The following is a 106,989-nucleotide window of genomic DNA, read 5'->3' as shown; positions in this document are numbered from 1 at the left end:
GCGGGAGTCTCTCTCTGAGAATAAACACCCCTGGCCAGCCACATCCTTTCCCCTGTGGTCTGTACGTACCAAACGGGACACGTTCACACAAATGAACAGAAGCAAATGAACACATGGCTGAGAACCACATCCCTGTGGTTGCCCGTCTGGGTTGATTCCAGGGTTGTTCTGTTTGGTCGCCACTGTGAATTCTGCAGGGAGTACCTGTAGGCATACAAGTTTATTGTTCCTTCTTCGTATAATTTACTTCAGGTAAATCCCCCCAAATGAAAATGTTGTGTCGGGAGGATGAAGGTGTTTGTAGCTCTTGCTGCCTAAGGTCACACTGGTGCCTGCAGGTCACCCACCCCATCCTGGGACCAGGAGATACATCATCATCATCATCATCATCATCATTATTATTATTATATTCCTCTGTGATTTGCTAATTTTATTTATTTATTTTTATTTAAATTCAATTAATTAACATATAGTGTATTATTGGTTTCAGAGGTAGAGTTCAGGGATTCATCTGTTGTAACACCCAGTGCTCATTACATCCCGTGCCCTCCTTACTGCCCATCCCCCAGTTACACCATCCCCCCACCATCCTCCCCTCCAGCAACCCTCAGTTTGTTTCCTAGAGTTAAGAGTCTCTTACTGGTTGTTTCCCTCTCTAATAACATCTTGTTTTATTTTCCCCTGCCTTCCTCTATGCTCCTCTGTTTTGTTTCTTAAATTCCACATATGAGTGAAATCATATGATAATTGTCTTCTCTGATTGACTTATATCACTTAGCATAACTCCCTCTAGTTCCATCCACGTCATTGCAAGTGGCAAGATTTCATTTTTTGATGGCTGCATAATATTCCATTGTATATATACCACATCTTCTTTATCCATTCATCTGTTGATGGACATCTGGGCTCTTCCCACAGTTTGGCTATTGTGGATGTTGCTGCTATAAACATTGAGGTGCACATACCCCTTCGGATCCCTACATTTGTATCTTTGGGGTATATCCCTAGTAGAGCAATTGCTGTGTCATAGGGTATCTCTATTGTCAACTTTTTGAGGAACCTCCATACTGTTTTCCAGAGTGGTTGCACCAGCTTGCATTCCCACCAACAGTGTAGGAGGGTTCCCCTTTCTCCACATACTCACCAATATCTGTCATTTCCTGACTTGTTCATTTTAGCCATTCTGACTGGTATGAGGTGGTATCTCATTGTGGTTTTGGTTTGTATTTCCCTGATGCCAAGTGATGTTGAGCATTTTTTCATGTGTCTGTTGGCCATTTGGATATCTTCTTTGGAAAAAATGTCTGTTCATGTCCTCTGTCCCTTTCTTGACTGGATTATTTGTTCTTTGGCTGTTGAGTTTGATAAGTTCTTCATATATTTTGGATACTAACCCTTTATCTGATAAGACATCTTCAAAAATCTTCTCCCTTTCTGTAGATTGTCTTTTGGTTTTGTCAGGAGATACATTATTGATTGAAGAACATAGATCTACAAAATTCAGGCCTATTACCTCCCACAGTGCATTAAGAAAAACTCACATATTTTTAAAGCATGTGTAGAAAATTCATTTCAGAAAGCTTTACTGATGTACCCGTGTTTCAACAAATGCCTCAGTGACACAAACCAACCGAATCACATTATGATTCATCCCAGGGGCAGCATAGCTGGAGACCCTCAAGGTGATTTGCCCTCACTGACAAGATGCTTTCAAGGTGTGGTGGGTGTGAAATCAGATGCTCCTGACTTACAGTCCCTGAGAGACAAGTCTCCAGTGTTAGAGGTAAAAAAGCCGGACATATTTCTCCTCTATGGGTCTGCTCTCCTCCGCACCCATAGGCTCAAAGCAGTGGGTGCTCATCCAGGCTCAGGAACCTGGCTCTTTTTCTGTGTCTCCTGTAATTGACTCAGTGATCTTGGGCAAGTCACTGTACCTCCCCGGCCACAGTTTCTCCTGTGTCATCTCTGAGGAACCCTGCTCTTCCAGGGATCCCCAAGTCCCTGCATGTGGATTCTGTCAAGAAGATGAATCACGAGATCTGGGTGGGTTTTCAGACACCTGCCAGCTGGGAAACCATGGCAGGTGATCTCACTCCCAGGGGCCTCCAACAACTGTGCACACAGTAAGCCAGGCTTTGCTTCCCTCTTGGGCTCATCAAGTGGATTCAAACAAGATACTGCTAGCTAATTCCAAATGGTCGACCAAGTATCCACGCTGGTTGGACCAGGTGTCCACACTGTTGATTTTGTTCTAAAGGGTTCTAGTGAATAGAGGCAGGAAGTTTCCAGGGGACCTGTACAATGCAGTGGCCCCTAGGGGGGTGTTTCCACAGAAACTTGAGAAGCAATAGGGGCATTGCCCACAAGGCATGGAACGGGGCACGGCCAGTGGGAAGGGCCCTGAGAATAATGGCAGCTGTCACTGATTTGATGCCCACTGTGAGCTGGCCACAGCATTCAGAGCTTTGTAGATGTACCCAAGGAACCTACAAGGTCAGGGTTGTGGTCCGAATTTTACAGCACAGGAAGGTGTTAGGTCAAGAGCAGGGCTGCAGTATGACCAGAGTCATCCAGTTGGTCACAGTGAGGCAGGGTGTGGCTGGATCATCACAGATCCAGACATCACACCTGTGGACGAGAATGCTCCAGAGGGGTTCTTGACACACCAGAGGTGCTCAATAAGTATTGATGGTGGTCCTTGTAACAGAAATAATGCCAGCTGAGATGACTAAAATCTGCATTATCTTACTAATGCTCACAATCATCCTCTACGAGGTGCAGTCAGTTGAGGCTCACAGAGGTGGAGTGACTAGCCCAGGGCCAATGGCTTATGAGTTGCAGAGTCAGACCAATCCCTTTCCTGCTGCACCCTTCATTAAGCATCATGGTGGTGTCTTCCTTTCCAACCTCAGAGAAGCGAAGGTTGGAGACCACAGCTCAGGAAGTTGAAGTCGTATGTCTCCGGGATGGCCCTGTCCGTCCACAGAACCATGTAGATAATAATACATTGTTGTTTTAAGGGACAGTTGGTTACGCAGCAGTAGGGAACACGGACACTGACTCTGGATCCTTCCTTTCTCTGCCTCCTGTGCCTGAAGTTCTTTCCTCTGCCTTTTCATGACTGAACCCTTCCTTCCAATGATCTTTCTTCAGAAGGCATTTCTCAGAGAGGCCTCACTGGATTTTGGTGTGGTGTCTTTTTAGTTACCTTGTGTTCTGTGTTCATGGGAATGAGATCTGCTGTGGATGGTGGCAGAGCTGTATTCCAAGCATGTTTGTGTCCGCAGTTGGCTTTCTATCTAAATGCCAAAATCATAATACAGAGACTCATATAAACATTTTATTTTATTTTTTAAGGATTTTATTTATTTGTTAGAGAGAGAGAGAGTGAGAGAAAGAGAGAGCACAAGCAGGGGGAGTGGCAGGCAGAGGGAGAAGCAGGCTCCCCGCTGAACAAGGAGCCCGATGTGGGACTTGATCCCAGGACCCCGGGATCATGACCTGAGCTGAAGACAGATGCTAACTGACTGAGCCACGCAGGTGTCCCTCATATAAACATTTTAAATTAAAATTTTTTAAATTGGGGAGTAAATGTCATACAGTAAAGCAAACAGATCTTGAGTACTCAATCTGATGAGTTTTGACAAATGTGTAAGCGTTCCATCACCTCAGAAAGATCTCCTGCTCCCCTGTCCAGTCGATTGTCCTCCCCTGCCTCATAGTGCCAACCATTTCTCATTTCTGAAGACCCAACATATGCGTTTGCCTGATCTAGAAGGTTGTTTGAGTGGACTCTCCCACTGTGTACTCTTGTGTTTGACCTCTTGGGCTCAGCAGGTCTATGAGATTCATCCACATTGTTGCACGAATCAGTATTTCATTCTTGGAAATTTTTTAGAATTCCATTATCATTTTTCTGTGGGCTCTTCAGTTCTGTCTCTGCATTAAGTTTTCAATGGTTGCTCTAGGATTATACAATAAATCCTGAGCTTTTCACAGAGGACTTAGTCAATCTCAGGCCACTTCAAATAAATGGAAGCACCTCACAAACAGATGGGGACATTTAGTCTCTCCCTTCATCCTTTTTGTTATAGTTATCATATGTATTATATCTAATGTATGTTATAAACCCCACAACACAATGTAATCAGTTCTCTGTGCATAATCATATACCCTCTAAAGAAATCAGGAGAAAAGAGTCTCTTATATTTACCCACGTACTCGCCATTTCCAATGGTCTTCATTCCTTCCAGGAGGTTAAAGATTCCATCTTGCCCGTTGATCTTCACTCTGGAGGGCTGCCTTTCACATGGTTTGGAGCACAAGTCTGCTGGCTGTGCATTCTCTGAGGTTTTTTTTCTTCATCTGAAATGTCTTCATTTCATCTTCATTATTGAAGAATATTTTCATGGAAGATAGCGTTTTCCAGTGACAGGCTTTTCCAACAGGTCACAGATGTCACTCCACTGTCTTCTGAGCTCCATCGTCCCCAATGAGAAATCAGCGATAGCCACACCGTCCTTCCCTTGTCTGTAATGCACCTTTTTTCTCTGGCTGCTTTCAAGTGTTTCTCTGGTTTTTAGTAGTTTAACTTATGACATGTGCCTTAGGATATTTTTCTTTGTCTATGTCTCTTCCCGAATTGGGAACATTTTCAGCCGTCCTTACATTTTTCTGCCACATTCTCTCTTGTCACTTTCCGTGACAACACTGACACTTGTCGTAAACTTTGCTATTATCCCACAGACCCTTGAAGCTCTGGTTCACATTATTTTAACTTCTGTCCTCTGTTCTTCTGATTGGGTAGATTCTACTGATCTCTCATCAAGTTCACTGAGGATTTCTTCTAGAATGTGTACTGTTTTTTAGCACATCTAGTGAATTTTTTTCAATCCCAGATACTATATTTTTATTTTATTTTATTAAAGATTTTTTATTTATTCATTTGAGAGAGAGAGAGAGCATGAGCAGGGGCAGGGGTCAGAGAGAGAGGGTGAAGCTGCAGGCTCCCCACTAAACAGGGAGCCTGATGCAGGCCTCGATCCCAGGACCCTGGGATCATGACTTGAGCCAAAGGCAGAAGTTCAACTGACTGAGCCACATAGGCACCCCCCCAGATACTATATTTTTAGTTTTAGATTTTCCATGTAGTTCATCTAATAGTTTGAGATTATCTATCTAAATTTATCTTGGACATATTTTTCTTTACATTCTCAAGCATCGTGACAAGAGCTGCTTTAAAATTATTATTCAATAATATTGATTTTTTAATTAATTAAACCCACTACCCCCAGTGTGGGGCTCAAACTCATCATGACCCCGAGATCAAGAGTCAAATGCTCTACCAACTGAGCCAGCCAGGCACCCCATCTACTTTGAAATTATTATCTCTAAGTTCCAACATTTGGGATAAGTCCCAGCTGACTCTCTTTTCTCTTGAGTTGTGTTTCTTCTCATATCAAGTAATTTTGGTTTCTGTCCTGAATGTTGGGAGTACTATGCTGTAGACAGCCTAAATTCTATTTTGTTACTCACAAGGGTATTGCCTTTTGTTTTACAAACATTTAACTTCTGAACAGATAGTATAAGATGTTACCCTTGCAGAGGGGAGCAGCTAGAATCTCAATGTGGTTTTTATACACCTACTGGGCTATTTGGTGTCTGCCGTGTGAAGCCAGAGTTTTGGGTAGAGCTCACCCACAGAATTTGGTGCTCCCATGTCTGGTTTTCTCCTCATTCCTGTGCCAGTTTCCAGAAGCTCTGTCCACTTCTTCTTCTTCTTTTTTAAAGTTTAAAAATTTTTTAATTCCAGTATAGTTAGCATACAGTATAATATTAGTTTCAGATATGCAATATAGTGACTCATCTCTTCCTTACAACACTCGGTGCTCATCACGACAAGGACACTCCTTAATCCCCATCACCTGTTTCCCCATCCCCCATCTCCCACCCCTCTGTAACCATCAGTTTGTTCTCTAGAGTTCAGAATCTCTTTCTTGGCTTGTCTCTCTCTTTTTTGCCTACTGCTTCTTAAAGCCACTAAGACAGCAGGATTCCATCCCAGTGTTGACTGTCCTGAAAAGTTCAGAATGAGAACCGTCCTCAGGCTAAATGCCAACAAAAAGCACCCAGACAAAGAAGCCCCAGTGGCCCACGTGATGGAACCCACCTTGGGGAGCACCTGGAGCAGATGTGCTACATCCGCTCTGGAGGCCGGCGTTCAGCCTTCAGGAGCATCTGGGGGCTTGTGAGGAGGGGAGGAGTGATTTCACAGCCCCCTGGGGCACCCTAAGCCTTAGCTTCCTCATCTGTGAAATGGGCCAAGGACCAGCCTCCCTCACGGTGGCCAGGACCACATTTCTTTCCCCCATGGGTCGCTCTCTGGAGGTTAGCCCTGCGCCAGGGGAGAGCCACCTACTGAATGAATGAATGAATGAATGAAAGCATCATGAGCATTCATGGTGCTGACCTAAATGAACCCATGAGATTCCTATGAGGCTTGGAGCCCATACAGTGGAAGGTGCTAGGAATCCTCTTCAGGCTCCTGCTCCCACCCCAGGTCCCCTCCTAGGAGAGCATCACATGACACCGGACACCTGGGCCGTTTCTGACACAGCCCACAGTGGGCCACCCAGGAGCCCTGTAGTGAGAGCAGAAAGAAATACCCAGCAGATCCTGCCCCTGCTCTCAGCACCCAGCCTGTCAGGGCTCAGGCCTCGGGGCTCCTGCTCTTCCCACAGCTCCTGCGTGGGGGTAACCTTTCTATAGCCTTCCTGAATGGGCCCCAGACCCCCACGCCACCCAGGGGCTCTGATGGCCCCCTGTCCTCGCAGTGTAACCCCCTCCACAACTGATCATTAGGCACACAGTAGGCCCACACGTCACACTGGTGGCCTGGGTGAGAGGGGGCGGGGCCTGCGTGGCAGGTGCATTTGCTGTCACGCTGGGTATTTCACTCTGCCTTATGGGAGCTTCCTGATGACTCCACACAGGCAGGAGGAGTGTGAGTGTGCGTGCAGGCATCACCCAGGTAGGAGGATAGGAGAGGTCGGCTCTAGTGCCCCAGGAGAACATGTGGGTCTGTGAAATGCAATTTTTATTTAAACAACAACAAAACCTCCAATCTGACCATTTTCTGCATTAGCCTATTGGGTAGGTAGCTGGTCTTCCCTCATCCCTCCATGCTGCTCTTCCAGGTTCTCAGTCCTGTTCCTTTTCTTGGGGCCCCTGGGGTCTCTCTGAGGTCACAGAGTTGGCCAAGGGCTCACTGCTACGAAAGTGGATGAAGAACGTCCGGATTTCCTTCGGGTAGATGGTGACCTTGGTGCCTTGCAGGGGTGTCGAGTGAGAGCTGGAGCTGCCTAAGGGAGCATAGATGGACTGTCCTTAGAACCACCTATTTCCCCGGGGCATTTACACCTGGCATCCCCCTCATTCACAGCACCACCCTACACTCTATTGTGGCTCTTTGATGAAGGTCCTTGGCTGCCCCCGTCCTGCTAGGACCCCACTGTCCTGGGCCCCTTGCATTTTGGCTCTCCCATGAGCATAATATATAGGTGGTCCCGGCCATACATGGCCTCATTTCCCATGGGGTGTAGCACTGAATGCCTAGAGCTTTTTCACTGAAGCCATCTGGTGGGCCTGCTCTTTATATTACTGGGTTCCACTAATTGCAACCTTGAGAGGAAAACCTCTTCATCCATTCATCTACCCACCCACCTATCCATCCATCCATGATCAATTAGTCCATTGATCCATCCATCCTTCCTTTCAGTCATTCAAAACTCTTACTTCCATTGATCCATCCATCCATCCACTCATCCATCCATCCACCCATCCATCTACCCATTCATTCATCATCCATTCATCATCCTGCAGAGAGAAATACACATATACACATCTACCCATCCATTCATCCATCCATCTACCCATCTGTTCATCTATCATCTACCCATCATTCATCATGTACCTTCCAATCCATCTATCCATTCATCATCCATCACCTATCCATCCATCCATCCATCCACCCAACCATCCATGATCCATTAGCCCATCCATGAAACCATCCTTCCTTTCAACCATTCAGACACTCATACTTCCATAGACCCATCCATCCATTCATCCACTCATCCATCAATACATCTATCCATCCATCCATCCATCCAACCATCCATCATCCACCCATCCATCCACCCATCCATCCATCTTTTCATCACTACATCCAACCATCCATTCATCATTACATCCAACCATCCATTCCCAAATGACTCAGTGTCCAGCTATGTAGATGGCACTCTGCTGTGTGCAGTGCACAGAGGAGATGCATGGGACAGAGGAAATAGGGGGAGAGGAGAACAGAGGAGGAACCTGACCCAGCCCTGGACTCCGCAGAAGCTTGAGTAGGGTGGGCCAGAGGGAAGAGGACAAGGGTGATGCAGGCAGAGGGAACAGCATGGGAAAGACTGGGAGGCATGAAGCTGCCCGTGGTTCCCAGGAGCTGATGGTGGTGTGTGCAGTGTGAGGCACAGCATGGCAGATGTCAGAACCCCCGGGGATATGCTTGCCAGTTCAGGACTCACCCAGGACAGAGGCAGGGGTGTGGTCTGCAGACACACACACAGGCATGCACACACACACTGACCTGTGGTAGATTCAGGACGATACAGAATCAGAGAAGCAAAGTGGCCTGCTCAAGGTCACACAGGCCATAAGGGGCAGAGCAGGGATCTAAGCAAGGTCTGGCCAGCTCCTGAGCGAGACGGGGGGCAGGCTCGGATTCCCAGGCTCGGCCTGAACCAGGGGCTCCCAAACCTCTGCGGTGGGGACCATCCTGTGTCCTCCAGCTCCAGCGGTGCAGTGTGCTCACAGCCCAGGTCCCTGTGAGCGAGCGCTCCTCCACCGCCACCACGGACCCCAGCCCCCGCAGCACGACCTGAGGGACAGGAGCACAGGGAGGGTGAGCTACCCCCGAGGCCCCAGATCAGAGCAGAGGCAAAGCAGGAGCAGGGGCGGCACCCACACCCCCCGCACAGCACACCTCCTCATGAATTCTTACAGCAAATCCCCAGAGGGAACTGTGTCCCCATTTTATAGATGAGGACACTGAGGCCGGCACCAGCATGCTTCCCCAGGTAGTGCGCTGGATGAGCATACCCGGGGGAGGCAGGCTCAGGAGCTGCCTCCAACATCCAGACCCTTCTCCCCGGTATGGCTCAGGGGGCGGGCCGGGGACGAGGCCAGGAGTACCTATCCATCCCCTGTGCCAAGTAAGCAGGGACCCAGCCTCCTGTGCGGGCAGGGAGGCCGGTGGCCCATTCTGGCCTGAAAAGGAAGGGCCGGCTGGCCGGGAGGTGGGACGGTTCTGGAGAAGCTTCCCTGCACCGACGGAAGGAGAAAGCACTTGGGGGCAAGAACCCTCTGCTGCGGCCTTCCCCGCTTCTGCGGATCCAGCTGCTTGTGAGGTCTATGCCTGCTGGTGACCACAGGGGACGAGCCGCAGAGAACCAGCCAGCACGCTACGAGGCCGGCAGCGGGACAAAGTGACCCAGGGAGGGACCAGAAGGAGAAGAGGCAAGAACCCAGGGAGAGGCGGGTGGGGTGCCCCGCGCCCCCACACAGCGCCCAGTCCAGGGTGAGCGAGAGCGCCTGCAGGCATCTCTCTGCCGAGGTCTTTGCCAGAGGGGATTATCACACTGCGGTTTGCCTCCCTGCTGGGGCTTCAGGTCACGGCCAGGGAGGCCTGTCCCAGGGGTCTGAGGGCACTTACCTCCAGGTTCACACTCACGGGCTGAGACAGGACCGGGTCCTCCCCCACCTCATACAGGTGGTAGAGGCGCAGCAGGACACGGCGGAGGTCCGCCTTGGCCTTCCCTCGGTGGCCTTCAGGGACAGAAGGACCCCCATCAGCCCCAGTCGTCTAGTCTGGGCCCAGCACTCGACCCCTGCCCTTCACTTTGTACCCTCAGCCTCCCTGGGAGGCAGCAGACACCGTCCCCGCTTGATGGACAAGAAAACAGGGCTCAGAGAGGTACAGTCACTTGCCCAAAGACACACAGCTGGTGGGCACCAGAGGGAGGATTCCGGCCCAGGTCTGGCAGCTCTGAGGCCTCCTGCCACACCCACAGGGGCGATGCTGAGGGCGCCTGCAAGTCTCCATCCTCCCCTTGTTTGCTGCTGGGGTCCTCACTGGACCTGTCCTTAAATGGCCCAGTACTCTGCCAGACCCCCTTGCCTGCCCCCATATGCTGTGGTGTGGCCCGACCCCCCAGGTCGATGCACAGGGAGCAGGAGGGATGTGTCTTTTGCACAGAAGCTTCTCCAGCCTCCGTGAAAGAGGAAGCACATGCTGCATACAGCCTCCATCAGCCGGGGGCCCTGGTGGCCCCACTGACAAGGGCCATCTGCTGAGTTCACTGTACACGTGACTCTGGGGAGAAGGAACATGGCTGTGTCGGGCGGGGGAGTGTGGAGTGTGTAAAATCCCTTCTACCTGTTCTGGGGGCAGGGGGTGGTTACGGATTCGAGCCCGAGGGTCAGGCAGGTCCTCTGTCTCCTGATGGGGATGGGGATGGGGGTGGGGCTAGGACAAGCTGATGTCCAGGACGACATACCTACTTCATAAGGTGGCCCTGAGCTCGGGGAGAGTGGGGGGGGGAGGGGGAGGGTCTCACTCCATCCCTGAGGCTACCCTCACTCTGCCCCGACTCGCTGCACTCCATGGAGGACAGACTTTCATTAGTGGGTCTGGGGTTACCCCCAGGAGAGCCCCTTTCTCCTCCTAATTGGGAGCCAGCTGTCTACAGGGGACCCAATCTCTTGCATGTGACCTTGCACACAAGTGGGAAGGGAACGCTCTGCCTTGTAGGGGAGGTTCCCCGCCCAGCATCTTCTGTGACATGGGGATTCTTGATGATGGGGTTCAGTGCTAGAAAGCCACTTGGCTGCAGGCATGAGCCATGGCCCCCAAGATCCATTTTAGCAGATAAAGGTGTTATCTGGCCTATTGTCTCTTCCTTTTCCTCCTTCCTAATTCTGCAGACTCCTACCGAGCAGCCTGCCAGGACCTGGGTCGGGCTCTGGGGACAAGAGGGCGGCTGAGGGGCAGCCAGCCCTGCCTTTGAGCTGCTCCCAGTGGAAAGGGGAAGATAAGGTGCAGCTGGAGCTTTGGCAACAGGATGGGTCGGTTCATGGCAGGTGTCACCTCCACCAGGAAGCCCTCCATGATGCCCTACTGGGGGCTTAATGTGAACACCAACATCACTGGCTGGTGACTTGGCTGCTTCCCCCTCTAGTCTGAGAGTTCTGTGAGTCCAGGGTCCTTGCCTACCTTGGTCACTGCTGATTCCCCAGTGCCTGGCACAAGAGACATTTGTTCAGTGAATGGATGGAAGCTCTGGACAGTCAGGCTTCCTGGGTTCAGAGGACGAGTGGGACTGGCTGCTCAGGGCTCCAGGAGGAGTCCCTGAGGAGGCAGGACTGCACTGCAGGCTGAGGGTCTGGCAGAAGGTGGACGATGACTGGGGTTTGGTGGTGGGGTTAGCAGGGATCCATCAGAGAATGGGTGTGGACAGGTCCTGGGCTGGGGTCCATGCCCACCGTGTACCCTGCTTGCTGAGTGACCCTGGCCCCCCAGGGCCTCTCTGTGGGCCTGGGTCTCCCCACTGGGCAGAGAAGGGGATCAGGTGACCATGCGGAAGCAGGACAACACTGAGAGGAGCCCACTTTGTGTGGTGATGGGCGCGGGGCCAGGTTGACATGGGGAGGGAGCCATGAGTCTGGTTCCCTTGGACACCTGCCCCACCTTTCTGGAGGCTCTGCAGGTGCTCTGTGTGGTTGGAGCTGTAGTTCCAGCCTGGGATGCTCAGGATCTGCAGGTGAAGACTTGGGGGCAGGGTCACGGCTTCTTGCTGCTGGGGGCCTGGGAGATTCTGGGCAGTCTCTGCAGGGCAGACACACAGAGCCAGGACAAGGATTGGGGCCACGCTCCTCCTGCTGGCACCGGGAGCTCGGCACACTATGTGCCCCCAATCAGGTGATCCGGCTCCTGCCCACGTGTGCCCCACAGGGAGACAGGCTGAAGCACCTGCTGCTCCAAGCGCCTCAGGCATCCCCTTTCTTGCATTTGCCCACGGACATCCTTCCGCCTGGATGCCTTTCCTCCCACATGTCCAGGGGCCCAGATCACAGAGTCTAAGAGCTGGAAAGACCCTGAATCTTCAGTCCAGCCATTTCAAAGTACAGATGGGGAGACTACCGCCCAGAGGTGATGGGGTTTGCTCCAGAACACAGGGCAGGTTCATGCAGAGCCCTGATTTCAATTCAAGGTCTGGGATGCAAGCTCCTCCCTTGTTTTGTCATCCCTGGTCGCCCTGCTCAGAGGGCACCTCAGCCCCTCCTCCTCCCAGGAAATGCCCTTTCAACTCTGGGCTCCAGCTGGGGCACCACCTCCTCCCAGTCCCCCGGCCACAGTGATTGGTCCACGCTCAGACCTCGAGCTCCTCTCTGCACCAATCAGGAACTTTCCCTGGGACCTCTGCCCCTGAGCATGGGAAGATTGAGCTCAGTCCTTCTGCAGGGGTAGGGTGGAAGGGAGCGTGCACTACACAGGAGTTCACAGCCTCATCCCAGTAAGGAGGGTAAAGAAGGTTGCAGACAGGGAGAAGCACAGCTGAGAGTGTGAGGGAGAGGGATGGCTTCATGAAGGTTCCAGCCCCTGAGCGCCAATTGCACCCTGCCCTTCCCGCAGTCATGTGCGTGCACCTCGGGATAGGGTCTCCTGGTGGCTCAGCCAGTGCATGTTGAATTTCTCTCACTTTCAACCAAGAGAGACCAGAGTGGGGCCAGTGGGAGATGCTGACCTAGCCACGGGCCCTCCTCCGACACGGGGCCATGGCCCTTTGTGGAAAGGGCTCCCAGCCTCCTGGAAGGAACCACTGACTCATCCTGGAGCAGACCCCGACCTGTTGGCCCATCACATGCCCTCTCTGGGGATTGGGAGCCTGCGACCCAGAGGTGGCCAGGCAGGCAGCTCATGGCAGTCCTGCAGGGATGACTGAACACCTGCTCCCCACGGGCCCCGCGCGGCCCTGCCCCCACCCCGCCTGCCCACGCCTCTCGTCCAGCTGCTCTGATTCTGGGAGCTTGTCCACACTCTGCCCAACCAGCTGCCCCTTCAGTGTCTGTGACTTCCAAACAAGAGAACCTCAACTGACACCCCTCCAAGTGGATCCTGCTCTCCTCCAGGCTCTTGGTCCCCAAAGCACAAGGCCCCAGGCTCTTTCCTCAGTACCTCTCCCTGTGTTCCCTGAAGCCTGGATGTGTATGAGCATGGCTCCCCAGCGGACAGCTCAGGAGAAACCCTTCAGGGGAGGCCTGGCCCTTACCCACCCCTGGTGCGCAGCACACAGCAGGCACTCAATACGTGCTTCATAGGAGAGTGAGCGACAGCCTGCCTGCTTCTGAAGACCTGGGCGGGCCTGGCTCTAAAACTAAAGCCAGGAGCAATTATAACCACGTTCTCTTCAAAACCGCAGCAAGTGAGTCGGACAGAAACACTTGCAGGATTAGTGAGCCGGGTACCAAATTGTATCTAGCTGTTTCCTTCTTTAAATGATGCTCCGAAGTACCATCTTTACACACGATCATTGCCTATTGTTTCTCATGTTCAATTATTTTCATACAGACACAGACTGTGTAAGTCAATAGGGGCCTGAGCGGAGGCAATGCCTGAGCTCTGCAGATCAGACCATGGGCTGGATTCACCCTCACTTGGTGACAGCATACCCAGAAGTCAAACAAAACAAGTTTTTAATGTTGATCTTCTAGGTGTGAAGCCATATATGTCATATTAAAAAACAAAAAGAGACATCAGAGCAGAAAATGAAGGATACTCAGGGAAAAGGTAGAGGGTAGATTGGGTGTGAGTCTCAGAAAAGCTCCCACTACCTACATGAGCTTGAGTGAACCCTGGACCTCTTTGCCCGAGTTTGCCCACACCTTAAAGGAGGACTTTGGATCAGAGATCCCTGAGTTCCCTCTGCTCAAAGTTGTCCAGATCACTGGTGGCCCACACCCCTCCCCAGGTCTGCCCCGGCCAGGTGGGCTCATTCTGGGGTGAAACCCCTTACCATTCAGCTCTCTTAACAGCACTAGGGGTCTGTGCTGTAGCGCCAGCCCACTCCTCCGGCGCAGGCCCGAGGTGAGCGGCCGGGGTCCCAACAGGACCCAGAGCACAGGGTGGACAACGGAGGTGTCGTTCAGTGTGAGGTCGTATTCCAGAGCCCAGTCAAAGTTGTTCCACAGGCGGCGATGGAGCATGACCTGCAGGGAAGAGCTGTCGACAGGCCCCCCTCCCACCTGCTCGTGCCCCCGGGGGGCCAGGAGGGCCCACTTCCTACCTCCACCTGCCCGTTCCCTTGGCTGGAGACACCATGTGCCTGCTCAGATAGCAGCACCAGCCTGCTTCGGCCGTCCTCGATGAAGGCGGACTGAACCATGGGGTAGTAATTCTGTGGACACAAACATGGCCAGACTGGCGGTCGTGGCAAAGGAAGGGCAGACCTGCTGGTCGGGGTCCCCCTCTGGCCACCCCAGCCAGCCCCCCACCACGGGCACAGCAACAGCTCAGGGTGCAGCAGGGAGACTATAGGAGAGGCTCTGACGTTGGAGACCAACAGACGGTCACTCACATGCAACTCCACTGGTTCCTGACCATCTGAGCTGGGGACTTAGCCCGCTCAAGCCTCAGTTTCCCCACCCATACAATGGGCCCAAAGACCCACTCTGCACATTCCTGCAGGAGTGATGAGGGGCTTTGTGGGGTCCAGCCTGCTGTGGGTGCTGGGCCGAGGGTTGCTACAGAGAGAAAGGGCCGAGTGTGGGCTGGGGGGGGGGCAGCCACACCCTCCACGCTCTGAGCTCCTGGAGCAAACATCCCGGGTGGACCCACAGGGATTGTCAGGAGCCCCTGCACAGCGGGGGAGAGCGAGCAAGTAGGGACGAAGGGGCCAGAACTCACAAGCAGAGCAGGGAGGGGACACACCCCTCTGGGCCCCACAGGAGGAGCAAGAACTAATGTTTACCGGGGGCACAGGAGGCCCCCAGTGCGGGCTTCACCCGGATTGTTCCCGCTGACCCTCACAGCCCTGGGGGCCGAGGTCATTCCCTTGATCGGGTCAGCAGGGAGCCATAGGGAGCCGACCCGCTTGCCCAGGGTCACAGGGCTGAAGGCCTAGGATGTGGGAGCTGATGTGCGGCTGGGGCACCGGGCTTCCTGCTCCGGCCTTCTGGAAAAGCGCCATCCGGGCTATCCCCGTGGGCACGGGTCCAGCAGGCATCCTAGGGCGTACCCGAGCGATGCTGTTGCTCGTGTGTTCCCGGAAGAGTCTCCGCTGCATCTGGTAGCCGTTGCTGTCCGAGTAGAGGACCTGTCGGTTGTGGAGACTGGTGCTGGTCCTCAGGATGGCCTCGCGGTTCAGCTCCAAGGGGCCCACCCGGTACTCCTGCTCGATGCGACGGCAGAGCAGCTCCCCACCAGGGCCGAGTGGCACGTGGGCGAGCCGTGAGTAGATGGCGTATGTGTGATTCCTGTCCCTCACCTTCCTGGAGCAGAATTGGGAATCGGTGGGTCAGGCTCTGGGAGCTTTGTGGATGCCCCTCCCTCCTCCTTCCCCTTTCCTCCCATCTTCCCTCCATTTTTCCTCCCTCCTTTCCTTCCTTCCGTCCCTCCCTCCCCACATCTTCTGCTCTTCCTCCCTCTCTCCCTTCCTTCCTTTTTTCATGCCCCCTTCCCTCCTTCCCTCCTTCTCACAGTCAGGCTGAGGGCAGGGAACCTTCCTGGACCATATAATGGGAAGAGCCTGGTACCATGATAATCAGAACTGGGGTGCCCAGCCTGGATGGCTTAGATCTGTGCTGTCACATGACTTCTTGTGCAAGTCATTATCCCTGGGTTCCTGTCCCAGCTCTGCACTTGGACACCCCCCACGAGGTACAGCACGTGCCCTGGAGCCAGGATGCCCCCGTCCAGGGCAATCACGTCTTCATCAAGCTCCCATTGAGAATGACCGTGTGCCAAGCAGCGATCCAGGAGCAGGAATCCGGAACACGCATGGACCCTGATTCCCTCGTACACGTGCCCACGTGCACCCAGGGAGCCCGAGTGCACCTGTAGAAGAACTGCCGGATCTCCGTCATGAGCTTTCCTGCCACAATCTGCATCCCCACACTTTTCCATGGGCGCCTCGCGGTGTCGGTTGGGATAAACACAAAGTTATCAGATATAGGGCCATATCTCAAATTACCATTGACATGGTACTCCATGAACTCCTGGGTCACCCGCACTGTGCGGTTACTCTCTCTGCAGGGACAGGAAAGGGAAAACAGTATTCTCTTCATGCACGTGTGTCCTGAGCATTGTCCCCTGGAAGTTGGCGAACAAGCCTTCTATGCAGACACCCACCTCCACCAAAGCGAAGAAAAGTGACCTCAGCAGAACCTCAGTGACAGTCACGAGGCCGCTCGGTGACACCCATGCACGTGGTTCAGATAAAGTCCACGAGACACCCCCTCCCCTGAGCCAAGTGGCCTTAGATCCTTCCATGTGCCGGGGGAACCCCAAGCAGGGGGGCCACAGAGGCTGCATAACAGGCCCCCGAGAGCATGAGCAGAGGGCATTAATGCCGCCCCAGAGGCAACGTCCCCGGAGGTGATGCCCGGTCATCAGGCGGCCAGCAGCACCACCCCACACCTTTCCGAGGGACCCTGAGGAGCACTAGCAAGGACTTTGTCATGCGGACCCCCAGGTGTCCAGATGTCAAGAGCCAGCACCTTCATGCACTTCACCGCCTCCTCCTGACTCCCGAGGGCCAGGAATATGAACCCACTTTGCTAACGAGCCCCGCGAGGCTGGGGGCCCTGATCGCTGACACAGGATCACATGTCTGGGAAGGGCCCAAAGCAGGACTCAGGTTCTGTTCCGACAGCATGATCTGGGCTCATTCCATTCTGTTCAGATACTGGGGTTGGGACGGGGGATGGGGGAAGGGTGGGCAGGGACTCAGAGCCCTGTAGACAGGTGGATGGTGTAGACATGAGTATGGATTGTACCTCTGTGTGTGGTCTAAGCAAAGGCACAGCCGTGTACTGGGATCGGGGCGTGGCGCTGCCAGGAGCAGAACATGAAGAAATGTCCCTTCCACACCCAACTGGGGGATTTCTGTGCGATGGTGGTGGGCATGGACAGGAAAGTGGTGGGGGGAGCATCTGAGAAGGGCCCCTCTGGGCCCTCTGAAGAGGCCAGAAAAGATCGTGGTCATTAGTCTGGCCCCAAGCCCTTTCCCTTCTGCCTGCAGGCTGCCCGCCCCCGCTTCCCTTCATCAGCTCCCCCAGGTGCCGTCAGCTAGGGACTGGAGGAGTCAAACGTGCTCCATCTGTCGTGGGAATAACACTGAGCCTGAGGAGGGATGCGGCGCTCATGCCCGTGGCACTGTGGACGGACCTTGGACACACGATGCTCGGGGGAGGGAGCCAGTCCCACAGGGCTGCATCGAGTTTATGCCCTGGTATGAAACGTCCAATTTAGACAAATCCAGACAGACAGAGAAGGGTCAGAGGGGCCATGAATGTAGGGATGCTCACACGGGCTGTGAGTGTCCTAACACCACAGATAGGGACCATTTCCATGGCTGAGCTGCATGGTCAGTGAATCCTAGCCATAATGCTGTTATGTAAGAAAGAATCTCCCCTCCACCCACCCTCCCTGGGGTGGTCTCTGCATATGGTGGCCTCCTCCTTGGGCCTCTGCACAGGAGGCTCCTTCCATGGAACAAGTATCCCCTCGTCTGAACCCATGGATTCTCTGGCCCTTCCAGTCCTCAGGCCTGGCTCTAGGTGCCTCCTGCACACCAAGCCTCCTCTGAGCCCACTGCCCTCCATTTCCATAGTTTCTTTCTGTGACCAGGGGTCAGGTGCTGGACTTTCAGGGACCCATAAGGAACACCCAGTCCTCACTCAGCGAGAAGCAGCAGAGACAGGGACCCATAAGGAACACCCAGTCCTCACTCAGCGAGAAGCAGCAGAGACAGACAGGGGTAGGGGGTTGGTTGGCAGCCCATGCACTGTACTGCGAGACATGCCGGGTGGGGTCGTGGCTGAGGATGAGGTCGTCATGGGATGCACACATGGAAGGCGAGATGGGGCTGGCTCAGCAAGAGCTGTCTAGCAAGGGGCATCGGGCCTGACTGGAGAAGCATCCTAAGGCCAGCCCGGGGACTCTGCTCTGACCAGGGAGGCTCAGAAGTTGCCTGGCCCTGCCCGGGTTCCACTGCTCTCCCCACTCTTCCCTCCCCACCCACGCTGGCTGCAGTCAGCCCCTTCTACCTGCCACACCCTCTCTCAAGAGGATCTGCTGAATGATGGACATGGCTCTGATGGGGCCCCTCTGTGGGGGACTTCCTAGTGCTGTGAGGCTCCAGAGCTGTGCATAGCTGCCTTCGGGCTGAGCTCCAGGTGCCACTCACCTGGCACCCATGCTCCTCCCTCCCCCTTACTTTCTGCCAGCCACTTCTCCCAGACTCCCTGTTCCTCCCCCGCTCCCCATCCTGTTGGGAGGTCACATCAGGAAAAGCAAGTGGCTGTTCTGGCAGAGGCAGCAGGGGTGGAATGACAGCTATCTGGGATGTGGCCTGAGTATGGATAGGGCTGGCTCCAAAACACCTGGGAGGCTTTCTCCTGGGGGTCACCTGCTTTCTCTGCTGTCAACAATTAGTTAATGAATGGATGGATATGTAAATGGATGGATGGATGGATGGTTGGATGGGTAGATGGATAGAAAGATAAACAGACATGGATAGATCAAATGGCAAGTGGATAGATGTATGTGTGTAGGCGTGAATGAGTGGGTAAGTAGGTGGATATATGGATGGATGGGAGGGTAAATGGATGGATGGATGGGTGAATGTGTGGTTAGGTATGTAAGCAGGTAGATATATGGATGGATGGGAGGTGAGTGAATGGATGGGTGGATGGTTGAGTGAGTGAGTGGATGGATGGATGGTTGTGTGGTTGGATGAATATATAGACAACTGGGAGGATAGTGGATGGATGGAAGGATGGGTGGATGGATGGATGGATGGATGGATGGATGATGGATGGATGTGAGGGTGTGTGAGAGGAGTACCTGATGTGCGGATGGGTGGTTTGGTGTGTGGATATAAAATGATGGTTATGGGGGTTAGTGGATGGATGGGTGGTTGGTTAGTTGAACAAATGGATGAACATGAAGGATAGTGGATGGATGGATGGATGGATGGATGGATGGATGGATGGATGGATGGATGGGAGGGTGAGGTGATGGATGGATGGGTGGATAGTTGGATAGATGGATAAACAAGAAGGTTAGTGGGTGGATGGATAGATGGATGGATGGATGGATGGATGGTTGGATGGATGGATGGTTGGATGGGAGCGTGAGGTGTAGGATGGATGGGTGGATGGTTGGATAGATGGATAAACAAGGTTAGTGGGTGGATGGATAGATGGATGGATGGATGGATTGATGGTTGGATGGATGGATAGATGGATGACAGATAAACAGATACATGGATAGGTGCAGGCTTGGATAGATCAAATGGTAAGTGGATATATGTGTGTGGGTGTGAATGAGTGGATAAGTAGGTGGATATATGGATGGATGGGAAGGTAAGTGGATGGATGGAAGGGTGTGTTGTTAAGTATATGGGTGGGTGGATATATGGATGGATGGGAAGGTGAGTGGATGGATGGGTGGATGGTTGAGTGAGTGAGTGGATGGATGGATGGATGGATGTGCAGTTGGATAAATATATAGATGAGTGGGAGGATAATGGATGAATGGAAGGATTGGTGGTTGGATGGGTGGGTGGATGGAGGATAGATGGATGGGAGGGTGTGTGAAATGGGTAGATGGGTGGGTGGATGGGTGGTTTGATGTGTGGTTATATGGATGGTTGTGGGGGTTAGTAGGTGGATGGTGGTCGGTTGGATAAATGGATGAACAAGAATGATAGTGGTTGGTTGGTTGATTGGATGGATGGATGGATGGATGGAAGGATGGATGGATGGAAGGATGAGTGGGTGAATGGGTAGATGATGGGTAAGCTGATGGATGGATGAGTGGTTATTGGGTGGGTGGGTACATGGATGGTTATATGTTTCTTTAAATTTAAGATAGTGAATAAAGTGAATATTACATATTCTCCCTGAGTGGGTCTTCAACAACCACTTTGTGGATCAACAGCCCTGGAATGATAAGATTCATGAAGGGCTTTCTTGTACTGGTCTAGTCTCACAATTGCAGAAATAAAAATGGTAACACAGGAAGGGCCTTCACCACCTCCAGGAGGTTCCCCGGGCAGGTGAGGACACAGAGGCAGGTGGGGGGATGACATGCCCACGTCCCAGTGCATGCCTCCGCCTCAGAGGCAGCAATGGCTGTGCCTCACCTCTCCAAGATGCTGTGCATCAGGTTAGTGTCCCGGTCCAGGAACACCGTGTAACAGTCATTCTCCACACGAATTAGGTGCCTGCCCCCTGAACCAGAATGTGTCTCTGTCTTGCGGCCAAAGTTGGAGGTTCTAGCCAGACTGGCACCCAATTGCTTGGTGTCTACTTGGGTCCCCCGGGTGCGTGCGATGCTGTAGTGTCGGTAACTGAGGCCTGGGATTGTGGTCAGCACATGCAAGTTGTAAGCAGGTTGCTTCTCCTTTGATTCCTGGACCTGCAAGGCCAGCAGAACAAAACAAAATGGTGGGTCTGTGTCCTCAGTAACCTGTGACTTGCACACCTCCTGGGCAGGGTGCTCACTATTCACAGGCGGCAGGGTCTTTCCATCATTGGACTCTGCTGAGTTCCCTCCAGGCATCCTCCCTGCTCAACAGGATCCTGCCCCAGCCCCGTCTCCCTCCCTGGCCTCCCCCACTCCTCAGACTCCAGCATCAGCAACTGCCCTCCCTTCTCAGCACCCCTGCTCTCTCCTGCCTCTGAGCCACTGCTCATGCTGTTCCCTCTTCCTGGAGGACCTTCTCTCCAAAGGGGCACTCTTATTTCACAACCTCCAATTTCCCCAAGGGGGCATTTTCCTGTTCACCCACCTGGCCTTCCCCAACCCTCTGTCACCTGAACTGGGAGGGATGGAGGAGGACACTGGGCACACTCAGCCGAGCCCCCACTCTCTTGGGGAAGCATGCAGCATCTGAGCCCTTGTGGGAATCCTGGGGGCCCTATTAGGAACCCCAGAATGGCTGCACACGCCGTCCCACCCAGGCTGTGTGGGACATACAGCAGACACTTTGTCCCTGGCCCCATCACCATCATCTGTCACATTAACATGCTCTTACTTGGTTTCCTGCCTGTCACCCAGGGCGAGAATATGAGTTCCCTGCAGGCGGGGACTTCATGCGCTTGGTTATTAAGGAAGCCCGGCACCTAGGGCAGGGCCTGACACACAGCAGGTCTCCAAAATATTTGTTGAGTGCATTTACTCTGAGTGGTGCTGCGTGTGGGTGAAGAAGGGGGTGCCAGGGGTTGGGTCTGCTGAAACCAACACCGTCCCGTCTCCCTGCCCAGGTCGATGAACTCCTCCTCCTTCGGCATCAACCAAGGCCTGCTACCCTGGCTCCCTGGGTCATCAGTCCACACCACACATGTCCTTTAAGTGTCTGAGCGCCCCTCCCCGTGGTGGCACTGCTGTCCAGGGGATGAGCACCCAGCCCTGGCTGGACCAGAATGCGCCTTCGGGAGTGTTTGCTGAGTGGCTGATGTCAGCACTGCCTCACCTTCCACGGAAACACTGGCACTGGGGGACAGGCAGGGTCCCTGGGGCCCCCCTGCTGGCTCCAGGCCGTGGAAGGAAAGGAAGACAGACCACACACATGCTGGTATCTGTGTGTGTGGACACAGGCATCTGGGCCAGCCTGGAACATCAGCGCCTCCACAAAGCGCCCCTCTGAAGACTCCTGAGGGCCTTTCCACAGAGAGTGGTCGTTTACATGAGAATATAAATATGCCCCATGGCAGGGGGGCGAGGAGAAGCCTCCCAACCAGGGCAGACCACCCAGGAGACCCTCCAGGGAGGGGACAGTGGCGGGACTTCTGGGCACTTCGGATGCTCATAGCCCAGTGTCAGTCCCTTGGTGGATCCCACAGACCCTACTGGAGAAGGGTCCCCATGGGGCTGTCCCCCAAGTGGGCCCCCATGGTCACATGTTCACGTGACCTGCTCCCATTCCTGGAAGTGCCCTCCCAGAACAGCTGTCGGCAACAGCGAGCGTGCCCCGTGCACGCTGTCATGGTCATACCTGTGCAGCCACTGGCCGGCCGGACTCATCTGTGACGTTGACCCTGGAGAAGCCCACAGTCAGGGTAACAAGGGTGGTGACCGTCCAGGCCAGGGGGTTGTAGACCACGGCAACGTGTCCCCCAGCTCCTGGGTCTGCACACAGAGAACCGGCGTTACCTGCTGCCATTGGACTCACCCAGCACATCTGGGGGTCCCTGGCTACGTGGGAAACTGAGGCAGGAGACACAGCCCTGCAGAGCTGCCAGGGCAGCTGAATATAGGGACCAGTGGGCTAGTGCGCTCCTGTACCTAGCGGGCCCCATACTCTGCTCAGGGCTCTGTGTCCAGTCCCCAGGCAGGGGAGGATGGAAGGGATCACTCCGTGTCCCTCTGGACAGTGAGGGTCCCTGTGTTCCTGACACATCATTCCCTGACAGCCCCACTGGACTGACTGACCAGGGAACTGAGGCCCGGAGAAGGACAGTCACCTGCCCAAACTGACCCGCCACTAAGGTGTGGCTCCCAAGTTTTGAATGCTTGGCACTGGGAAGAACTGGAGAATTCTCAGAAGGCTGGAGGGTCCACTCCAATCACCTAGCCCAGCATTTGAGCCCCAGCGATGTGGCCCTGGGTTCCGTGTCTGTTCCATCCTTTACCCCCAGTAAGGTAAACTCTGGCCATGTCTGATGATTCCTGGACCCCTGAACACATCACACACTTTCCAGCCCCCTGCCCCTGCCCAGCCTGTTCCCTGTGGCTGGGACACCTTTCCTGACCTCCACCCGTTCACTGCTCGGGCAAGCCTCCCTGGTGAGCTCATGGGAATGGACGGCACCACCTGGCAGGGAAATCAGACCCCGGTTCCAGCTCTGCTGCAGCTCGCCCAGCCAACCCCAGGGCCTGTGGGCTGGGACTGTGTGCTGCGTGCGTGGTCCCCAGGGGCCTTCCCCGGTCTGAACATCAGATGGCATTGCACACAGACACAGAGGGGAGGGACGAGCAGGCCAGTGAGCAGGGAGGTCAGATGTGAGGGGTGCACCATGACAGAGCGCAGGCTAAGGTGGGAGCTGGGGAAGGGGCAGCAGGCCCTGTGCTCATGACATCAGGCACAGGGAGGGAGGCCGAGGTGTCCCGGTGCTCCTAGGACTTTCTGGTTCACAATTCCTCAGCTTCAAGCTGGCGTGATCACTTACTCCACACGTGTGAACCCTTCACTGTCAAAGGGTCGGACATTAGCACCCAAACTGAGCTTAGGAGGGAGTTGGGGAATCCAGGCTGGGCTCAGGTCCCCGAGGACACCTGCATCCTCTGCAATACTGAGCACAGTCCCTGGGTTCAATCCCTGCTCTGTTCCTTCCTAGCTGGATGACCCTGGGCATGCCCACAACCTCTCTGTTTCTACTGTGTCCTCAGCTACACAGTGGGGATAATAGCACCCCCTAGCTTACAGACTCTCCACCCACTGCAGTAAACACTGCGGCTGAGCTCTGAGCAAATTCCATACCGAGTTGGCTCACATGGTAACCTCCCCATCTTCCATCACAGACAGGACACGGAGGCTCCCAACAGTCAAGGCACATGCCAAGCTCAGACCAAGGGTCCGTGGTGCACAAGGGATGTGGTTGCAGAGTCTGAGGCTTGGGTTGTTCAGGTCCACTGCGAGACCCACAGGCTCTCTGCTCAGAAAGGGTCAGCCCCCCTCCCACAGCTGCAGGGACGTGCCACAGGGGCCTCGCTTACCTGTGAAGGCAGGGGTCCTATCGTGGACGATGGAGGCCATCAGTTCGTGCACACCCTGCATCCCTGACCTCAGATTCTTCACGTACATGTCTCTCACCTTGGGGGTCTCAGTCCCAGTGATGGCATGGTGGTGCTGCACCTGCATCCCGACCACAGTGGGGGAAACACGGGATCAGGCCCGCCTCCGCAAACCACCTCCAAGGGGCCGGCTCTCCTTCCTTCTCACCAGCTGCCAGTGGAGCAGGTGAGGGTCCCTCGCACATTCCAGAACAGGAAATTGAGGCTCAGAGGGACTGATGACCTTGCAGAACCCCACTGAGTCCCCTAACTTGGGCTGAAAACAGACATCTGCAAGGGACCCGCCCCAGCTTCACCTCCACTGTGCAGTGTTCCTGTGAGTGCCACTGGGATTCTCCAGGCACCCTCCATTCTCTGTACCAAAATGGGGGTGGGATGAGCTCCTTCCCCACAGGGAAACTGAGGCCCCACCAGCTGAAGCCATGTGTCCCGCTCACTCCAATGGACTCTAAAGTCTATCCATTTCACCCCCAACACGGGGACACGTTCTGCCGTCAATGTCCTTCCGGTGAGTGTGCCAAGGCCATGGCCAGCATGGCCCCTTTCTGGCTGGGTGATGACAAGTTACAGGATTTCTGGGGCCTCAGTTCTCCCATCTGTTCAGTGGGGGACGAGTGGAGACAGAAAATTGGGAACAACTTGCTATGGGGTTATGCCGAGCAGGTTATGTACATTCTCACATTCAGCTGCCCCACCATCCTGGGGTGGGCATGGGCTTCTCACTGCACAGGGAGGGAATTAGGGCCCAGAGAGGGAAGTCCCGAGCCTGAGGCCACACAGCGGAGGGGGACTGGGTCCACACAGGACTGTAGACACCAATGCTTCTCCACTTTGCCCTTTGCACTCTGGGTAAATTTGGCTCTAAAGCCACTGAAGCCACCAGCTGAAGGCTGTCAGACCATGGTTCTAGCCTTGGCCGGGTGTCCACACGCGCCTGCCACGCGACCACAACGTCCACACGCGCCTGCCACGCGACCACAACGTCCACACGCGCCTGCCACGCGACCACAACGTCCACACGCGCCTGCCACGCGACCACAACGTCCACACGCGCCTGCCACGCGACCACAACGTCCACACGCGCCTGCCACGCGACCACAACGTCCACACGCGCCTGCCACGCGACCACAACGTCCACACGCGCCTGCCACGCGACCACAACGTCCACACGCGCCTGCCACGCGACCACAACGTCCACACGCGCCTGCCACGCGACCACAACGTCCACACGCGCCTGCCACGTGACCACAGGCCCCCTGGGTGTTCTGTTTGGAAAGTGGACCTCTAGGGACCATGGGCTGGGGAGGCGCACTGCACAGGAGGCTTCCAACCTGATCGTGTTGCTCAGAGGTGTGCCATTACCTCGGAGACCGCCCAGCGGAGCTGCTTGAGCTGTTTCAGGGCCCAGTCCAGGTCCAGGTGGGGGTGGGGGGCCGGCCACACGGAGCGTGTGAACATGGACTCCCCGGCGTACAACAGAGCGCTGGCTCGCCTTGCCAGCCTCTTGAGCCTGCTGCGGGACGTGTAGAAACCGGTCCAGGCCTGAAATGGACCTACAGGGAAGGGCTGGCAGTTGGCGTGAGTCTCCCTGGCCTGGGGGCTTCCTGAGCCCAGGTCCCCGTAGACCTGGGGAAGCTGGGGCCTGGGGTCTGGCTCTGCCTGGGTCACCTCTGGAGGCAGCCACACACTCCTGCCCCGGCCAGACCAGGAATGGCCCGGGGATCCCAGGGAGGGGCTGGGGTAGGTGTGAGGATCAGGCTGGGCTGGACCAGGACTGGGATGGGGGCCAGAGAGCCCAGGGTGGACCTGGGAAACCTGAACCGCCTGTGAGCCGAGGGCCTGGGAGACCTCGGGGAGGAGAGGGGGGTGGGAGCCAAGTAGGCAGCACCCAGCTGGCACAGGCCCTGAGTGCTGGCAGAGGTCTCTGTATGCGACTCAGGGGCAATGGGGAGTCCGGGACAAGCCTGCAGCCAGTGGGGTTCCACTGGCAGCCCAGGGAGGGGGGATGGGGGAGAGCCCAGGGATCCCGTAGCTGCTGTGCTGACCCACACACATGATGCCTCCTGACCAAGGCTCCGGTGGGAGGACGGGGGCTGGGTGCCTCCCGGGGAGGGGGGTGGCTGGGTCTCACAAGGTGGTTGACTGTTCCTACTGCTCTGGCCTCCACCCAGGCTGAGCAGCGTCTCCATTCCCTGACCTTCCCCCGCACGACCTGAGCACACCAGGAAGGGTAGCCCCCCAGCCCCGGGAAAGGAGACCGTGTAGTCCACAGCTCCTGCAGCAGGCTGAGTGTCCTGGTCAGGCAGGGGCACTCCGCAGCCTAAGCTCTAAATCCCCAGTGACTCAGAGCAGGGACCAGGGCTCACCGCACCTGTCCAGGCTCCCAAGAAACGTTGTCTTGTTGGGGGGCTGCACCAAGCCAAGCCCATTCAGAACAGCTGCAGGACATGGCCCCATCTCCTCCCTCTTTGGTGTAGCCCCACCCACTTCAGCATAACCCCACCCACACCCACATATCCAGCTCTACCTGGGCTGTAACCACGCCCACACAGAGGAGTCCTTGAACTTCACCTGTAACCCCACCCACATCAATTTGCCCCTCCCCCCTGACTATAACCAAGCTCATACCCTTGTAGCCCTCCCACATGAAGGCAGCCAAGGCCTCCTGGATGTGGAAATAGGAAGCTACAGAGCCATTCTGTGAGTGTCCCGTCAATCCTAGGATGTCTAGTGGGACAGAGTGCGGGGGGCAGTGGGGGGCATGGCCAATCTCGGCCCCAGTGACCCTCACAAGCTCCTCAGCAGGGCAGAGCAGACACTAGGTGGGCGCCCTCCGTGGCACCAAATCTGCCCCCCAACCTGCACGGGCTCATACTTGAGGAATAGGGCAGGAAGTCTAGGTGATCTCGGACGTGCCAGGTGACATTGGTATCGTGCAAGGCACCGAAGTATTCGGCCAGCGTGGCGTACTCCACAGTGATGCCCAGCTTGGATGTATTACTGTTGATGAAGTCCAGCAGATGGTCCATGTTTTCGAACTGCAGTGAGGCGTTGAAGAACTGTTTGTCACACCCCTGCAGGCCAGGACACAGCACAAAGCCTTGGCATTGCAGGGCAGAGCCCAGCCCAGGTACAGCCCAGCCCATCCCTCAATACCCCCATCAAGGGCCCTCTGCTCTCCCTGGCAGAAGCCCCAACCAGCTCCCAAGGGCATTCTTTGCACCTTCCTTCATCCCTCCCTCCCTCCCTCTTTCATTCCTCCCTCCCTCCCTTCCTCCCTCCTTCCTTCCTCCCTCCTTCCTTCCTCCCTCCTTCCTTCCTTCCTCCTTCCTTCCTTCCTCCTTCCTTCCTTCTTCCTTCCTTCCTTCCTCCTTCCTTCCTTCTTCCTTCCTTCCTTCCTTCTTCCTTCCTTCCTTCCTTCCTGTTTACTTTTTTTGTTTTAAAATCTTGTTAGTTTTAAATCATGCTGTACATTACATCTCCAGCACATATTTCTTATATAACTGGAAGTTGGTACCTTTGACCACTTTCGCCCAGAGCCTCCTACCTCACCTCCCAAATCCGGGGACTACAAAACTCATCTCTTTTCTCTATGCTTGATGATTTTAGAACAACATTAAATGAGATCATGTGGTACTGGAATTCTCTGTCTGACTTATTTCTCTCCCTGGGACTTTTTTAAAGACCAACAGTATTACTATTCATCAATAGCATTATTTATAATAGCATGATAATCATGAATAACAGGGGTAACAGCCATCACCCACAATTACAGACCTTCTATGCACCTGCCATGGGCACTCAAGATGTAAGAAGACAGGCTACGGAGTGCCCTGCTGGGTTCTGAGCACAAATCCCCATCCCCATCCCAGCTGCCCTGTTTGTTGCTATGCAGCATTAGGATGATCCCTTGACCTCTCTGGTTCTCAGTTCCCTCATTTTCAAAATGGGATCCCAGCACTGCCTGCGTCCCAGGCCCATGGGGCAGATTAAGTGGATGAGACAAATATATCACATAGAAGGAGCCAGGTGCCCTGGAGGTGCTCAGGGAAGGTTAGCTCTGCACATGATGGTGGGGAGGAGGAGGACGTCCCGTGTCTGACACCGTCACGGGGCATGCCTCCTGTCAGTCTCAGATCAAGCCTCTGAGGCAGGGCCTGTCATGATCCCCACTTTAGAGATGAGGAGACTGAGACCAGAGGGGCTAAGGCACACAGCGACGGAGCAGGGGGCCAGGATTCCCGTCCCGGCCTCACACCCCAACACGGAGATAGGAAGAGGAGGAGGGAGGAGCTGAGTGGAGCTGGGGGCTGGCATGGGCCAGGGGCTGTATTTCAAGTGGGAGAGGCTGGGGGAGTCCTGGGGGGTGGGAGGAGCTGGAGGAAGGGGTGAGGCTGTGTGGTGTGCAGGGAAGAGGCACTGGCCCGGGGCTGACGATGGCAGCCTGGCCCGGCCCCTGGAAGAGCCTGCTTGGGTGAGACTGGACTGTGTTGGGGACACTGGGGCCTGGGACCCCGCCTTACCCAAGGCCAGAGGAGATGCGGTGTCCGGAACCAGGCGGCCCGCTCCTTCACATTGTCCACAAGGAGACTGACATAGTATTTCATGTTATTCCAAGTGATGGGTTCAGCCATGGGTTGAAGTAGGTTATTTGGGGGTGGCTCCAGGAAGACGGCCGAGCCATCCCAGTGAAAGCCTTCCCTGCAGGGGAGTGAGGGGTTAGCTGACCCCACCCTGAGAAGGGAGGCAGCTTGGGGTCCAGGAGGACAGGCAGGGTGCAGCCGGACCCCTGCAGCTCAGGGAGTGCAGACCGGTGCTCAGCCTTTGTTCTCCCACTTGCTTGGTTTTTTTTTTTAATATTTTATTTACTTATTTGAGAGAGTGAGTGAGTGAGTGAGAGAGCACAAGCTGGGGGAGGGGCAGAAGGAGGAGATGCAGACTCCCCACTGAGCAGGAAGCCTGATGCACAGCTCATTCCCAGGACCCTGGGATCATGACCTGACCTGATGGCAGACTCTTCACTGACTGAGCCACCCAGATGACCTCCTTCTCCCACCTGTATGATGGGCAGCTCAACGGTGGCCCACAAGAGCTCTGCAGACAGATGGGGCTCAAATCCACGTGTCATGGTTCGCCAGCTGTGGGGCCTTGAACACGGCCCCATCCCTGGGTCCACACTGCCTCAGCCGCCACATGGAGCCCACAGCCTGTGCATCCCCACTTTCACCCCTGGGGATCTCATGGGATCCTTTCATCGAGGGATCCTTGGGGCCACCTCGGTGCCCATCAGACCTGGGTCCAAGGCCCCGAGCAGGGCTGGGGCAGGGTGAGGCGAGAGAGGCACCGTGCCCTGGGGGCGAACTGTTAGCCGGTGCTGAGTCTCAGTAGGGGACACAGAGATAAGTTAGTGTCCTATTTCAAAACTCAGACTTAATGCAAAATAAATCGCCATGAACAGAATCACAACATTCCCCTAAGGAAAAGGACAGTATTCCAGATTTTCCCTTTGCCTCGGGCTCCAATTTGGTCCTCACGACAGAGACCCCAAAGATCCATCCTGGGGGTCTGGATGCCCCTATTAGGGTCCTCCCTGCTCACCCAGGGCAACACGGGGTGACATAGGGGGATCTCGAGCCAGGCGCCAGGAGCCGCCACTTGGATCCTCTGAGCCTCTGTCTCCTCACCCATAAAATGTCCTGATGGTTGTCATGAAGGATAAATGAAAGACATCAGTGGAAAACCCTGGACTCGGGCCTGGCACAGAGCGGGGTCTGACTAACAGGAATGACCGGTCCTGAAGTCCGTGTCTGGCATCCTTCTTGCTAGCTGCCCTTCACCTTGCCCGCTAATCTCTCCTGCTCAAGGACGGGCAAGCCGCTTGCCCACAGCCTCCCAGGTAGGAAGGGCCAGAGGGCGGTGAACCCAGGGCCGCCCAACCCCAAGAGCCCACAGGCTGGCTGCTCCCACGATGTGGAGGCTTTGGAGCCGGCCACCCGAGCCAACCTGACCCCGCCACTGCTGACCATGGGAACGGGGCTGAGTGGCCCTGCCTCGGTTTCTCTTTCTGTAAGCTGGAGCACTCAGCATCTGCCAAGGGGGTGATGGTTTCTCAGGTAATACAGGGAGAGTGCTTAGAATAGGGGCCGCCCAGGGAAGGTGCTCACGAACAGTAGCTGTACTGGTCCAGGATGTGCGTGAAGATTTCCTGCTCAGCGGACAGGGATTGGGACCCTCGCCACACGAACTGCAGCCCCTGCAAACCCCGAGGGCACAGAATGAGGGCCCAGGGGCAACACGGCAGCCCTGGTTCTACCTCCCCCAGCCCCCCCCCCCGGGTCTCCCTCCGTGCTTCAGGACTCCATCCTCTCTGCTGGCTCATCTAGACTCCCTCTGCCATGTATGGTGGGGGAAACTGCCCTCCAGAAGGAGCCAGCCTGCTCGTGCAGCCCCCCGCCCCCAGAGCATCACTGTCTCTGCCAAGGCCTGCAAGAGAAGCTCCTTCTGGCTCTGCCTGAATACCTCCTGGCACAGGGAGCTGCTCACCTCTCACTAAGCCTGGGGTCTGTCTCTTCATTGCTCTCATGGTTAGAACACGGTCAGGGTCACAAAGCAGGGAGAAACCCTGCTTCTATTAAGCACTGGCTCTGGGACCACGTGCATGCTCCCTGAGTCCTCCGTGCCTCGGTTTCTGCACCTGAGAAATTGGGAGGGCCCCTCCCAGCCCCACGTAGCTCACAGGGTCAGCTGCGGGAGAAATGAGCTGACGCGGGAAGGGAGCTCAGTGCGCAGCGTGGCCCGTGGTGGGGCTCAGTATGATGCTGCTTCTCTCGCCCAGCTAGAGCCCAATTCCGCCTTCGTCTACAGCTACTGGCCGTGGCTAAAATTGGTCTCAGACCACTCTTACCCGGAGAGAAAACTCGTTAGTGCAGGGGCTTGGGAACATGCCCTGCACAGAGAGGGAAGGAGGCCGTGGCCAGAGGCAGCAGTGCATGTGGCCCACGACTCACCTGCGCTTTCTGCATGGCTTCCTTCAGGTCATAGTCGATCCGGGAGATGACGTGGGCGTGGAAGCCCGCCAGGGCAAACAGGGTGGGGGTCGTGGCAGAGGCGCCAAAGGGGTCGACTTGCCAGGAGAACCACGGCCGGATCCCAAAGGTTTCATACAGGAACCCGTGTCCTTCTGCAAAGAGAGCACCGCCTTGCTGGTGACAGGAGGGTGGCCCCTCGCCACCTGCTCACTCAGGGCCCCTGCCCTTCCAGGGGACTGGAGCGTCATCCCGAGCTGTGCTGCAAGAGATCCTAACACATGGGGCGCCACACCAGGATCACCTGATGTTTGCTTTACTCATTCGTGACGTTAGAGCCACCACATGAGCCTGAGGTCAGGTTGAGGGCTGCAGGGCAAAGAAATCCCCAGACTAGCGTCAGCCATTGATTCTAGTTCCCAGCCTCCCCCCACGTGGTGTGTCAGAAAACTCTGGGTGCTGGGCTACAGTCTGCATTTGAAGGAGAAAGCCAGGCCTCCGAGAGCTGAGAGAATGGTCTTCACTCACACTGCCTCTCTCCACTCACTCCCCAGGCCTGGGGGCACTAGCTGCATCCCACAGGACCCCAGGCCTATTGGACAGAGCCATGAGCAGACCAGAGGCCAGGCCGAGTCAGGAGGGGTGATGGCTGGCAGGTGTGGGGGGCTGAGGAAGTCTGGGTCTGATGCACCCAGGAGGAGATGAGGACCAGCCAGGGGGCATGGACCTGGCGTGGGACTCCTGGCCCTCAGGGACAGCAGGGGGAGGAGGCAGAGGGTGAGCAGGAAGCAGAAGAGACCAGGAGGGAGCAGCGGAGGGGAGGGAAGACCTGGGGGTTGTGGGGTCCGGGATTACGACGGAGGGCACCACAGCATCCCGGGAGAGAGGGCCGGTAGTACAAAGAGCAGCCCTCTCTACACACAGGGAGCCAGAGCAGGGCAGGCCTCCTTGCTGCCTGTTCAGGAGCCCCTTCTCCTGCACTCACAGAAGCCTCACTTTGTTCAGGGGACACCATCCCCACCCCAAGGGGTGAATTATCATTGGTCTCAGCTGCTCATGGCAAGTTCATTCCCTTCTGGCAGATACCGTTTTCTCAGCCTGTCTGGAAGCTAGAGGTGGGCATGGACCACGGTTGGAGCCAAGAAGATGTGTGCATTAAGCTTGCTTTGCTTTGGGGAAAGCTTTCCCACCTTCATTAAAAACAGCGAGTCAGGGGGCGCCTCAGTGGCTCAGTAGTTAAGCGTCTGCCTTCGGCTCAGGTCATGATCCCAGGGTCCTGGGATCGAGCCCCGCGACGGGCTCCCTGCTCAGCAGGAAGCCTGCTTCTCCCTCTCCCACTGCCCCTGCTTGTGATCCCTCTCTCGCTGTGTCTCTCTCTGTCAAATAAATACAAATAAAACTCTTTAAAAAAACCCAAACAAACAGCGAGTCAGGACGAATGTCCCTTTGTCCCTTTTCCTGACTTGAGTTGGGATATATGGCAACGTGATGCCTGGAGCTGTGACAGCCGTTTGGGACCTGGAGGGGAGGCTCGTGAGACTCAGGGAAACATCAACGAGCTGCCCAAGGGGACCCCAAACCAATCCCCGCCAGTGTAGTAAACGGGACAAGTCCTTAAGACTCAAGTCGCTGCTGCTCAGGTTCCCGGGCCCTCCAGCACAAAGCATCCCTGAGCCTCAAACGAACAGGTGAATAGTGAACGAAACTGCTAACTGTCCCACGGATCGGCGTCCTCCGGTTCCTTCTACTGTCAGAAGCCCGCCCTCCCCCTCCGCTTCAGCAGGTGCAGAGCCCCTCAGCTAGACCCCGCCTTCCACAGCACCTGCCTCCACCCTGGCCAATGGGCTGTGAGCTGAGTGTTGCAGTAAATTCCCCAGCATGCCCTGAGGTCCGTTCGGGTCACGTGACTGCATCCTGGCCAATGAGGTAGGAGCAGGAAGTTTGGACCACACCCCCAGCATCCCCTGCAGCAGAGACACCCTGGGGGGGCGGGGCTTGGGGGCGGGGCCGAGAGCTGGGGGTGGACAACCCCGGGCCAGGAGGGGCCGCGGGCCGTCCCGGCTGTGTCCCTCCCTCCTGGCCAGACCCTTCCCTTCCCTCCGCTGCGGCCGGCCGTGGCGCCCCAGCGTCTGAGCCGAGCCGGGCTCTCTCCCCCTCGGGCCGGGGGGGGTGGAGCTCTCCCTCGGGCCCCTGCCCCTCGTCCCACCTCTGTGGAGGGTCCCGGCCGGGGAGCTGGCCCCTCCGCGAGCGGGAGGAGGGCGGCCATCCCCGGGGGCGGCGGCCACACTCAGCTCTCCCTGGTCACCGAGGGGCTGCGGGCAGATGCCTCTCCCTGCAGAGAAGTGTCGGGTCTCAGACTAAGGTGGGTGTGGGCGGCCGTCAAGAGCAGGAGTTGGGGAGGCCCCTCCAGTCCTGCCTCCCTCGCGGGCAGCCAGAGGGGGCCTGTCACGGCGAAGCGACACCTCAGAGCTAGGCGGAGGGCCAGTGCCGTGGTCACCGAGGTGCTGGAGGGGGGATGGCGATGGCAGGGGAGGTGGCGGTGGTTTGCTGGGGTGTGCGTGGGGCTGTGTGGTACGCAGCTGGTGGTGATGACGCTGGAAGTGATGATGGTGTCCTCGTGCGGGTGACACGGTGGCGTGTTGGGTGCTGTGGCTGTCAGTGTGGACGGGGGGGGGGGGTGTGTGGATGCAGGTGGTGGCCTGAGGCTGGTGAGGGGGCGTGTGTACGGAGGCGGGGAGGGCGGCCATGGGTGCTGAGGGCGCCGTGTGTCCTGGTGCGGATGGTGGGCACGGCGTCTAACCCCCGCTGCTCATTTGCTGGGACCACGCGCTCCACTCCGTGCGCTCTGATGAATTGTCCCCATTGGATCCTCACGACTACCCTGTGAGGGAGGCAGTGCCTTCAAACTCAGTTAAGCCAGGAGGAAAGGGAGGCCCCGTGAGGGGACGTCCCTTGCCCGGGGTCACAGGGTTGGGAATGGGCAGGGGCAAGATAGAGCCAGGCCGTCTGTTCTCGAGTCCACGCTCCAGGCCCCTGCACTCAGCGGCACTGGCAGGAGGATGGCACTCGCCAATGACTGCTTCCACTGGCCACAGTGTCCTGCTCAGAGGGGACACGGGGCTCGGAAACCCAGTCCCAGCCCGATTGGAGGCCCCAGGAGAGCCTGGGGTTGGGGAAGGGGGACCTGACCTGTGAGCTGTAGGATCTGGTCATCAAAGTGGGTCACGGCCTCGTCATGCATGACCTGGCCCCCAATGACAAACTCCAGGCGTCTTGTGGCCAGGAGATGGCGGACCTTGGTGACAAGCAGAGAGAACAAAGCCAGGTGAGAACCCCAGAGTTGGGCTGGGTCTGTGGGGACATGTCTCCAGTGTCCCATGGCGCCTCCCCCAAACCCTCATGTGCATTCATTCTGCAAGAGGAGCAGGTCAGCGCTGCCTCCCACCAGCCACACCAGCACCTGGCCCATGGCTGTCACTGGATCGAGGTTACCTCCACCTGTAAGTCTACCGCGCCTCGACCTGTAGCTCAGTCTCTACCTCTTCCTCTACGTCAGTTTCCCTGTCCATCCCTACGTCCACCTGTCCCTCCCGTCTCTACTTCTGTCTCTACTCATTCTGTACGTCCACCTCTACCTCTGTCTCTACTTGTTCTCTACCTCCTCTCTACTTCCATCTCTGTGTCCGTCTCTACCTCCTTCTCCACCTCCGTCTCTGTGTCCGTCTCTACCTCCTTCTCCACCTCCGTCTCTGTGTCCGTCTCTACCTCCATCTCCACCTCCGTCTCTGTGTCCGTCTCTACCTCCTTCTCCACCTCCATCTCTGTGTCCGTCTCTACCTCCATCTCCACCTCCGTCTCTGTGTCCGTCTCTACCTCCATCTCCACCTCCGTCTCTGTGTCCGTCTCTACCTTCTTCTCCACTTCCGTCTCTGTGTCCCTCTCTACCTCTGTATCAACCTCATGTCTACCTTTCTGTCTGTCTCCAAGTTTGTATCTATATCGGTTAAATTTTCACTGCTGAAATAATTTCAAACTTACCAAAAACTTGCAAGAATTGTGCAAATGGCTCCCATGTATTCCTTCCCCACATTCGTTCACGGATATCCTGCTTTACCTATTTGCCGTGGTGCTCCCCAATCTGCTTATAACCTGGTAGGATTCTCTCTAAGCCTTTGAAAGTACCGGTTAGACATATCATGCCTGCCCCCTATTCCTTCACCGTGTGTTTTGTCCCAACAGGGTAGTTATAGTCATAGTATAATTCTCAAAATCAGGACATTTAACATTAATGCAACACCGTAGCTAATCCAGACCTCATCCAAGTGTTCCCAGTTGTTCGATTAACACCCTGTTTCTGGTGCAGGGTTCAGTCCAGGATCAGGTCCTGCCTTCCCTGTCACGTCTCATCATTGTCCTGTATTCCCAGCAGTTCCTCAGCCCCTATGTCCTCTTGATCGGCTGGCTCATCTCGGGGATTACAGGGCAGGGATTTTGGGGAGTATCCTCCTGCTCGCATTGCCTCGTGATTGGCTGATAAGTATTTTTAAAATAAACGGAGGAATGGAGGGATGGAGACATGGATGGGAGGGAAAGACAGTAGCCATGGGTCCAGAGAGCTGTTTGGAGGCTGTAGTTTGCCTTTGCTTTCAGGACCCTCAGGGATCCTGATTCTTCACTCCAGGAGGATTGAATGGGCTCCCGCTGGGTACTGTTTTCCAGGAGCACCCACCACATCCCAGGCACTGCCCAGGCTCTGGGGACTCATGGGAGCAAAGTAGACAAAATTCCCTGCTTCCGGGGAGCTGTGCCATGGGTGGTCTGCCCGGGTCTCTGGTGGGTCACATCTCTCCTCGAGGGTAGGGGACAGACAGTTGTGTTTGGGGGTGTTCACGTAGGGGGCAACGCGCCCCCTGGACACCCTGAGAGACCTGCTTCACTCAGACCTGCCGTGCTCAGTGTCCCACCCATCTCGTATCAGCTGTGTGACCACAGGGCACTCGCCTGCACTCTCTGAACCAGGACCATCTGTGCAGCATGGAGTAACTATCCCCACCATACACCCTGTTGGGAGGACGCAGTGACGTGGAGTGTAGGAAGTAGAGGCCAGCACCCGGCACGTGGCCAGCGCCCACGCCGTTCGAGGCTCGTCCTCATGACTCCACAGGCTGCAGGTTCAAGACATCCCTCAGGTGGGACCCGTGGACTCTCCCCTCCACCTTCTCAGCTCTGCTACCTTGGGCGCGTCTCTCACCTCCCTACTCTCACGGTCAGTGACTGTTCTGAAGGAAGGTGAATGCCAGGGAGGGGACCAGGTCCACAGTGTCCTCCCAGGTGCTCATCTGGGCCCGGCCGCTCTGAGGAGGGGGAGGTCATTCCCATCTGCACAGAGTACACCCCTGCCTGAGACTGAACCGGGTCCTGGGCTGCCCCCCGTGGGCGGGGCCTCTCTGACCCTGCACCCCGTGATGCCTTCTGCGGGCCACTTTAGACGCAGGGACTGGGGCACCCTGGGCAGGGCGGTCAGCTGCGAGCCACGGGGTCATACAGATGGTAGGTGAAGGGGCAGGTGGGGTGCGAAGCGACCCCATTCCGTGCCAGCTGAGTGCAGGGCTGACTTGCCCGAGCTCCATTGCACACCACCAGCCACAAAGTCGGATGAAACCAAACCTGTCTCGTCGTGGGCTGGGGCTGAGCACAACCCTGATCTAAACAAGCCGTGTGAAGCGCCCAGTGGGCCTGGTCCGGGAGCTTTAGGCCACACAGCCCCGGCCACCAGGGTTCCCGGCCCGGGCGTCCCCCCTGCCCCCCGGGAGGCCCCTGCAAGCGGCAGTACCTGGCGTTTCTGCCTGTCCGAGGCAATGCCGTCCCACCACAGGCGGAAGTACTCCTGCTCCACGGCGATGAAGCGGCGATGATTCTGGAGCATCAGCTCCTCCACCACAGAGGTGTAGACGTTGGCAGCGTAGGCCCGCAGGCTTTCCTGGGGAGGGGGGACCCCGTCACACCAGCCCCCGTGGAGGCCCCGCAGGCTTGGCCCCAGGATCCAGGACTACAATCCCCGGTGACACAGGGTCCCTGGGCCCCCCCACTCCCTGCGGGCATCTGCCCAGGACCCTTCCTCTGCTTCCCCCCCCAGCAGCTCCGACAGAGGCCCCCGGGGGCCCGCTCTGTGCCGGACACGCAGTGCGGACTGGCCCTGAGACAGCGACGTGCTCTCCCGCCTCTGATGAGCTCCTGCTGTTCTAGGGAGAGAGGGGACCTTCCAGACCGTGACACACGCCGTGCCCAGGGGTCAAGGACGGCTTCCCTGAGGGGGCACCATTGCTGGCCCTGAGGGGGCAGTAGGGAACCAGCCCAGTGAAGCCATGGGCTGTCAGGGGAGGAGGTGCAGGGACCCCACGGGGCCTGCCAGGGCTGAGATGCCGCGAGCCGGTGTTGAGACCTGAGGCTGAGAGCGGCTGCCCCCGCCCCCTAGCTGGTCATGGGCATCAGGCGATCCGCCTCCCCCAGGCTGGGGGCTCCGCGGGATAAGCCGCGGCTGCTTCCCTGGTGCATCTCCAAGTTGGCACACGCTGGTGTCCCCAGGGGCTCCTTAATGAAATAAAAGTTCCCTGGGCAGGGAGGCCTCAGGAAGGGGGGCGTCGTTCCTGGGTGCCCTCGGGCAAGTCACCAACCCTCTCTGGGCCTCAGTTTCCTCTTCTGTACCTGAAGGCAGCAAGCACGCTTCCCCGCCTTCAGCCAGCTCCTCAGGCAGCTGAGTGTCCCCCCAGAGGCTGCCCAGTGCCTCCCAGGACCGGACTCCACGCGCCCCCCCGCCCCCGGCCCCAGCGCCAGATCCTCTTGCTGCCTCAGGCTCCCGTTGAAGTCGAGCTGAGCACTCAGTAATGTCCTCAGAAGAGTCACTGTGTCCCTTAATCCCAGACATTGTTTGTTCTCTTCTGGGTTTCCTTCCTCTTCCCACAGGGGAGCTGGAGGGGGCCTGGGTGACAATATCCCGTCTCCTGACCCAGGGTCCTGAGCCAATGTGAGGCTGTTCCTGCTCCTATTCCTGCATTCGTTCCTTCTTGCATTCATTCATTCCTATACTTATTCATACCTGTATTCATTCATTCCTGCAGTCATTCATGCATTATTTCCTGCATTCATTCATTCCTGCAGTCATTCCTACATCATTCACTTATTCATTCCTCCGTTCATTCATTCATTCAGCAATACCTGTTGCACCTCTTCTGTCTGTCAGGGCGGAGATCACATGCCAGGAAATAAAATGGATGAAGCCCCTGGCCTGTGAAGCTAGCCTTCTGGTGGGGACAAGGAAGAGTCGAGCAGCCCCCTACCTAATGTGCATGGAAGGGAGGACGGGGAAGGAGATGGGGGTGCAGATGCGGAAGCCAGGAAGGCACCTCCAGGTAGTGCCTTTGTGGAGCCAGCACAGGATGGGGGAAACTGAGTCCCACCGGCTTGTGGCAGGAAGGCCTCTGGGCATAAGGAACAGCCTGTAGAAAGGGTCGGAGGCCTGTGTCATCCTACAGAAGGGGGACCTGGGGCTCCGAAGGGGGACACAGTCCACCCAGGCTGCCCCAGTCACAGCCTGCGACCACGACCTGTGTCAGGCCCATGCCTCTTCATCTGACTTTCCTTAGCACAGATGGGGAAACTGAGGCCCGAGAAAGGAGGCAACCAGCCCCAGTCAGCCTCCCCGATCTCCAGCAGACTCAGGTCGTAACCCAGCTGCTCCCCCGCGGATGTCAGCAGACCCAAGGCTTCAAACCCACCCTGGCATCTGGCAGGGAGAAGGAAGCTGAGCTCCAGGGGGGCCTGGGGGGCGGCGACCGGGCGCCTACCTGTACCGTGTAGATCCAGCCCACGTCCATGTGACTGTGGGGCACGACAAAGACCCTGATGGGGCTCACGGGCCGGGCCACCAGGAACCGCAGCAGCAGCAGCTGTGTGAGCACGGGAAGCCAGCCGAGAGGCCGCATCCTGGTGGCAGGGGCCAGGGGCTGCTACTGGCAGTCACTTGCCATCCACTGGCGACCGGTCCCCCCGCAGAGAACAGGGCTCCCGACGCTCGGGGCAGGTGGGGCAGGAACAGGAGGAGCGGCTCCTGCAGCCGTGCCAGGGGAGGGGTGGCCCTTGGGCATCACCACTCGGCGCTCCGCCCCCATCTCGGGTCCCGGGCATTGCTGTCCTCTTCTCAGCAGAATCCCAAACGCCATCTGCCCCAGGGCGGTTGTCACGGTGTGCCCTCTCCTGGAGCCTTGTCTGGAGGAAGCCAGCAGCCACGTCGCGGGTCACCGCAGCCTTCCGTGCAGGGGACACGCAGGGAGGAGCCCCGGCGACCTGCCCACGGCCAGCACTGGCTCGGGCGCCACACGAGCCAGCCACCTGCAAGCCGCTCCTCCGGCCCAGCCCTGGCTCCGGGAGTCCCGGCCGAATGCTCGCTGCAACCTCAGGAAGGCCCGGGAGCCAGAAACACCCAGCTCATCACTCCTGAATCCCTCACCCCAGAAACCCGGGTGCTAACGGGTGTTGGTGGCTCCTTTAAGTCCCAGTCCTCAAAATAGTGCGAATCCTCTCTCCCCAGCTTCCAGTCAGTGACCAGGAGCCACCTTGGGGTAGGGATGGAGGAGTCTTTCCCATAGGCTCCTGCCAGGCCCTCCTTCCTCCCAGGGACCCAGCTCTCCTTCCATCAGTGGGTTTTGGGTTTGGAAACTGGGTTAGGTCTGGAACCTGGGCAAGGGATCCAATGTGTCATTGGGGTGGCTACCCTCAGCGTCTGGACTCAGCGATCCTCAGGGCCTCCGAGAGGACATGCAGAGGGCTGTGCTTGCACCCGTCCATCTGTTTTCCCGCTAGGAGCACCACGTACTGTCACCTCCACCACTCGCAGTGGTCCTGCTGCCATTCCGACTTCCATGTGTTCCCAGGGATTGACCTGACCTTGCTTCCGACGGCTCTGTGTAGTCACCTGGCCGCTTGTTTCTGTGTCCTGTGGCCCCCCGAGCCAGTAGCCCACCCGGTTCTGCCAGGGCCCCACTGCATCATCCCCGGCCTGGAGAGGGCCGCCCATCTCTGTGCTCTTGGGGTGCTGGTGCTTGGGAAATGGGAGTGTCCCCTGGGCCTCCTGGGAGCACTGTCACCTGCAGGGTTCTCACCTCACCCACCATCCTCCCGCCCGCCCGTGCCCACCTGTCCGGACGTTGATCCCACTTCTCCCTCTCATGGCACCTCCTCTCCACTCCGAGTGGGCGACACCCTGTCCACCCTCCAGAGCCTCATCCTCCGTGTGTGAGCTGCGCCCCCTGCTGACGGTCCCCACGACGGCAGCATCGTCTGCTGGAGCTGCCGACACAAGATCCCACAGCCCGGGCTCCAACTCCGGACGTGTATTTGTCCGGCTCTGGAGGCTGGAAGCGCCCAGGGCTGGGGACAGGGTCGGGGCGGCCTGTGTGGCCCCCTCAGAGCCCCGGCTCTCCCCGACTAGGGCGCTGGCATTGGCTGCACAGGGAGGCTGCCGAGGAGGAGCGGAACTTTCTGGAAGGCTTGGGTGGGCCCGGCCTCAGGAGGCTGTTTTGGTTTCTGGATCCTGTGACCTCTGTCACTAGCAGCACATTGTTGTCAGGAACAAGCTGGCGGGAGACGTGTTTTTCCCGCTCCAGTGAGATGCCCCTCAGATGCCGCGCATTGGACTCAAAGCTCCGGAAAAAGAACGCAGGGTGCCGGCAGCTCCCTGGTGGCAAAGGGAACGTGTTCCCAGTGTCACACGTGGGTTCTCTGGCCTGTGACTCCTGATCCAGCCACCGCTGCACACGACGGTGCCAGCATTTGATCCGGGCGATCTAGAAAAAGGAACGTCCTGAACGTTCTTTGTGGGTCTGTAGGAGGTTGCGGATGGGCAGCCCTGCGCCGTGTCCCAGTGAATCCTTGTGAGCTCAGTGTTGTGCGTCCTCTGGAGCAGCTGGGACAGGCCTGGAGGCTTAGGCTGTTTGATGGTCAGCATGCCTGGGGGCTGACCCAGTGCCAATGACCTCCCTGGCCGGCAGCCTCGAGCCTGGATTCCTCCTGCCTCCAACCTTCCATAGCACCCAGTGTCTCCCCTCCAGACCCTGATCCTCTGCCTGAGTCCTAGACCCTTTCAGAAGTGGCTCCACTCCGCCTTTCTGGCCTCACCTCCCACTCCCTTTGACTACATTCCTTCTAGCAGCTGCCGGTAGCCCCCATGGCTCCCCATTGTCACGACCCATGTCCTCTGCTGTGTCCTGGCTGCCATGGCTCTTCCAGCTGCAGTGAGCTGGCTTCCTCCCTCCACCGGTGCTGCATGGCCAGATCCTCCCTACACTTCAAACCCTTCTGTGCCTCAGGCCCTTTGTACGTGCTGTTCCCTCAGCTGAGAAGCAGCTCCATCCACTTTCCGTCTGCCTGAAAACCGTCTCAGAGAACCCTCCATGGGCTCCCACGCCTCCTCCACAGCATTCAGTCTCTTTGTACATCCATGTCCGTGTGTGTGTGGTTCACCTGGTTCTCACACCAGCTCGACCTGCAGGAGGCTCAGTAGGTCCACTTAGGACACAGACCCTGGAATAAGGAGGAGCTCTCTCTTGTTGAAGAGCATGTGATGTTAATTGTGTGGACAGGCCCCTGTCCCCTCTTCCCTGGAGGACCCTGGGAGGAAGGAGGGCTCGGCAGGAGCCTATGGGAAGGACTCCTCCATCCCTAACCCAAGGTGGCTCCTGGTCACTGACTGGAAGCTGGGGAGAGAGGATTCGCACTATTTTGAGGACTGGGACTTAAAGGAGCCACCAACACCCGTTAGCACCCGGGTTTCTGGGGTGAGGGATTCAGGAGTGATGAGCTGGGTGTTTCTGGCTCCCGGGCCTTCCTGAGGTTGCAGCGAGCATTCGGCCGGGACTCCCGGAGCCAGGGCTGGGCCGGAGGAGCGGCTTGCAGGTGGCTGGCTCGTGTGGCGCCCGAGCCAGTGCTGGCCGTGGGCAGGTCGCCGGGGCTCCTCCCTGCGTGTCCCCTGCACGGAAGGCTGCGGTGACCCGCGACGTGGCTGCTGGCTTCCTCCAGACAAGGCTCCAGGAGAGGGCACACCGTGACAACCGCCCTGGGGCAGATGGCGTTTGGGATTCTGCTGAGAAGAGGACAGCAATGCCCGGGACCCGAGATGGGGGCGGAGCGCCGAGTGGTGATGCCCAAGGGCCACCCCTCCCCTGGCACGGCTGCAGGAGCCGCTCCTCCTGTTCCTGCCCCACCTGCCCCGAGCGTCGGGAGCCCTGTTCTCTGCGGGGGGACCGGTCGCCAGTGGATGGCAAGTGACTGCCAGTAGCAGCCCCTGGCCCCTGCCACCAGGATGCGGCCTCTCGGCTGGCTTCCCGTGCTCACACAGCTGCTGCTGCTGCGGTTCCTGGTGGCCCGGCCCGTGAGCCCCATCAGGGTCTTTGTCGTGCCCCACAGTCACATGGACGTGGGCTGGATCTACACGGTACAGGTAGGCGCCCGGTCGCCGCCCCCCAGGCCCCCCTGGAGCTCAGCTTCCTTCTCCCTGCCAGATGCCAGGGTGGGTTTGAAGCCTTGGGTCTGCTGACATCCGCGGGGGAGCAGCTGGGTTACGACCTGAGTCTGCTGGAGATCGGGGAGGCTGACTGGGGCTGGTTGCCTCCTTTCTCGGGCCTCAGTTTCCCCATCTGTGCTAAGGAAAGTCAGATGAAGAGGCATGGGCCTGACACAGGTCGTGGTCGCAGGCTGTGACTGGGGCAGCCTGGGTGGACTGTGTCCCCCTTCGGAGCCCCAGGTCCCCCTTCTGTAGGATGACACAGGCCTCCGACCCTTTCTACAGGCTGTTCCTTATGCCCAGAGGCCTTCCTGCCACAAGCCGGTGGGACTCAGTTTCCCCCATCCTGTGCTGGCTCCACAAAGGCACTACCTGGAGGTGCCTTCCTGGCTTCCGCATCTGCACCCCCATCTCCTTCCCCGTCCTCCCTTCCATGCACATTAGGTAGGGGGCTGCTCGACTCTTCCTTGTCCCCACCAGAAGGCTAGCTTCACAGGCCAGGGGCTTCATCCATTTTATTTCCTGGCATGTGATCTCCGCCCTGACAGACAGAAGAGGTGCAACAGGTATTGCTGAATGAATGAATGAACGGAGGAATGAATAAGTGAATGATGTAGGAATGACTGCAGGAATGAATGAATGCAGGAAATAATGCATGAATGACTGCAGGAATGAATGAATACAGGTATGAATAAGTATAGGAATGAATGAATGCAAGAAGGAACGAATGCAGGAATAGGAGCAGGAACAGCCTCACATTGGCTCAGGACCCTGGGTCAGGAGACGGGATATTGTCACCCAGGCCCCCTCCAGCTCCCCTGTGGGAAGAGGAAGGAAACCCAGAAGAGAACAAACAATGTCTGGGATTAAGGGACACAGTGACTCTTCTGAGGACATTACTGAGTGCTCAGCTCGACTTCAACGGGAGCCTGAGGCAGCAAGAGGATCTGGCGCTGGGGCCGGGGGCGGGGGGGCGCGTGGAGTCCGGTCCTGGGAGGCACTGGGCAGCCTCTGGGGGGACACTCAGCTGCCTGAGGAGCTGGCTGAAGGGGGGGAAGCGTGCTTGCCGCCTTCAGGTACAGAAGAGGAATCTGAGGCCCAGAGAGGGTTGGTGACTTGCCCAAGGGCACCCAGGAATGACCCCCCCCTTCCTGAGGCCTCCCTGCCCAGGGAACTTTGCATTTCATTAAAGGAGCCCTGGGGACACCACCGTGTGCCAACCTGGAGACGAACCAGGGAAGCAGCCGCGGCTTGTCCCGCGGAGCCCCCGGCCTGGGGGAGGCAGATCGGCTGATGCCCATGACCAGCCGGGGGGCGGGGGCAGGCGCTCTCAGCCTCAGGTCTCAACACCGGATCGTGGCATCTCAGCCCTGGCAGGCCCTGTGGGGTCCTGCACCTCCTCCCCTGACAGCCCATGGCTTCACTGGGCTGGCTCCCTACTGCCCCCTCAGGGCCAGCAACAGTGCCCCCTCGGGGAAGCTGTCCCTGACCCCTGGGCACGTCGTGTGTCACGGTCTGGAAGGTCCCCTCTCTCCCTAGAACAGCAGGAGCTCATCAGAGGCGGGAGAGCACGTCGCTGTCTCAGGGCCAGTCCGCACTGCGTGTCCGGCACAGAGCGGACCCCCGGGGGCCTCCGTCGGAGCTGCTGGGGGGGGAAGCAGAGGAAGGGCCCTGGGCAGATGCCCGCAGGGAGTGGGGGGGCCCAGGGACCCTGTGTCACCGGGGATTGTAGTTCTGGATCCTGGGGCCAAGCCTGCGGGGCCTCCACGGGGGCTGGTGTGACGGGGTCCCCCCTCCCCAGGAAAGCCTGCGGGCCTACGCTGCCAACGTCTACACCTCTGTGGTGGAGGAGCTGATGCTCCAGAATCATCGCCGCTTCATCGCCGTGGAGCAGGAGTACTTCCGCCTGTGGTGGGACGGCATCGCCTCGGACAGGCAGAAACGCCAGGTACCGCCGCTTGCAGGGGCCTCCCGGGGGGCAGGGGGGACGCCCGGGCCGGGAACCCCGGTGGCCGGGGCTGTGTGGCCTGAAGCTCCCGGACCAGGCCCACTGGGCGCTTCACACGGCTTGTTTAGATCAGGGTTGTGCTCAGCCCCAGCCCACGAGACAAGTTTGGTTTCATCTGCCTTTGTGGCTGGTGGTGTGAAATGGAGCTCGGGCAAGTCAGCCCTGCACTCAGCTGGCGCGGAATGGGGTCGCTTCGCACCCCACCTGCCCCTTCACCTACCATCTGTATGACCCCGTGGCTCGCAGCTGACCGCCCTGCCCAGGGTGCCCCAGTCCCTGCGTCTAAAGTGGCCCGCAGAAGGCATCACGGGGTGCAGGGTCAGAGAGGCCCCGCCCACGGGGGGCAGCCCAGGACCCGGTTCAGTCTCAGGCAGGGGTGTACTCTGTGCAGATGGGAATGACCTCCCCCTCCTCAGAGCGGCCGGGCCCAGATGAGCACCTGGGAGGACACTGTGGACCTGGTCCCCTCCCTGGCATTCACCTTCCTTCAGAACAGTCACTGACCGTGAGAGTAGGGAGGTGAGAGATGCGCCCAAGGTAGCAGAGCTGAGAAGGTGGAGGGGAGAGTCCACGGGTCCCACCTGAGGGATGTCTTGAACCTGCAGCCTGTGGAGTCATGAGGACGAGCCTCGAACGGCGTGGGCGCTGGCCACGTGCCGGGTGCTGGCCTCTACTTCCTACACTCCACGTCACTGCGTCCTCCCAACAGGGTGTATGGTGGGGATAGTTACTCCATGCTGCACAGATGGTCCTGGTTCAGAGAGCGCAGGCGAGTGCCCTGTGGTCACACAGCTGATACGAGAAGGTGGGACACTGAGCAGGGCAGGTCTGAGTGAAGCAGGTCTCTCAGGGTGTCCAGGGGGCGCGTTGCCCCCTACGTGAACACCCCCAAACACAGCTGTCTGTCCCCTACCCTCGAGGAGAGATGTGACCCACCAGAGACCCGGGCAGACCACCCATGGCACAGCTCCCCGGAAGCAGGGAATTTTGTCTACTTTGCTCCCATGAGTCCCCAGAGCCTGGGCAGTGCCTGGGATGTGGTGGGTGCTCCTGGAAAACAGTACCCAGCGGGAGCCCATTCAATCCTCCTGGAGTGAAGAATCAGGATCCCTGAGGGTCCTGAAAGCAAAGGCAAACTACAGCCTCCAAACAGCTCTCTGGACCCACGGCCACTGTCTTTCCCTCCCATCCATGTCTCCATCCCTCCGTTCCTCCGTTTATTTTAAAAATACTTATCAGCCAATCACGAGGCAATGTAAGCAGGATACTCTCCCAAATCCCTGACCTGTAGTCCCCGAGATGATCCAGCCGATCAAGAGGACATAGGGGCTGAGGAACTGCTGGGAATACAGGACAATGATGAGACGTGACAGGGAAGGCAGGACCTGATCCTGGACTGAACCCTGCACCAGAAACAGGGTGTTAATCGAACAACTGGGAACACTTGGATGAGGTCTGGATTAGCTACGGTGTTGCATTAATGTTAAATGTCCTGATTTTGAGAATTATACTATGACTATAACTACCCTGTTGGGACAAAACACACGGTGAAGGAATAGGGGGCAGGCATGATATGTCTAACCGGTACTTTCAAAGGCTTAGAGAGAATCCTACCAGGTTATAAGCAGATTGGGGAGCACCACGGCAAATAGGTAAAGCAGGATATCCGTGAACGAATGTGGGGAAGGAATACATGGGAGCCATTTGCACAATTCTTGCAAGTTTTTGGTAAGTTTGAAATTATTTCAGCAGTGAAAATTTAACCAATATAGATACAAACTTGGAGACAGACAGAAAGGTAGGCATGAGGTTGATACAGAGGTAGAGAGGGACACAGAGACGGAAGTGGAGAAGAAGGTAGAGACGGACACAGAGACGGAGGTGGAGATGGAGGTAGAGACGGACACAGAGACGGAGGTGGAGATGGAGGTAGAGACGGACACAGAGACGGAGGTGGAGATGGAGGTAGAGACGGACACAGAGACGGAGGTGGAGAAGGAGGTAGAGACGGACACAGAGACGGAGGTGGAGATGGAGGTAGAGACGGACACAGAGACGGAGGTGGAGAAGGAGGTAGAGACGGACACAGAGACGGAGGTGGAGATGGAGGTAGAGACGGACACAGAGACGGAGGTGGAGAAGGAGGTAGAGACGGACACAGAGACGGAAGTAGAGAGGAGGTAGAGAACAAGTAGAGACAGAGGTAGAGGTGGACGTAGAGAATGAGGTAGACAGAGGTAGAGGTGGACGTAGAGAATGAGGTAGACAGAGGTAGAGGTGGACGTAGAGAATGAGGTAGACAGAGGTAGAGGTGGACGTAGAGAATGAGTAGTGACAGAAGTAGAGACGGGAGGGACAGGTGGACATAGGGATGGACAGGGAAACCGACGTAGAGGAAGAGGTAGAGACTGAGCTACAGGTCGAGGCGCGGTAGACTTACAGGTGGAGGTAACCTCGATCCAGTGACAGCCATGGGCCAGGTGCTGGTGTGGCTGGTGGGAGGCAGCGCTGACCTGCTCCTCTTGCAGAATGAATGCACATGAGGGTTTGGGGGAGGCGCCATAGGACACTGGAGACGTCCCCACAGACCCAGCCCAACTCTGGGGTTCTCACCGGGCTTTGTTCTCTCCGCTTGTCACCAAGGTCCGCCATCTCCTGGCCACAAGACGCCTGGAGTTTGTCATCGGGGGCCAGGTCATGCATGACGAGGCCGTGACCCACTTTGATGACCAGATCCTACAGCTCACAGGTCAGGTCCCCCTTCCCCAACCCCAGGCTCTCCTGGGGCCTCCAATCGGGCTGGGACTGGGTTTCCGAGCCCCGTGTCCCCCTCTGAGCAGGACAGTGGCCAGTGGAAGCAGTCATTGGCGAGTGCCATCCTCCTGCCAGTGCCGCTGAGTGCAGGGGCCTGGAGCGTGGACTCGAGAACAGACGGCCTGGCTCTATCTTGCCTCTGCCCATTCCCAACCCTGTGACCCCGGGCAAGGGACGTCCCCTCACGGGGCCTCCCTTTCCTCCTGGCTTAACTGAGTTTGAAGGCACTGCCTCCCTCACAGGGTAGTCGTGAGGATCCAATGGGGACAATTCATCAGAGCGCACGGAGTGGAGCGCGTGGTCCCAGCAAATGAGCAGCGGGGGTTAGACGCCGTGCCCACCATCCGCACCAGGACACACGGCGCCCTCAGCACCCATGGCCGCCCTCCCCGCCTCCGTACACACGCCCCTCACCAGCCTCAGGCCACCACCTGCATCCACACACCCCCCCGTCCACACTGACAGCCACAGCACCCAACACGCCACCCGTGTCACCCGCACGAGGACACCATCATCACTTCCAGCGTCATCACCACCAGCTGCGTACCACACAGCCCCACGCACACCCCACCAAAGCACCGCCACCTCCCCTACCATCGCCATCCCCCCTCCAGCACCTCGGTGACCACGGCACTGGCCCTCCGCCTAGCTCTGAGGTGTCGCTTCGCCGTGACAGGCCCCCTCTGGCTGCCCGCGAGGGAGGCAGGACTGGAGGGGCCTCCCCAACTCCTGCTCTTGACGGCCGCCCACACCCACCTTAGTCTGAGACCCGACACTTCTCTGCGGGGAGAGGCATCTGCCCGCAGCCCCTCGGTGACCAGGGAGAGCTGAGTGTGGCCGCCGCCCCCGGGGATGGCAGCCCTCCTCCCGCTCGCGGAGGGGCCAGCTCCCCGGCCGGGACCCTCCACAGAGGTGGGACGAGGGGCAGGGGCCCGAGGGAGAGCTCCACCCCCCCCCGGCCCGAGGGGGAGAGAGCCCGGCTCGGGTCAGACGCTGGGGCGCCACGGCCGCAGCGGAGGGAAGGGAAGGGTCTGGCCAGGAGGGAGGGACACAGCCGTGACAGCCCGCGACCCCTCCTGGCCCGGGGTTGTCCACCCCCAGCTCTCGGCCCCGCCCCCAAGCCCCGCCCCCCCAGGGTGTCTGCTGCAGGGGATGCTGTGGTGCCCTCCGTCGTAATCCCGGACCCCACAACCCCCAGGTCTTCCCTCCCCTCCACTGCTCCCTCCTGGTCTCTTCTGCTTCCTGCTCACCCTCTGCCTCCTCCCCCTGCTGTCCCTGAGGGCCAGGAGTCCCACGCCAGGTCCATGCCCCCTGGCTGGTCCTCATCCCCTCCTGGGTGCATCAGACCCGGACTTCCTCAGCCCCCCACACCTGCCAGCCATCACCCCTCCTGACTCGGCCTGGCCTCTGGTCTGCTCATGGCTCTGTCCAACAGGCCTGGGGTCCTGTGGGATGCAGCCAGTGCCCCCAGGCCTGGGGAGTGAGTGGAGAGAGGCAGTGTGAGTGAAGACCATTCTCTCAGCTCTCGGAGGCCTGGCTTTCTCCTTCAAATGCAGACTGTAGCCCAGCACCCAGAGTTTTCTGACACACCACGTCGGGGGAGGCCTAGGAACAAGAATCAATGGCTGACGCTAGTCTGGGGATTTCTTTGCCCTGCAGCCCTCAACCTGACCTCAGGCTCATGTGGTGGCTCTAACGTCATGAATGAGTAAAGCAAACATCAGGTGATCCTGGTGTGGTGCCCCGTGTGTTAGGATCTCTTGCAGCACAGCCCAGGATGACGCTCCAGTCCCCTGGAAGGGCAGGGGCCCTGAGTGAGCAGGTGGCGAGGGGCCACCCTCCTGTCACCAGCAAGGCGGTGCTCTCTTTGCAGAAGGACACGGGTTCCTGTATGAAACCTTTGGGATCCGGCCGCGGTTCTCCTGGCAAGTCGACCCCTTTGGCGCCTCTGCCACGACCCCCACCCTGTTTGCCCTGGCGGGCTTCCACGCCCACGTCATCTCCCGGATCGACTATGACCTGAAGGAAGCCATGCAGAAAGCGCAGGTGAGTCGTGGGCCACATGCACTGCTGCCTCTGGCCACGGCCTCCTTCCCTCTCTGTGCAGGGCATGTTCCCAAGCCCCTGCACTAACGAGTTTTCTCTCCGGGTAAGAGTGGTCTGAGACCAATTTTAGCCACGGCCAGTAGCTGTAGACGAAGGCGGAATTGGGCTCTAGCTGGGCGAGAGAAGCAGCATCATACTGAGCCCCACCACGGGCCACGCTGCGCACTGAGCTCCCTTCCCGCGTCAGCTCATTTCTCCCGCAGCTGACCCTGTGAGCTACGTGGGGCTGGGAGGGGCCCTCCCAATTTCTCAGGTGCAGAAACCGAGGCACGGAGGACTCAGGGAGCATGCACGTGGTCCCAGAGCCAGTGCTTAATAGAAGCAGGGTTTCTCCCTGCTTTGTGACCCTGACCGTGTTCTAACCATGAGAGCAATGAAGAGACAGACCCCAGGCTTAGTGAGAGGTGAGCAGCTCCCTGTGCCAGGAGGTATTCAGGCAGAGCCAGAAGGAGCTTCTCTTGCAGGCCTTGGCAGAGACAGTGATGCTCTGGGGGCGGGGGGCTGCACGAGCAGGCTGGCTCCTTCTGGAGGGCAGTGTCCACCACCATACATGGCAGAGGGAGTCTAGATGAGCCAGCAGAGAGGATGGAGTCCTGAAGCACGGAGGGAGACCCGGGGGGGGGGGCTGGGGGAGGTAGAACCAGGGCTGCCGTGTTGCCCCTGGGCCCTCATTCTGTGCCCTCGGGGTTTGCAGGGGCTGCAGTTCGTGTGGCGAGGGTCCCAATCCCTGTCCGCTGAGCAGGAAATCTTCACGCACATCCTGGACCAGTACAGCTACTGTTCGTGAGCACCTTCCCTGGGCGGCCCCTATTCTAAGCACTCTCCCTGTATTACCTGAGAAACCATCACCCCCTTGGCAGATGCTGAGTGCTCCAGCTTACAGAAAGAGAAACCGAGGCAGGGCCACTCAGCCCCGTTCCCATGGTCAGCAGTGGCGGGGTCAGGTTGGCTCGGGTGGCCGGCTCCAAAGCCTCCACATCGTGGGAGCAGCCAGCCTGTGGGCTCTTGGGGTTGGGCGGCCCTGGGTTCACCGCCCTCTGGCCCTTCCTACCTGGGAGGCTGTGGGCAAGCGGCTTGCCCGTCCTTGAGCAGGAGAGATTAGCGGGCAAGGTGAAGGGCAGCTAGCAAGAAGGATGCCAGACACGGACTTCAGGACCGGTCATTCCTGTTAGTCAGACCCCGCTCTGTGCCAGGCCCGAGTCCAGGGTTTTCCACTGATGTCTTTCATTTATCCTTCATGACAACCATCAGGACATTTTATGGGTGAGGAGACAGAGGCTCAGAGGATCCAAGTGGCGGCTCCTGGCGCCTGGCTCGAGATCCCCCTATGTCACCCCGTGTTGCCCTGGGTGAGCAGGGAGGACCCTAATAGGGGCATCCAGACCCCCAGGATGGATCTTTGGGGTCTCTGTCGTGAGGACCAAATTGGAGCCCGAGGCAAAGGGAAAATCTGGAATACTGTCCTTTTCCTTAGGGGAATGTTGTGATTCTGTTCATGGCGATTTATTTTGCATTAAGTCTGAGTTTTGAAATAGGACACTAACTTATCTCTGTGTCCCCTACTGAGACTCAGCACCGGCTAACAGTTCGCCCCCAGGGCACGGTGCCTCTCTCGCCTCACCCTGCCCCAGCCCTGCTCGGGGCCTTGGACCCAGGTCTGATGGGCACCGAGGTGGCCCCAAGGATCCCTCGATGAAAGGATCCCATGAGATCCCCAGGGGTGAAAGTGGGGATGCACAGGCTGTGGGCTCCATGTGGCGGCTGAGGCAGTGTGGACCCAGGGATGGGGCCGTGTTCAAGGCCCCACAGCTGGCGAACCATGACACGTGGATTTGAGCCCCATCTGTCTGCAGAGCTCTTGTGGGCCACCATTGAGCTGCCCATCATACAGGTGGGAGAAGGAGGTCATCTGGGTGGCTCAGTCAGTGAAGAGTCTGCCATCAGGTCAGGTCATGATCCCAGGGTCCTGGGAATGAGCTGTGCATCAGGCTTCCTGCTCAGTGGGGAGTCTGCATCTCCTTCTCCTTCTGCCCCTCCCCCAGCTTGTGCTCTCTCACTCACTCACTCTCTCAAATAAATAAATAAAATATTTTTTAAAAAAACAAGTGGGAGAACAAAGGCTGAGCACCGGTCTGCACTCCCTGAGCTGCAGGGGTCTGGCTGCACCCTGCCTGTCCTCCTGGACCCCAAGCTGCCTCCCTTCTCAGGGTGGGCTCAGCTAACCCTTCACTCCCCTGCAGGGAAGGCTTTCACTGGGATGGCTCGGCCGTCTTCCCGGAGCCTCCCCCACATAGGAAATACCTGGACATGATTGAGCCTGTCAGTGAGAAAAACATCAGATACTACGTCAGTCTCCTTGTGGACAATGTGAAGGAGCAGGCCGCCTGGTTCCGGACACCGCATCTCCTCTGGCCTTGGGTAAGGCGGGGTCCCAGGCCCCAGTGTCCCCAACACAGCCCTGCACTCTTGTCCAGTCTCACCCAAGCAGGCTCTTCCAGGGGCCGGGCCAGGCTGCCATCGTCAGCCCCGGGCCAGTGCCTCTTCCCTGCACACCACACAGCCTCACCCCTTCCTCCAGCTCCTCCCACCTCCCGGGACTCCCCCAGCCTCTCCCACCTGAAATACAGCCCCTGGCCCATGCCAGCCCCCAGCTCCACTCAGCTCCTCCCTCCTCCTCTTCCTATCTCCGTGTTGGGGTGTGAGGCCGGGACGGGAATCCTGGCCCCCTGCTCCATCGCTGTGTGCCTTAGCCCCTCTGGTCTCAGTCTCCTCATCTCTAAAGTGGGGATCATGACAGGCCCTGCCTCAGAGGCTTGATCTGAGACTGACAGGAGGCATGCCCCGTGACGGTGCCAGACACGGGACGTCCTCCTCCTCCCCACCATCACGTGCAGAGCTAACCTTCACTGAGCACCTCCAGGGCACCTGGCTCCTTCTATGTGATATATTTGTCTCATCCACTTAATCTGCCCCATGGGCCTGGGACGCAGGCAGTGCTGGGATCCCATTTTGAAAATGAGGGAACTGAGAACCAGAGAGGTCAAGGGATCATCCTAATGCTGCACAGCAACAAACAGGGCAGCTGGGATGGGGATGGGGATTTGTGCTCAGACCCTGGCAGGGCACTCCCTAGCCTGTCTTCTTACCTCTTGACTGCCTTTTTTGTTTTCATGCATCTTTAGGATTTTAGCCATTTTTATTTGTTATTACTCTTTTATACATAGAAAAAGATTAATCAATGTTCAAAGATAAAATTCCCATTGGTAGACACATTAAGTCAAAATATAACTATATGTGACTTTGTATGAGTCTTAACACAGTAATGGAAATTATAAGTAGGCCACAAAGAAACAAAATAATGATGTATTTACTTTCTCAGGAGTTCAGAAATTGAATGTTATTTACAAAGGAAAACAGAAACTCTGGCTACAATGACTTGTGTCCAGATCACAAAACCCTGCCAGTCCCGCTCTGTGCCCTCCGTCTGTGGATGCATTATGAGGTCTTTCCAAGTGGCTTCCCATACCTGTACAAGTGGAGTCTGGCCTCACGCACAGGGCATTCCAGTGCTTCCTTTGTGGAGGCAGCTGTCAGCAAATGGGGAGCCCCTGGTGGGAGCCAGTCATGACTTGGCCCCAGTCTGACTCAGGACCCTTGACTGCAGCAGGTGTATCTGGGGCTGCTGCAGCCCCGAGCCCAGGGCTCTGTGCACAGCTGACAGAGAAGGAACGTGCAGATCAGCCTCTCTCTTCCCATCACTCTTTGTTGTGAGTTCACACCAAAATTCACAGGCGAGATGATGGGGATAGACTCTGTGCATCCATGTCCTCAGGCAGCGCAAGAGCTGATGCCCCTGCTGGCCCATCACACTGGCTGCTTGTAGGACTGATCCGGCCAGGGCTCACCTGCAGATCCCGTGAGAACTCACATTCCTCTCCTGTTTTGTCCATGTGAGGCAGGCAGTGACCTCCCCTGGGAAAGTTCCAGGAGCCAGGAATTGCAGGTGTTTTAGGGAAGCGATCAGAGCTGGCGGGGTGCTGCTAGGGTGCAGGCCATGGTCCAAGGTGCCCGTGCAATGCATTTGAACCACTTCGCCCAGACTCATGCCCTGACTTCTGCAAAATGTCGACAAGGACACCTGAGAATTACCATGACTGTCTGGGAGGAATTTGTGTTAATGCTACAGCTCTTTCTCTTTTTTCTTTCTTTCGTTCTTTTTTTTATTTTTAAAGATTATTATTTATTTATATGTGAGAGAGAATGAGAGAGAGAGCAAGCACAAGCAGGGGGAGTGGCAGGCAGAGGGAGAAGCAGGCTCCCTGCTGAGCAAGGAAGCCGTTGCGGAACTCGATCCCAGGACCCTGAGATCACGACCTGAGCTGAAGGCAGATGCTTAACCGACTGAGCCACCCAGGTGTCCCGCTCTGTTTTTTATTGAGATAAAATTCACATATCACATGATGTTCGTTTCAGGCGTGCAACATAAGGATTCCATATTTGTCTAGGTTGCAAAATGATCCCCGCAGTAAGTCTACTTAACATCCATCACCATACACAGTTACAAAATATTTCTTCTTGGAATGGGTACTTTTCTTTAAAAAAATTTTTTTATTATGTTATGTTAGTCACCATTCATTACATCATTGTTTTTTGATGTAGTGTTCCATGATTCATTGTTTGCGTATAACACCCAGTGCTCCATTCAATACGTGCCCTCTTTAATACCCATCACCGGGCTAACCCATCCCCCCACCTCCATCTCCTCTAAAACCCTCAGTTTGTTTCTCAAAGTCCATAGTCTCTCATGGTTCATCTCCCCCTCCAATTTTCGCCCCTTCATTTTTCCCTTCCTACTATCTTCTTTTTTTTTTTTTTTAACATATAATGTATTATTTGTTTGAGAGGTACAGGTCTGTGACTCATCAGTCTTACACAACTCACAGCGCTCACCATAGCACATACCCTCCCCAATGTCTATCACCCAGCCCCCCCGTCCTCCCACCCCCACCCCTCCAGCAACCCTCAGTTGTTTCCTGAGATTAAGAATTCCTCATATCAGTGAGATCATGTGATACTTGTCTTTCTCTGACTTATTTCGCTTAGCATAATACCCTCCAGTTCCATCCACATCATTGCAAATGGTAAGATTTCATTCCTTTTGATGGCTGCATAATATTCCATTGTATATATATACCACCTCTTCTTTATCCATTCATCTGCTGATGGACATCTAGACTCTTTCCATAGTTTGCCTATTGTGGACATTGCTGCTATAAACACTGGGGTGCATGTATGCCTCCGGATCACTACCTTTGTATCTTTGGGGTAAATACCCAGTAGTGCAATTGCTGCGTCATAGGGTATCTCTATTTTCAACTTTTTGAGGAACCTCCATACTGTTTTCCAGAGTGGCTGCACCAGCTTGCATTCCCACCAACAGTGTAGGAGGGTTACCCTTTCTCCGCATCCCCGCCAACATCTGTCGTTTCCTGACTTGTTAACTTTAGCCATTCTGACTGGTGTGAGGTGGTATCTCATTGAGGTTTTGATTTGGATTTCCCTGATGCTGAGTGATGTTGAGCACTTTTTCATGTGTCTGTTGGCCATTTTGATGTCTTCTTTGCAGAAATGTCTGTTCATGTCTTCTGCCCATTTCTTGATTGGATTAGTTGTTCTTTGGGTGTTGAGTTTAATAAGTTCTTTATAGATTTTGGATACTAGCCCTTTATCTGATCTGTCATTTGCAAATATCTTCTCCCATTCTATCGGTTGTCTTTGGTTTTGTTGACTGTTTCCTTTGCTGTGCAAAAGCTTTTTATCTTGATGAAGTCCTGATAGTTCATTTTTGCTTCCCTGGCCTTTGGCGATGTTTCTAGGAAGAATTTGCTGTGGCCGAGGTCGAAGAGGTTCCTGCCTGTGTTCTCCTTTAGGATTTTGATGGATTCCTGTCTCACATTGAGGTCTTTCATCCATTTTGAGTCTATTTTTGTGTGTGGTATAAGGAAATGGCCCAGTTTCATTCTTCTGCATGTGGCTGTCCAATTTTCCCAACACCATTTGTTGAAGAGACTGTCTTTTTTCCATTGGACATTCTTTCCTGCTTTGTTGAAGATTAGTTGAGCATAGAGTTGAGGGTCCATTTCTGGGCTCTCTATTCTGTTCCATTGATCTATGTGTCTGTTTTTGTGCCAATACCATACTGTCTTGATGATTACAGCTTTGTAATGGAGCTTGAAGTCCGGAATTGTGATGCCACCAGCTTTGCTTTTCTTTTTCAACATTCCTCTGGCTATTTGGGGTCTTTTCTGGTTCCATACAAATTTTAGGGTTATTTGTTCCATTTCTTTGAAAAAAGTGGATGGTATTTTGATAGGGATTGCATTAAATGTGTAGATTGCTCTGGGTAGCATTGACACCTTCACAATATTTGTTCGTCCAATCCATGAGCATGGAATGTTTTTCCATTTCTTTGTGTCTTCCTCAATTTCTTTCATGATTATTCTATAGTTTTCTGAGTACAGATTCTTTGCCTCTCTGGTTAGATTTATTCCTAGGTATCTTATAGTTTTGGGTGCAATTGTAAATGGAATCGACTCCTTAATTTCTCTTTCTTCTGTCTTGTTGTTGGTGTATAGAAATGCAACTGATTTCTGTGCATTGATTTTATATCCTGCCACTTTACTGAATTCCTGTATGAGTTCTAGCAGTTTTGGGGTGGAGTCTTTTGGGTTTTCCACATAAAGTATCATATCATCTGCAGAGAGTGAGAGTTTGACTTCTTCCTTGCGGATTTGGATGACTTTTTTTTTTTTTTTTTTAAAGATTTTATTTATTTATTTGACAGAGAGAGACACAGCGAGAGAGGGAATACAAGCAGGGGGAGTGGAAGAGGGAGAAGCAGGCCTCCCGCCGAGCAGGGAGCCCGATGCGGGGCTCGATCCCAGGACCCTGGGATCATGACCTGAGCCGAAGGCAGACGCTTAACGACTGAGCCACCCAGGCGCCCCGGATTTGGATGACTTTTATTTCTTTTTGTTGTCTGATTGCTGTGGCTAGGACTTCTAGTACTATGTTGAATAGCAATGGTGATAATGGACATCGCTGCCGTGTTCCTGACCTTAGGGGAAAAATCTCAGTTTTTCCCCACTGAGAATGATATTCACTGTGGGTTTTTCATAGATGGCTTTTATGATATTGAGGTATGTACCCTCTATCCCTATACTCTGAAGAGTTTTAATCAAGAAAGGATGCTATACTTTGTCAAATGCTTTTTCTGCATCTATCGAGAGGATCATATGGTTCTTGTTCTTTCTTTTATTAATGTATTGTATCACATTGATTGATTTGCGGATGTTGAACCAATCTTGCAGCCCAGGAATAAATCCCAATTCGTCATGGTGAATAATCCTTTTAATGTACTGTTGAATCCTATTGGCTAGTATTTTGGTGAGAATTTTTGCATCCATGTTCATCAGGGATATTGGTCTGTAATTCTTTTTGATGGGGTCTTTGTCTGATTTTGGGATCAAGGTAATGCTGGCTTCATAAAATGAGTTTGGAAGTTTGGAATGGGTACTTTTAAGATCTGTTCTTTTAACAACTTTCAAATATACAAGACAGGATTATTAACTATAGTCACAATGCTGTCCCTTACATCCCCAGGACTTACTTATCTTCAAACTGAAAGGTTGTACCTTTCGACTCCTTTACCCATTTCACCCACTCCCCACTCCTAATTCCACCTATAAGTGAGATCACATGGCATTTGTCTTTCCCTGTCTGACTTCTGTCACTGAGCATTCTGCCGTCAAGTTCCACCCATGTTGTCCCCACATTGAGATTTCCTTCTTTGTTTGGTGGGCATGATTGCCTTGCATGTATGTACCACACCTTCCTTATCCAGTCATCCATGGATGGACACTCAAGTTGTGTCCCTATCTTGGCAATTGTGAGTAATGGGGGTAAAAGAACATAGAGGAGCATAGAAATGAACCTGGGGGTGCATATATCTTTTCAAATTAGTGTTGTCATTTTCCTTGGGTAAATACTCAGAGTCAGAATGCTGGATCATGGGGTAGTTCTATTTTTCAGTTTTTGAGGAACCGCTGTACTGTTTTCCATAGTGGTTACACCAATGCACACTCCCACCCACGGTGCAAAAGTGTTCTCTTGTCTCCACACCCTCGCCAACACTTGTTCTTTCTAGTCGTTCTGACAGTAGCCATTCTGAGGGCTGTCAGGTATGTCTCATTTTGGGTTTGCTTTGCATTTCCCTGATGATGAGTAATGTGGACCATCTTTTCCTGCACCTGTTGTCGCTCTGTAGGTCTTCTTTTGGAACAATGTCTAGTCAGGTGTTCTGTTCTGCTTTTAAATGGTTTTTTGGTCTTGAGTATTGAGTTTTATAAATTCTTTTTTTAAATTTAATTTAATTTTAGGGGCGCCTGGGTGGCTCAGTCGTTGGGCGTCTGCCTTCAGCTCAGGTCATGATCCCAGGGTCCTGGGATCAAGCCCCGCGTTGGGCTCCCTGCTCTGTGGGAAGCCTGCTTCTCCCTCTCCCACTCCCCCTGCTTGTGTTCCCTCTCCCGCTATCTCGCTCTCTGTCAAATAAATAAATAAAATCTTTAAAAAAAATTTTTTTTATTTTATTTTATTCTGTTATGTTAGTCACCATACAGTACTTCATTAGTTTTTGATGTAGTGATCCATGATTCATTGTTTTCGTATAACACTCAGTGCTCCATGCAGTACATGCCCTCCTTAATACCCATCACCAGGCTAGTTCTTATATATTAAGAATATTAGTTCCTTATCAGATATTTGATTTTCAAATATTTTCTCCCAATCAGTAGGTTGTCATTTCATTTTATTGGTAGTATCCTTTGCTATGCAAAAGCTTTTTTTTCTTAAATGTAGAGCCACTTGGTTAGTTTTGCTTTTGTTGCTTTTACTTTTGGTGTAAAATCCAAAAAATCATCACCAAGATGGATGTCAAGGACTGTACCCCCTCTGTTGTCTTCTAGTTTTATGGTTTTAAGTTTTATATTCAAATCTTTCATCCATTTTGAGTTAGTTGGTCTGTGTGGTGTAAGATGGTGGTCCTGTTTCATACTTTTGTGTGTGACTGTCTAGTTTTCCTGACACCATTTATTGATGGGACTGTGATTTCCTCAGCATATATTCTTGGCTCCTTTGTTGCAAATTAACTGACCACATATGCGTTGGTTTATTTCTGGGTTCTCTATTCTGGTTTTTTTTTTAAGATTTTATTTATTTGTCAGAGAGAGAGAGAGAGAACGAGCAAGGGGAGGAGCGGCAGAGGGAGAAGCAGGCTCCCCACTGAGCAAGGGACCTGATGCGGGACTCGATCCCAGGACCCCGGATCATGACCTGAGCCCAAGGCAGACACTTAACCAACTGAGCCACCCAGGCGTCCCTCTCTATTCTGTTTGTTGATCTGTATGTCTGGCTTTATGCAAATACCACACTGTTCTGAGTACCAGAGTTTTATAATGTAGTTTGAAATAGGGAGTGTGATGCCTCCAGCTTTGTTCTTCTTTCTCAAGATTGCTTTGGGTCTTCAGGATCTTTTGCAGTTCCATACAAATTTGAAGATTGTTTGTTCTATTTCTGTGAAATATGCCATTTGAATTGTAACAGGGATTGCATTGAATCTGTAGATTGCTTTGGGTGGTATGGACATTTTAACAATGTTAATTCCTCCCATCTATGAGCACAAGATATCTTTCCATTATTTGTGTCTTCTTCAAGTTCTTTCATCAATGTCATGGTTTTCAGTGTACAGGTCTTTCACCTCCTTGGTTAGACTTCTTCCTAGGTATTTTATTCTTGTGATGCAATTATACATGGGGTGGCTTTCTTAATTTCTCTTTCTGAGTGTCGATTATTAGTGTACAGAAATGCAACTGATTTTGCATGTTGATTCTGTATCCTGCCACTTGACTGAATTTGTTCATTAGTTCTAACCATGTCTCGGTGGAGTGTTTCAGGCTTTTTATATGTAATACTATGTCATCTTCAAATAGTGACACATTTACTTCTTCCTTTCCCGTGTGTATGCCCTTTGTTTCTTTTCCTTGCCTACTTGCTCTGGCGAAGCCTTCGAACGTGATGTTGACTAAGGGTGGAAAAGGTGGGTATCCTTGTCTCGTTCCTGATCTCACAGGAAAACTTTCCAGAGTCCCAATATGGAGGACAATGCTAGATTTGGGCTTGTCATAAATGGCCTTTATTATGTTGAGGCATGTTCCCTCCGTACTCACTTTTTGAGCGTTTTTATCATCAATGGATGTGGAATGTTGTCAGTTGCTCTTTCTGCATCTATGGAGAGGATCATAGAAGTTTTATCCTTCATTTTATTAATATGGTGCATCCTGTTGATTGGTTTGTGGTTGTTGAACCATCCTTGAATTCCTGAACTAAGTCCCACTCTATCATGGTATATGATCGTTCTGACGGAATGTTGACTTTGGTCTGCTAATAACTGTTGATTGTTGCATCCGTGTCCATCAGGAACATCGGCCTGTAATTATCTTTTATGCGGTGCCCTTGTCTGGAGTTGGTAACAGGGTAATGTTGTTCCTAGCATATGAGTTTGGAAGTGTTCCCTCTTTTTCTGTGTCTTTTGAAGAGTGTGAGAAGGAGAGGTATTAATTCTTCTAGAGATGTTTGGTAGAATTCACCAGTGAAGCCGTCTGGTCCTGGACTTGTGTGGGTGGGAGGTTTTTGATTCCTGATTCACTCTCCTTAGTAGTAATTGGTCTGTTGAGATTTCCTATTTCTTCTTGATTCAGTCTTGGTAGGGTAGATATGACAAGGAATTTATCCATGGTTTGACGGTCTTTTGGAGAGTGACCTCAAGGTCAGTAAATGTGAGTCATAGCTGTTATCACTGTTATTTGTAACTATCAAATCATTAAAATTAATGATGCTGATAATTAGTAATACAGATGTGTGTTAAGAAAAGCCCAGAGAGTGATATAAGTTAGACAGACAAATGCCCATTCTATATATTCTCACTTACATGTGGGATCTAGAAAAACCAAATTGATGGAAATAGGGATTAGATTTGTGGTTGTCAGAGGTGTGTGTGTGGGGAGGTGGGGGAATTGGTTGATGGTGTTCAAAAAGTACAAATATCCAGGTGTAAGATAAATAAGTACTTGAGATGTAAAACATGATGGAAGGAAGGAAGGAAGGCAGGAAGGAAGGAAGGCAGGAAGGAAGGAAGGAAGGAAGGAAGGAATGCAGGAATGCCCTTGGGGAGCTGGTTGGGGCTTTTGCCAGGGAGAGTGGGAGGGCCCTTGATGGAGGTGATGAGGGCTGGGCTGGGCTCTACCTGGGCTGGGCTCTGCCCCTGAACTCCAAGGCTTTGCACTGTGTCCCGGCCTGCAGGGGTGTGACAAGCAGTTCTTCAATGCCTCACTGAAGTTTGCCAACATGGACATTCTGCTGGACTTCATCAACGCTTACAAATCCAGGCTCGGCATCACTGTGGAGTACGCCACGCTGGCTGACTACTTCAGTGCCTTGCACACTACCAATGTCACCTGGCACGTCCGTGAGCACCGAGATTTCCTGCCCTATTCCTCAGGTATGAGCCCGTGCAGGTTGGGGGGCAGATTTGGTGCCACGGAGGGCGCCCACCTAGTGTCTGCTCTGCCCTGCTGAGGAGCTTGTGAGGGTCACTGGGGCCGAGATTGGCCATGCCCCCCACTGCCCCCCACACTCTGTCCCACTAGACATCCTAGGATTGACGGGACACTCACAGAATGGCTCTGTAGCTTCCTATTTCCACATCCAGGAGGCCTTGGCTGCCTTCATGTGGGAGGGCTACAAGGGTATGAGCTTGGTTATAGTCAGGGGGGAGGGGCAAATTGATGTGGGTGGGGTTACAGGTGAAGTTCAAGGACTCCTCTGTGTGGGCGTGGTTACAGCCCAGGTAGAGATGGATATGTGGGTGTGGGTGGGGTTATGCTGAAGTGGGTGGGGCTACACCAAAGAGGGAGGAGATAGGGCAATGTCCTGCAGGTGTTCTGAATGGGCTTGGCTTGGTGCAGCCCCCCAACAAGACAACGTTTCTTGGGAGCCTGGACAGGTGCGGTGAGCCCTGGTCCCTGCTCTGAGTCACTGGGGATTTAGAGCTTAGGCTGCGGAGTGCCCCTGCCTGACCAGGACACTCAGCCTGCTGCAGGAGCTGTGGACTACACGGTCTCCTTTCCCGGGGCTGGGGGGCTACCCTTCCTGGTGTGCTCAGGTCGTGCGGGGGAAGGTCAGGGAATGGAGACGCTGCTCAGCCTGGGTGGAGGCCAGAGCAGTAGGAACAGTCAACCACCTTGTGAGACCCAGCCACCCCCTCCCCGGGAGGCACCCAGCCCCCGTCCTCCCACCGGAGCCTTGGTCAGGAGGCATCATGTGTGTGGGTCAGCACAGCAGCTACGGGATCCCTGGGCTCTCCCCCATCCCCCCTCCCTGGGCTGCCAGTGGAACCCCACTGGTTGCAGGCTTGTCCCGGACTCCCCATTGCCCCTGAGTCGCATACAGAGGCCTCTGCCAGCACTCAGGGCCTGTGCCAGCTGGGTGCTGCCTACTTGGCTCCCACCCCCCTCTCCTCCCCGAGGTCTCCCAGGCCCTCGGCTCACAGGCGGTTCAGGTTTCCCAGGTCCACCCTGGGCTCTCTGGCCCCCATCCCAGTCCTGGTCCAGCCCAGCCTGATCCTCACACCTACCCCAGCCCCTCCCTGGGATCCCCGGGCCATTCCTGGTCTGGCCGGGGCAGGAGTGTGTGGCTGCCTCCAGAGGTGACCCAGGCAGAGCCAGACCCCAGGCCCCAGCTTCCCCAGGTCTACGGGGACCTGGGCTCAGGAAGCCCCCAGGCCAGGGAGACTCACGCCAACTGCCAGCCCTTCCCTGTAGGTCCATTTCAGGCCTGGACCGGTTTCTACACGTCCCGCAGCAGGCTCAAGAGGCTGGCAAGGCGAGCCAGCGCTCTGTTGTACGCCGGGGAGTCCATGTTCACACGCTCCGTGTGGCCGGCCCCCCACCCCCACCTGGACCTGGACTGGGCCCTGAAACAGCTCAAGCAGCTCCGCTGGGCGGTCTCCGAGGTAATGGCACACCTCTGAGCAACACGATCAGGTTGGAAGCCTCCTGTGCAGTGCGCCTCCCCAGCCCATGGTCCCTAGAGGTCCACTTTCCAAACAGAACACCCAGGGGGCCTGTGGTCGCATGGCAGGCGTGTGTGGACGTTGTGGTCGCGTGGCAGGCGCGTGTGGACGTTGTGGTCGCGTGGCAGGCGCGTGTGGACGTTGTGGTCGCGTGGCAGGCGCGTGTGGACGTTGTGGTCGCGTGGCAGGCGTGTGTGGACGTTGTGGTCGCGTGGCAGGCGCGTGTGGACGTTGTGGTCGCGTGGCAGGCGCGTGTGGACGTTGTGGTCGCGTGGCAGGCGCGTGTGGACACCCGGCCAAGGCTAGAACCATGGTCTGACAGCCTTCAGCTGGTGGCTTCAGTGGCTTTAGAGCCAAATTTACCCAGAGTGCAAAGGGCAAAGTGGAGAAGCATTGGTGTCTACAGTCCTGTGTGGACCCAGTCCCCCTCCGCTGTGTGGCCTCAGGCTCGGGACTTCCCTCTCTGGGCCCTAATTCCCTCCCTGTGCAGTGAGAAGCCCATGCCCACCCCAGGATGGTGGGGCAGCTGAATGTGAGAATGTACATAACCTGCTCGGCATAACCCCATAGCAAGTTGTTCCCAATTTTCTGTCTCCACTCGTCCCCCACTGAACAGATGGGAGAACTGAGGCCCCAGAAATCCTGTAACTTGTCATCACCCAGCCAGAAAGGGGCCATGCTGGCCATGGCCTTGGCACACTCACCGGAAGGACATTGACGGCAGAACGTGTCCCCGTGTTGGGGGTGAAATGGATAGACTTTAGAGTCCATTGGAGTGAGCGGGACACATGGCTTCAGCTGGTGGGGCCTCAGTTTCCCTGTGGGGAAGGAGCTCATCCCACCCCCATTTTGGTACAGAGAATGGAGGGTGCCTGGAGAATCCCAGTGGCACTCACAGGAACACTGCACAGTGGAGGTGAAGCTGGGGCGGGTCCCTTGCAGATGTCTGTTTTCAGCCCAAGTTAGGGGACTCAGTGGGGTTCTGCAAGGTCATCAGTCCCTCTGAGCCTCAATTTCCTGTTCTGGAATGTGCGAGGGACCCTCACCTGCTCCACTGGCAGCTGGTGAGAAGGAAGGAGAGCCGGCCCCTTGGAGGTGGTTTGCGGAGGCGGGCCTGATCCCGTGTTTCCCCCACTGTGGTCGGGATGCAGGTGCAGCACCGCCATGCCATCACTGGGACTGAGACCCCCAAGGTGAGAGACATGTACGTGAAGAATCTGAGGTCAGGGATGCAGGGTGTGCACGAACTGATGGCCTCCATCGTCCACGATAGGACCCCCGCCTTCACAGGTAAGCGAGGCCCCTGTGGCACGTCCCTGCAGCTGTGGGAGGGGGGCTGACCCTTTCTGAGCAGAGAGCCTGTGGGTCTCGCAGTGGACCTGAACAACCCAAGCCTCAGACTCTGCAACCACATCCCTTGTGCACCACGGACCCTTGGTCTGAGCTTGGCATGTGCCTTGACTGTTGGGAGCCTCCGTGTCCTGTCTGTGATGGAAGATGGGGAGGTTACCATGTGAGCCAACTCGGTATGGAATTTGCTCAGAGCTCAGCCGCAGTGTTTACTGCAGTGGGTGGAGAGTCTGTAAGCTAGGGGGTGCTATTATCCCCACTGTGTAGCTGAGGACACAGTAGAAACAGAGAGGTTGTGGGCATGCCCAGGGTCATCCAGCTAGGAAGGAACAGAGCAGGGATTGAACCCAGGGACTGTGCTCAGTATTGCAGAGGATGCAGGTGTCCTCGGGGACCTGAGCCCAGCCTGGATTCCCCAACTCCCTCCTAAGCTCAGTGTGGGTGCTGATGTCCGACCCTTTGACAGTGAAGGGTTCACACGTGTGGAGTAAGTGATCACGCCAGCTTGAAGCTGAGGAATTGTGAACCAGAAAGTCCTAGGAGCACCGGGACACCTCGGCCTCCCTCCCTGTGCCTGATGTCATGAGCACAGGGCCTGCTGCCCCTTCCCCAGCTCCCACCTCAGCCTGCGCTCTGTCATGGTGCACCCCTCACATCTGACCTCCCTGCTCACTGGCCTGCTCGTCCCTCCCCTCTGTGTCTGTGTGCAATGTCGTCTGACGTTCAGACCGGGGAAGGCCCCTGGGGACCACGCACGCAGCACACAGTCCCAGCCCACAGGCCCTGGGGTTGGCTGGGCGAGCTGCAGCAGAGCTGGAACCGGGGTCTGATTTCCCTGTCAGGTGGTGCCGTCCATTGCCATGAGCTCACCAGGGAGGCTTGCCCGAGCAGTGAACGGGTGGAGGTCAGGAAAGGTGTCCCAGCCACAGGGAACAGGCTGGGCAGGGGCAGGGGGCTGGAAAGTGTGTGATGTGTGCAGGGGTCCAGGAATCATCAGACATGGCCAGAGTTTACCTTACTGGGGGTAAAGGATGGAACAGACACGGAACCCAGGGCCACATCGCTGGGGCTCAAACGCTGGGCTAGGCGATTGGAGTGGACCCTCCAGCCTTCTGAGAATTCTCCAGTCCTTCCCAGTGCCAAGCATTCAAAACTTGGGAGCCACACCTTAGTGGCGGGTCAGTTTGGGCAGGTGACTGTCCTTCTCCGGGCCTCAGTTCCCTGGTCAGTCAGTCCAGTGGGGCTGTCAGGGAATGATGTGTCAGGAACACAGGGACCCTCACTGTCCAGAGGGACACGGAGTGATCCCTTCCATCCTCCCCTGCCTGGGGACTGGACACAGAGCCCTGAGCAGAGTATGGGGCCCGCTAGGTACAGGAGCGCACTAGCCCACTGGTCCCTATATTCAGCTGCCCTGGCAGCTCTGCAGGGCTGTGTCTCCTGCCTCAGTTTCCCACGTAGCCAGGGACCCCCAGATGTGCTGGGTGAGTCCAATGGCAGCAGGTAACGCCGGTTCTCTGTGTGCAGACCCAGGAGCTGGGGGACACGTTGCCGTGGTCTACAACCCCCTGGCCTGGACGGTCACCACCCTTGTTACCCTGACTGTGGGCTTCTCCAGGGTCAACGTCACAGATGAGTCCGGCCGGCCAGTGGCTGCACAGGTATGGCCATGACAGCGTGCACGGGGCACGCTCGCTGTTGCCGACAGCTGTTCTGGGAGGGCACTTCCAGGAATGGGAGCAGGTCACGTGAACATGTGACCATGGGGGCCCACTTGGGGGACAGCCCCATGGGGACCCTTCTCCAGTAGGGTCTGTGGGATCCACCAAGGGACTGACACTGGGCTATGAGCATCCGAAGTGCCCAGAAGTCCCGCCACTGTCCCCTCCCTGGAGGGTCTCCTGGGTGGTCTGCCCTGGTTGGGAGGCTTCTCCTCGCCCCCCTGCCATGGGGCATATTTATATTCTCATGTAAACGACCACTCTCTGTGGAAAGGCCCTCAGGAGTCTTCAGAGGGGCGCTTTGTGGAGGCGCTGATGTTCCAGGCTGGCCCAGCTGCCTGTGTCCACACACACAGATACCAGCATGTGTGTGGTCTGTCTTCCTTTCCTTCCACGGCCTGGAGCCAGCAGGGGGGCCCCAGGGACCCTGCCTGTCCCCCAGTGCCAGTGTTTCCCTGGAAGGTGAGGCAGTGCTGACATCAGCCACTCAGCAAACACTCCCGAAGGCGCATTCTGGTCCAGCCAGGGCTGGGTGCTCATCCCCTGGACAGCAGTGCCACCACGGGGAGGGGCGCTCCGACACTTAAAGGAAATGTGTGGTGTGGAGTGATGACCCAGGGAGCCAGGGTAGCAGGCCTTGATTGATGCCGAAGGAGGAGGAGTTCATCGACCTGGGCAGGGAGACGGGACGGTGTTGGTTTCAGCAGACCCACCCCCTGGCACCCCCTTCTTCACCCACACGCAGCACCACTCAGAGTAAATGCACTCAACAAATATTTTGGAGACCTGCTGTGTGTCAGGCCCTGCCCTAGGTGCCGGGCTTCCTTAATAACCAAGCCCATGAAGTCCCCGCCTGCAGGGAACTCATATTCTTGCCCTGGGTGACAGGCAGGAAACCAAGTAAGAGCATGTTAATGTGACAGATGATGGTGATGGGGCCAGGGACAAAGTGTCTGCTGTATGTCCCACAAAGCCTGGGTGGGACGGTGTGTGCCGCCATTCTGGGGTTGCTAATAGGGCCCCCAAGATTCCCACGGGGGCTCGGACGCTGCATGCTTCCCCAGGAGAGTGGGGGGCTCGGCTGAGTGTGCCCAGTGTCCTCCATCCCTCCCAGTTCAGGCGACAGAGGGTTGGGGAAGGCCAGGAGGGTAAACAGGAAAATGCCCCCTCGGGGAAATTGGAGGTTGTGAAATAAGGGTGCCCCTTTGGAGAGAAGGTCCTCCAGGAAGAGGGAACAGCATGAGCAGTGGCTCAGAGGCAGGAAAGAGCAGGGGTGCCGAGAAGGGAGGGCAGTTGCTGATGCTGGAGTCTGAGGAGTGGGGGAGGCCAGGGAGGGAGACGGGGCTGGGGCAGGATCCTGTTGAGCAGGGAGGATGCCTGGAGGGAACTCAGCAGAGTCCAATGATGGAAAGACCCTGACGCCTGTGAGTAGTGAGCACCCTGCCCAGGAGGTATGCAAGTCACAGGTTACTGAGGACACTGAGGGTCTTCCAGCCCTGAAACCCACCATTTTGTTTTGTTCTGCTGGCCTTGCAGGTCCAGGAATCAAAGGAGAAGCAACCTGCTTACAACTTGCATGTGCTGACCACAATCCCAGGCCTCAGTTACCGACACTACAGCATCACGCGCACCCGGGGGACCCAAGTAGACACCAAGCAATTGGGTGCCAGTCTGGCTAGAACCTCCAACTTTGGCCGCAAGACAAACACACATGCTGGTCCAGGGGGCAGGCACCTGATGCGCGTGGAGAATGACTGTTACACTGTGTTCCTGGACCGGGACACTAACCTGATGCACAGCATCTTGGAGAGGTGGGGCACAGCCATTGCTGCCTCTGAGGCAGAGGCGTGCACTGGGACGTGGGCATGTCATCCCCCCACCTGCCTCTGTGTCCTCACCTGCCCGGGGAACCTCCTAGAGGTGGTGAAGGCCCTTCCTGTGTTACCATCTTTATTTCTGCATTTTGAGACTAGACCGGTACAAGAAAGCCCTTCATGAATCTTATCATTGCAGGGCTGTTGATCCACAGACAAAGTGGATGTTGAAGACCCATCGGGGAGAATATGTCATATTCACTTTATCCACTTTCTTAAATTCAAAGAAACTTATCCATCCATTCATCCCACGACAGATGGAGCACGTTTGACTCCTCCAGTCCCTAGCTGATGGCACCCGGGGGAGCTGATGAAGGGAAGCGGGGGCGGGCAGCCTGCAGGCAGAAGGGAAAGGGCTTGGGGCCGGACTAATGACCACGATCTTTTCTGGCCTCTTCAGAGGGGCCAGAGGGGCCCTTCTCAGATGCTCCCCCCACCACTTTCCTGTCCATGCCCACCACCATCGCACAGAAATCCCCCAGTTGGGTGTGGAAGGGACATTTCTTCATGTTCTGCTCCTGGCAGCGCCACGCCCCGATCCCAGTACACGGCTGTGCCTTTGCTTAGACCACACACAGAGGTACAATCCATACTCATGTCTACACCATCCATGTGTCTACAGGGCTCTGAGTCCCTGCCCACCCTTCCCCCATCCCCCGTCCCAACTGCAGTATCTGAACAGAATGGAATGAGCCCAGATCGTGCTGTCGGAACAGAACCTGAGTCCTGCTTTGGGCCCTTCCCAGACATGTGATCCTGTGTCAGCGATCAGGGCCCCCAGCCTCGCGGGGCTCGTTAGCAAAGTGGGTTCATATTCCCGGCCCTCGGGAGTCAGGAGGAGGCGGTGAAGTGCATGAAGGTGCTGGCTCTTGACATCTGGACACCTGGGGGTCCGATGACAAAGTCCTTGCTAGTGCTCCTCAGGGTCCCTCGGAAAGGTGTGAGGTGGTGCTGCTGGCCTCCTGATGACCGGGCATCACCTCCGGGGACGTTGCCTCTGGGGCGGCATTAATGCCCTCTGCTCATGCTCTCGGGGGCCTGTTATGCAGCCTCTGTGGCCCCCCTGCTTGGGGTTCCCCCGGCACATGGAAGGATCTAAGGCCACTTGGCTCAGGGGAGGGGGTGTCTCATGGACTTTATCTGAACCACGTGCATGGGTGTCACCGAGCGGCCTCGTGACTGTCACTGAGGTTCTGCTGAGGTCACTTTTCTTCGCTTTGGTGGAGGTGGGTGTCTGCATAGAAGGCTTGTTCGCCAGCTTCCAGGGGACAATGCTCAGGACACACGTGCATGAAGAGAATACTGTTTTCCCTTTCCTGTCCCTGCAGAGAGAGTAACCGCACAGTGCGGGTGACCCAGGAGTTCATGGAGTACCGTGTCAATGATGATAGGTTCGAGGAACTCATTTCTAATAACTACATATTTACATCCAATGGGACCGCGGAGCCAGGATGGGAGGGTGTGGAGTTGGAGATTGTGGCAGGAAAGCTCATGACGGAGATCCGGCAGTTCTTCTACAGGTGCGCTCGGGCTCCCTGGGTGCACGTGGGCACGTGTACGAGGGAATCAGGGTCCATGCGTGTTCCTGATTCCTGCTCCTGGATCGCTGCTTGGCACACGGTCATTCTCAATGGGAGCTTGATGAAGACGTGATTGCCCTGGACGGGGGCATCCTGGCTCCAGGGCACGTGCTGTACCTCGTGGGGGGTGTCCAAGTGCAGAGCTGGGACAGGAACCCAGGGATAATGACTTGCACAAGAAGTCATGTGACAGCACAGATCTAAGCCATCCAGGCTGGGCACCCCAGTTCTGATTATCATGGTACCAGGCTCTTCCCATTATATGGTCCAGGAAGGCTCCCTGCCCTCAGCCTGACTGCAGGAAGGAGGGAAGGAGGGAAGGGGGCATGAAAAAAGGAAGGAAGGGAGGAGGGAGGAAGAGCAGAAGATGTGGGGAGGGAGGGACGGAAGGAAGGAAAGGAGGGAGGAAAAATGGAGGGAAGATGGGAGGAAAGGGGAAGGAGGAGGGAGGGGCATCCACAAAGCTCCCAGAGCCTGACCCACCGATTCCCAATTCTGCTCCAGGAAGGTGAGGGACAGGAATCACACATATGCCATCTACTCACGGCTCGCCCACGTGCCACTCGGCCCTGGTGGGGAGCTGCTCTGCCGTCGCATCGAGCAGGAGTACCGGGTGGGCCCCTTGGAGCTGAACCGTGAGGCCATCCTGAGGACCAGCACCAGTCTCCACAACCGACAGGTCCTCTACTCGGACAGCAACGGCTACCAGATGCAGCGGAGACTCTTCCGGGAACACACGAGCAACAGCATCGCTCGGGTACGCCCTAGGATGCCTGCTGGACCCGTGCCCACGGGGATAGCCCGGATGGCGCTTTTCCAGAAGGCCGGAGCAGGAAGCCCGGTGCCCCAGCCGCACATCAGCTCCCACATCCTAGGCCTTCAGCCCTGTGACCCTGGGCAAGCGGGTCGGCTCCCTATGGCTCCCTGCTGACCCGATCAAGGGAATGACCTCGGCCCCCAGGGCTGTGAGGGTCAGCGGGAACAATCCGGGTGAAGCCCGCACTGGGGGCCTCCTGTGCCCCCGGTAAACATTAGTTCTTGCTCCTCCTGTGGGGCCCAGAGGGGTGTGTCCCCTCCCTGCTCTGCTTGTGAGTTCTGGCCCCTGCGTCCCTACTTGCTCGCTCTCCCCCGCTGTGCAGGGGCTCCTGACAATCCCTGTGGGTCCACCCGGGATGTTTGCTCCAGGAGCTCAGAGCGTGGAGGGTGTGGCTGCCCCCCCCCAGCCCACACTCGGCCCTTTCTCTCTGTAGCAACCCTCGGCCCAGCACCCACATCAGGCTGGACCCCACAAAGCCCCTCATCACTCCTGCAGGAATGTGCAGAGTGGGTCTTTGGGCCCATTGTATGGGTAGGGAAACTGAGGCTTGAGCGGGCTAAGTCCCCAGCTCAGATGGTCAGGAAGCAGTGGAGTTGCATGTGAGTGACCGTCTGTTGGTCTCCAACGTCAGAGCCTCTCCCATAGTCTCCCTGCTGCACCCTGAGCTGTTGCTGTGCCCGTGGTGGGGGGCTGGATGGGGTGGCCAGAGGGGGACCCCGACCAGCAGGTCTGCCCTTCCTTTGCCACGACCGCCAGTCTGGCCATGTTTGTGTCCACAGAATTACTACCCCATGGTTCAGTCCGCCTTCATCGAGGACGGCCGAAGCAGGCTGGTGCTGCTATCTGAGCAGGCACATGGCGTCTCCAGCCAAGGGAACGGGCAGGTGGAGGTAGGAAGTGGGCCCTCCTGGCCCCCCGGGGGCACGAGCAGGTGGGAGGGGGCCTGTCGACAGCTCTTCCCTGCAGGTCATGCTCCATCGCCGCCTGTGGAACAACTTTGACTGGGCTCTGGAATACGACCTCACACTGAACGACACCTCCGTTGTCCACCCTGTGCTCTGGATCCTGTTGAGACCCCGGCCGCTCACCTCGGGCCTGCGCCGGAGGAGTGGGCTGGCGCTGCAGCACAGACCCCTAGTGCTGTTAAGAGAGCTGAATGGTAAGGGGTTTCACCCCAGAATGAGCCCACCTGGCCGGGGCAGACCTGGGGAGGGGTGTGGGCCACCAGTGATCTGGACAACTTTGAGCAGAGGGAACTCAGGGATCTGTGATCCAAAGTCCTCCTTTAAGGTGTGGGCAAACTCGGGCAAAGAGGTCCGGGGTTCACTCAAGCTCATGTAGGTAGTGGGAGCTTTTCTGAGACTCACACCCAATCTACCCTCTACCTTTTCCCTGAGTATCCTTCATTTTCTGCTCTGATGTCTCTTTTTGTTTTTTAATATGACATATATGGCTTCACACCTAGAAGATCAACATTAAAAACTTGTTTTGTTTGACTTCTGGGTATGCTGTCACCAAGTGAGGGTGAATCCAGCCCATGGTCTGATCTGCAGAGCTCAGGCATTGCCTCCGCTCAGGCCCCTATTGACTTACACAGTCTGTGTCTGTATGAAAATAATTGAACATGAGAAACAATAAGCAAAGATCGTGTGTAAAGATGGTACTTCGGAGCATCATTTAAAGAAGGAAACAGCTAGATACAATTTGGTACCCGGCTCACTAATCCTGCAAGTGTTTCTGTCCGACTCACTTGCTGCGGTTTTGAAGAGAACGTGGTTATAATTGCTCCTGGCTTTAGTTTTAGAGCCAGGCCCGCCCAGGTCTTCAGAAGCAGGCAGGCTGTCGCTCACTCTCCTATGAAGCACGTATTGAGTGCCTGCTGTGTGCTGCGCACCAGGGGTGGGTAAGGGCCAGGCCTCCCCTGAAGGATTTCTCCTGAGCTGTCCGCTGGGGAGCCATGCTCATACACATCCAGGCTTCAGGGAACACAGGGAGAGGTACTGAGGAAAGAGCCTGGGGCCTTGTGCTTTGGGGACCAAGAGCCTGGAGGAGAGCAGGATCCACTTGGAGGGGTGTCAGTTGAGGTTCTCTTGTTTGGAAGTCACAGACACTGAAGGGGCAGCTGGTTGGGCAGAGTGTGGACAAGCTCCCAGAATCAGAGCAGCTGGACGAGAGGCGTGGGCAGGCGGGGTGGGGGCAGGGCCGCGGGCGGCCCGTGGGGAGCAGGTGTTCAGTCATCCCTGCAGGACTGCCATGAGCTGCCTGCCTGGCCACCTCTGGGTCGCAGGCTGCCAATCCCCAGAGAGGGCATGTGATGGGCCAGCAGGTCGGGGTCTGCTCCAGGATGAGTCAGTGGTTCCTTCCAGGAGGCTGGGAGCCCTTTCCACAAAGGGCCATGGCCCCGTGTCGGAGGAGGGCCCGTGGCTAGGTCAGCATCTCCCACTGGCCCCACTCTGGTCTCTCTTGGTTGAAAGTGAGAGAAACTCAACATGCACTGGCTGAGCCACCAGGAGACCCTATCCCGAGGTGCACGCACATGACTGCGGGAAGGGCAGGGTGCAATTGGCGCTCAGGGGCTGGAACCTTCATGAAGCCATCCCTCTCCCTCACACTCTCAGCTGTGCTTCTCCCTGTCTGCAACCTTCTTTACCCTCCTTACTGGGATGAGGCTGTGAACTCCTGTGTAGTGCACGCTCCCTTCCACCCTACCCCTGCAGAAGGACTGAGCTCAATCTTCCCATGCTCAGGGGCAGAGGTCCCAGGGAAAGTTCCTAATTGGTGCAGAGAGGAGCTCGAGGTCTGAGCGTGGACCAATCACTGTGGCCGGGGGACTGGGAGGAGGTGGTGCCCCAGCTGGAGCCCAGAGTTGAAAGGGCATTTCCTGGGAGGAGGAGGGGCTGAGGTGCCCTCTGAGCAGGGCGACCAGGGATGACAAAACAAGGGAGGAGCTTGCATCCCAGACCTTGAATTGAAATCAGGGCTCTGCATGAACCTGCCCTGTGTTCTGGAACAAACCCCATCACCTCTCTGGGCGGTAGTCTCCCCATCTGTACATTGAAATGGCTGGACTAAAGATTCAGGGTCTTTCCAGCTCTTAGACTCTGTGATCTGGGCCCCTGGACATGTGGGAGGAAAGGCATCCAGGCGGAAGGATGTCCGTGGGCAAATGCAAGAAAGGGGATGCCTGAGGCGCTTGGAGCAGCAGGTGCTTCAGGCTGTTTCCCTGTGGGGCACACGTGGGCAGGAGCCGGATCACCTGATCGGGGGCACAGAGTGTGCCGAGCTCCCGGTGCCAGCAGGAGGAGCATGGCCCCAATCCTTGTCCTGGCTCTGTGTGTCTGCCCTGCAGAGACTGCCCAGAATCTCCCAGGCCCCCAGCAGCAAGAAGCCGTGACCCTGCCCCCAAGTCTTCACCTGCAGATCCTGAGCATCCCAGGCTGGAACTACAGCTCCAACCACACAGAGCACCTGCAGAGCCTCCAGAAAGGTGGGGCAGGTGTCCAAGGGAACCAGACTCACGGCTCCCTCCCCATGTCAACCTGGCCCCGCGCCCATCCCCACACAAAGTGGGCTCCTCTCAGTGTTGTCCTGCTTCCGCATGGTCACCTGATCCCCTTCTCTGCCCAGTGGGGAGACCCAGGCCCACAGAGAGGCCCTGGGGGGCCAGGGTCACTCAGCAAGCAGGGTACACGGTGGGCATGGACCCCAGCCCAGGACCTGTCCACACCCATTCTCTGATGGATCCCTGCTAACCCCACCACCAAACCCCAGTCATCGTCCACCTTCTGCCAGACCCTCAGCCTGCAGTGCAGTCCTGCCTCCTCAGGGACTCCTCCTGGAGCCCTGAGCAGCCAGTCCCACTCGTCCTCTGGACCCAGGAAGCCTGACTGTCCAGAGCTTCCATTCATTCACTGAACAAATGTCTCTTGTGCCAGGCACTGGGGAATCAGCAGTGACCAAGGTAGGCAAGGACCCTGGACTCACAGAACTCTCAGACTAGAGGGGGAAGCAGCCAAGTCACCAGCCAGTGATGTTGGTGTTCACATTAAGCCCCCGGCAGGGCATCATGGAGGGCTTCCTGGTGGAGGTGACACCTGCCATGAACCGACCCATCCTGTTGCCAAAGCTCCAGCTGCACCTTATCTTCCCCTTTCCACTGGGAGCAGCTCAAAGGCAGGGCTGGCTGCCCCTCAGCCGCCCTCTTGTCCCCAGAGCCCGACCCAGGTCCTGGCAGGCCCCAAAGACTGCTCAGTAGGAGTCCGCAGAATTAGGAAGGAGAAAAAGGAAGAAGCAATAGGCCAGATAACACCTTTATCTGATAAAATGGATCTTGGGGGCCATGGTTCATGCCTGCAGCCAAGTGGCTTTCTAGCACTGAACCCCATCATCAGGAATCCCCACTGTCACAGAAGATGCTGGATGGGGAACCTCCCCTACAAGGCAGAGCGTTCCCTTCCCACTTGTGTGCAAGGTCACATGCAAGAGATTGGGTCCCCTGTAGACAGCTGGCTCCCAATTAGGAGGAGAAAGGGGCTCTCCTGGGGGTAACCCCAGACCCACTATTCCGTGGAGAGCAGCGAGTCAGGGGCAGAGTGAGGGGAGCCTCAGGGATGGAGTGTGACCCCCCTCCCTGCTCTCCCTGAGCTCAGGGCCACCTTATGAAGTAGATGTGTCGTCCTGGACATCAGCTTGTCCTCAGCCTCACCCCCACCCCCACACCCATCAGGAGACAGAGGACTTGCCTGACCCTCGGGCTCGAATCCGTAACCACCCTCCCCCCCAGAACAGGTAGAAGGGATTTTACAAACCCCGTGTGTGGCAGGAACAAGGAGCCCCACACTCCCCCACCTGACACAGCCATGTTCCTTCTCCCCAGAGTCACGTGTACAGTGAACTCAGCAGATGGCCCTTGTCAGTGGGGCCACCAGGGCCCCCGGCTGATGGAGGCTGTATGCAGCATGTGCTTCCTCTTTCACGGAGGCTGCAGAAGCTTCTGTGCAAAGGACACGTCCCTCCTGCTCCCTGTGCATCGACCTGGGGGTTCAGGCCACATCACAGCATATGGGGGCAGGCAAGGGGGTCTGGCAGAGTACTGGGCCATTTAAGGACAGGTCCAGTGAGGACCCCAGCAGCAGACAAGGGGAGGATGGAGACTTGCAGGCGCCCTCAGCATCGCCCCTGTGGGTGTGGCAAGAGGCCTCAGAGCTGCCAGACCTGGGCCGGAATCCTCCCTCTGGTGCCCACCAGCTGTGTGTCTTTGGGCAAGTGACTGTACCTCTCTGAGCCTTGTTTCCTTGTCCATCAAGCGGGGACGGTGTCTGCTGCCTCCCAGGGAGGCTGAGGGTACAAAGTGAAGGGCAGGGGTCGAGTGCTGGGCCCAGACTAGACGACTGGGGCTGATGGGGGTCCTTCTGTCCCTGAAGGCCACCGAGGGAAGGCCAAGGCGGACCTCCGCCGTGTCCTGCTGAGGCTCCACCACCTGTATGAGGTGGGGGAGGACCCGGTCCTGTCTCAGCCCGTGAGTGTGAACCTGGAGGTAAGTGCCCTCAGACCCCTGGGACAGGCCAGCTGGCCGTGGCCTGAAGCCCCAGCAGGGAGGCAAACCGCAGTGTGATAATCCCCTCTGGCAAAGACCTCGGCAGAGAGATGCCTGCAGGCGCTCTCGCTCACCCTGGACTGGGCGCTGTGTGGGGGCGCGGGGCACCCCACCCGCCTCTCCCTGGGTTCTTGCCTCTTCTCCTTCTGGTCCCTCCCTGGGTCACTTTGTCCTGCTGCCGGCCTCGTAGCGTGCTGGCTGGTTCTCTGCGGCTCGTCCCCTGTGGTCACCAGCAAGCAGAGGCTTCACAAGCAGCTGGATCCGCAGAAGCGGGGAAGGCCGCAGCAGAGGGGTCTTGCCCCCAAGTGCTTTCTCCTTCCGTCGGTGCAGGGAAGCTTCTCCAGAACCGTCCCACCTCCCGGCCAGCCGGCCCTTCCTTTTCAGGCCAGAACAGGCCACCGGCCTCCCTGCCCGCACAGGAGGCTGGGTCCCTGCTTACTTGGCACAGGGGATGGATAGGTACTCCTGGCCTCGTCCCCGGCCCGCCCCCTGAGCCATACCGGGGAGAAGGGTCTGGATGTTGGAGGCAGCTCCTGAGCCTGCCTCCCCCGGGTATGCTCATCCAGCGCACTACCTGGGGAAGCATGCTGGTGCCGGCCTCAGTGTCCTCATCTATAAAATGGGGACACAGTTCCCTCTGGGGATTTGCTGTAAGAATTCATGAGGAGGTGTGCTGTGCGGGGGGTGTGGGTGCCGCCCCTGCTCCTGCTTTGCCTCTGCTCTGATCTGGGGCCTCGGGGGTAGCTCACCCTCCCTGTGCTCCTGTCCCTCAGGTCGTGCTGCGGGGGCTGGGGTCCGTGGTGGCGGTGGAGGAGCGCTCGCTCACAGGGACCTGGGCTGTGAGCACACTGCACCGCTGGAGCTGGAGGACACAGGATGGTCCCCACCGCAGAGGTTTGGGAGCCCCTGGTTCAGGCCGAGCCTGGGAATCCGAGCCTGCCCCCCGTCTCGCTCAGGAGCTGGCCAGACCTTGCTTAGATCCCTGCTCTGCCCCTTATGGCCTGTGTGACCTTGAGCAGGCCACTTTGCTTCTCTGATTCTGTATCGTCCTGAATCTACCACAGGTCAGTGTGTGTGTGCATGCCTGTGTGTGTGTCTGCAGACCACACCCCTGCCTCTGTCCTGGGTGAGTCCTGAACTGGCAAGCATATCCCCGGGGGTTCTGACATCTGCCATGCTGTGCCTCACACTGCACACACCACCATCAGCTCCTGGGAACCACAGGCAGCTTCATGCCTCCCAGTCTTTCCCATGCTGTTCCCTCTGCCTGCATCACCCTTGTCCTCTTCCCTCTGGCCCACCCTACTCAAGCTTCTGCGGAGTCCAGGGCTGGGTCAGGTTCCTCCTCTGTTCTCCTCTCCCCCTATTTCCTCCATCCCATGCATCTCCTCTGTCCACTGCACACAGCAGAGTGCCATCTACATAGCTGGACACTGAGTCATTTGGGAATAGACAGATGGATGGATGGGTGGATTGATGTATGGGTGGATGGATGCGTGGATGGATGGGTGGCAGATGGATGGATGGATGATGAATAGGTGATAGATGATGGATAGATGGATGGATGATGGATGGATAGATGGATTGGTAGATGATGAATTATAGGTAGGTGATGGATAAATGCACGGGTAGATGTTATTTCTTTCAGCAGGATGATCGATGGATGGATACATGGGTATATGGAAGGGTGATTATGTGAATGGATGAAAGGAAGGATGTATTGATAGATGAATGAATGGATGATGGATGGATGAATTGGTGGTGGATGGATGGATCAGTGTGTGGGTGGATGATGGATGCATGCATGCATGCATGCTGGATGGATGGATGATGGATGGATGAGTCTTTAGAAGTTCGAGTGTTTGAATGACTGAAAGGAAGGATGGATGGATCAATGGACTAACGGATCATGGATGGATGGATGCGTGGGTGGATGAATGGATGAAGAGGTTTCCTTCTCAAGGTTGAATTTAGTGAAACCCAGTAATATAAAGAGCAGGCCCACCAGACGGCTTCAGTGAGAAAGCTCTAGGCATTCAGTGCTACACCCCATGGGAAATGAGGCCATGTATGGCCAGGACCACCTATATATTACGCTCATGGGAGGGCCAAAATGCAAGGGGCCCAGGACAGTGGGGTCCTGGCAGGACGGGGGCAGCCAAGGACCTTCATCAAAGAGCCACAATAGAGTCTAGGTGGGTACGGTGTATGAGAGGGATGCTGAGTGGAAATGCCCTGGGGAAGCAGGTGGTTCTAAGGACAGACCATCTCTGTTCCCTCAGGCAGCTCCAGCTCTCACTCGACACCCCTGCAAGGCACCAAGGTCACCATCTACCCGAAGGAAATCCGGACGTTCTTCATCCACTTTCGTAGCAGTGAGCCTTTGGCCAACCCTGTGGCTCCAGAGAGACCCCAGGGACCCCAGGAAAAGGAACAGGACCCAGGACATGGAAAAGCAGCATGGAGGGATGAGGGAAGACCAGCTGCCCACCCGATAGGCTAATGCAGAAATGGTCAGATTGGGGGTTTTGTTGTTGTTTAAATAAAAATTGCATTTCACAGACCCACATGTTCTGGGGCACTAGAGCCGGCCTCTCCTATCCTCCTACCTGGGTGATGCCTGCACGCACACTCACACTCCTCCTGCCTGTGTGGAGTCATCAGGAAGCTCCCATAAGGCAGAGTGAAATACCCAGCGTGACAGCAAATGCACCTGCCACGCAGGCCCCGCCCCCTCTCGCCCAGGCCACCAGTGTGACGTGTGGGCCTACTGTGTGCCTAATCATGGGGTGCGGGGGGGCACTGTGAGGACAGGGGGCCATGAGAGCCCATGGGTGGCATGGGGCTCTGGGGCCCATTCAGGAAGGCTGTGGAAAGGTTACCCCCAGAGCAGGAGCTGTGGGAAGAGCAGGCGCCCTGAGGCCTGAGCCCTGACAGGCTGGGTGCTGAGAGCAAGAGGCAGGATCTGCTGGGTATTTTTTTCTGCTCTCACTACAGGGCTCCTGGGTGGCCCTCCGTGGGCTGTGTCAGAAACAGCCCAGGTGTCCGGTGTCATGTGATGCTCTCCTAGGACGGGGACCTGGGGTGGGAGCAGGAGCCTGAAGAGGATTCCCAGCACCTTCCACTGTATGGGCTCCAAGCCTCATGGGACCGAGGATGCCGTGGAACCGGACTGTCCCTTGTCATCGGAGGAACCTTTAGGGGCCCTTCCCATGTCCCCTCATTGCCATTCCTGTGTGTGCCCGGCTCTGTCCTGGGCACCTGACAGATGTGATCTGGAAGCCTCCGGCATGCTGCGTGGTCTGGGTTCTTGACTCCACTTCACTGATGGGAACTATGATTTGGATTGCTGAAATCCCTCTGCCAGTGCCACCCAGGACTAGCACCCAGCCCCTGGCTACTGATATCTCTGGCTAGCGGTCCTTCCCAAGATGGGACCAGGTCAAGGCCCCAGCTGCACACAGGATGGTCTATCAACTGTAGCCTTCTTAAGGAGCTGCTCATCTTGAAGAAGTTGAAGGGTGGCTGAGTAGAGAGGCTACAGGATGCTCTCCTCTGGAAATTGAGGCACCTGGGTGGCTGCTGATGCTAGTTCCAGGCCCATGAAGGGTGGGGGAGATGATGGCAGTGAGCACTTGTGGGCCTGCTGAGTCCAAGGGGCCCCTCAGCTGCCCTGGCCAGGAGCAGGGGACAGAAGTGGGCGTGGCCAAGCAGAAGATTCTGGACTCTAGAAAGCCACAAACTCCTGCCTGGGCTGTGGGTGGAGCAGCACCCCAGCTATGGGAAATTTCAGGAGTGTGGGTGGCTCACGGCACATCCCTGACCAGGTCACTTCTAACAGATTACCTCATCTGGACCCTAGCGGTCAGAGATGACCCACTTCACACCCTAGATGCCCTCAGGATCTGTTTGTAATAGAGGTCCTTCCACAGAGTCTGGGGCCAAACAGGTGCCCCAGACCTCAGACTTCTTTAGATCTTTAGATCTACATGTCCTGTGTCAAGGAGCTCCCTGCATTGGATCTGGGACAGCACCTGTGATTAAACACTGCTATGAGCTGAACTGTGTTCCCCAAAATTGGTGTGTTCAAGTCCTCACCCCCCAGGACCTCAGAATATGGATGTATTTGGAGATGGGGTGTTTAACAAGATCATTAAGGTAAAATGAGGTCATATGGGTGGGCTTTAATCCAATCCTTATTTTATTTTATTTTTAGAGATTTTATTTATTTATTTATTTATTTATTTGAGTGATAGAGAGAGCACAAACGGGGTGAAGGGGCAGGGGCAGAGGGAGAAGCAGACTCCCCACAGAGCACGGAGCCTGACACCAGGCTTGATCCCAGGACCCCGGGATCATGACCTGAGCTGAATGCAGAGGCTTCACCGACTGAGCCACCCAGGTGCCCCTCAATCCTTATTTTAAAGGGAGATTAGGGTGCACAGAGGAACGACCATGTGAGGACATAGAGAGAAGACGGTTGTCCACACTGCCAGGAGAGAGGTCTCAGAGAGACACCAACCCTACCCACATAATGATCTTGGACTTCCAGCCTCCAGAACCATGAAAAACAAATTTCTGTTGTTCAAGTCTCCAGTCTATGTGACTTCATTCTTGGGACCCTGGCCGACTGACACAAACACTGATATTTATGCCGTGAAAACACGATATTCACAGTAAACGGAATAATGTACATGCCACAGATGTCCTCACCTCAGTTCAGGTGAGGTTTGCCATCAAAGGAGGTAAGAAGAAATGTTTCCTTTTGAGAGCTTTTTGGGTTTCAGAATTGTGGCTGAGTGGGTATGTAGGTGTAGGTAAAAGCATAATCGACTTACAGGAACTGCTAAATCATAAAGTGTATTTGGTAGCCCAGCGTCACTGACCACTTGTATTGCTTCGACTTGAGTTAACGAATCTCTCCAAGTACCACCGAGGAAGGGCAGACACCAGAGGGACCCAGGAGGCTTATGACAAAGCGGGCAGGGCAGAGGTGGGAGGGTATCGTGAACATCAGACTCCAATAGGCCCCGTGAAAAGGAACCCGCCGATTGGCTTAGGAAAACATACTTGACCCATCTTTGAGGGAAAAGCAAGTTTCAGACCACCCTGGTATTCGTTTCCCAGGGCTACCATAACAAAGTACCACAAACCAGGGGGCTTAAAACAACAGAAATGTATTCTCTCACTGTTCTGAAAGCCAGAAGTCTAAAATCCAGTGTCAGCAAGGCCAGGCTGGGCCCTGGAAGTTCAGGGGAAGGATCCTTCCTCAACTTTTTCACCTCGTGGTCGGTCCAGCAATTCTCAGTGTCCCTTGACTTGTAGATGCATCCCTCCAGTCTCTCCAACACTGCCATGCTCACAGGGCCATCTTGCCTATGTTTCTATTCTTCTCTTCTTATAAGGACATTAATCATATTGGAGGGGCGCCTGGGTGGCTCAGTCGTTAAGCGTCTGCCTTCGGCTCAGGTCATGACCCCAGGGTCCTGGGATCGACTCTCACATTGGGCTCCCTGCACAGCGGGAAGCCTGCTTCTCCCTCTGCCTGCCACTCCCCCTGCTTGTGCTTGCTCTCTCTCTCTCTCTGACAAATAAAATCTAAAAAAAAAAAAAAGAAAGAAAGAAAGAAATATGAATTATTAGGGCACCTGGGTGGCTCAGTCAGGCATCCAACTCTTGATCTCAGCTCGGTCTTGATCTCAGGGTTGTTAGTTCAAGCCCTGCATTGGGCTCCACACTGGGCATGCAGCCTACTTTAAAAAAATTTTTTAATTAAAAAAAAAGAGGGACACCTGGGTGGCTCAGTCGGTTGAACGTCTGCCTTCAGCTCAGGTCTTGATCCCAGGGGCCTGGGATCCAGTCCCACACTGGGCTCTCTGCTCAGCAGGGAGTCTGCTTCTCCCTTTCCCTCTGTTGCTCTCCCTGCTTGTGCTCTCTGTCTCTGTCTCTCTCTCTGACAAATAAATAAATAAAATATTTAAAAAAATAAAGAAATACGAATTATCAGAGGCACCTGGCTGGCTCAGTTGGAAGAGCATGTGACTCTTGATCTTGGGGTCATGAGTTTGAGCCCCACATTGGGTGTAGAGATTACTTAAATAAATAAAACTTTTTTAAAAAAGGAAAGAAATACAAATTATCAGGTCCTATTCCAGACCAAGTAAGTCAGAAACTCTAGGGTGGGCCCAGCAATGTGTGTTTTAACAAGTTTTCCAGGTTATTCTTTTTTTTTTTTTTGAAGATTTCATTTATTTGACAGAGAAAGAGAGACAGCGAGAGAGAGAACACAAGTAGGGGGAGTGGGAGAGGGAGAAGCAGGCTTCCCGTTGAGCTCAGCCCTAACGACTGAGCCATCCAGATGCCCCTCTAGGTTATTCTGATGCATGCTCAAATTTGAGAACCACTGCCATACAGCAATCAAAATGAATGAACTATATTTGCAGAGGACATGATACTATATATAGAAAACCCTAAAGACTCTCCCAAAAATCTACTAGAACTGATCAATGAATTCAGTAAAGTTGCAGGATACAAAATCAATGTACAGAAATCTGTTGCATTTCTATATGCTAATAATGAAGCAGCAGAAAGAGAAATTAAGAAAACAATCCCATTTGCAATTGCACCAAAAATGATAAAATACCTAGGAATCAGCTTAACCAAAGAAGTGAAACACCTGTATTCTGAAAACTATAAAACACTGATGAAAGAAATTGAAGATGACACAAAGAAATGGAAAGACAGGGATACCTGGGTGGCTCAGTTGGTTAAGCATCCACCTTCGGCTCAGGTCATGACTCCAGGGTCCTGGGATCAAGTCCCACATTAGGCTCCCTGCTCAGCGGGGAGCCTGCTTCTCCCTCTGCCTCTGCTGCTCCCCATGCTTATACACCCTCTCATTTTTCTCTCTCTCTCTCTCTGACAAATAAATAAGTAAAATCTTTTTAAAAAATTGAAAAACATTCCATGCTCGTGGATTGGAAGAACAAATATTGTTAAAATGTCTATATTACCCAAAGCAATCTACACATTCAAAGTAATCCCTATCAAAATACCAACAGCATTTTTCACAGAGCTAGAACAAACAATCTAAAATGTGTATGATACCACAAAATACCCCAAATAGCCAAAGCAATCTTGAAAAAGAAAAGCAAAGCTGGAGGCATCACAATTCCAGATTTCAAGTTGTATTACAAAGCTGTAGTGATCAAAACAGTATGGTACTGGCACAAAAATAGACACATAGATCAATAGAACAGAGAGCCCAGAAATAAGCCCACAATTATATGGTCAATTAATCTTCAACAAAGGAGGAAAGAATATGCAATGGGAAAAAAGTCTCAACAAATGGTGTTGGGAAAACAAGAGAGCAACCTGCAAAAGAATGAAACTGGACCATGTTCTTTCACCATTCACAAAAATAAACTCAAAATGGATTAAAGACCTAAATATGAGATCTGAAACCATAAAATTCCTAGAGGAGAACACAGACAATAATTCTCTGACATTGGCCATAGCAACATTTTTCTAGGTATGTCTCCTGAGGCAAGGGAAACAAAGGCAAAAAGAAACTATTGGAACCTCATCAAGATAAAAAGTTTCTGCACAGTGAAGGAAACAATCAACAAACCAAAAGACAACCTACTGAATGGGAGAAGATATTTGCAAATGACATATCTGATGATAAAGGTTCAATATCCCAAATGTATAAAAAACTGATACAACTCAACACCCAAAAAAACAAATAATCCAATTAAAAAATGGTCAGAAGATGTGAACATACATTCCTCCAAGACATATAGACAGTCAACAGACACATGAAAAGACACTCAACATCGCTGATCATCACAGAAATGCAAATCAAAACTACAATGAGGGGGCGCCTGGGTGGCTCAGTCATTGGGCGTCTGCCTTCGGCCTCAGGTCATGATCCCAGGGTCCTGGGATTGAGCCCCACATCAGGCTCCCTGATCAGCAGGGAGCCTGCTTCTCCCTCTCCCACTCCCCCAGCTTGTGTTCCTTCTCTCACTGTGTCTCTCTCTGTCAAATAAATAAATAAAATATTTAAAAATAAAACTACAATGAGATATCCCCTCACTCTCAGAATGGCTAAAATCAACAACACAAGAAACAACACGTGTTGGCAAGGATGTGGAGAGAAAGGAACTCTCGTGCACCGTTGGTGGGAATGCAAACTGGTACAGTCACTGTGGAAAACAGCATGGAGTTTCCTCAAAAAGTTAAAAATAGAACTACCCTACAATCCAGTAATCACACTACTGGGTATTTACCTAAAAAATACAAAAACACTAATTCAAAGGTATATATGCACCCTTATGTTTATTGCTACATTATTTACAATAGCCAAGATATGGAAGCAACCTAAGTGCCCATTGATTGATGAGTGGTTAAAGAAGTGATATTTAGATATAGATATATAGATTATTCAACCATAAAAAAGAACGAAATCTTGCCATTTGCAACAACATGGATGGAGCTAGAGAGTATTAGGCTAAGCGAAATAAGTCAGAGAAAGACAACCATAAGATTTCACTCACATGTGGAATTTAAGAAACAAACAAGAAAAGGGAAAAAAGGGAGAGAGAGACAAACCAAGAAACAGACTCTAAACTATAGAGAACACAGTGATGTTACCAGAGGGCAGGTGGGTGGGGAGATGGGGGAAATAGGAGATGGGGGTTAAGGAGTGCACTTATGATGAGCACTGGTGATGTATGGAAGTGTTGGATCACTATATTGTACACCTGAAACTAATATTACACTGTATGTTAACTATACTGGAATTAAAATTTAAAATTTAATTAAAAAAAGAGTGAACTATACCTACCTGCATCAACACAGGTGAGTCTCATATATATAAAATATTGAGTAAAAGAAGCAAGAGACAAAGGAGTAATTATGATTCCATTTATACAAAGTTCAAAAAGGGGTGGAAAACCACTGTATTACTTACAATTGCATTCAGAGCCAATAAAACAATAAAGAAGAACAAAGATATAGCTAACCAAAAGTCACAGAAAAGGTTACCTTTGGGGATGTGGGTAGCAGGAGGACTGAATTAAGAAGAAACACACCAGAAGCTCTTTCAATGTAATGAGTAGTTACTTCCTGGGATTTTTGCTGTAATAAACATGGATAAGTCTATATTTCTTTACTGGGATATCAAAATAAAGTAATCATTATACTTCACCACTACCCAGAGGGCTTTGTCCCCTATGCTCCTTCCTCTTCCTCCCAAGCAAGATAAAGCCTGTGAGCCATATTAACATCCCCACTCCCCCCCCATCCATTTCTGACGACCTCAGGCTTCAGTTCAGGTCCCAGAGAAGCAAGCAAAAGAGAAGCTGGAAGAAGCATGGCAGCCTGCACTCTTGTGGGCCAGCAGGGTGCAAATGGCAAAGAGGGAGGAGTCCTGTCCATCTCCATGTCCTTAGAGGCAGACACCAGCCTTCTGCCAACCCTGGGAACGGGGAGTGACTCAGCCTCTGAGCATCTGCTGAGGGTCAGCAATGCCATTCAAGCTCTCCTAGGACCACAGGTGTTTGAGCAGCTGTGGTCCCCACCCTCCCACACCCCACCCTTTCCTACTCGCCCCCAGTGGCCTCCAGGGTGTCCAGGGGCTCTAGAACTCATTAAAGGTGGTCTGTGCTCCAGGGTCTCCCACTGGGCCCTCAGCATCTCCTCCCCTGACAAGGACATCAAAAGAGACCAAAAAATCCCTCTTTCTGCCCCTCCACAGGGCTCAGACCCAAGTCATAGGATTAGGAGTTCCAACTTTTACCCCCCACGCCCTGCCGTGCCTCACTGGATCCATGACAAACTGTTCTTCAGTTTCCAACTTGGAGAAAGTTAAGTCTCCACATCATCTACCTAGCTGGTTTATGATAAAGGACATAATAAAGGATATGAATGAACAGCTGATAGAGACAATTCCAATATCCCAATATCCAAGCTCCCAACAGGGTCTTCTGCCCCCACGGAGTGGGGATGCATCACCTTCTGCATGCAGATGTGTTCACTAATCCAGAAGCTCTCTGAACCCATAAGATTGAGATTTCTATGAAGGCTCCTAATATAGCCTAATCAGTTATTAACCCCATTTCCAGCCCCTCTTCCCTCTCTGCAGAATATGTGGTGAGGCTGAAAATCCCAAACTTCTAATCATGGGTCAATCTTTCTGGATGAGTGACCAGCTCCCATCCAGTAGCCCACCAAGAGTCACATCATTAGAAGGAAAGACACACTTATCACCGAGATAATTCCAAGGGATGTAGGAGCTCTGTCAGGAACCAGAGTCAAAGACCAAATATTAGAACAATAGTTTTTCCTAGGGCTCTTATCACTTAGGGTTTTTGGAGCTCTGTGTCAGAAACCTGGGGCAGTGACTAATATATAGTTTTCCCATTATTTCACAAATCACAAGAGCAAAGATCAAACTATTAGGTAGCCATCAAAAGTATTGAATAAATAGTTGTGCTTGTTTTTCCTTTAGGAACTTGGAGGAACTTGAAGCCTCTTGTGTTGTGAAACCAACAACTGGCCCATATAATTCTGAATTTCATTAAGAAATGTGAAGGGAGGGGCGCCTGGGTGGCTCAGTCGTTAAGCGTCGGCCTTTGGCTCAGGTCATGATCCCAGCATCCTGGGATCAAGCCCCGCATCGGGCTCCCTGCTCAGTGGGGAGCCTGCTTCTCCCTCTCCCACTCCCTCTGCTTATGTTCCCTCTCGCGCTGTCTCTCTCTCTGTCAAATAAATAAATAAAATCTTTAAAAAAAAAAAAAAGGAAATGTGAAGGGAGCACCCTGAAAGACATTAACCCCCATGAAGTTCAATAAAGAAAAATTTTAAGCAAAAGAGGAGGCAATTGAAACAGTATCTGGATCTATTTTAGAATATGAAATGCCCACAACATCACAAATAGTTTTATTTCACATTTATTACTGCAAATAATTTGTCATAGAGAGGAGGGAGTATTAAAATTATCCCCTCTGAGAACATTCCTCAAGTTCATAAAATCCATCTATGAAAAACCCACAGCAAATATCATCCTCAATGGGGAAAAGCTGAGAACCTTTCCCTTAAGATCAGGAACACGTCAAGGATGCCCACTCTCGCCACTATTGTTCAACATAGTACTAGAAGTCCTAGCAACAGCAATCAGACAACAAAAAGAAATAAAAGGTATTTAAATTGGCAAAGAAGAAGTCAAACTCTCTCTTTTCGCAGACGACATGATACTTTATGTGGAAAATCCAAAAGACTCCACCCCCAAATTACTAGAACTCATACAGCAATTCAGTAATGTGGCAGAATACAAAATCAATGCACAGAAATCAGTTGCTTTCTTATACACTAACAACGCAACTGTAGAAAGAGAAATTAGAGAAACGATTCCATTTACAATAGCACCAAAAACCATAAGATACCTTGCAATAAACCTAACCAAAGAGGTAAAGGATCTATACTCTAGGAACTACAGAACACTCATGAAAGAAATTGAAGAAGACACAAAAAGATGGAAAAATATTCCATGCTCATGGATTGGAAGAATAAACATTGTTAAAATGTCTGTGCTACCCAGAGCAATCTATACCTTCAACGCCATCCCAATCAAAATTCCAATGACATTTTTCAAAGTGCTGGAACAAACAATCCTAAAATTTGTATGGAATCAGAAAAGACCCGAATCACCAAGGAAATGTTGAAAAAGAGAAACAAAGCTGGGTGCATCACGTTGCCCGATTTCAAGCTATATTACAAAGCTGTGATCACCAAGACAACATGGTACTGGCACAAAAACAGACATACAGACCAATGGAACAGAATAGAGAACCCAGATATGGACCCTCAACTCTATGGTCAAATAATCTTCGACAAAGCAGGAAAAAATATGCAATGGAAAAAAGACAGTCTCTTCAATAAATGGTGCTGGGAAAATTGGACAGCCACATGCAGAAGAATGAAACTCGACCATTCTCTAACACCATACGCAAAGATAAACTCAAAATGGATGAAAGACCTCAATGTGAGACAGGAATCCATCAAAATCCTAGAGGAGAACATAGGCAGTAACCTCTTTGACATCACCCACAGCAACTTCTTTCAAGATACAGCTCCAAAAGCTAGTGAAACAAAAGCAAAAATGAACTTCTGGGACCTCATCAAGATAAAAAGTTTCTGCACAGCAAAGGAAACAGTCAACAAAACAAAGAGGCAACCCACAGAATGAGAGAAGATATTTGCAAATGACACTACAGATAAAGAGCTGGTATGCAAGATCTATAAAGAATTTCTCAAACTCAACACCCAAAAAACAAATAATCAAGTCAAAAAATGGGCAGAAGATATGAAAAGACACTTCTCTGAAGAAGACATACAAATGGCTAACAGACACATGAAAAAATGTTCATCATCATTAGCCATCAGGGAAATTCAAATTAAAACCACATTGAGATACCACCTTACACCAGTTAGAATGGCAAAAATGGACAGGGAAAGAAACAACAAATGTTGGAGAGGTTGTGGAGAAAGAGGAACCCTCTTACACTGTTGGTGGGAATGCAAGTTGGTACAGCCACTTTGGAAAACAATGTGGAGGTTCCTCAAAAATTTAAAAATAGAGCTACCCTATGACCCAGCAATTGCACTCCTGGGTATTTACCCCAAAGACACAGATGTAGTGAAAAGAAGAGCCATATGCACCCCAATGTTCATAGCAGCAATGTCCACAATAGCCAAACTGTGGAAAGAGCCGAGATGCCCTTCAACAGATGAATGGATAAAGAAGATGTGGTCCATATATACAATGGAATGTTACTCAGCCATCAGAAATGATGAGTACCCAACTTTTACATCAACATGGATGGGACTGGAGGAGATTATGCTAAGTGAAATAAGTCAAGCAGAGAAAGTCAATTATCATACAGTTTCACTTATTTGTGGATCATAAGGAATAGCATGGAGGACGTTAGGAGAAGGAAGGGAAAAATGAAGGGAGGGAAATCGGAGGGAGAGATGAATCATGAGAGACTATGGACTCTGAGAAACAAACAGGGTTTTAGAGGGGAGAGGGGAGGGGGGATTGGTTAGCCCGGTGATGAGTATTAAGGAGGGCACGTACTGCATGGAGCCCTGGGTGTTATACAAACACAATGGATCGTGGATCACTACATCAAAAACTAATGATGTATTGTGTGGTGACTAACATAACATAATAAAATTTAAATAAATAAATAAATAAATAAATAACAAAAAAAATTTATCCCCTCTGAGCGTCAAATATGCTAGGTACTCCATTAGGAGGGAGAAGAGGGGGCCATAAGCTTCTGCCCCATTAATTTCATTACCCATCCCTGCCAGGTTTCCACTTGGAAAGGGGGTAAGGTGGGACTTGCTGGTCTCCAGGTCCTCACAGTGCAAACAGCCTGGGGTTCCTGGAGTAGCTCCTCTCTTAATGCCCCAGGAGGGTTGGAGCTCCAATGTCCTGAAAGTCCTGATGTACTTGTGACTTCTCAGCCAAGCATTAGATGGGATGCAAGAGCAGGAAAGGCAGACTGGAGGGAGGCCATCTGCTTCTGGAGTTATGGTGGATAAGACATTCTAAAACGCTTTTCTACCACACTCAGAGGGTGCATAGATTACAACAAACTTTCCTTTAAATGCATTGTTGAGCTTGCAAGAATGTAAGAGAAATCCCCAAAGGTGGCCAGGAAGGAAGTGAATACTAATACCAAATGCATGAGCAAAGATCAAATCCAGAGCTACCAATAGCAGAAATATGAGGGATGGGAGACTAGGTCTTGGAGGGGTTGAACCAACCATGCCATTGAAAATCTTCCAACCTGTGCAAAGGCACCAGTTTGTACATTCTGGTTATAGGTGGAAACAACTAATAAAAATAAAAATACACATTTGAAAAAAGAATTCTGAGAACTTGTAATTATGGGATTGCTCGCAACCAGATCTGGAGGTTTGTGCCCAACAGAAACAACCACAAATCCCTGCTGGAGTAGCTTTCTCAAGCAAACCTATTAGGATTCCCCCAAATTAAGTTCAGTCAAATATTATACACACATACTTACACACACACAGAAACAAAACACCATAATGAGTCACAGAAACAAAAAGCAACTGATACTGGAATTATCAGATATAAAATATAAAATGACTTTTTATGAAATTTTTAAAGAAATGAAAGGTGACTGAAGAAAAAAAAAATGTAAATAAACAAAAGACTATCAAAATTAGCCAGGCAATGCTAAGAACATCCCTGGACTCTATCCACTACATGCCAATAGCAGCCCTTCCGCTGCAAGCTGTGACAGTCAAAAATGCCTCCAGATATTGACAAATATACATACCCTGGGGGACAAATAACCTGCAGCTGAGAACATCCTGTGCTAGAGCAAGGTACAAGATCAGATACTACAGAAAACAGATAACTGAGCAAGCAGCAAAATCACAATAAAACTTTGAAATAATATGGGATTTTGTCAAATCTAAAAAGCCATCAATTTTTAAGATTTACCCTTCTTTTAGGTAATAGTAAAATGTGAATACACTACAATTAAAGTGTGAATCAATTTTTTTTTAAATCACAACAAATGAAAGATGCAGCACAATTGCAGAGAAATTTAAATATGAGAACAAGGGACACCTGGGTGACAGTCAGTTAAGCGTCTGCCTTCAGCTCAGGTCATGATCCCAGGGTCCTGGGATCAGGTTCCTTGCTCAGCAAGAGAGCCTGCTTCTCCTTCTGCCTGTGCTCCCCCTGTTTGTGTGCGCTCGCTCTCTCTCTCTGACGAATAAGTAAAATCTTTTTAAAAATTTAAAAATAAATGTGAAACCAAGTTGCAATGAGAATCTGTGAAAGTATTACTTTAACAAAACAAAAGAAAAAGAGAAAATTGGCCAGGCAGACTTGGGGAAAAAAAGGAAAACCTTCCTGGGGGGAAATCGGAGGGGGAGACGAACCATGAGAGACGATGGACTCTGAAAAACAAACGGAGGGTTCTAGAGGGGAGGGCGGGTGGGAGGATGGGTTAGCCTGGTGATGGGTATTAAAGAGGGCACGTTCTGCATGGAGCACTGGGTGTTATGCACAAACAATGAATCATGGAACACTACATCAAAAACTAATGATGTAATGTATGGTGATTAACATAAAAATAAAAAATTTTTAAAAAAAGGAAAACCTTCCTGAAACTTCAATTGGTAAGAATTATATCATGATTCTAACCTCTGTGCACTGAATAAAATATCTGCATGCGTATGTTATATGTGTTTGAAAAAGTGACAGAATTACAAGAAGTTAGCAAATCCATCAACATAATGAGATAATTGCTAGGTCAAGCAGACAACATATTAACAAGGTTATAGAGAATATTTAAAGTGCTATTAACTTCTCTTTTCATTCATTTAGCAAATGGTCAAAGATCTCAAGGAGGTGAGAGCAGAAATTCATGTTGGTATCTGAAAAAAGATCTTTGTTAACCTTGAAATAAAACTGCCAGTTATTTTACCAGCAAAAGATGGGTTTATTCGGGAACAGCAGAGAATTGCAACCCAGGACAAGCAACTGGTGGCAAAACCATAGGTGAGGACGCACTGCAAAGAAAAGGAACACTCTTTTATAGAGGAAAGTGGGAGTTAGGAGGGCTGTTGAAAACAGAAAGTCCAGGGCGCCTGGGTGGCTCAGTCGTTAAGCGTCTGCCTTCGGCTCAGGTCATGATCCCAGGGTCCTAGGCTCGAGCCTCGCATCGGACTCCCTGCTTAGCCGGGAGCCTGCTTCTCCCTCTCCCACTCCCCCTGCTTGTGTTCCCTCTCTAGCTGTGTCTCTCTCTGTCAAATAAAGAAATAAAATTAAAAAAAAAAAGAAAAAAAGAAAACAGAAAGTCCATTGGAGTAAACCAGGAGTTTGTTTTTTTGTTGTTTTTTTTTTTAAAGATTTTTATTTTTTTTAAGATTTTATTTATTTATTTGACAGAGAAAGACACAGTGAGAGAGGGAACACAAGCAGGGGGAGTGGGGGAGGGAGAAGCAGGCTTCCCGCGGAGCAGGGAGCCCGATGCGGGGCTCGATCCCAGGACTCTGGGATCATGACCTGAGCCGAAGGCAGACGCTTAACGACTGAGCCACCCAGGCGCCCCTAAACTAGGAGTTTGAAGTGTAGTGGCTTCTTATTGGCTGGACTGTTGCTAGGGGAGAAGTAAGCCCTTCCTCCTCCTGCTAAGGCTCGTAGCTGAAGTAGTATCCACCTGCAAGCTTCCCTGTGCCTCTTCCTGTTGGATCTGCTCTTGACAAGGAGGCCATGAGAGCTCCCCCTGCAGAACCTCCTGATTCGGTTTTAGTGAGGTTTCCCCTTATTCATTTTCACGGTGCCAAACAATGCTCCACGGTCAGCATTACCTCAGTTTATTTTTCCATTCATCTATTAAAGGACAGCTTAAATCCTCCCAGGTTTGGACACGTATGAATAGAGCTGCTATAAACATGTGTGTGCAAGTTTTTGTGTGGATGTCCGTTTTCAGGTCATTTGGAGAACTACCAAGGAGCACAATTGCTAGACCATATAGGAAGAGTATGCTTAATTTTGTAAAAAAAAAACTGCCAAACAGTCTTTCGAGGTGACTCTGTACCATTTTGCATTTGCACTAGCAAGGAATGAGAGTTCCTGTTGCTTCACATCCTCACTAGCATTTGGTGGTGTCAGTTTTCTGGATTTGGGGCTTTTTAACAAGGGTGTAGTGGTATCTCATTGTTGAGTCTTTCATGCATACAAAGCACTTATGAGCTAGCTGCCTCTGATATACTGAGGAAGCCCAAAAGTTGGATTTTTAATAGAGCAACCAAAATATAAAGATCCTGAGAAAAGTCTAAAGTGTAAGGACTTTACATGTGTATGTTTGGTATTTACAAAGCATTTTCATGACTATTTCATTCTTAACTCTGCCATATTCAAAACTAGGATTTGTGTCCATTTAACGGACAGGAAAACAGAAGCCAAACGCACGACACTTGTGCAAGCTGGATCCCTCACGTTTGTACTGGTTTCGTGACTGGGTTAACAGGCTAGGAAACTAACTTCTTTTCTTAAAATTCTGTCTAGTAAATGTTAAAGCAAGTTTACCGTGTGCCAAGCTCTGCTCAGGGATTCAGGGACACAGAGCTGAGTAAGAACGCTCACGGAGAACCCTCAACCAGGTAAAAGGTGTGAAAGCTAGCCAGAAAAACCCTCTTCACATCCACTGAGCTTTGGCTCTGGTGGGTCCTCGGGAGGAAGGTACCGGACGAGGCCTGGGACCCTGGAGTGTGGGGTCTCCGACTGGTGGAAAGACATCCCGAAATTTCCGACTGTAATTCAAAGGAGGAAAACTGCCCTTTCAGACAGCTGAGAGGGGTCGGGTTGCGCTACTAAAGCGGAAGGGGCTATTGGAGTTAGTCTGGGGATGCCACAGCCTTTCTATCTTCTTTATTGTAGGAAGATCGTGTTTATAGCTTAAAAATATGTAACTTTCAGTGCTCCAGAAACCCTCCAACAGGAGGGTGCACCCAGAAGGGCTCACCCTAAAACGAGGGCGGCGGAAAGGGGAGCCACAGAGGGAAGGGGAAATGAGGCAAAGCGGGCGCGCATACGTGCGCGCTCGCGGCCACGGGAGAGTGTTTGCTCCGCCCCCACCCCGTTGACGTGCGCGCGCCCGCGCCTCGTTCTACGAGCGGCGTGACCGTAAAGAGGCACGGCCGTGTCGTGAAAGGGGCCGCAACGCGCAGGGCGCTGGTTGACGGCTGGGACTCCATTTTGTTCGCGGCTTCTCTGCTCGTAAGTCGCTTGTTTCCGTGGCTTCTGTGAGGCGAAAAGTTTAAAAAGGGTAAAAGTTTTAAAGAATATTCTGGAACTCTGTTGGTAAGCCTAGCGAGTCTCCATTTTCTCTCCGCAGCAGACGTCGATACCGCGGTTCCGGAGAGGCGGGGAGAATGCGGCCCTTGGACATCGTCGAGCTGGCGGAGCCGGAGGAGGTGGAAGTGCTGGAGCCCGAGGAGGATTTCGAGCAGTTCCTGCTTCCAGTCATCAACGAGATGCGGGAGGACATCGCGGCGCTCACCCGGGAGCACGGCAGGGCCTACATGCGGAACAGGAGCAAGCTCTGGGAGATGGACAATATGCTCATCCAAATCAAGACGCAGGTGGAGGCCTCGGAGGAGAGCGCCCTGAACCACCTGCAGAACCCCGGCGATGGCGTGGAGGGCAGAGCGGCCAAGAGGTGCGAGAAGGCCGAGGAGAAGGCCAAGGAGATCGCGAAGATGGCAGAGATGTTGGTGGAGCTGGTGCGGCGGATAGAGAGAAGCGAGTCGTCCTGAAGGAGCGCGGGCGGTGAGGCGGGGGGCCGGCGGGGCCGGGTGCGGGGCCGGGTGGTGGCCAGACGCGCGGGGGGCCTCGGACGAAACCCGCACCAGTAACGGTCCGCGGGGCTGGGAGCTGGGGGCGGGGGGCGAGAAGTGAACGCGGGCTCGGCTCGCCCCGCGCGGGGAGGAGGTCGCTCGTCAGGACCCTTGACGCGGGTAGTTGGGGAGAAGGTGGGTTGGAGCGTGTCTGGTTGAAGCCCACGGTCGCGGTTTATGTTAGAACGATAGTCGTTGCGGGTCTTTAAGGAAACTAAGTCACCAGGGGCCGCTGAGCAAGGCGGGGGGGGGGGATTATCCGAGGGAGGCCCTTGCCCGACGATCTCAGGTTGTGCTAGAGGACTGCAGGGGGGCAGGGGCGTCCCGAAGAGCCGGCGTCCTGCGTGGTTGGATTTGTGAGGGGTGTTGATTTGGGTTTTTTCTCCAGGATTTTAATCTCTTAGTGATGGCTTTCTCCCAACTGCGCCTTAGGTTACAGCCGACGGATTCTGGTCAACTGATGGAGATTGGCTGACATCCTTGAGAAGCTGAAACCAGAGAGCCTTTTGTTTTCTCTTTTTTCCCTCTGTCTACACTCTGTCCTCACTTACACTACGTTTCTGCTATGGTCTGTGGTTGACGACCTCAAAATAAGTTCTGTTAAGTGTTTTTGTTCGGGGAAGTAACTTTTATTTGGAAGATGCTCTCACACGAGAATTAGGGCCTAGATTGTAAGCTCTTGCGGCAGTCACGTTTGTTCCTGGGCTTCGGTTATTTCTAAATTTTGAGGTGCTTTGTGCTTTCTTGTGTGACTTGATAGCTCCCTGGGACTTTGAGTCTGTGTCACGTGAGACTCGAGCTGGGGTTTTCCAGCTCTGGAGGCGCTGAAGGAGCGGCGTTACTTCTAGAAGATTACTTCACGCAGCAGCTGCTACAGAAGCTGAAGAAGAAGGGACCAGACTTCAACTGGAAACGTGAACGGAGCTGCTCCGGCCAGAACGGATGAATCAGAAGGCAGTGTGGAGGATGGTGGTGTCTGTATTTCGGGACTCTGATTTCTGTGTGAGACCAAAGGAGAAGAGATGTATTTTGTTCAAAATTTAAATTTTATGTGGCACGCTATCTGATGTAACCTGTCTGATCAGTTTGTTTGGACAACCCAACTCAGCTTTATTTGATGTGGAACCTAGAATAGGAGACAAGATCTCGGTTTTGTACAAGTTGGTGTAATACTCTGATGCGTTTCAGGGGACTCCGGGCATAAAGTGGAAAAGAGATGTGCAAAGGCTCTTGAGGGGCTGGGAAAGGAAAGGAGGACTGTCTGCATTGGACCCTAAACTGGACAGGGACTAGGTATTTTTGAAGTTCATAAGTCGTCCTGCTATAAGTTCATTTGAGTAGCAGACTTGACAAGTATTTGAGGTCAAAACCCTACCATGTGTAATAAAAAGGAAAAAAAAAATGACCATGTTAATAAAAGTGTTCATTTGCTTGAAAAGACAAAAGACCTAAAAAGTTATTGACTAAAATTTTATTTCTCTCAAAATGAAATCAAAGTCATTGCCAAATGGAAGATGCATTTCTTACGGTTTTTGAGGCTCTCGGTGAGCCTCGTCATGGGGAACATTTATCTCTGCATGCTACTATAGGAACCGGTCGAGGAAAGGACAAACTCGGTTCTTAGCGTAGGAAGGGGCCTCCCAAAATCCTGTGGTTTGGGCCATTGCCTTCAGAGAACCGAGCCAGAGTACTTCAGGCACCTAACCTAAAAAACTGGAACATTACTCCAGCCCTCGCATTAGGAATGTTAACGATGTCATCATTACAACGGTGTGGTGGACCACACCACTCCCCAGCACCTTCGGAAATGAAGTGCTTACTCCCCAGCTGCTGAAAGTATTGCTGACAGCCCTCAGCTGGTCAGCCCTCTTGAGAAGATCATTTGCTTAAGAGAGCTGCCTTTGCCAAGTTCATGGCCCCCTTCCTGGGTGGCCCATATCCAGTAACTAACTGGCTAGGAGACTAAGGGCTCTTTCCCTCTCACTGCAAGTTGGGACAGCTTTGAAGGGCATCTCTGTGTGAGCTCCCTGTGGGGTCTCCTGAGGCTCTTGCTAGGTCTGCCTAGGCTTAAGGACCTCCCCTTCCACAGGGCCTAATCCCTCATAAACTTAACCTGCACTGTAATTTTCATCTTAAAGTCAGCTTGCTGGGAAGCCCAATTGGTAAGTGTAAAACAGTAGGAAGCCATGTGTGTCGAAAGCTACATATCCTGTCTCTGGGAGAGTTAAGAAGCATTTCAGAGCAAATAACTGGTGAAGGCTTTGAAAGAGAAGTACAGCTTCTGAGAACAAGAAGAGAATAAGGGACATCCAGGCACAAGGACCAATGTGAGGAAATGCCGGAAGTTCCAAATTTTCTCTGTGGGCCTTAATGGTAAGAAGTGGGTAGGATGAAATTATGAACCAGGAAACAACAGCCACCAAAAAAGTTAAATTTGGTAATTTGCTAAAACTAGGAAGTTAACATTGGTATAATACTAACTGGACTACAGACTTTATTTTGCTTTCACCAGTTTTCTAGTAATGCCTGTTTTACTGTTCCAGGACACCACATTGCATTTGGTTTGTTGACTTAAAAACGAGTAACACAAATGCACAAAATTAAGATAAAGTGACCCGTTCCTGTCCCCGTCTTCCCAGTTGCCCTCTAGGGAAACAACCATTTAGCAGTATCATATACCCTTCCAAATATGCATATTTGAGCACATATATATATATCTCTCCCCAACCTTGGGGATTTTTTGGGTTTCTTTTGGTTTTTTGTTTTAAGATTTTATTTATTTGACAGAGACACAGCGAGAGTGGGAACACAAGCAGGGGCAGAGGGAGAGGGAGAAGCAGGCTTCCCGCTGAGCAGGGAGCCGGATGTGGGGCTTGATCCCAGGACCCTGGGAACATGACCTGAGCCGAAGGCAGACGCTTAACGACTGAGCCACCCAGGCGCCCCTCTTTTCTGTTTTTACATGGACGGTAGCACAGTGTATAACCTGTGAATGTCCTTTGTGTTTTTTTCCACCTGAAACTGGTTAAAAATCTTACCTGTCTAAACATCTAGCTCTGCATTTTTTTCCAATGGCTACACGTTTATTGTCCTATAAATTGTGAAGTAGTCAGATGATCCTTAGAGGTTTGAGAACTTTCATCCTAAATTACATTCAGTAACTCCTTACTTGGTTCCTCCTTCTTGTAAGAAACCACCAACTCCAATGTCCCCAGCTCCTGAAGTCTGTCCTGGATTGCCAGCAATTGGAGCAATCAAATCTCTTGCATTTTCTAAGCATAGACTGTTCTAAGGATCCATTCTGAGAGGCAGTCTTATGGGATATAATCACATCATTGAGTATGACCAGGGTTGCCAGAATTTTTTATTATATATCTACATGTCCTTTATAAGCCCCAGGCTCTCTGTCCCTTTCCTGGCTGTGCTTCAGAGTTCCAGTCATGGACAGCTATGCAGAAAGGCCTGCTGGGGTTCTTGGCCAGGTTCTCTCCATTGCACAGCCTCCCTGAAGTTGGAACCCATCTTTGCTCAGGTGCTTCAGGTGTGACAAGTGTCCTTCTATATCAAATGGGGGCTGTGGGAGCATAAAGCTCTGGAAAGGCATCTGAGAAGAGATAAGCAAAGTATTATGTAACAGAAGTTCTGATAAGAAATGGAGGCAAAGTATGCAAAATGTTCACAATCTGTAAGAATCAGGCTGGGAAGACCACAAAGTAGCCCTACAGAGGCTTCTGCATCTAGATGTTTCATCAGCTGACATGACCCCGGGGAAGAAAGCAAGTTTAATTCTAGTGGACATGATAGGACTGACAATAGTTGAGGATACAATCAACACTTGGGGGCAAGGATTAACAAAAATGACTCCAGGGGTTCCTGGCTGGCTCAGTCAGGAGAGCATGCAACTCTTGATCTTGGGATCATGAATTCAAGCCCCACATTGGGTATAGAGCTTACGCAAAAAATAAAGTGGAAAGTTACTGACTCCCAAGTAAAGGGAGGACACTCCAAGGGGTTCTTAACCTTGCTGAAGATAAAACCTTAAGAGTCCTGGCTGCCATGGAACAGAGAGACTGGGAAACAGGAAATCTGGCTCCCAGCCATCCTGCTACTGCTCTCTGTGTGATCTTGGGCAGCTACTGGCTTGTCCGAGGTTATTTCCAGCACAGGCATTCTGTGTGACTTCTAGAACTAAAGCTCACCTGGCACAAAACGCTGTAGAGGCCGTTAGTGCATCATAGAGCACTTCCTAGCCCCCTCATGGGTGAGGGGGTGTGGGGGGGGGGGAGAGAGGGAGAACGAGAGAGATGAATTCTAGCCAGTGACTTGTGAGGGAAAGTAGCACATGTCGCATCCAAGCTGAAACCTCCAACAGGAAACCCTCCAGAGTTCTCTGTGGCACAGGAACCAGCAACATTCAAGATGGTGGTTGATCATCAGCCTATGTTCCTTTGATAAGTGTAGTTTCCCTGCCAACCTATGATGAACACGTAGCACAAACAAGGAAGACCTTAGTTGTTTTAATCCCCTGAGATTTGGGGATTGTTATGATGACGTGAGCCACACTTAAGTGACTGATGATGATACTTTCACCCTTTCTTCCTCTCCTTGTGTTTGATGAAAGGGTTGTCCTTCCTTCTCTCTAGGCCTAGAGCCTCATTTGTCCTCACATCCCTCCCACTTGCTCAGGGCATTTGTCTCCAAACAACAATCTCCTTTCTCATTCATTTGTAACTGTTCGCTTTTGCCCTCAAACAACTCCAAGATGAAAGAACTCAAATTCAAGTCCCTGGTCCTGGAAACTTCCCGGCAGCAGATAAACATGGAGCGGGTTAAGTTTCCACCATCTTCCAAAAATAAATGGGGATTTGTTACCTGGTTAACACTGTGGCCAGATAAATAAATCCATCCAGGGCTTGCTTCAGTGCTGCCCAAAATAGGTGAGGGCTTCCACTAGTCAATTCTATTTTCCTCTTTTCTGATCCCCATAATGCTCTGTAGTTCCTTTTTCCTGTTTGCATCCCCATTCCTCCTCCCTTCAAACTCCTTGATTCACAAAATTCTCCATTCCATTATTCCCAAACTCACCCATATTATTCTTTGCCTCTTCAAAGAACGTTTCTTTACCACCTGTGACAACTGCAACGAGACTTCCCAAAGCCCTGGGCTTTCCTGCAGCCTGGTTGGTGATGATCCCTAGCAGGATGCAACTGATCAAGGACTGCATTTTTGACAGTGGGGGAAAGCAGGGAGGGGAAAAAGGACACAAGGAGTAAAAGGTCAGGGTTTTGACGAAGAACTTGTCACAGCGATGGATGGTATACACTAAAGGGATGGGTGGGGAAATGAAAAGTAGGAGAACTACAGGAGACAGTAGCTATTAAAGTGAATTGAAGGGTCAGTGAGGTTAAAAAGAAAAGGTGCAGGTGACTATAGAGCAAATGTCACCTAGGAGGACGGGGTCGTGGTCAGAAAGGAAGAGGGCTGAGCAGGTATTGAGCAGGTTTGGGGCAATAACAAGCCCCAAGTCACCCTTGGGAATAAGTGGCCAAGGGACGTTGAGGAGCTCATCAGATGTGAGGAGGCTGGGGGTCTGGGAGCCCATATGTGGGATGGCCATGGAACTCATCCAAGATGATGGTGGGACATGGGGTGGAAAAGAAGGCCAGGAGCTAGGTGCCAAAGTGTACAATGAATGAGGGGGATCCAACACGGGGGGGGGGGCGGAGAATGATAGCAGTGGGGAGGGAGAGAGGGTGGTCGGATGAGCAGCACACACTCTAAAGGAATGCCACCTTAGACAAGAGGCAGGACGAGCAGTGGTGTAGCGATGGCCAGGGGAAAGGCTGGTACCAACTCCTGACTGAGGCACGAGGAACAAGGGGAATCCAGCAGCTTTCCCTTCATGGACCTGAGGACCATGCGGGAATAGTCCAGCAAGAGGCAAGGTTGGGGTGGAGGGCAGGGAGCCAGGCAACAGTTCACCGGTTCCTACAGGACCAGGAGAGGGGCTTGGGGGTGGAGAGCATTATGGGAAACTTGTCCTAAGAATAGTGCCCCAGGCCGATTTCTACTTGGTTCATCAGCGGGATAGACAGGGGTGATGAGCATGGTAAATTTAGTCCTGAATGTAGTCTGAGGGCAGATGGGCATGGTCTTGGCATGACCACTATGGCAGAGCCAAAAAAGAAGAAGCCATCTTAGAGATGAGACGAGCCTGAGGTCTTTCTCAAGCATGTTGTTGAAAGGTCCTTCCCCAGATAGTGGGTGCCACCCAAGCAGCAAAGACCAGATCTGACTGTCACCTTCCAATCAAAGCCACTCGTTCCCCATGGGCACCAGTGAGTTGAGAGAGCAGGGGAAGGACAGAGCACAGAGACCAGTTAACAAAAAAACTCGTCTTGACAAGATTTGTGGCTGTAATTACATGCACGTTGGAACCGACTGAAAGTAAACAGAAAACACCCTAGGGTTTTGAAGAAATTATACTGGCAAAGAAATTCCAAGCAGGGTGTGCTAAATCCTGTGGTTGAGGAACCGGAGGAACAGATGAGCCCCGCACCTGCAGTAGCAGGAAACGGGCTTCCTTCCGCTTTGCCCCCAGAAGGGTGCCCTTAAAGTCCAAGGCATGTTTCATGTGTGGCCTGGGAGGATAATAGACAAGGAAGAGCCTCCCTGAGTAGCTCTTCCTGAAGACCACGACCAGGAGGCGCTCAATGGGCGCAGCTGGGAGCCCTGCACTCCTGCTTGTGGCCTCTGATGGCTCCTGACCCCCAAGCTCAGGAAACTTCTAGTACAAGCCTCTGCCTAGCTGTCAATCTCAGCTTTTGGAAACAAACTAACAGACTGCTGGAACAGAAAAAGACACATTAGTGGAAGACACCTGCTCAGATGAATCAGAAAGTGCCAGAAGTGCCCGAAGGTTACCTCGGCTTCGTTATAATGTTAAATCCCCATCTGAATAGTCATCCCAAACCCTACTAGGGAGTCAGGGCTCTGGAGATTATTCCTCATGATCTTCTTATTTGTACAAAGAAAGACGACCTTGTGAGGAAACTCCCCCAGTGTAGTCTCTGTCTACAACTCAGCAGGGAGTGGAACCATGACAAGAGAAGAAGCAAAAAATTTGTGGACATGTTTCTTTTCTTTTTTTTAAGATTTTATTTATTTATTTAAGAGAGAGAGAGAGTGACTGAGAGCACAAACAGGCAGAGGGGCAGAGGGAGAAGCAGGCTCCCCGCCGAGCAGGGAGCCCGATGCGGGACATGATCCCAGGACCCTGGGATCATGACCTGAGCCGAAGGCAGATGCTTAACCGACTGAGCCACCCAGGCACCCTGTGGGCATGTCTCTTAAATGATCACAGCTATTACCATTATATTCCAGTAATGGTTTTTTAAACATCATATATTTGAAAGAATCTAAAGATAAATCATCAGTATTAGTAGTAGAGTTTAGCAAGCTTTCTAGAAACAAAATCAATACATGAAAGTCAGTAGGGTTTCTATTCACCAGGAAGAGAAAATATATTTTCTAAAAGGTGTCATTTAGTCCATCCATAGATGAATGGATAAAGAAGATGTGGTATATATATTCAATGGAACATTACTCGGCCATAAAAATAGAATGAAATCTTGCCATTTGCAACAACATGGGTGGACCTAGAGGGTATAATATTAAGCGATATAAGTCGGTCAGAGAAAGACAAATAGCATGTGATTTCTCTCACATGTAGAAGAAACAAAACACACAAAGGAAAAAGGAGATTAAAAAACAGCCTCTTAACTATAGACAACAAACTGGTGGTTGCCAAAGAGGAAGTGGGTGGCGGGATGGGTGAATTACATGCAGGGGATTGAGAGCACACTTACCATCATGAGCACTGAGAAATGTACAGAATTGTTGAATCACTATATTGCACACCTGAAACTAATATAACACTATGTTATTTACACTGGAATTTTAAAAATAAAAATTAAACCTAACTACCTCTCAAAAAAAAATAATAAAATAAAAGGTGTCATTTATAATAGGACCAAAACAATTTTTTAATGGTGTATTATTTTCTTAGGGATACTGTAATTGCCACAAACTGAGTGGCTTAAAGCAATAGAAATTCATTCTCTCACAGTTCCAGAGGGTAGAAATCAGGAATCAAGGTATTGGCAGGGTCATGCTCCCCCTTAAGTCTCTAGAAAAGAATCTTTCCTTGCCTCTTCCAGCCTCTGGTGATTGTTGGCACTCCTTGGTGTTCCTTGGTTCAGTTCAATCCCTGCCCCATTGTCACAGGGCCATCTTCCCTGTGCCTCTGTGTCTTCACATGGTCTTCACATAAGGATACCTATCATTGGAGTTAGGGCCCACCTTAATCCGGTATGGTCTCATATTAACTAATTACATCTACAAAGACCCTATTTTCTTTTTTTTTTTTTAAGATTTTATTTATTTAGGAGAGAGCGAGAGAGTGAGCATGAGCAGGAAGGAGGGGCAAAGGAAGAGGGACAAGCAGACTCCCCACTCAGCAGGGAGCCTGACTTGGGGCTTGATCCCAGGACCCTGAGATCATGACCTGAGCTGAAGGCAGACACTTAACCGACTGAGCCATCCAGGCGCCCCATAAAGACCCTATTTTCAATAAGATCACATTCTGAGGGGCAAGAGTGCACATGAATTTGAAGGAGGAGACACAATTCAACCCAGTACAAATGGTAACTGGGACAATTTCAACAAAACATATGGAAAATCTTTCTGCATAAAATTATAAAATTATGTTGAAATACATTACAGAACAACTAAATAGACTGGCAAAATTGGCATTCTAATTCTTTTCCAGATTGGCCCAATGAGTCAATCCAATCCCAAAGAAATCTCATCAGGTGGGTCTGATTGTTTTGGTCATACTTAAAAAACTAATTGAAAGTCAGAACAAGGAGAAAAGCCAGGACATTCCTGAAGAAGGAGAAGCAGGTGGGGGGGATTGTCATACTTAACCAGATATCAGTACTTACTATAAAGCTAATTCAGTAATCAAGTCAATGCAATAAAAGCCCAGAGATGGAGACTAATGGAACAGAATACAGACACGAGCAAATATAGTGACTTGACACCTGACAGATGTTACATTGCAGACCAGAGGGAATGGATAAAATATTCAGTAAGCAGGGCTGGGATAACTAAGTACACACATAGGGAAAACTGCAATTAGATCCCTGCCTCAAACTTCATTTCTAGATGGATTACCCACAAGTATGAAAAAACAAACACTAAGTCTTTTAGAAGAGAATATAAAGGAACATTTTTATGACCTCAGGGTAGCCAAGGATTTCTTAAAATAAAAGGGGGGGGGGAAGCATAAAAGGAAACCTTTGTCTTCATCAAAACTAAAATATTAACTTGTACAAGAACGTTTGGAGCAGCATTACTCATAATAGCTAAAGGGTAGAGACAACCCAAATGGCCATCAGTGGATGAATAGGTAAACAAATTGTGATATATTCATGAAACAGTATTCAGCCATAACAAGGAATGAGGTACTGATGCATGCTACGACTTGGATGAAGGCTTGAAAATATTACACAAAGTGAAAAAAGCCATACACAGAAGGCTACATCTTGTACGATTCCTTTTTTGTTAATTTTTTTAAAGTTAATTTTTTTTAGTAATCTCTATACCCAATGTGAGGCTCAAACTCACAACCCTGAGATCAAGAGTTGCATGCTTTACTCGGGCGCCTGGGTGGCTCAGTCGGTTGAGCGTCTGACTCTTTTTTTTTTTTTAATGTTTTATTTATTTATTCATGAGAGTCAGAGAGAGAGAGAGAGAGAGAGGCAGAGGGAGAAGCAGGCTTCCCCGCCTAGCAGGGAGCCCGATGCGGGACTCGATCCCAGGACCCTGGGATCATGACCTGAGCCGAAGGCAGACGCTTAACCATCTGAGCCACCCAGGCGCGCCGAGCGTCTGACTCTTGATTTCGGCTCAGGGTGTGATCTCGGGGTCGTGAGATGGAGCCCCGTGTCGGGCTCCGCGCTTGGTGCAGAGTCTGCCTGGGATTCTCTCCCCCTCTGCCCCTTTCCCCACTCGTGTGTGCCTGAGCACGCACAGGCGCACAAGCTCTCTCTAAAATAAAATTTAAAAAAAAATAGAGTCACATGCTCTACTGACTGAGCCAGCCAGGCGTCCCTGTATGATTCTTTTTATATGATGTTATAGACTGAATTGTGTCCCCCAAATTCATATGTGGAAGTCCTAACTCCCAACACGACTGTATTTGGAAACAGTGCCTTTGTCTCAGTCCGTTGTAGCTGTTGCAACAAAATACCACAGACTGGGTAGCTTATAAGCAACAGAAACTTATTTCTCACAGTTCATGGATTTGAAATAATCTAAAGATAAATCACCAGCATTAGTAGTAGAGTTTAGCAAGGTTTCTAGAAACAAAATTGGCTGGAAGTCCAAGATCAAGGCACCAGCATGGCTGAACTCTGGTGAGGACTCTCTTCCTGGTTCATAATGGGTGACTTCTTGCTGAGCTCTCACAGGGCACAAGGTGAAGGCAAATGTGTTGGGAAGCTCTATGGGATCTCTTTTGTAAGAGATTAGTCCCATTCAGAGGGGTCCACCCCCATGACCTAAGCCCTTCCAAAGGCCCACCTCCTAACACCATCACGTTGGGCATTAGGATTTCAACATAAGAATTTGGCAGGGGAGGGGGACGACACAACATTTAGATCATAGTTGCCTTTAAAGAAGTAGTAAGGGTTAAATGAGGTCATAAGGATGGAATTCTAATCCAATATGACTGGTGTCCTTATAAGAAGAGGAAGAGACACCAGGGATGCTCCTGAGCAGAGAAAAGGCCGTGTGAGGACATAGTGTGACAAGGTGGTCATCTTCGTGTGAGCCAGGGAGAGGGGCCCAGAAGAAACCAAATCTGCCAACACCTTGATCTTGGACTTCTAGCCTCCAGAACTGTGAGGAAAAAAACACATCTCTGTGTTTTAAATCACCCATTCTGTGGTAATCACTGTGGTGACTCAAGCAGAGTAGTGTATATGATGTGATACATCCAGAATAGGCAAATCCATGGAGACAGAAAGGGGATTGATGGCTGCCATGGGATGAGGGCAGGGGGAATGTGGAGTGATCACCAAATGGTAACGGGTGTTTTTGGGGGGTGATGAAAAAGTTTTAAAACTAGAGAGAGCTGGCCCTTGTACAACATTGTGAATACACAAAGTATCACTGAATTGTACACTTTAAAGAATTTATTTATTCATTTGTCAGAGAGAGAGAGGCAGGGGGAGTGGCAGGCAGAGGGAGAAGCAGACCCCCCCCCCCACTGAGCAAAGAACCCTGATGTGGGACTCAATTCCAGGACCCTGAGATCATGACCTGAGCCAAAGGCAGACGCTTAACAGACTGAGCCACTCAGCCATCCCTGAATTGTACACTTGAAAGTGATTAATTGTATATTATATGAAATCCACCTCAAAATTTTTTTTAAACTAGAGCACTCAAATCCACAGAGACAGGAAGTTAGAATGGTGGTTGGCAGGGGCTGAAGAGCAGGGGAAAGGGAGTTCGTGTCTAATGAGACGGAGTTTGTTTGCAAGAGGAAACGTTCTGGAGACACAGGGTGGTGACTGTTGCACACTAGTGTGAATGTGCTCAATGCCACCAAACTGTCCACTTTTGAGTGGCGAAAATGGTAACTTTCACGTTATGCATACTTCATCATAATTTAAAATATTTTTTAAATATTTTTAAAATTTATTTGAGAGAGCACCCAAGGTGGAGCAGAGGGGGAGGGAGAGGGACAAGCAGACTCTGCGCTGAGTGCAGAGCCCATCATGCGGCTCCATCCCAGTACCCCAGGATCATGACTAGAGCTGAAACCAAGAGTCGGACGCTTAACTGATTAAGCCACCCAGGCGACCCTAAAATATTTTTTAGACTAAAATCTTACATTTATCAAAGGAACCTTAATCAAAGTGGGAAGTTAAGCCCACACTCTGTATACTATCTTCTCAATTTTTCTGTAAACCTAAAACTGTTCTAAAACATAGTCTACTTTGAAAAAAATTGTCAAGCCTCAACTGAGAGAAGATATTTGCAGCACATATCCTGGCGGGGGGGAAAAAGAGAGAGAAAAAAACTCCAAAATGACTGAAAAGATAGCTCAGAGAATAAGGTTGTGGCAAGCGCTGGAGGGTCTTTCTCCGCTTTCCCCCATCCCTAGGCTCAGGACAGACTTTCTCCTAACTTCATGTAAATGCTCCCGGATTAAATTTTAAGACCCACTTCCAATGAGACCCTCCCTCCCCCCAGCACTAGTTTTCTACTGATGCTATAAGAAATTAGCACAAATTTAGCAGCTCAAATCAACACAATTATCACAGTCCTGCATGTCCGAAGTCCAGGCTGAGTTCGCAGGTTTCTCTGCTCCGGTCTGACAAGAACAAAATCAAGCTGTTAGGCAGCTGTCTTAGGAGGAGGCTCTAGGAAGAAACTACTTCCAGGTTCATTCCTGGTGTTGGCAGAATCCAGTTCTTCCGTGTTGTAGAACTGAGGTCCCTGTTTCCATGCTGGCGCCAGGGGCCACCCTGAGCTCCTAGATGCCTCCTTCTCATTCTTGCAATAAGGCCCCTTGCATCTCAGAACCAGCCCTACGGCAGATCCTCTTCAGGCTTTAGATTTGTCCAGTCTCCCAGCCCACAAGTCATGTAACTCATGACATACTCACAGGTTCCAGGGATTAGGATAT

The 106,989-nt window shown here is 53.3% G+C and overlaps 3 protein-coding genes across 3 annotated transcripts; 2 read left to right on the top strand and 1 right to left on the bottom strand.

Annotated features, from left to right (window-relative positions):
- Positions 1-8,657: 8,657 nt before the first annotated feature.
- On the bottom strand, positions 8,658-39,143 carry LOC118543562 (epididymis-specific alpha-mannosidase). Its single transcript, XM_078068362.1, has 18 exons — positions 39,006-39,143; positions 36,995-37,141; positions 34,351-34,456; positions 31,144-31,316; positions 30,305-30,389; positions 28,660-28,859; positions 27,012-27,210; positions 25,499-25,689; positions 24,059-24,197; positions 22,338-22,471; positions 20,484-20,758; positions 16,169-16,360; positions 15,351-15,603; positions 14,400-14,510; positions 14,130-14,322; positions 11,804-11,941; positions 9,770-9,882; positions 8,658-8,935 (listed from the first exon to the last, which is right to left on the bottom strand). The coding sequence occupies exons 1-18, from the start codon at positions 39,141-39,143 to the stop codon at positions 8,672-8,674; spliced, it is 3,051 nt and encodes a 1,016-aa protein (XP_077924488.1). The 3' UTR covers positions 8,658-8,671.
- Positions 39,144-42,517: 3,374 nt separating this feature from the next.
- Positions 42,518-78,273, top strand: LOC118533022 (epididymis-specific alpha-mannosidase). The gene is made up of 19 exons (XM_078068171.1): positions 42,518-42,655; positions 44,520-44,666; positions 47,370-47,475; positions 49,414-49,586; positions 50,341-50,429; positions 51,887-52,064; positions 61,062-61,260; positions 62,582-62,772; positions 63,984-64,122; positions 65,710-65,843; positions 67,440-67,714; positions 69,106-69,297; positions 69,862-70,114; positions 70,954-71,064; positions 71,141-71,333; positions 73,524-73,661; positions 75,598-75,710; positions 76,544-76,664; positions 78,053-78,273. The coding sequence occupies exons 1-19, from the start codon at positions 42,518-42,520 to the stop codon at positions 78,271-78,273; spliced, it is 3,111 nt and encodes a 1,036-aa protein (XP_077924297.1).
- Positions 78,274-93,494: 15,221 nt separating this feature from the next.
- Positions 93,495-95,674, top strand: MRFAP1 (Morf4 family associated protein 1). The gene is made up of 3 exons (XM_036088000.2): positions 93,495-93,609; positions 93,728-94,161; positions 94,662-95,674. The coding sequence occupies exon 2, from the start codon at positions 93,765-93,767 to the stop codon at positions 94,146-94,148; it is 384 nt and encodes a 127-aa protein (XP_035943893.1). The 5' UTR covers positions 93,495-93,609; positions 93,728-93,764; the 3' UTR covers positions 94,149-94,161; positions 94,662-95,674.
- Positions 95,675-106,989: the final 11,315 nt, after the last annotated feature.

The sequence above is a fragment of the Halichoerus grypus genome, chromosome 3, assembly GCF_964656455.1.
Source record: "Halichoerus grypus chromosome 3, mHalGry1.hap1.1, whole genome shotgun sequence".
Lineage (NCBI taxonomy): Eukaryota > Metazoa > Chordata > Mammalia > Carnivora > Phocidae > Halichoerus > Halichoerus grypus.
Note: the sequence above shows the minus strand (reverse complement) of the source record. Positions and strands in the feature narration are given on the sequence as shown.

Coding starts and splice junctions, on each gene's coding strand:
- MRFAP1 (XM_036088000.2), top strand. CDS start 93,765: ATGCGGCCCTTGGACATCGTCGAGCTGGCGGAGCCGGAGGAGGTGGAA.
- LOC118533022 (XM_078068171.1), top strand. CDS start 42,518: ATGCGGCCTCTCGGCTGGCTTCCCGTGCTCACACAGCTGCTGCTGCTG. Junction 62,773..63,983: donor TCCGCTGGGCGGTCTCCGAG/GTAATGGCACAC, acceptor GTCGGGATGCAG/GTGCAGCACCGCCATGCCAT. Junction 70,115..70,953: donor CGAGCAACAGCATCGCTCGG/GTACGCCCTAGG, acceptor TTGTGTCCACAG/AATTACTACCCCATGGTTCA.
- LOC118543562 (XM_078068362.1), bottom strand. CDS start 39,143: ATGCGGCCTCTCGGCTGGCTTCCCGTGCTCACACAGCTGCTGCTGCTG. Junction 22,472..24,058: donor TAGGACCCCTGCCTTCACAG/GTAAGCGAGGCC, acceptor CTCTGTGTGCAG/ACCCAGGAGCTGGGGGACAC. Junction 14,511..15,350: donor CGAGCAACAGCATCGCTCGG/GTACGCCCTAGG, acceptor TTGTGTCCACAG/AATTACTACCCCATGGTTCA.